Source organism: Caretta caretta, chromosome 2, assembly GCF_965140235.1.
Source record: "Caretta caretta isolate rCarCar2 chromosome 2, rCarCar1.hap1, whole genome shotgun sequence".
Taxonomy (NCBI): Eukaryota; Metazoa; Chordata; order Testudines; family Cheloniidae; genus Caretta; species Caretta caretta.
In genome coordinates, this window is record NC_134207.1 from 85,532,006 (window position 1) to 85,670,390 (window position 138,385).

The following is a 138,385-nucleotide window of genomic DNA, read 5'->3' on the forward strand; positions in this document are numbered from 1 at the left end:
AGGAGGGCGCGGTACGCATCAGAGAAGCTTTGAAAACCAGTTTCATGACTGGCCAGGCTACGGTGTGAAAGTTCTGTTTGTTTCTCCTTGATGAAACCCCCGCCCTTGGTTCACTCTACTTCCCTGTAAGCTAACCACCCTCCCCTCCTCCCTTCAATCACCGCTTGCAGAGGCAATAAAGTCATTGTTGCTTCAGATTCATGCATTCTTTATTCATTCATCACACAAATAGGGGGATGACTACCAAGGTAGCCCAGGAGGGGTGGTGGAGGAGGGAAGGAAAATGCCACACAGCACTTTAAAAGTTTACAACTTTAAAATTTATTGAATGCCAGCCTTCTTTTTTTGGGGGCAATCCTCTGTGGCGGAGTGGCTGGTTGGCCGGTGGCCCCCCCACCGCGTTCTTGGGCGTCTGGGTGAGGAGGCTATGGAACTTGGGGAGGAGGGCAGTTGGTTACACAGGGGCTGTAGTGGCAGTCTGTGCTCCAGCTGCCTTTGCTGCAGCTCAACCATACACTGGAGCATACTGGTTTGGTCCTCCAGCAGCCTCAGCATTGAATCCTGCCTCCTCTCATCACGCTGCCTCCACATTTGAGCTTCAGCCCTGCCTTCAGCCCGCCACTTACTCTCTTCAGCCCGCCACCTCTCCTCCCGGTCATTTTGTGCTTTCCTGCACTCTGACATTATTTGCCTCCACACATTCGTCTGTGCTCTGTCAGTGTGGGAGGACAGCATGAGCTCGGAGAACATTTCATCGCGAGTGCGTTTTTTTTTCTTTCTAAGCTTCACTAGCCTCTGGGAAGGAGAAGATCCTGTGATCATTGAAACACATGCAGCTGGTGGAGAAAAAAAAGGGGACAGCGGTATTTAAAAAGACACATTTTATAAAACAGTGGCTACACTTTTTCAGGGTAAACCTTGCTGTTAACATTACATACATAGCACATGTGCTTTCGTTACAAGGTCGCATTTTGCCTCCCCCCACCGTGTGGCTACTCCCTCAACCTTCCCCCCTCCCTGTGGCTAACAGCGGGGAACATTTCTGTTTAGCCACAGGCAAACAGCCCAGCAGAATGGGCTCCTCTGAGTGTCTCCTGAAGAAAAGCACCCTATTTCAACCAGGTGACCATGAATGATATCTCACTCTCCTGAGGATAACACAGAGAGATAAAGAACGGATGTTGTTTGAACGCCAGCAAACATACACTGCAATGCTTTGTTCTACAATGATTCCCGAGTACGTGTTACTGGCCTGGAGTGGTAAAGTGTCCTACCATGAAGGACGCAATAAGGCTGCCCTCCCCAGAAACCTTTTGCAAAGGCTTTGGGAGTACATCCAGGAGAGCCGCGAATGCCAGGGCAAAGTAATCCTTTCACATGCTTGCTTTTAAACCATGTATAGTATTTTAAAAGGTACACTCACCGGAGGTCCCTTCTCCGCCTGCTGGGTCCAGGAGGCAGCCTTGGGTGGGTTCGGGGGGTACTGGCTCCAGGTCCAGGGTGAGAAACAGTTCCTGGCTGTCGGGAAAACCAGTTTCTCCGCTTGCTTGCTGTGAGCTATCTTCTTCGTCTCCAAAACCTGCTTCCGTATTGCCTCCATCCCCATTGAAGGAGTCAAACAACACGGCTGGGGTAGTGGTGGCTGAACCCCCTAAAATGGCACGCAGCTCATCATAGAAGCGGCATGTTTGGGGCTCTGACCCGGAGCGGCCGTTCGCCTCTCTGGTTTTCTGGTAGCCTTGCCTCAGCTCCTTCAGTTTCATGAGGCACTGCTTCGGGTCCCTGTTATGGCCTCTGTCCTTCATGCCCTGGGATATTTTGACAAAGGTTTTGGCATTTCGAAAACTGGAACGGAGTTCTGATAGCACGGATTCCTCTCCCCATACAGCGATCAGATCCCGTACCTCTCGTTCGGTCCATGCTGGAGCTCTTTTGCGATTCTGGAACTACATCATGGTCACCTGTGCTGATGAGCTCTGCATGGTCACCTGCAGCTTGCCACGCTGGCCAAACAGGAAATGAGATTCAAAAGTTCGCGGTTCTTTTCCTGTCTACCTGGCCAGTGCATCTGAGTTGAGAGTGCTGTCCAGAGCGGTCACAATGGAGCACTCTGGGATAGCTCCCGGAGGCCAATACCGTCGAATTGTGTCCACAGTACCCCAAATTCGAGCCGGCAAGGCCGATTTAAGCGCTAATCCACTTGTCAGGGGTGGAGTAAGGAAATCGATTTTAAGAGCCCTTTAAGTCGAAATAAAGGGCTTCATCATATGGACGGGTGCAGGTTTACATCGATTTAATGCTGCTAAATTCGACTTAAAGTCCTAGTGTAGACCAGGGCTGAGGGAGGCTCTGGCAGGCAGTCTTCTTTTCTGCCATTTCCCGCCCCAGCTAGGCCTCTCCCACAGAGTGAGAGCTGAAGGTCTGCTCTCCTTCCCAGTCAGTCCCTCGCTGAGCTGTGATCCACACCTCTCCCTTATGTCCCTTCCCAACAAGCCTGAGCCCTACGGTAGGCGTAGCAGAGTGGGGCTGATTGAGTCCACAGCCACTCATTAACCTTTTCCTGGCACGCTATCAAACAGCTCCAGAAAAGAGGTTCCTGATCATAGGGAAATCCATTTCAAAACACTAGGTGGGATCTGTGAAGGGACTTAGGCATTGCAAGACTGAGCATCATGTTGCCTAAATAATCACAGGAAACTGTGATCCACAAAGCTGACTTTGGTGCCTAGGCTCCCTATACAATGGATGGGAAGAGATAGGTCTCAGACAGCCATCTACAAAAGCCAGCACGCTAGGCAAGGAGCCACCTAAGCTAGCAGTTGTGAGATGCTGACAACAGGGATGTGTGCTAATCCCATCCCTCTGTCAGCTATAAATGCCTAAATCCAGGCTGCAGGGAAGCATCTAGTTCTGTTTAGCAATCTACGAATGGGAACCTGCTGTCTCTAGTCAGACAGCATAGGCTCCTAGAGATGTTTCATGAGGGAATAAGTTAGGAACCTGCCTCACACAACACAAAAAAGGGGTTGAGAGTACCTACTTTAACTGTTGGTCCAGTGGTTAGTGCACATACCTGGACTCTTGGAAACCCAGGTTCAATTCCCCCTACCTCTGCTAGAGGGTAAGAAAGGATTTGGATGGGGGAGGTTATAGCATATACTGATAAGGGGCTCCCTCAGTCTGTCCTGTTGAAGTTGTTGCATTGTGAATAAATAATGAAAGAATGGCTGGAGCAGTTGGACTAGAGACCCAGGGTACTCTGTCTCTCAGGTGGGTACCCTAACACTGGGCCATAGAGTGATTCTCACTGGCCTAGTGACTTATTAAATATTTGTCCACAATGGAACAGAGAGAGAAGGGGGCAGTGTTCCAGATTGCCTGGTAAGAGGAGAATCAACATTCTTCTTGAATTCATCACCCAGCATTTTCCCCAATAAAACATTTGAAGTAATGAGAAAACCATAAGTCTTAATAGGATCCTCACACTCAGGATTTTCAAACACTGGTATGCTTACAACAGGAAAAAGGCTGAAACTTTCCACTCCCTTGTCACTTTCCCCTTTCTCATCTTAACCTTGTGCTGGTTCTACCCCACTCTGCTTTTATTCATATCTATAATCTAGCTATGAATAGATTTTGAATACAAAAACCCTTAAAGATGGAGATTTTAAAATGAATTTCACTCAAGTGGAGTAATTGTGTGAATAGAGACATACTGGGGAATCAGTGGAGAAGATAGGAGATGGGGGAAAGGAAGAAGGAAAGAGGATAAAGAAGGGAGAAGAGGGACTAGAGGGAAAAGAATGGCATGTGAAAGGTGCAAGAGGAAGAATGAGTAAAGGGGACAAGACAGACATAATTGAAACCAAAGGAAAAAGTCACCCTAAGGAAGTATTTCTGTTGATGTCTCTCTTCCACTCCTTTATGTATCTCTATTCCAAACAGCCTCCCACATTCCTTGTTCTCTTAATTCTTCTCAGCTGTGTAAGAACCTGAAAAGAACCAGTTTCTTCATGAACATTTTCCTCTTTATGTTTTCTTTTGCTCTTTGCTCCTTTCTACAGTCGTAAACATCACTTTGCCTCAGTTCTCCACCATAGGGAAATCTGTGTGGAGATTTTTTTCCAGCCATTCTAAATAAATAGAAATGTAGCTTAAATGAAGTATCATTTGTGTATTTAGTTTATAGCTGTTGTTCAGGGATTCAGGGTGAAACTCTGATTTATGCTAATTAGTTTAAGTACTGTTCCTCAATTTGCAGCTGGCTGACACAAAAAATGGGCTCTTTTGTATTATGAAATTAGGTTTTACCAGTCAGAGTCCATAGCCAGAGCTTTCTCAATGACTGGTCAACAAATCTGGAACTCATTCCCACAAGACATCAGGAAAACCAAAAACCACAGAGTCGTCACTGGAGTGAAATGCAAAACCCAGTTCTACAGTCTAGGCTTCCCACAATAACACCCCAAATATAAATACTTATTTGTATGCATATAAGCAAGGACCAGACCCTCCTGACTGGACCATAGAAAAGAGAAATTCTTCATGCCTCCTCTCTTCTGATCTTTAAAATGTACACTTTAAAGTTTTGGGAGGTGATCGTATACCACAGATGTCCAACATTCTCACTTTTTGTATCTGAACTATTCCGTGCCTATGTTGTTGAATCCAGTTGTTAAACCATCAGGAGATGAGTTTATGATAGGATTGTAAACTAGAATATGAAGAACAATGTGTGCAGGAAAGAGATATTTAGATGATAAAAGGCATCCAAAAGCATATAATGATCAGGATGTGTTTTCAAAATACAGTCACAAATAGGGTTGTCACCCATCCAGGTTTTACCCAATTTGGTTTTTGGCTTCTGTGTCTGGGTGCCATTTAGGGTTGCCAGGTGTCCAGTTTCGACTGAAAAGTCTGATAAAAAAGGGGATCTGGCTGTGTCCTGTCAGATGTACTGATACCAAAAGTCCGGTTACCATGAGGTGAGGGTAGGTGCCAGGTGCCAACTCTTACCTGCTCAGCCAGGGCTGACTCCTGCCTGCAGGCTGCAGCAGCTCCTGTGACATCCCCAGAGCAGAGGGAGGCTGGGTGGGGGTGGGGGGGCAGAGGGTGGTGGAGACAATCCAGCGAGGGAAGGGGGAGAGGAGCAAGTGACAGGAGTGGGACCGCAGGGGAAGAGGTGAAAAAGGGGGTGAGTCCTTAGGGGAAAGGGTGGGGCAGGGGGTGGAGCCTTGGGGGTCTGGTTACCAGCAATTAGAAAGGTGGCAACCCTAGTCACAAATGTCTGTACCTGTCTGACTGCAGGATATAGAAATAATTCACATTCTGTCATCATATAATGGACTGAGGACAAAAGAACAAAATTCCCTGCTTTGTCATGGATAATGGAGCATATAATGAGCTCTCACATTAAAGATTCAAAACACAAGAAAAATATCTATTCAATACCATCGTAAATTGAGTACACTCAACAGTTCTTTTATTTGAGTTGTATTGTAAGTAGTTTAGGGTCATGCAATCAGTTTTACAGAAACAAGATAAAAAGAGAATTTATTTTTAAAAGCACTTTCTTGCCTATGTGAATGACACCAAGTTAGTAATTAAAATGATAATTTTAAAGATTTTATTTAATTATCACCATTTTTGCTGTATGTTTACCTTTTGCATTTCACTCACCTCTAATAATGACACTATACCGGTTAGTGAGTATGCCCTAACAGAATACTGTTGTGTCTGTGTTCTAAGCTTTGTAGAGGAATTAACAAACAGAAATCAAAACAAAAAACAGAAATCCTGATGTATTTTCAGTGACAAAGCAAAAAAAAATCCTCGTTTTCTATTCACCGTGCGCTTTGATAAAAACAGCAACAAGCTATTTTGTTTTAAACTGAAACTTACAGGCCCAATCCTGCTTCAATTGAAGTTAATACAGAATTCTGTCATTGATATCCATAGCCTAAATTTGAGCCTTCTGCTACTTGAGAATGGCCATTAAATCAGGCCTTGAAAGAACATTCAAGTCAATGGAAAGGCCCCTACTGACTTGAATAAGAGCTGGATCAGGCACTGAATGGCAAAAACCTGCCTCATTGTTATATTTATCACCGTAGATATTCATGGTTCTTTGATGCAGGCAAAGACAGATTCCCTGCCCTGAACAGCTTTAAAGAACGATTGATAAGATTATGCAAGTTTCAAATAATCACAACAGTGAACAGTTAAGAAGCATACAGAACAAGCAGCAAATGACAATATTTGCACAGCAGTGACATTTTTAAAGGGCAGAGCTCCTCTAGTTGCTGCTCTCTCACTCAGTGATTTGATACAAGAGTCATTATTTCTCCTCTGGACTAGTTACCATGTTTCTGCTGCAGTCAAAAGCCAATACATGGCTAACAACATTTGTATCATTTGAGTTGCCATTTAAAAAAATCTCATAGTGTAGAATCACTCGCTTCAGTGTTTTTGTATCAAACCAGTGCTACACTAGCATATATGACTTGTCAGCCTGATTTGCCCGTGTGCTACTCCAGGTTTCTATTGATTTGAATGGAGTTACAATGATGTAAAACAGAAGTAATACAGTAGTGAACCAGGCCCTATGTGTCAAACAGTAACTGTAGCTGATGGGAACAATCTTAGCAATAGCTCAGTCTGAGATGTATGCATTCTTAGGGGTTGTTTTGTTTTCTGAATTTCTTGCTTAATCCATATTTTGCTATGTGTTATTTAGCATCTGCTGGCAACTTGCTGTCTCTCAGAATGAATCATTCTGTATGGGTCATCCTAAATTGTTCAAGTTCTGGTTTGTCTGGTGACATCCACCTTGTTTACAGGAAAGTTGTTAGCATTGCCAGAGTGAAAACTTACTCAAATTGCCTCCAAACAGGGCCCAATTTAACTACCATTTAAATCACTGGGAGTCTTTCCATTGTTTTTAATGGGAGCTGCATGGGGCCATTGGATCCATGTTCAATAAGAAGCATCAAAGTATCAGCAAATGATTTAAAAATTCTAAACTTTTCTTTCTTGAATATATTTCTGTACAAGTTCATTAAAAATGGCCAGTGTTTATGTTTTTCAATGTTCCAAAATTTGTCATAGAGCTTATACCCTGGAAATATGTTATGAGCCTAATTCTTTTAATTGGATAATAATCCTCTGAACTATCAGAGAAAACCACTTCTCGCCTGGGTAAAGCAAGCAGAATTTGGCCTTGAGAGTCTTAAAATCAATTTTAAAACATTCCCTAGAAATGTACAAAATTCAAAGCTATGAGTTATCCAAATACCAGTAACCACCAAAAAAAAAAAGTAAAAAAAAGTTTAAGTTTGTGTTGTAAATCAACAAAAAGACATTTTGAACTCATTATTGTTCTTTTCACCTTGCTTCTAGGCATCAACTTTTCAACTTCTGCCATTTTTATGCAAAGGTATCTAAGTGGCCAGAGATATGGAACTCCTTAGCACAAACTTGAATCACTGACTTATGTATGAATATTGTAATGCTGTAAAGCATAATGATTAGTATGAATTGGTCTAACCCTTCTACATAGCTCTGTACAATATCAATGCTTTTTTCAGCCCCTTTTTCAGAGTAGTAAATATGATGCTTCTTGACAGGATATATCATAAGGTCTTCTAATCACACCTGTGATTGTTCCAGTGCATAGAATCACCTTATCAAAGCCTGACTCACTGGCTAGCCAGATACATTTTAAAGAATATTTAGAAGCAACTGCAATGTATTTAATCAATGACATTAAGATGTGAATGTAACGAAAAAAACCAACAACCCATTGTGTGTTGTGAAGCCGTTACAAGGGTAATAAGCAGAATTAGGAGGTCTTTCTGTAAATATATTATGGAGATGCTAAATCCTATGAAAGTTCAACACAAGATCAACATCTTTTTCGTAATAAAATCATTACACACATACAGTAACATCATAGTTTTATTCAGGTGTTTGTTTCCAGTGATTTCTCTCCCTGTCTAATCAAGCTTCCTGTGGGATGAAGAATTATTTCTGGTACTGTAGATTTCACATCACTCTCCTTCGCAGCTTGCCAGCTACCTTCTCGATCATCTCCCTCTTCCACAATCAGGGTTTCATTTGGATCAGGTGTCTCTTCTGTAGCAATAATCTCTTCTACATGTGGCTTAACAAAATCTGATTTAGGAAAAGTAATACAGATTCTCACATATTTACTCTGCTTGACATAACACAAAGGCATGTAGTGTGTTGATTTATTTTAGCTTTGTTTATGACCTTTTTTCTCTTCCTTTCCCTCTTCCCACACCTATTTAAGGAGGTTCTGCATTAGAACTCATGTTGCAATTTTATATAGAGAGCCTAAAGTGAGCTAGTGCCTTTACAGACATGTAAGTAAACAGGTCCATGCCTAAAGAGTTTGTATACTAAGGGACAGAACTGGCAAACATTTACTCACATAAGAACATTGGCCAAGATTTTCTAAAGTGACTAGTGATTTTGGGTGCTCAACTTCAGACACCAAAAGGGGCCTGATTTTCCGAAAGTCTGGAGCACCCAGCCCTCTGAAAACCAGGCATCTCAAGTTAGGCACGTTAAACACTTGTCACTTTTGAAAATCTTGCCTGTTATATGTATATGTGGCTTAAGAACTCATATCTAGGAAGTAAAGATCTGCATGGACTTCTAAGAACATAATGTCAGACTTATTTTTCTTCTTGGAGCTGCACCCATTTTAATGAAGGAGTTCTTACCTTCTTTCTCCCCTTCATTGTGACAATTACTTGTGACAGTTGCTTTTTTCCTTTTAGCTATAGTTATTGTATTTAGATTAGGTCCCTGCACATCAGCATCATGCATAACCATGCCAATCTGTGCCATCACAGGAGTCACAATCACCTGTACCAAAGAAAGAACAAAGAATGCACAAGCAAGAAATGCAGATGCATCAGAAATTCTCTTTTAAACAACAGCGATAGAACCCCTATAATCAATATATTTAGAAATAGGTATCAGTCTAAATTCTTCATCCAGCTATACATATACATAATGCCTGTTGAAATGAAGAGGCACAGAATTTGGCCCATTATTTAGTAGATGATCAGTGTATCTAATTAATGCTCTCCATTACACCATTCATAATGGGAATATTCCCCTGTAGCTGTGTCAAATATATGGAGGAATGATGGGGACAGATTTTTGGAGAGAAAACAAAATTCTGCAAGAAAAATGAAACTGTATTAAAACTATACTTGCAAGAAAGATTAGTTAATCTACTACTCCAATAAGAAATGGCCAGACTATGCTCTGAGCTACACCTCTGAAATCCTATTGATTTCACTGATGATGCAAAAGTGTAACTTGGAGCAGGTTTAATCAATTGTGCTTTATAATTACAGTGTAAGTTCTGGGCCCAAAATGGAATGATCTAATTATCAGCTTTCAATTTGCTTCATATCATAATAAGTGAAAGTATCAAATTCATTGGCAACATTTATATTTAAATTTCAGAAGGTTAATTATGGCATATTAAACAATGAGGCTACTTTCCCTGCTTTCATTTTGAAAATAAAAAGTAAGGAGCACTTTTACTTTGTTTAAGATATAGAAATTCTGTGTAAACAAAGTTCCAGTTGATTTTTTTAATTCCTTAAGCCTTCATCCAAAGCATTTATGCATCTGCTTAAACTTTAAGCTTGTTAGTTGTTCCATTGAAACCACAGGACTACCTGTGCTTAAAGTTAAGCACATACTTAAATGCTTTGGTGGATCAGACTTACGAGACAAATCCTGCTTGCCTTACTTATGTAAGTGTTGCAGTTGAAGTCAGTTACTGCATAAACATAGACAGGTTTTGCTTTGGATGTATAAATTCAAAATCTTCAACCTTTCTTAGAAATTAGTCAAGATCTTACTATTCCAGTGCAAAAATGACCTACATCAATGTTGATAAATGCGTTAAAATTTGTCCTGTTACCTGAGCCATACAGAATTTAGTAATTTCAGTTCACAAAGGTCTGCACAATCCTTTCTCTTCAGTTTTGATCTAAAGGGGATTTGTGCCCCTTGAGTGTCACTTTTCAGTTGATTTCTTAGCAATCTATTAGAAACTGCAAGTTCTGCAGGATTTAAAACAGAAGTCAGCCTAGGTTAATACAAAATGTTTGTCAAGGTCATGAATCTTTTGGAGATAAGTTGAGCTCAGCTTCAGATTTATAACAAAAAAACCCAAACTGGGCAAACGTTGCATGGTTTTGTGTTTCTTGCTGAATGTTTTATAGTGTTCTTACTTTTAGAAAAAGAAATTTCTCAAATTTTAAAGCTATCAAAGTACACTGTTACTTTTTCATACATAAGACTTCCGGGGTCAATCCTGCATCCACTGGACTCCTCACATGAATAAGGGCTACACACTAAACCCCAAAGGATTTAATTACCATCAGCACTTACCTTTTTGATTCTCACAGAGCTGCCATTACTACAGCAAGGGAAACTGCAGAATTTGTGGATTCACAATAGTTGAGATGTTATAGGAGATAAAAGTGTGTGAAAAGGTGAGCACAGATCATGCTTAAATAAAATGCTGAAAATATGTTAGTTCTATAGATTTTGATGTGACAAATCATGCTGCTGTGAGATCTATTCTGAAAAAAAAATAACATGGTGTATTCCACATGATATTAAGATAAGTTTTCTCTCAAAATTAGAGACTGAGTTGATAATGACCTAAGATGCTGGAAATACGTATGAATTCCATTGCTCCAGCTCATTTAATAATGAGCAAAGGCACTTTTGTAAATCACTGACAAATATACAGTATTACCACTGCCACCACAGAAGGCAGTTGTTGCAGAGGATCAAAGATTTGGATTAGTGGTTATATAAAGCTTTCAGCTGAAAAATAGTTTGTTTAGGATTTGATGAATACCTACTTTGTAACCTTCATAAGAACAATGGGAAAAACTGCAGAGACTATGAATTAAAAAAAGTATCGTTAATCTGTTATTGCTCACGTCTGTGAAGATTGAGACAGTGTAACTAACTGAATTTTAAGAAGTGAACTGACTTTATTGGAGCTACATATTCTACGGCTTCTACTCTTTCTCTACTTTATTATGAGGAAAAGCTGTAGGTAACAATAAAGTTCAGTGAATACATTACTAATTCATTGCTGGTTTTCACCCACAATGGCCAGTAAAAGACAGGATACAAAGTTCTTGGAAGCAGAAAGTCTGCTGGAGGAAGATTGTTGCAGGACAAGGCTGCCACAACGTCCCTTCTACCAGAGGCCCATAGGAACCATCAGAGCCTCTCACACAGGTGGCATGGGGGTTTAAGTGTGTGGTTCAGCGGAGCTGGGTGATGTGCTGATCCGGCACGTCCACACTGCAGTGTCCACTGGAGCACTTCTGGCCCTGGCTCCAACAGAAACTTATGCTGATCTTTCCTTGGGCAAACCGCAGGAAGGGCAGTGAGGGAAAGATTACCTGCCCTTCTCCATGGATGAATCTCCTCCTAGAATGGAGTAGGCCTTGTTGTCACAGTGTAATGTAAGCTATGCCTCTCTGTCCCTGTTAGGCTATATCTGGCCCAGTGACCGCTTTTCAGAAGTCATTAAGTTCCCTGCATCAATAACAGGGCTTGGCACTTATATAACATTTCATCTTCAAACAAAAATAATTATTAGTTGGTTAAGTAAATAGTACTGTCCTAATTTTATGTAGGGGAAAACAAAAACAGAGAATTTAAGAGACTTGGTTAAGTCCACTTCATTAGAGTCACAATAGGGTTAAATTTGGCCAGCAAATCAATGGTAGAACTGAGATTAAGAATTTAGGAGTTCCTGGGTCCTATCAACATGCTTAGTTCACCAGAAAATGCTGCTTCTACTCTACATGATGTAATTGAGAAAAAATGTCAGTCACCAGAGCTTATATCCCTTGGAAATAAATGTATAAAAAGACAATATTGAATGTACTATTTATCAGCTTATGTTACTTCAAATACTCATTGCTAGTTTTCTGTGGTGTTAATGTCCAATAACAGATGTTAATATGCTGAACTTTAAGAAAGAGATTTTCTATGGCCTCAATTAAGCAAAATACTTAAGCACATGCTTAACTTTAGGGATATGAGTAGAACTGTCAAAGTCAATGGAACTACTCGTGAATGTGCTTAAGTGCCTTGTTGAACTAGGGTCTGAAGTTGGTGAAGATCAGAATTGAAATATGTGGAGGTTTCAGTGATTTCACTCTGTGTTTTATAGTAAAGACCAAAGTGAAGACTACCACAGTCAAAAGGGCCACTACAGGAAGTTGCAATGGTGAAGAAGTTAACTGGAAGGTGCTGTGAACAACTACCAGACCAGTGACCAACAAAACAAGACAGTGAAACAAGGTAGAAGCAGAGATGAAAGAAATGTGTTCCATTTATTTGTGACCATTGAGGAGGAATCATACACTGTTGTTGACATGAGTGCACATTAATATTATAGCAACACATAAGAGATATTTGTTGATTTAGCATCCTGGGGCTCATTCTTATTTATACTACAGCCCCTTTACACTACTCAGACAGTATAAACAAGCCTTAAAGTGGCTGTAAATTACATTTAGTCCCATTTTAAGGACCTTTCTTTATACTGCCAAAACTGTGTAAATGGGCCTTAGTGTAAATGAGAATCAGGACCTCTGTTTCTAATAGCTATAGTACACTCCATATATACTACTTTACCACAGTCTGACCAAATCTAAATTGCTGCTCAGAAAAACATCTCCTTTAAGCCTTGATCATTCTTAATCCTTTCAGCCACCTCATTAATTACCTCCCTTGAAACTCTCCCTCACTCTGCTTGTTTGTATTGTATGGAGGAAGAGGGTCAAATTTTGGACCTGATGCTGCATTCAGTAGGAATTTGGCTGATTTAAGATGTGCAGGGTTAGGCTCTGAGTGGTTAGCTATAAGAGAATGGTCTTTAAATATATATTAGTAAAGGCACTATTTTGCTTGGTGTAAATACATGTAATAAAAACACAAGTGAAGTGAGTGGAAGGATCCAAGGCTATTTGCTATGCATAAAACAATTTACACACATGAATTATGCCAGTATATCATTCAATCTCTCCCCCATACTTCTGTTTCCTTGTCTCAAATTCACACTCTCTTTTTATCTCCTTTACTGGGCTCAGGCTGAGATACTTCATCTTCTCCCTCAGGTATGAACACACTTACAGTGAAATCACTGGTTTCTGTGCCATATTTGTTTTTCACCAAAATGCTATATCTCCCAGAGTCGATTGTGTTGACGCCAGTCATAGTAAAGCTGGCGCTTTTTCCAGATTCATATTTCAGGATGCAGTGGGCATCTGCAGTCAACGGTTTCTCATTCTTCAGCCACGTGACCTCTGGGACAGGATCTCCCCAGACATTACAAGTAAGATTAAGCGCCTACAAAAAATGTACAAATGGGATATAAATAACAGTTAACTGATTTTTTTGCATCCATTTGGATGAATAATTCCCTGAAAGTCCCCTCTTAGCTTCCTGCTACTAGACAATGGATTCCCCTTAAGCATCCAAGATCAATAATTTCTGATGTGGTCTGATCCATCATGAAGGAAGAGAATGAACACAACTAATTAAAAAGCTCCATTAAAGCCTTCAGTATTTTATGGACCCTCTTCCCTCATGACCATTACCACAACCCCCTCTGCATTGTTTAATACAAAAATTAGACATTAGCAGCATCTGAATGTTAGGCCTTAAATGAGAATTTGAAGAACTATCTTCAAATTGGATGGATTTGTTCAGGTTAATTCTATAAGAGTACCACAAAAATAAAGGCAAATCTCCCTAAATATGATAAATGCTTAACCATTAAATGACCATGAATTAATCTCAAGTTTAAGAATGCCCTAAATTACATCCTGACAATTTCACAAACAGATCGAGTTGTTTTACAGACTCCCACAAAACAGCATAACATCTAACGGCTACTATTTTTATCTGAAATCAGTACAGTTTTCAGGGCCAATTTCTGCCCTTGGATGCTCACACATGTATTTCCCTTTGAAGTTAATCGGAGCTAAATCTGCGTGCGTGCTGAATTTGGTCCTAACATTAAGGCAGTTACTTCATTAGCAGAGGGCCAGTTGTTAGAAAGATCACCCTGACAGTTTAATAGCTGCTGCAGATTTGCAAATCTATCTCATACATCAGTAGTCAGAGCTCCTTTAATTTTTCTCTCTCAATGCCAACCCAGAAATACCCACAGGGAAGATATTTAGACATGTAAATGTGTAGTATGCCATTCACTTCAATACAAAGGATGAAACTGGTCCTTATTTATTAAAAAAAGTACAAAGTTAAAATAAAATTAAGATACAATTACTAAAAGAATGAAGGCTCTCACAGCTGGGGCATATCCCACCCCTTCCCTTTAGGGACATATAGGATCTCCAGGAGTTGAACCTTATTTGTCTCAGAATGTTGCCTTAAGTGAGAGCAGTTGCCTAGAAAGGAGGCCTAATGTGTCCTAAAAATGTCATCCTGCTTAAGTTAGCTGTTACTTCTCCCAAGAGATTCAAAGCCCTGGTGGCTTTTTCAATCCCTACTCCTAATTGTAAGTTTCATTCTTCCAATCACAATGCCATGTGACTTATGTGATCAACTGCAACTAATAAATACAGCAATAAATATTCACAACAGATTGTCGGGAATCAATTAATAGTAGGAAAAAAATTTGCAAAATGATCTCTCATTGGGTAAATTCAAATAACGAGTACATTTGCTCACCAACATTCCGCAAGCAGAAAGAAAAGCTAAATAAGTCAAACCAATTATTCTGTGTGAATTAATGACTTGTCTCTCTACATCCCTAGTCCCCCCAGTCAGACGCAGGTGAGTATAGAAACACTGCTGGGGTCTAGAATTCAGAACATGTCTAATTTTTTCTTCTTTGCTTAGGTTTTCCACTGTGTGCAAATATTGCCCCTTCTCTTGAGCCAAAGTATGGAATTCAGCTCACTAAAATGTTGTGAAAAGTAGTTAACTGGTGCTTGTGTTCAAGATAGTCCCTTCAAAGGCTAACATCTCAAGCTCCAGTGTTAGCTTTAATTCTGCATACCCTGGATGTGTATGTTGAGCTGGGAGTCAGGCCGTGGGTAATGTCCGTTTTCTGGGGTTAAACATTTCCTCCTCTCCTTTTCCCCATTTTTAAAAATAATTAGTTTGTAAACAATTACAGTACAAATTCTTTCAAAAGACAATATGCAGGAATCAAATAATAGATCACATATAAGAAAATATAAAAATAAAGTCCATCAAATCTTGTTTGAAAAGTCCATAGAAATGAACACTTCAGAGACAGTCAAGTGTAGAGAAGTATGGTTTAAGTGGGACTTAAACGGCGTGCAGGCCTTATGCTGGCACTCTGCACTGAGGGGAATTTCATCTCTATGATGCTGAGCCTTCCAGGCAGAGCTTCAGCCCTAACATTCTGAACAGAAAAATCCATCAGTTTAATATCAGTCTCACTGTTTCTTTTCCTACATCTGTAATATACTGCTTGCAATGTAAGATATGATTTAAAACAGTCTGTTTCAAATTTAGTTTGAAGGGTTTTATTCCAGAGAAAATCATCTCCTGTGAGATGATAGGGGTGGAATGTAGTGAAAAACCGGAATCAGCGTTCTGTTCCTCTAATTCAGTGGCTCTCAACTTTTTCAGACTACTGTACCCCTTTCAGGAGTCTGATTTGTCTTGAGTACCCCCAAGTTTCACTGCACTTAAAATCTACTCGTTTACTAAATCAGGCATAAAAATACAGAAGTGTCACAGGACCCTCTTACTGAAGAATTGCTTACTTTCGCATTTTTACCATATAATTATAAAACACATCAATTGGAATATAAATGTACTTACATTTCAGTGTTTAGTATATACAGCAGCATAAACAAGTCATTGTCTGCACAAAATTTTGGTTTGTACGGACTTTGCTTGTGCTTTTTATGTAGCCTGTTGTAAAACTAGGCAAATATCTAGATGAGTTGATGTACCCCCTGGAAGACCTTTGCGTACCCCTGGGGGAACGCATACCTCTGGTTGAGAGCCAAATCTCTAAATTACCTGCTTCTAATGCAGATTCATCTAACGGTGACTGTGGAAGGGACTGAAAATATTCCTGCCCCATGTTGTTAGCCTGATTTAGTCATGGAAAGATCAATGGTAAAAAATATCCAATAGACCTCCCTCTTTCCCTTCCTGCCTCAGGAATAATGGCGAAAGGTGAAAAAAGACATCCACCCATAAAATCAAGAAAAGGGGGAGACAGAAAAAAATAATATCTCCTCAAACCTAAAGTACTTCTTCATGGTGGACCTCACTTCAGGGGATTCCCCGAAACAATAAACAAAATCCCCAAGAGATTAAAAAGGGAACAAGAGGAAGAAAAATATCCCTCCTCCTCCAAAAAATATGTAACTTGGTGAGAACAGAGAAAAGGTGAAAAGAGAAAAGACCCTATCTGGTCTCCAGCAGCAGCCATGGTCAGAGAGTAAGTGGGGCTCTTAAACCTGTTCTCTTGGAGTCCTCTGGCATTAAATAATCATGTTTTTGATTGCAGAGATATTTAAAAAGCTGAAGGAACGGGGGAAAAAAAACATATTATTCCTGGCTATTCAAGGACTCTGAATATGAACAGCTCAGCCACACCTGGACACTGCAGCCAGTGAAGAGTCTATAGTTTCATTCTCTATTCAGTGCTTCTATATCAGGGGTTCTCAAATGGGGGGGTCGTGTCCTCTCAGGTGATCACAAGGTGGTTACACAGGGGTCATGAGCTGTCAGCTCCCTGGGGCTGACAGACCCAAGCCCCCATTAAATTAAATCCCCCCATTTTAATTTATATCGGGAGGTCACACTCAGAGGCTTGCTGTGTGAAAGGGGTCACCAATACAAAAAGTTTGAAAACCATGTTCTATTTTGTGTCCGCATTCTTTGAAAGCTAAGGGATCAGTATTGAATTGTCCCTATTGTCATTGCAAGGTCCTAATGAGTTACTGTCAGTGACGCAGAGAGTTATACTGGATGCATCACTCAAACCCTAACAGTCTAGACTTGTGCCAATTTTTCCCTAACTGAGAGAAACGGCAGTGCCAATAACCCTTTCCTCCTTCAAATTGTTTCTTAAAATAACTTCCCCTTTTGCTTAGCCTTACATCACTGATCTGATTACTGGTGCTGTGTGTTCCCACTCTGATGCACCCACTTCTTTATTGTTTGTGTTCTGCCTATTTAAGTGGAAAGATAATTCTTATATTTCAGTATGAAGATAGTAAAATCCCTGGTCATTTTAAAATCTTCTGGGCGGGAGTTGCATTACAGTGGGCCTGCTGCCAAGGCCTGATCCTTTGTATCTAGCATTGCATCTATCTGTTTTAGACATTTTTGCCCTTAGGACAGGGACCTTATCAACATACGTGTTGCTAAAACACTATGCACACCTATGGCATTATAGAAATCCCAGATTATAATACGTGTCAAATCCTGAGGTCTTTCTTCTAGTAGGAGCTGCAAAACACTCTGGCCTGCTCCTGTTGGGGAGGGCAGCTTCCCCCTCCAAAGATCATTCCCTTTCTTCAGGGGAACTCTCCATCACTCATGCTTGGCGCAATGAGGGGGAAGAAGAAAAGGACTAGAAACGCCCTCTGGATAGTTGGCAGGAGATTTGCACACCCTCAAGGAGACCAGGTGACCTATATTCCGCATTAGCAGAGCTCCTAACAGAAATCAGATTACAAAACAGGATGAACACTTTTGTTTTTAAAAAGTCACTCCTGACTCAGTTAACATACCCATGTAAATCACTGGAAGTTTTGCACGAGTAAAAACAGAATGAGAATTTCAGAATTTGGCCCCCTGCCATATATATAATATAACTTACAGTAATACCCACTGTCAATTCAAATCTTCACCTGGTGTGCTGTGATTTGATACTTGGGCTTTTCAGATTACATTACAAAACTGAAAAACCATTTATGAATATCAGTGCAAACATCTTTGGCCATCTGGAACATTATCAAATGCTGTTAAAACAAACATCAATTCATATATTCCACTACACACAATTCAATACAAAAAATGCATGTAAATAACATTATGGTTATGTTTTTAAATTAAAGGGCCAAATCTGCAAACACCTGGAAATTCAAAGTCAAGGATGAAAAATCTGCTCCCCTCAGTTTGTATGATTGCACTAGATGTAGCAGCTCTTATGTATACTGTGATAAAAGAAAATCTAACAGCTCCTTGTAACTGCTACACCCTGCATTACCTCACTTTACATTTTAAAATGTCATTGAGGATTGCATGAGAGTTTCATGAATTACAAACCAGGTGTAAACAGATGCTCCCATCTCTCCAGAATACACACAAACACTGGGGACAAATGAGTCACTCCCACCTTTACAAGTACTATTTATTCAGTAGACAATTCTATCAATATGGAAGTAGGCAGTTATTGTAACTTCACTGTATATGGTAGATTAGAATGCCTTCAATGTATATAATTTTATTTTGGTGGGTTTTATTTTATTTTTCATTTTAAAAGTTCCTGGCTCATGTTATAGGATGTTGACTAACAAAATTATATTTTTAAACAAGTCTTTATTGCAGTTATATAATACAATCATGCATCAAGTGTTAGTAAAAAGCTATTTTTTACACTATCTTCATTTCAAAATGGTCAGAACAATGTGTATTTGTAGAATTGTGTTTAATAGAAGAATAGATCTCTGTCTGATCTTGAATACCAAGATTCAACCCAGAATGAATTTTTATTACCCATTCATACAATATTGAGACCATTGTTTCATTATGTATGTGCTGGGACAGGCTGAATTATATGGGCAAGATCATGAGCCTATAGGACTAGATTACAGCTAGCTCTGTATGAGGAGGCTAGGGTGAGAGAATGACATGAGCCTCCCTATTCTGCCCTTTTGCAGAGGTCAGAATCAACCCCAGTCTGTGTATTTGTGGCTCACAAGCACCAGGGAACTCTAGCAGCAATAGTATTTGTAGATACTCTACAGAGATGGGCTGAGAGCAAAACTATGGTATCAACTACAAGCACTGATCTAACATGGGGAAGAATATATTGCACTACAGCAGTGTCAAACAAACAGGCCCTGGGCTGGATCCAGACCACATGATGTATTGTTGTGACCTCATGACACACTCAGATTGTACAGAAACTAAGCTTTTCTTTAAAAAAAAAAAAAAGAGAGAGACAGAGTAAATTTCTAGCCCTTGTGACTGAAGAGATAACCTTCCAAATGTGAACTAAACATAAACCAATGGCATGTCTGCCCGAGTCTAAAGAGAACCTGAAACAATGAGTTAGCAGAATGAACTCCTCTGCCCCCTGTTAATGGTTTATGAGTCAGCTTTAAAGCCCAGCAATGACATTAAATGTCAGCATTGACTGATCATTGTAGTGGATTGAACAAGCTAAGGGGTAGGAGTAAAGCTCTTAAGAGTTGGCAGTTGCTGCAGAATAAGAAATACAGGAATAAATAAAAGTTTAGTTACTACATAAAATCTGTATTGTCCCCTTGATCTCTGGATGAACCTCCCATTGCCCTGCTCTAACATCAATTCCTTCCTTCACTGACAGAGCACAGAGGCTCCAGTTCATGACCAGCAAGCTTTCTGTGTTCCCTGTCTAGATCTCATGCAGGTGTACAGGATGCAGTAATGCAGCAGGACAGGTGTCTGAACTCAGCAAACAACAAACACAGCTACCTAGGCAAGAGAAGGTGAGAGTTTTCTGAGGAGGCAAAGTACCACACCCATTTGCTAGAGGGCTGTAGCCTTTGTTTTATGTCAAAACTTTTGAACAAGACTTGGGCAGAGACTTTCCTCTTGTTTCTGGACCCAATCCACCAATTTAGTTGATTCTACACAAATCCTGTACTGTATTAATTGTAAAAGACTTTACAACTCTGTCTACACTTCTCATGAATAAAACAAGGTCTCTTAACATCCCTATTGAATCCATAGTTGTTGGGCCAAAGATACTCACCTTGAGTGTTCTGAGTTTTTAGTATCATCCAGCCTTCCTCTGTTCACAGCATCTCAAATATCCTTGTGATTTTGAGTAATGAATGCACTAGGAAGCCTTTACACCTTACTCTGTATAATTCCAACCAATCTCTCTTTCTATATCACTGCATTTTGCTTCTGAAAGCTCATACTTATCTGTATTGTTTCATTTCAACTCTGTTCTGGCAGAGAATTCTCAACTGATATAACCACCCAAGTTTTCCCACCACAAACACATACCAGACTCATCTCTTAGCAAAAGCAACTATTTCAGCTGAAAATTGGCAAATTCACTCACTTTCCTCCTGCCTTCTTCCCCACCCTGTTGCAGTTGCAAGAATTCTCTGTGAGAATGTCTAATTACTATAGCATTCCCTTCAACTATTAATCAACACCACATAAAATACTTGTACCAATTCCACCTATGATGTCTCTGGCAGACAGTGGGAATTAAATGGCAAGTTTTGGTTCCAAACACAAGTGCTTGAGACCTACAGCATCACAGGCATCAAAGCTTTTATAGTGAGAGTGTTACTGAGATGGTGCAGTCATGTGGTCCATATATCTGACAGTAGGATACCAAAGGCCGACTTTTATGAAGAATTGCACTGGAACTCATTTTAAGGGCAGATCAAGAGAACGTTACAAAGACGCTCTCAAAGCCAAAGTCCAATCTTGCAATGTTGACCTCAAACCTGGGAGCTCTTAGCCCATGACAAGACCCGATGGCGGCAGTTCTGCCACCTTGGACTGAAAGACTTTGAGAGCTCATGGACTGCTGCAATCAAGGAGAGATGTGCGAGGCATAAAGCTAAAAGCAGGGCACATTTATCTACATTTGTCCTCACCTGTGGCACCTGCAGACAGGGTTACAGGTCTGAAATTGGTCTTTGGTCTCATCTAAGGACCCACAATAAATGACTGTAGCTCATCCATCAAACTCAACAGTAGATTTATCGTCATCATCATCAATATAAATCCAGAGTAATTCCATTGACTTAATTTGCTTTATCTCAGATTTACCCTAGTGTAACAGAGAAGAATTTCTCCTTTGTCTCTTAGGATGGTGAGGTAGGAGGTTGTGTAGGTTTCTACCACACTTTACTCCCCAACTTTCCGGATCTGATGGGTGCCATGCCTTAAGGGACTACCATCTTCCATACAGATTGACTGGCTGTCTTGGGTGTAAGGAATTCAGCATTACTCAATATCCCATAGAAAAATGCAACTGTGAAATCTCTGTGCATAATGTAAATTTTTAAAGATATGGTTGCAGCTGAATTTCCTAAGAAGTACACTGTTCACATTTTAGTCCTGACTGGCATTGTCCTCTCACTTTTATCTTATGCTTAACAAATGAAACTGCCCCAAATACATAAACCTATCTGTCCAAGAAATTCAAATTGTATACAGACGATAGAGAATGAATAAATAAATAATGCAGCATATTTTTAAAATGGAACCTTTGAAATAATTCTTACGTTCTCCCTTTCTCTGCAAAATATAGAAGCTGCTCAGCTACAGTATAAAGCTATAGTTCATTTACTGTACCTTGCCTTCCTGGATGGTGACAACGTCAGGCAAACCTCCAAGTATCCGGGCACGATCTGAAAATATATGAGTGAAGTTTCCTTTAATGTCTGCAAAAATAACTCTGTCCCAGATTTCATTTCCCCTGTAGCGCTGTTCTTTTATCTTATTTTTGTACAAGTCTCTGTATATGCAAATGAAGAGAGTTATTCAGTATTCCTAGCACACCATTTGCACATGTAAAATCATGTCACTCTGCTGCACAAAGCAGATATCTTAATATCCTACTGTCAATCACCTCCTCAGTGAAATTAAGGTATGGGCCTTACCCTTACCTCCACTGAATTCAGTTTGAGTTTTGAGTGCACAAAGAATGTAGAATTGGGCCCAATGTTTCTAAGTTTCCAAGGTAAAAGTCTAGCAATTCAGAGTTTATGAAAAGAGATGAGTTGCAGCCTATAGAAGAGACTCAGAAACCAGTGAAGTTTAGGCTTCTGATCTAAATAAAAAACACAAATTCTGATCTCAGTTACACCAGTGTAAAATCTGGAATAATTCCATTGACTTCAGTGGAATTCCTCTGGATTTATCCTGGTGTAAACAAAATCAGAATCTAGCCGTTTGTGTTTAGTTTCAAAATCCTACCACAATCCAATATAAGTAAAGTGACCCTAGCAGGCACATTCTCTGCTGCAGCTATTCCAGGAAGTGGAATTCAGTCTTTGTTAGTAGTGGGGGAGCCATCAAGAGGCAGAAAGTGGCTACATGGAATACTCTCCCCTTCAACATAAGTGCTCTTCCCCCTCTGTAAAATAGGGACTTTATGGAGAAATTTGTTGAAGCCAGAAGTGGAAGGAGCAGGAGTGGGGAGCTAACCTATACTCAGGGGTGTGCCTTCTCCCCTCTATCCATGACCACCCGAAGTCAGAGTCAAAGTAGAGCTGAGGAACATCTAGAGGCAGCACATTTACTGGTCCTGTCATACTGGTTTGGGTGTGTGTGGTGGTGGGGGTTGCAGCAGAGTTTGGAGGAACTGGCCAGGATCTTTAGGGTAGGGACCCCAAATGATGCATACCAATTCCTCTGCACTGCCTTTTCAGACTCCATCTTTGCCTACACTATATTTCTGTGCTAGTCCCAAACACGTGGAGAGGGGAGACTTTGCTGAGATGTTGCATTCATCTGTTCCACCCATGCACTTTTAAATAGAAGGGAAAGCATGTAGAGCTTAATCTTTGTAGTTAATTAATAATTGCTTTGTTCATTAAGCTAAGGATTAAATACTTTTTTTCCCTCTTTTTAAATTATTCTGTATTTTGTATCTTCAGTATAATGCTACGATTGAGATTTTTAAATGCACAGATGTCAAAAAGCTCAAACCTCTGGTTCCCAGAGTACTTGTGACTTGGCCCATTTATCCATATGTAATATTTTTCATCAGTGCTTGTGGTGTGAAGCCATTTACCATGTAGGATAATTCAAAAACAACTCAATTTTCTTCAGACTTTCAAAAACAAAGTCACTTTTGTGTTGAGAGCAGGCAAGAGAAATTTCAGCTCAAAAGGTAATTTTTAGGGAAAGTTTTTTAGCTGTGAAAACAGAAGCTAAGACTGGAAAAAGTTAACACAGCCATAATTATACTGTCACTAGCTGATTGTTATAATATTAGCTACCAAACAGGTCACTTTTCCTGTTTCTCCTTGGTGTCAGGATAAACTGGTTTTATCAAATGCACACCCATAGTCATGAGGATAAAAGAAACTTCATAGCCAGTTTATGGAGATCATTGTAAAAGAAAGCTCACTTACTTCTTTCTGCAATAGCAGCTTGTCTGTAGTTGCGGGAAACAAAAAGAAAATTCAGTTTTAGTTAAGATTAATTGAGGATGACTAACAAATGGCTAATCTTTGAGACTGCTTTAACTCACTTAAGGAAAATCTTTCTGCACAGTACATCACTTGATAATCCTACTTTTTCCTTATTAACAAAGACTCAAATCCTCATCCCATAGAAGTCAATGGCAAATCTCTCATTGACTTCAGTGGGACCAGGATTTGGCTCAAAGGATTTTTTTTAGTGTTAAACAAAGTGAACATGAGTACAGTTTCTTTCTTTATTAGCAGCATATTGTATTCAAAATTATACTTGCCATGAGTAATACTTACTTTAATCTTTGGAATTCAGTAAAGGCTTCATCAAAGGCTTTTAAAAGAGAAAAACTGATGTTAAAGGTAGTTTTCACAGAACAGGCATCACAAGAAGGTAATTTACATTTTAAGATGTAGATTAAAATGTAATCAGTGTAAAAAAGTTTAACCTTTGCAGTCTTTGCTTTGATACCATACAAGAATTAAAACAACTAAAGGTTTAATTAAATGAAGTTGGTCTGTAGGTAACCGAGGCCTGAATGTGATAATAATAATAAAAAATCATCAGTCTTTAACACAGAGAGAGAGAGGCTAAGATTATCTCACTAAAGATACCTCAGGAACAAAACTGCAGTTTCCAAATTAATTATAGCTTTCAGGATTTAAAAAAAATCCATTTTTAACAAGTATTTTCATGCCCACTGCTAAGTTTTACATTGATGCCCAGGTAACCAACTGAACAGCAAGATTTAGTCTTGTTGTAGCCTCTCCATATGTTGATGTTGACAAACCCTTTCTCTCCCTGAGTGAGAAGAAGGGACAAAAACTTTGCCAGAAACTGTGCAAAGGGTACAGAATGGAAACAATTATTTCACTAAATGATTCCCTCATCACCTGGAGCCCACAAAAAACAATGTGGAGTTTGGGCTTTGTGGGTTGAAATGGCTGTGAAACGAAAGGTTGGACCTTGGGAGCAGCCTGTTTCTGGCACACGGTGTCCTTAGGACTCAAGAGCCTTCTGGGTGGAAATCTATCCCAGAATTAATCCAAACACCATTAGCTTTCTCTCTACACCTTTTACCCCTGTTCTGAATGCTGGTGAAAGATATTGTCACTGACAACTCTGAAGAATTAGGTATTTATAGTGTGACAACTTTACCTTGTCCAGAAAGATCCAGCATCCTTGTATGTGTAGTTTTACCATCAAAAAGCTCCATTATATATTTGCCCTTGTCGTGTGGAGTTGGCTCATTGATCTGTAACCAGATCTGCTCCCCAGTAACACCAGTCTTAACTCTGTCTGTATACTTAATCTTGGCATCACTGAAAAATAAAAAGCAACATTAGCCCTTCCTTTTTATCATATTATAAATATGAAGGACCTTTGTGGCCTCACTGGCCATGTCTGCACTAGAGAATTTTTGCAAATGGTTCCTGTGGTGCTACGCTATGAATTCAAAATGTCAAAGTTTTTAAACCAAATTCTGGCTAGAGACTCTGCCATACCAGGAAAGCTGAGGACCAAAGTGGGGCACAGGATGGAATTTTTCTGTTCCAATTCTAGCTCTCCTCACAGCCCACAGAGAGGCTGTGGCATGTGCCCTCCATAACCAGAGCTGCAGAGGTCAAGACCCAAGGATCAGTGGGGGAGATCCATGCATTTCAGTATATAACCCAAGAATGCATCCCACATTCATATCTCTACCTCAGCACATGTTGCTCCTGAATGAGGTGAAAAGGTGCTATGAATGGCCAGGACATGAATAGACAACAAAACTACTTTTGTAGCAACAGTATATGTCCATTTAGGGGGCAATTTGACACAGTGCCAGAATTTGGTCCTTCAGGTAAATACATGCATACATTAGTATATCTCTTCCCACAAAAATATCCATTTTCCAGCTTTCTAATCAAAGAGTTAATTACCCTAAACAAGGGAGGAAGCTCTTTGTCAAATCAGTTGCTCAATTTCTTTTTATCCTTAAACAAATGCCTTGGAATGTAACAGAGGGCCAGGGAGCAATTTACTAACACTTGGTGAATTAATGTGATCGTTCTAACATAAAATTAGTTTCTAAAAATGAAACATGAGAGTGAGAGTGAGCAACAAATCTGCAGCATTTGATATTAGCTTCCAGTCTTCAAATGTGTAGGGACCCCTGGGAATGCAAAGTTGAAAGTAGAGATGGTACTAAGTATATTTAAAATAATCCTAATAATTCATTCCTCTGGATTTCCCAGTGCATCCTGCCTACTCTGGCTGAGATTTCAAAGCTGCCAAAGGGATTCTGATGCTCAAGTGCCATTAATTTAAATGGGGTTTCAAAATCTCATTCTCTATCTTGTTTTGGTTGTAAGCTCTCCAAGATAGAGACTGTCTGTGTTTTGTGGGGGGGGAAGGGGGGGCGGGAGGGAGGTTGGGGGTTTCTGCCTCAGGCACATATTGGAGTTTAATAGATAAGGGGTCTTTTCAGGATGAATCCACCTATCAAGAGATATATATTGCACCTGTTCGTTCTGTATCTGTACTGTAACTGCAATTTTGTAAAAAAGTGCAATCCAGGGAGACAGACTGACTGACCTTGAGCTAAACATTTCTGAACTCCAAATGTTCTTCAGATTCATGGACCTTCTGGTCATAAACACTTTACTCATGTTCTTCCTCCAGGCTGCTAAAAATTAATGGATCCAATACCCCTCTGACAGACTGATATAATTCCATTGACTTCAATGGAGCTACAAATGATTATGTGGGAGTGAATGAAAGGAGAACTGGGACCAATATTTTAATATATCACTTCCTGTTGAATGTGTAAAACCAAAGAATTTGTAGACTGCTAGCAAATTTTCGTACACTTACTTGTGTAACCAGCTCACTCTCAGATCTTCCAAGTAATAATTAACAAAAGAGAATAATCTGATACCCTCTGCTGTGCTCTGGATTTTCAGTTCTGTTGCAGATACAGCTGAAAGAAGAGCACATGTTTTATGCAACCCTACTGCCATTCATGAAGAAGAACGAGTCACTCATCTGAAGGGGGAATTAAATACTTACCAATCTTTCTGCATACTTCATTCATCAGATCTGCAAAAGCTGTGGAAACAAAATCCATAGGCTGAGACTCAGTGTCCATGCAAACATGCTCAGTAATAGGTTAAAAATTGGCATGCAGTGTTATGACTCTAGAGCATTCCCTCTAAAGAGTTCCTAACAGAAATCTGATTTGCATTTTAAAATGTATCAGACCCTTAGTTTCAAGCACAATAAAGCTAAGGACTGTTTTCAGGGAGCTTGGCTGTCTATTCCATGGTTTCAGCACCATGTTTAAGCCCTTCACTGCTGAACAGGGCAACATTCTTTTTTCTAAAGGTGACTGTATTCAACTGGAATTTTGGCCCTTTCATATCAATGTATTATATACGGAGTATGAATTTTGCTCCATGTACTGGACACAGTAAGTAGCAATGAAATCTTTAAAATATACAGAGTTCTAAGACTAGAAGTACCCTTAAATAAATTATTGGCAAAACAGATTAATTAAAAAGTCTGAAAGTGCATCCTCACAGGAACCTAAATTATATCATGTTCATAAAATGATCTAGATCCACAACATTTTTCTACATCAATGGAATTACTTTTAGTATAGTGAGCACCCAATTTGAAAACTGTTATCATTGTGAATACCCTCAACTGGGGTATCCTGAGGAAATATTACAAATAATCTAATTAACAAAAGTATATTGGAATGCTCTGTTACTGAAAAGTCACCATCAGGATGGTCTCATGACATCTGTGATAACTTTTGGTTTAGGAGTCTGTTTAATATGCAGGAGAAGCAAAAATCACTTGAAAAAGATACCGCAATTTGCCTATGCAAAACTCTTGTGCAGACAAAGAAACACTGCCACTTCAGGTACTTATGACCCAGTATGGGATAAACCATTCAGAATGTTGCCCTGACCTGCTTCCACAAGCTTCAGTTTACTTTTGTCCTTTCCTCTGTCATCCTTCAGTATTACTTCATAAATACCAGCATCTTTCTTGGAAAACTGTAAAGCAAGAACAACAAACAGTAGCATTCAAAACAAGTTGTTTCAGAAAGCAATATTGTTTCTGTTCTAGTGATTTATGTGGCTGGAAAAAAAAATATATGGACACCAAATTTAACCTTTTATCTATATACTCTTCCTCACTAGAATTAATTTTGTTCTTTTTACAGTTTGGGAACTAAGGCACAGAGAGACTAAGTGACTTGTCCTAGAGCACACATGAAACCTGTAGCAGAACTAGGAATTGAACCAATATCTCATTAATTTTAGTCTAGTGTCTTAGCCACAAGACCAGTGTTCCTCTCACTGATTAATAGGAGCACATTACTGTTTAACCCTTTTCTAATGTAATCAGCACAGCAGTCTGATGTAATCCTCCAGCTCTTTAAACTGATTTAAAAGGGAAATGTGAAGCTCTTTCTCATGGTTTCCTGAAAATCTGAATTCACAAGGATTTAAATTTGCTGCAGCCAAAAAATAAACGCAAGGTGAGCTTTTTCTTTAAAAACTATATCCCAGTTCCTATCTATAGTGGATATGTTGGAATATCAGATTAGATCACATCTATGAACTGAATTGAATACCATAGATCTGTACATCAAAAAGCCAGGAGTCACTCACCTCTGATATCAGCAGAGTACATACGCCATCCTTAAAGTCATGCTCCTCATCCACCATTATCTCCCTCCCATCTTTATACCAAACAATGTGTGTTTCCTTCTTAATATTAGCCACCTAAAATGTATGAAAAGCACATCAGTATTATCCTATTATTTTAATATAGTGAATTGAATGCTAGGTGTGTCAGCCTATGTGAATTCTGGGATCACCCACAAGAACAGTGAAAGATGCAACCCCTCAGATGAGAAAGGGGACACAGAATCCAGAACTTAACTGATTACAGGGGACAAAAAATGAAAAACAGGGAGAGTGCTGCAGGTCCCAGGGTCAAATGAGAGATCCAGGGGGAACACAGAGCAGGGAACCCTGAACAATCTCCACTGCTCTGAGAAGGAGTCAGCGGACACCACCCAGAGGAACTCTGCCCAAATCAGAGCACAGAATAGGAAGCAGAAAAAGGCTTCAGAGCATTCTGAGAGCTATCCCACCCCTCTACACACACAACTTGCTTGTTCCTCCTGGACTGAAGGATGGTTGACAGTGCTGGAGAGCGAAGCCCTTTTATCCACTCCTGGATTGAGTAAGGAAAGGGGGGTATGGAGTTAGGCAAGGGGGGTATGGAGTTAAACCATCCCAGTGGGAGCACTATGGAGCCCAAAACAGAAGGAGGCGAGTACAGTGACTAAGTCAACCTTAAATTCCAAATCACCCAAGTCCAACAGTCAGAGGCTCAGTTCCTCATGGCACTATCCAATTTGCAGATGGAGCATGCCTGTTTGTGACACCCCTTAATGGCATGTGGCATGTGTTCCCTTCTTCTGACCTGCTCCACTTTGTGTGTCCCTGCTGCCTCCCCACAGATCACTCTTTGGGAGCATTAAGAAGAAAGCAGTTTGTGCTCAAGACAGCACAGAATCTGTGACTGTGTTCAGATGTCATTGGGGGAATACAAAGGAAAAGGAAACCTCTTTGCACTCTTCCACACCTTGCACACCTGTGCAGTGGCTGGCCACAATCTGGTCCAGTATATCTCTTGCTTTTATAACTACCTGAACAGTGTTGAAAACCAGCCAACTCTTACCTTGCATTTCAACAACACATTGCAATCAGCGGTAACTTCCCATCCCAGATACTCAACAAAATGAGGACCTGTTTAAAATGAGTTTTTACAAAATCACATGAGCAATAATCACAATACAAAAGAAAAGTTAAATGAACTTTTCTTGCTAGATATACTGTTATTTTTATAATGTCAGAAATATAGGCTTTTATTCTTCAGATTTTATTCTTTATGTAAAAAATGAGGTAAGCAATTAATTACAATTAAATAGCAATTTGTATTTCAAAATACCATATTTACACCTGCTCCTACATTTAATCAGCCAAAAGATGACTGAATTCCTTTCATTTGCATATGATTATGCTGTTCATTACCTTGTTTCCTGAACCACTCTTGCCTCTGAAAGTCTGCTTCGTCCTGTAGCTTCTTGAACACTAGGGATCAAAAACAGTCAGGAAAACAAATGTGAGCCTTCTAGAGAGAATATCTCGTTAGTAGGGAATGGGATATTATTGTATTGCAGAGGTGAAATCCTGTCCCTGCTGAAGTCAATGGGAGTTTTGCTATTAACTTCAATGGGGCCAGATTTTCAGGTCGCTGATAGTAAATATTTCATGTGTTAAGTATTTCAGCTGTCACAATGTTATTACAGCTGACCCAGGCTCTCCTAGCCACCCACAGACACTAAACCTTTCACATGTATCCAACCCTTTTGAGCAAATGTATGTTATTGATGGTGGTTCATTCAGCACTTGAGGACCCTCTTAAACTCATTTGTTATAGTAAATGTCAATGTAATGCTACAATGAGTAATATTTAATTTATGTAAGAGAAAAGATCAAAGAGAAAAGTATGAATTGTAAATATATCTGAATATATGCCATCAAAAGGAGAAGACATTTAGTGTCACTCATCTAATCACATTTGATCCTCGGAGTAAGGAAAACAAGAATGGCAGCAGAATCATCAAGCAGTTGAAATGTAAACAGCTGCAGGTACATCTGAATATCTAACTTGAAATAGGAGAACAGTCCCAAGTATCTCCAACAACATTTGTATCAAATTAGCATTGTGGGACATTGCAATTGTAGATATAGGAAAGCTAGCTAGACAGATGTGAGAGAGACATTATAGGTAGTATATGGCACCTGCCATCTTCCAAGTGCTCTTCAAAATTAATTAATCCACACAATGCCCCTGTGAGGCACATAAGTAACAGAGATGGTTGGAAAACGTGAACATTTTTCCTAAAGATTATAATGGAAAAATTTCCTTTTTTCCCCCATTTAAAAAAAATCTGAAATGTGACCAGATTTAGTAGGTGTTATTATCCCCATTCTACAGGTAGGTAAACTGAAGCAGAGACATTAAGTGACTTGCTCAAGGACACGATCGATATAAAGAAATTAGAGTAAGAGCACAGATCAATACTCCGGTGTCACTGGCTCCTTAGTTCATCGCACTGCACTAGTTGTGAAAGTGAAGTTCTAGATGAGCTTACCATCACCAATAAGGACAAGACTGGATTGGTTCGTTGCCTTTCCATCCTGAAGTTGGAAGGTATAAGTCCCTTCATCACTGTCCTCAAGTTTATCCATGATCATTTCAACAAGGCCAGTATTATGGTCCACCTTCATCTTATATTTCTTCAGCAACAAAAAGAAAAGTCAGACTAATGGTCTTCTTCAGAATCAGAAAAGACGCATCTATCTGGCCAGATTCTATAGTACTCTTAATAAAATTCTTTATTTTTTTAAATTCAGATTTGTTCATTGTGTCTGTCCCAGGCTGCATGCACATAACCAAACATATACATAAAATATGTTAATCAAATATGATATAAGCATATTTATTATTATCATAATGCTTTATATCGGTTCTGTACTGAGCATCACGTTCTGTTTCATTAGAAAGGATTTTTTAAAATATATGAAAACTATTGCCCAACTTTTCAAAAGAATACTTTCCCCGAGATGATGCTTTTATATCTTACTTCTATAGAATGCCCTGTCCATGCCTTTTAACCAATGTAGTGGAATGCTAGAGACTTCATATGTTTTGGGGTTAAAAAAAAGTTCTCTGCCTTTTGCTTATGGGAACTTGCACATAACATAGGCCCTGATTTGGGGTTACTTGCAGAACTTTGGTCAGTGGTGTAGTCAGAATTCAGGGGGTGGGGACATGGATGAAGAAATGTGGGGATGTGGTTTGAATGCACTGCGCTCTGTGAATTTTGGTCTCCTGGAATGGCCTACAGAGGGATATGGACAGTAGCTAAATTACAGGACTGCCTTATTCTGAGGACTGGAATGCTCCCTAGCTGCTTACAGAATCTGGATGCCCACAAAGGTGGCCAGAGGTGATTAGGGTGCGGGGACATGTGTTACACCTCAGGGGTTACCTGGGGAAGGCAAATCAGCGCTGCATGTTGCTAACGCTGTTGCAAGCATTGCAAAGCATTTTGGGGAGGGTCAAAGTTGTGAGCGGGGAGTGGAAGATTCTTTTGCAGGCTGCAAGAGGCCAAAGGGGGAAGGAGAAAGAGAGCAGAGAACAGGTTAATTTAACACTGCAGCTAGCAAGCTTAGTTTAATGATAAGATGCTGGCCCCAGTACAAGGTCACAGCACTAGACGAGAAGTTTCCCTCACCCAGCCATAGCCAGCCATGAGAAAACCAGGGCCACAGAGATGAAAAACACAGGCGAGACGACGAGGGGGGGAGAAGAGCTTCGCATCCCTGAAGCCATTGTGTTTTGGAAAAGCAAAAAAACCCACAAAAAGCCGGTTTAAACTGGCACAAAAAGCATCAGGAACAGAGGTCACGGAATGGAACACCCCCAAAGAAGCCCAAAACTTAAAACCCTCCTGAGAGCTGAAGCAATTCGGAGATTGTCAGCGAACCCTGGACAACCTGTGCGCACAGGACAGAACTCCCGTCCACCCCTCCCCCTCTTCTTCTTACGTTACACCCAGGCCTGGCCAGCCTTGGGTAGTGTGGGTGTAAGTGGGTTAGGGCTTGGGTGGGTTAACGCTTTCTTCCGTCCTCTAAGTAACGTGGGAAGCACCAATCACTCTCCACTGTTACTTTATTATTTTATCAATAAAGGTTTAAAATTCAAACACTTGGTGTGTTTTGTCATCTCCTCCCCAAATGATCCTGCAGCTTCAGCCTGATCACCCCAAGCAGATTGGTAACAAAAATCTGTCACACATGTGGGGTCATGGGCCTCACCAGATTTCTTGGGCTGCCTCTCGCCAGGATGCCCAACAGTGGCTCCCGCTGGTGGTGGCACTCACCATGTGTCCATACAGTGTGGGGAGGGAGGAAGCAGCAGGGCACTGTGCTGGCTGTGGGCTGAGCTCCCCGTTGCTACATGGGGCTGCTTCTTCTTCCCTGCTGCTGGAGTCCCAGCACTTCCTGCTGCCTGCTTTGCAGACTGCCCACTGAGGTAAGTGAGGGGGACATCTTCGAGATCGGGAAGAGGAACTGTGACAAGGTGCCCAGCGCCAGGCAGCTCAGGTGGCGCCCCATCCAGCCCAAGAGCCTTGGAGGTGAGTGAGGAGAGAAGGCTGGGGGGCAGAGTGGGATAGAGGGGTGAACCCTGCTGTTGCTGCTGCTTGCTGCTCCAATGCACTCCCAGCAGCAGCTTTCTGCTCCTGGAGGTGCACTGAAACAGCAGTAGCCTTCAATGTGCCTATCAAGAAGAAGGCAATTTGGGGGTGTCATATTCCTCCCGCCAATAAAAAGTGACTGATAATTCTCCAATTTCTTGTTCACTGAGACGATCCAGCCCCCAAGCACCATCCCACCCTGATGGCACGTGGGGGACTGTGCCTCCCAACTGTGTTGCTCCTTTTGTTGGTCTTGTTTTGAACACAGGTAGGGAGGAATGCCTGCAAGCTCTGCAGGGGGCTGGACACTCACAGGACAGAGAGCAGAAGGAGGAGGAGGTACTTGCTAGTGTATGTTGTCTACATACATACCAAGTTTCAGGGAGTGGAGGCAGAGGTAACACATGGGGCGGTCACGTGTCCCCACAGAACTGTTTAGTTGTGCCCTTCCACACTATCCACAGTTATGTATTGTCTCTGCAGGTGGCAGAAAGCCACACTGAGTGCACCTCCTGAACTGCATCCAGCAGTGCTCAACCACAGCTCAGAATGTGGGCAGAATCTTTATACTGATGTTTTCAATCACGTGTTATATTTTCCACGTAAATGCATTGGAGTAGTGAGGTCTGATTATATTCAAAGTGCTTAGCTGGAACATTGTTACTCATTGCTTATAAAAGTCAGAAAACCATAAGCAATAAAAGTCATACCTCTCCATTAACAATTTCCTTGTCATTAAATACAAAGTTGACCTTTGCATTGCCAGACAACTTTTCAGCCTGCAGCCAGAATCGCACTTGTCCCTTCTCCAGAAGTTCAGCTGCCAGCTCAGACTTAAGTGGGACAGCTACGAAAAGGAAAGAAAAGACTGAAGGGAATCTTTCCTATGTTTCACAGCTGTTCTTTTCCATTGTCAAAAATACACTCATTGATATGTGTAGAATTTATGGAAGTGTGTGTCTTCTCCCACCCTTTGTGTAGTTGTTCTATTGTTTAGGGTCACTAGGGCTGTGTAGAGCTAGAAATATTCAGCATTTGAGTTACATTTGATACTGCTCCATTCTAACTCAAATAAAAATCTGTCTCAAAGGTAAACTGAACATATCTCTGCAGCATGAAGTGAGTGTGTATGGCCCAGAAAGAACCATGCTTTATGACTCACTCTGTAATGTTATAATAAAATGTCAAAATGACTCAGCAGAAAAAAAACAGCCTGCAAGGTCTTGCCTTCAAAGGTAATCAGAAAGTAAACAGCTGAACCCCACGTTGGTCCTTCATTCCTAGAATTGATCATGTGTGTCACATCATGCCAAAAATTTCAGCAGTACACTCAGTTGTCAAAGAGAAACATTGACATTATGAGCCACATTCATTGCTGATGTAAGCAGGGTCAACTCCACTGAATGGTATTGTAGCCATTTATGTCACAGGACATTTAGCCGTGGTTTTAGTTTTCCCATTATTGACAAGTTCAAGTCTTCATCTTATTTTCATTCTAACTTTTCCTTAGGCTTTAGCTTACTTGGAAAACACAATCAATTAGACCTGGTCATATAGGGGCTGATTTTTCAAAGGTGTTGAACATCTAACTACCTCCCACTGATTTTTATCTAGACTCACAGAGCTACGCAAACAGTACATGAACACTTCTCTACCCTCCTATAGGTATACAGCATATACAAGCATAAGTATATGAGGAACTCCCGAAATATAATAAGGACATGTCAGATTTGTAGTCTGAATTAGTGAGTCATTGTTTTTCATCTGTCAGAATACTGTAAAGTGTATTCATGGAAGGGTGTGACATTGTCCCAGAGCTAGTGAGATGGATTTACAAACATCTTTGTGAGACAGTCAGAGGGAGAGTCTTTTCATTTGTTTATATAGTCTGGTAACGGCTGTAGAACTAAATGTGAAACTCTCCTACCATATAGATATTGGCAGAGGTCTCAACAACAAAGGACTCAACAACAATAAAGTGGGACTATGCATACTATACTGGAAAACAGAATACCCAAAGTATGAACAGCACAACTCTGCGTTGTGAAACTGTTTCAGATACAAGGCTGCACTGCAAGGCATATTAACCTGATTTATAACAGGGCTAGTCTGGCATTTTTCCTTCGTCCTCTGCATTGCTCAGCTCCACTTGCCAGCAGCAGAGAGTGAAACTGCAAATCATTTTCACTTTTCTTCGCACTTCTCACACGTGGAAATGGCTCCTTTAAAGATTTTCACCTCTTCACTTGCTTGCTCCTCCCAGACCCCTAGCGCACCTTCTGGAGCAGGCAACGTGCATGAAAGCGGCTGCCTCCCAGCCCTCCCAGCCTGCTCTGAATCAGGCTGTGAAGCACAAGTGGAGGCTTCACTCTGCACATGAGACTGCTCTGTCTGTCGTCTCTCTCTCTCTCTCTCTCGCACACACACCCTTGTCCTGAGTAGCAGGGAACGCTTTTCCTTTCTCCCCCACCAGAAGACATCTAATAGGTAGGGAAATGAGGGAATAGCCAAAAGGGGAAGGAGGATGGGCAGTTGCTATCAGGTCAAGGGGAAGGTGGCAGAAATGGAGTAATTGGGGATTGGCTATGGCAACTGGGACACGAGCAGAGCACCACCACCTTCCCCTCATTTTGACTCCTGCATGTTAGTGCAATGGTGCTGTAAAAAGCTTCCTCACTTACTTTGAGAAAAGAGAGGTAGCTTGGATCTTACTTAATCTCTAAAAACAAAAGGAGAGAAATGCCAGATGTACCAGTGTTTGCAACAGGAAGTGGGTGTAAATTAAGAAATTAGGCTGTGCTGCTTTTATTTTACTGTCAGGTTTGTGGCAATTTTAAACTCTTAACTTGATTTGTATGTAATTAACTATGAATATCTTAGCCTAAAATGGAAAGAAAAAAACAAAGCTTCCCAGAGGCTGTTCTGTAAAGGACTAAAATAAGCTAAAGGCATCTTCTTTTGTGAAAAGAAGTCACTCCCCAGTCCACAAGACTAACAAGACTGAGTCATTGTGCTTGCCAACAAAAGTGTTCATTTAAAAATGTGTCCGTATTATGAAGCACTAACTGGCAGCTGTATTGGAAACTTCTAGCAATCCTGCTTCTGAGTTTTACTGCCTATTCTGTTTAGTGTCTCAACTGATCACAAGCACCTGATTAAACCTCCTTTAGCAGTTACCAAGTTGAAGAGCAGCAATACAGGGGACTTTCCCATCCTTCTCCTTGGCCCTGTGCAGCTACTACACTCACACGTTGTCTATGTTCAGTAAGAGTATGTCCACAAAGCAAAGAAAAACCCGTGGCTGGCCTGTGCCAGCCAACTCAGGCTCATGGGCCTGGGCTGAGGGGCTGTTTCACTGCTGTCTAGACTTCCAGGCTTGGGCTGGAACCCAAGCTCTGGGACCTCCCACCTCCTAAAAGCCAGGCTCCAGACCAAGCCCAGAAATCTACAGAGCAATGAAACGGGCCTGCAGCCTGAGCCATGTGAGCCCGAGTCAGTTGGCACGGACCAGCCACGGGTTTTTCTTTGCTGTGTAGACATACCTTTTGTGCGGAGTACTCAAGCAGCCCACTTACCAATAAACTTGCCAGCTGTAGTTGTTTCTGAACACAAGTTAAATGTGTTAAAAGTAAGCACTAAGCATGTTTAAATGAACTAACATGCAAGTGTTTAAGCTGAACATGCAAGTTCTAGTGATTAATTTTCATGTACATTACTAACTTTGTTAGTGCTTGTAAAAATAGTTTATCGAGAGATGAGACTGAAGCTCCTCATATACCCAAGGAGCTCATTACTGTTTTCTCTCGTCTTCAGCATTTGCAGATACAACTCATCTTATTGTTATTTAATATTTTACAGTACCTAGAAATATGGTGGGTACCTGACAACACAAAGGGAAAGACGGGGTCTCTGCCTTGAAGAATTCACACTCTTATATGGAACATGACACAGTTGGGGGGGACAATCAACAGAGAAGGTATGGGGTGAAGAAGGGCAAAGGGTGATGGAATACGATTGTGTGGTTACTAACTTTGGGTATGAAGGTACAATTAGGAGTTTATTTTTGTTGCTGATTTTATTATAAATTAATAATACGGTTGACCTGCTTTTGGTGACATCATGGAAGAAGTAAGTCTTAAAAAGATATTTTAATGATGAGAAGGTAGCAGATTGTGGGGTTTGGGAGGTCTTTCCACGTGCAGGGAATGGCATAGAAAAAGTCATGGAGGTTGTTGGGGAAGGAACAAACAAGTGGGACAACGAGGTTGAGCTCACTGGATCAGAAAAGGCCAGTGGGTGACACAATAAGAGACCATGTCGGATATGTAGACCAGAGTAGAGTTGTGTAGGGCCTTGAAGTGGTGGAGAAAAGGAAGGCAGTGGAGGGATTCAGAATGAGAGATGTGGTCAGACTGATAGGGAAAGAAGACCATTTTAGCGGTCATGGTTTGGATGGACTGGAGGGGTGCAAAAAAATGTGGGTACAAAGCAGGAGGGGTGGAGGTTTCAGTAGCTGAGATAGAGATAGGAGGTGGTGGACAAGAACTTTAGCTACTGGGATTAAGAGGAATAGTCAGAGCTTAGAAATGTAGTGGAGGAAGATATGGCAAGATTTAGACATGACCTGGATATATGGGACTGGATTCACCATTGTGTTACTCCTGTTATACGCCATTGTGACTCTGTTTAAAACAGTGGTATTGCACCAGCTTAAAATTGGAGTAGTATAGTGATAAATAAAACCTGTGGCTAGAAGGAGAGGGAATCATCAAATATAGCCCCCAAGGTACAAACCTGGGTAACAGGAAGAATGGTCAGGTTGTCTACAGTAACAGAAAAAGAAGATGGGGAAGTTCAGAAGGAAAACTCCTGTGCAGATGGCGCATTCTAGCTGGACTTGCTGTGATGTTTTGTTTGCCTCGAATTTGGTCTTAACTTACATTGCAGTCATGTTGCCAGCTAAAGTTAAAGGGGCAGAAAATTATAAACTCTCACGCTGGCTTGGCAACTCATAGGGATCTGAGTAAGTGTAAAGTTCAGTGCTCCAGAAAAAACAAATCCATTGGGATGCTTACTACACATCCAATATATGGACTATACTGTACAGCTAGAGAGCAGCATCTAAATAAGCAGCAAAGGCATCAATTAATACATTAATATACTGGGAATAATTGAAAGACTGACTAGTAGAAACCATGATCTCAGCTTCACATACTGCATGCTTTTCTTGTGAACCAGCAGAGCAGCTCCCCTAGCTGATGCTGGCAGGGACTCTGTAATATACATCCCAGAACTCTTCACACTGCATGCCAGTATCTCTTCTATGAGCATGCTCATTTTACTTACTTGGGAACTTGCGCTCATGACTGAGAGCGAGCAGGCGTTTCATCTCTACAAACATTTTAAAAAGAAATGTTATGTTTGCATTTCTGTTTTACCAGTTATAATGATCACAGATTCTCATACTTTTTCAGGTAGTGCAGAAGAAGTAGTGAGATGTGAACAATAAAGAAGGCATCGTAAGAAATAGGTTTTGTCCTTACCTTCCTCATCTATTGTGTAGCTTGATGAAACTCCATCAGTGTCTGTGACAGCACAAGAGTAAATGCCCAAATCATCTTCCCCAAGATCTTTAAAAGCAGCTTTTGACCTTCAGACAAAAACATTTTGATTAAAAGCCTTAACCAAAACCCTGAATCAGAACACCTCCCTTTTGGCTCTACCAGTGAGTGCTGTGGCTCTGGCTGAGCAGGAGAGTATGGGGCATAACTAGTGAAAAAGTGGTGTGACAAAGTTCCTCCTCTACCTTGGTGGGTCCTGCGCTCATTGGCGGATTTTGCTCACCTCAGAGATTCACAGTAGCCCTCAGTTTTGCCACTTTCGTGGCTCAAACCTGCCATTCACTCAGATAACCTCATCACTGGCCAGCATGGGAAAAAAAGAGTAAGAACAATCTCCACAGTTTCTTCTGATCCACCATGTGGGTCAGGGAATAGCTCAGGGACCTTCCTCTCTGGTGGAACCTCCTGTGTTGGGTCCAGAGTTGGGAGATTTGGGGGGAACCCGGGCCCACCCTCTACCCCAGGTTCCAGCCCAGGGCCCTCTGGACTGCAGCTGTCTAGAGTGCCTCCTGGAGCCAGCTACAACTCCCTGGGCTACTTCCCCATGGCCTCCTCCCAACACCTTCTTTGTCCTCACCACAGGACCTTCCCTCCTGATGTCTGTTAACGTTTGTACTCCTCTGTCCTCCAGCAGCACATCCTCTCACTCCCAGCTCCTTACGCACACACCTCACTAACTGGAATGACAGCCTTTTTAAACCAGGTATCCTGATTAGCCTTAATTAATTCTAGCAGCTTCCCAATTGGCTACAGTGTCCTAATTAGCCTGCCTGCCTTAATTAGTTCTAGAAAGTTTCTGAGTGTTCTGGAATAGTCTCTGTTATCTTCCCCAGGTAAAAGGGACCTGCTTAACCTGGAACTAATGTATCTACCTTTGACCACTCTCTTGTAGCCATCTGGCCTGACCCTGTCACAGTGGGTATATCCCATGGTGTTTACCATACATGTTGAACCCCACAGACTGTGTATCTGGTACATGAAAGATCTGAATAAGTCCAGCTTAGTCCTGCAGGAAGTGAAATGGGAGCCTGCAGGGTAGAGTGTATAAGAGATGGAATAAAGATGCCAGAAAGGGTTCACATGGATTGCTGGCAGTATGGTAAATACAGGTTGGTTCGAGGAAACATCTCGCTGGATTTCGTTTTCATGTGAGATGTAAGAGATGCGTTACGGATGGCTATAAACAGGGAGGGGGATGTCGCATGGTTTCTGAGGTGCTACAATTGGTAGGGCTCATACATCTACTTCTTCTCCCATATATGTTACTTTTGCACCTGTATATTTGCATCTCCTTCCTCCCTAGAAAAAGCTGGGGAAGCCGGTGATCCGGATCATCCTGAAAGTCACCAAATCTGGGGTCTGGTTAACAAAAACGTTCCAATATTCACTGAGAATGCCCCACCACCAGCTCCCTCCTGATCAAACCAGAGTGTTGTTTGCTCCAGCACCCCAAAAGCCTGCACCTAGTGCAGTGTAACATGGGAAAGTTTTTGAAGGAGTGAGGACCAAAATAATTTAGTATTTTTTAACATATTTAACCTAAATTGCACCTGCAAATCTGGTCGCCAGTGCAGGTCAGAGAGCACAAGTATAATGTGCTCTTTACGTGAAGCACTGCTTAAACAAGTGGGATGCATCATTGTGTGTGTGCTGCAATTTCTGAATAGTCTGAAAGTGGCCTCCCATGTAGACAGCACTGTAATAATCTAACCTTCCAGTGACAAGGGCATGAATAATCTTGGTGAGGTCCACCTCCAAAGGGATGGATTTCTGTGATTCCTAGGATTTATAAACATAACAGAGTTTCTATAAGCAAGGTTCCTTACTTTCCGCCTTTGGTGTCAAAGGCTAATCGAGATTCATCCTCAATTGGTTCATAATTCTTGGACCAGACAAACTTAGAGTCTGAAGACATCTGGTCACATTCAAAGTTCAGGGAAATGACTCCATTATCATCCACATCTACTTCCACTTCTTTAGTTCCTGGAAGATCAAAACAAAGCATGTCTACTTTTTAATAGAAAGCAGCACAAATTATTTGCATGCATATCATTCACAGGGTAAATTAAGCAAAGCCCTTTCCTTCCTTCTGCTCATACATAAGCTGCTGCAACAGGCCAGTGTCCTTGATCCTTTACTCATGAGAAGAGTCTTTATCTAGGTGTGTAATTCCACTGAAGTAATGAACAAATTAAAGAGGGTACATAGGGCAATGAGATTACTTGCACATGATTAAGGACTATGCATACATGAAGATTGCAGCATTGAGCCCTGGGCTGAAAGAAGCCTTATCTCAGGCTTAAAAATAAAATGAAATGCACTGGAAAAACTGAACAGAAACAAATGCAAGTCCATTAAAATGCATTAAATGTTGAAAATATTGTAAAAGTAATACCTTAGACAGTAAGACATATGCATTGTATTCTTTACATAGGGAAAGCTTCTAATTTTCTAGTAAAATACAAGTTCATGCCACATACACAAGAATATACTTGGGAAAGGTGGAGGGGTGAATAGGAAATTAAGAGTTCATATTAATTTCACAAATGAATCATCATAGCAGAACTCACTTGTGCATCTAAAGGTGTTATACACAGCAGCTCATTCACACGTACAGATGTTGAATTAATCGAGTCTGACATATTGCCCAGAAATGGCCTATGGAATGCATCCTGTGCACACCAGTAGGGAGTGTATTTGTGATTGGGCAGCCAAGTACAACACCTTGGTTCAAACCAAGAGCTGGTTTTGAATGCTGCCTGCTACTCCTGCAGGCCTTGGTAAGGGTAAGGCCATCCAGCATGCACTGGAAGGGCACTGAATGGGGAATAACAAGTCCAGGGCCAGAATATACCTAGGATCTGTTCTTCATGCATACCTGTGCAGCCAAGAGAACTGCATTTTCTGCATGGGTGCAGAGTTGGCTCTTTACCTCTGTGTCAAATATGGAGGTAATTTTTCTCTAACAACTTGTTTGGTATCGTCACTGGAAGCACTGTTCATTCAAGGGGACTTGGAGAATATCCATTGTGTTTTTGCACAGCTCTGAACTGAACTGGACCTTCTACTTTAAAAAGGCCTCTGATGTTATAATATTCAGTTTGAGAGTGTCTTGAACTGCCTAAAATGTCAATGACACACTTTCCCCCTAAAATGTTATATCTTAAAGAAAAGGGCTTCATTCACAAAAATCCATCAGAATATCCAGAAATTAGTAATAAATGAGTAGTAAATGCTTCATTTCCAGCACATTTCTTGAGTCTAGTTCCCACAATCCTAATACTATACATGGCTTCTCCACTACTGTGAGAAGCAGCACATTCCTTTGTAATGAAGTAGCTTGTGAACATGTAACTGACTGTCTTAATGCTTACAGCTTGCCATAAATGTTTAATAAAAGGAGAGATCAATATTTGTTGCTATACCAGTATTATCATTTATCAGCCCTTTCTGTAATGCAATATGCAGTTCAGAAATACATGTAAAGTACCTGTGAATGATAAATGTAGTCTGAGGTCTACATATCTCTTACTGGGCAGTAACATGTTTGTAAATTTACCAATGTAAACCACTATATGGAAATTCACCATTTGACATGTCATTACCGTTTGTTTCCACTGCAGATTGTTAGCGTATGAATCTTCTGATGAAAGTGTAGGTAACGTGCAAAAATTCTGCTATAAGTGTGATTCAAAAGGCAATATGCTTGACACTTCATTAGCTTGCGTTCACTATATATTACTACTACCGCTCAGCATTTATATCTGGCAATGGTGGTGTTTATACAACTCAGGGTGCATTTTTATGAGTTAATTTTTTCTCATTTTGCTTTACCTCTACCATAAATAGACTCATAGACATTAAGGTCAGAAGGGACCATTATGATCATCTAGTCTGACCTCCTGCACAATGCAGGCCACAGAATCTCACTCACCCACTCCTGCAATAAACCTCTCACCTATGTCTGAGCTATTGAAATCCTCAAATCATGGTTTAAAGACTTCAAGGTGCAGAGAATCCTCCAGCAAGTGACCCGTGACCCATGCTATAGAGGAAGGTGAAAAAATCCCAGGGCCTCTTCCAATCTGCCCTGGAGGAAAATTCCTTCCCGACCCCAAATATGGCGATCAGCTGAACCCTAAGCATGGGGGCAAGATTCACCAGCCCGATACCCAGGAAAGAATTCTCTGTAGTAATTCAGATCCCACCCCATCTAACATCCCATCACAGGCCATTGGGCCTATTTACCATGAATAGTTAAAGATCAATTAATTGACAAAATCATGTTATCCCATCATACCATCTCCTCCATAAATACTTAAACAGGTCACTAAGAAACTAAAGCATGTTTCTAGATTATTGGTCTTATCTATCAGATTTCAGAGTAACAGCCGTGTTAGTCTGTATTCGCAAAAAGAAAAGGAGTACTTGTGGCACCTTAGAGACTAACCAATTTATTTGAGCATAAGCTTGTAGCTCACGAAAGCTTATGCTCAAATAAATTGGTTAGTCTCTAAGGTGCCACAAGTACTCCTTTTCTTTTTATCTATCAGAGGTATTCACCAAATCTCCAAAAAGAAATTGGAGAGGTAGACATAACAATATCAGGCAAATTTCCCTTGTCCTAATAGCATGGTGATTTCAACATCTCATTTTGAGTCTCAGTTAAAGGCCCCATAGGGGAAAAAATACCTGGATTATAATAAAGACAGAGACTCTGATATCAAACATTAATTATCCCCATTTCTCTGAGAGTTTCATTACACTGAACTTGTTGATAAGGTGTGCAATTTGGAAAGATTAGAGTATCTGAAATCATTTCAAATTGAGCTGGACAGAGGAATGGGTGAACAGGGCACTTTAATTAAATTTCTGAAACTTGGCTTTAAGGCTCTCAATGCAGCCAAAAATCTTCCTGTCCAGTTGGAAATTGCCCATTGATCAGCTGCAATGACTGGGCTGGATAATAGCGTGTGACTAGGGTGAAACAGCAGAAATGTACTGCCACAGTGGGCTCAGTTCTTGAGTCTGGCAAAGCTGGGCTTATTGTAGGGACTGAGGTGGTATGGGAGAAATAGCAACTTTATGCTACTTCTATGCGCCCTTGATCCTGGGGTTGCCTGTGGGTCAGTTCACCCTCACTCGATCCCCAGTTCTGGTGTAACTTAGAGCAGCCTGTTCTAAGTTACTCCTAGCTGCAACAGTTCTCAAATAGTTGTTCCAGCAGCTGAAGATTGCCAGAGCACAGCAGCACTCTAGATGCTAGCATTCAGACATCATCTAAAAGCCACTCTTCCAATATGCCCCTGTGTTGGCTCTACATAAGGAGAATCCTCAGCTGGAGATATAGGTGAGATTTAAGGCCCTGATCCTGCAATCTGATACCTGTGGGTAGACCTTTATGTCTGGGCAGAGTCCTACTATAGTTAATGGTGCTTCATGCAGGTGCAATGGTCTGCCCACACAGATGATTTTGCAGGATCGGGGCCTAATTCTGCTTTGCAGTGAGCAGCACCAGAGCTAGGGGCTGGCACAATGGGATTTGAAAAAGGGTTAAAGCATACTCCTCAGAGCCCTGGGATTTTCTGTGGAGAAAACACACAATGAAATCACTTTGATGAAATCAAGACTAAGTTATAGCTAAAGATATAGGTTTGTTTGGGGGTTTGCTGTTTGTTTGGGCCAATTGTTTTGTTTTATTTTATTTTATCTTTTAAAACATTATAAGGAAAAAGTGTACATAGTTGGCAAATAGAAACAAAAAATACAAAATATTTGACCATATTACCCACACGTGCTAGAAACAGGAGATTGCCTCCAGTCCTACTGACAGAAATAATTCCTTTCAGTATATTTATTTAAGTTTCTATTCCTCTTGGGTTAGAGATCTTGCTCTCCCGCTGATATTTCTGACTTATTCATCAAAAATAACATTGCAATTCTATTTGCAAAATGCAGGAATCCTCCAGACTTATGTGACCAAAATAACATTTTGCATCTATCCACGATCTTAATAATGCCAACATTAGTTGGGAAACTACCTTTCCAGAAGATCTGAGACCAATTTTTAAAAATGTCATGATCATGCCTGAGATTTGTATGGTTTGAGTGAGAAAGCATTTTTAACCAGATTTTTGCCTTTTTGAGGGATTTGTTTTGTCTTTTCTTAACCCTTCATAAGAAGTGTAGTTTGGCAGAGACCATATTTACAGATCTGAGCTAAAAGTATGGGTCAACAACAAAGTCACTACAAGATAAATTGGCCCTGAGCTTCCCTGAGAACTTTGTTGGGCCAAATCTTGACTCTCCTACTTTGTGGACTTGGAATCCGACCCCAGCTCTGTGCCCCTGAGCAATAATGAAATCCTGAGACAAGAGTCCTATATGGGTAACAGCCAGGGTGCAGCTCTGCAGTTAAGGGCTGTGGGCGTTCTCTGCTGAGTTTGGCCCAATGACTCTAGACACACACCTTACTGCAGCTATCATAGATCTTAATGGGAGTTACATGGCTAAATCTCCTTGCAGGTGGTAAAAAAGTATCCCCAGCTCTGAATGACTGCTTATATTCTCATTCTGTTGGAACTGAAATTATATGAGAGGTTCCTTATTTGATATGTGTGGGGGTTGCTATTGCATGACAAGCTTGTGTTATCAGTCTGAAGGCTAAGCATTAATCCTCAAAGGGAAGCAGAAACTTTGGGGCAAATGTTTATCTGATTCTTATTTCATGAGTTTTTCTATTTTTATTATTCCAATGTCAGAACAATAGGACTCTATGGGTAGGTCTACACTTCAATAAAACACCCACAGCCGGTCCATGTCAACTGACTTGGAATCACAGGCCTCGGGCTGTGGGGCTCTAAAGTTGCAGAATAGACATCAGGCACTAATTGGAGCCTGGCCTCTGGAACCCTCCCCGCTCATGGGATCCCAAAATCGGGGCTCCAAGTGTGAGCCCAAATGTTTTTTATAGCCCCATTTTATAGCCCCATCGCCTGAGCCCCACAAGCCCGACTCAGCTGACATGGGATGTTTTATTGAAGGGTAGACATATCCTACAGGCCTATCCTACTCTCATTGGTGACTGGCAAAAAGTCCCAATGGGTCAAGGAGCACCTAGAACTAGGCTGCAGCCTTAGATGTGTTTATCTTATACTAAATTGTTACTAATTATGTATCTAAAGGAGATTTTGGGGGTACATTTTTCATCTTGTATCTTTTTTGTTTACAGCACAAAAAATATACCTGCATGAGCCTCAGAGTCTTAGATGTTTTACTTTTGTGTTTGTTTTTATTAGTTTCATATATTGTGTGTCAGTTCTAACAACAGTACTACCTCCTATGAGTAGATTAAAAATCTATGGGCCCAACGCCTCTTCCTATGGAAATACCAATGGAAAGGGTCTGGAGGGAGGAAAGCTATATGAAGCTCACAGGGATTCCTTCATGTTCTTCTGTTTTATTAAGGGCTATGTCCCCCGTGGAAATAGCAGGGGTCCAGAGTCCAAAACCACAGATACTCAGATATCTATATGAAACCCATGGATCCACTGGAGTTCTGGGTCCAGCTGTGTGGGGATTCTGTGCCTCCACACTGATTCTTGGGTTCCCTGTTTCTCTCCACACCTTTCTAGCATTGTGGATTCAGTGGAGCCATGCTGAAAGCATTTCTCCAGTTAGCAGCTGCCCTGGGATCTCCATGTAAAGGTAGTCTCCACAGCACAGATGGTGTCTGTGTTAACTTGTGGAAGGATTTACTGTTGGTGTCAAGGGAGAAAAAGAACATTCTCCTTGGCCCATTCACAGCCTGTTGTTAGGATATAGATATTCAGGCCTGTCTACAAAGGCCTGTACTTTAAGAATTTTGGGGTATTCTTATCACTTGGCTAGTTCTAGAGGTATAAAAGAAAGAATCAAAATCACTGTCTGCTGGTGTAAGGGCCTTCTCTTACTGTGACAGTTTGAGGCCCTGTTCTTAGGCTAAGGCCTTTGGCTAAGCAGCAGAGGCAGCCATAAGCTAGGAAGCGAACAGTCACATCCTCACATTCCAAACTAGTCACATTGAAATAAGGTGCTATTGGGCTGTCAGGCACTATCAGGACAGGATTGTATTCCTATCACCTCCAGAGAAAGGGAAGTGCCTAGAAAATGTAAAAGGAAACTTAGTTTGATAGCATCCTGTCTGGCAAGAACTCACTTATCAATAGCTGGGATGTGAAATCCTCACTTCTGTATTGTTTTGTCATTATAGTTTCCACTTTGCTATTGTTTGTCTGTATAATCTCTGTCTGGTTCTGTGATTGTTTCTGTCTGTTGTATAATTAATTTTGCTGGGTGTAATCTAATTATTGTGGTGGGATATAATTGGTTAGCTAATCATGTTACAATATGTTAGGACTGGTTAGTTAAATTTCAGTAGAATGATTGGTTAAGGTATAGCTAAGAATATTACTATATAAATTAGGGGCAAACAGGAAGTAAGTTGGGATTCGAAGATAAGGAAAAAGGAACTTGTATTTAAGCTTGCTGGAAGTTCACCCCAAAAAACATCGAATTGTTTGCACCTTCGGACTTCGGGTATTGTTGCTCTCTGTTCATGCGAGAAGGACCAGGGAAGTGGGAGAGTGAAGGAATAAGCTCTCTAACACCTGTCTCCTCCCCAGGTACTCTCTGTGAGTCAAGGGACTGAAGGGATACGAGCTGCAGTGGCAGCTGCAGCTGATCTCCCTTCTATCTGGGGAAGAGTAAAACCTAAGTGTGGAAGTTACACTTCATGCACTGATCTAGGGGAACAATTGGACCCTCTATTTATGTATTTATCTGCATTTGCATACAAATATTATTTTACCATATTTGTGTGTTCCACTATTTGTGTGTATGTATGGTATGGGCATCCAACCATTTTCAGAAAATATATTTTGTAAAGGAGGTAAAGAGTCATACTCAACTGATATCCTTTATAGGAAAAGGGGTTGGTGCATTGGTAATACATTGAAGGACAGATAGGTTCAGTTCCTTTGTGTGTATTCTCTGCTTATGAGCATGTCTGATAAATATGAACCTGTATTAATGCAGATGCAAAACAACAAACGAACCTGGTCGTGTTTCTGCTATGACAGGGTCAGTGGTATCAGAAGGTTTCCCGACACCAGCTTGATTTGTTGCTCGCACCCGGAACAGATAGCTGACACCTTCCTTTAGGCCACTGACCTAGAACAAGCAAATAGAGAAGCAAGGTACACTACTGAGTAGTTCATTTTACTCTTCCATATCTATAACACTAGTTTGGAGGCTTAACAATAATTTAACTTCCTCTTTTGTTTTTCTCCTTTTCCTCTTGGCAACTTCCACTTTCCTCATGTCCCTCCCATCCAGGCCTACGTGACTGTAACTTATTTTTGTTTGCTACTTGTGTCTACCCAGCATTTTTGATGGTGTCATCAAAGATGTTAGCACATTTCTGGGAACAGGATGTTTTTAACTCTTGTGCAGTCTATCTGCCTCTGCAGCTGCAGACCAAAAATACTGCAGGTCAATTCTGGCTTTTAAAAAAAATTGTAGTCAGAGTGGATAATTCAAACCATAGATATTTAGAATCTGGAGGTCATTCTCTATTGGATTATAATGATTTTAACATCCAGTTTGAGGCTACACTACATTCCAATGTCCCTTTAAAAATACACAAGCAAAGATCACATTTTAAAGTGAGGGTTTTTTTTAAATGACCTTTGAAATATACAAATTTCAAATGTATGTATTCATTTGTACACTCCTGGAAGAATGTTTAGAATCAAGATACAGTTAATCTTATATTTAGAAATTGCACCATGAAATTATGTACCATAATAGCGTAGCCATCTAAATTACAAACTCACAAAAAATTAGATGACAGGGTATATTATGTTAAAAGCAGCCATCCTGTCGTATTTTCACAGCACACACCTCAGCAATTTGCCACTTGTGTTCACCTTTGAGTCAGGAAATACAGAGGCTACATATGTGTTATAACACTATTTTAGGAACGCCATTTCACTTTGGTAGTGCATTCTTTTATTTTTAGACTTATTGGGACAAATTTTCTTCCAAGTTAAACCCCTATGTGACTCTGCTAGCATTACATGGGTGTAACTGAGGGCACAACATAGCTTGATAAGCTAAAACTGTAAGGAAGCACTACCAAAATAGAACGGCATACCTAGAACTGACTTCACAGAAGTTGCACTGGTGTAATTGAATTTGGTTCCAAAACGGATTACCTTTAAGAATTTATTTGCAATTGGCTTCTCATTGACACTCCTCCAATGTTCGTCTGTTGCTTCTGTTTCCTTCACATCAACATAGTAACCAGTTACGGGATTGCGGCCAATATAAACTGGTGGTTTCCACAGTAAAACCAAAGAGTCTTTTCTAACTTCAGTGTATAAGAGATCATGGGGTGGTCCTAAAGGATAGAAAAAAAAATTGAAATCTTGTGCATTAAATAAAGCCATAAGCAGGCCATTGCATAAAACAAATGAAAAATGTACCATCTCAAAAAGACTGTGGACTAAATTCAGAGTGGGTGTAAGTAGATACAACTTCATTGTACCTGTGAACTTATACAGTCCCAAAAATGAACTAGCTCCCAAAATGATCCAATTTCCCTTTTTTCTAACCTACAATGTCTCAATCAAACATAAATGACCAGTCTCATCAAATGACAGGGAGAGAAGTTAATTATTAAACTTATTCATTTGTTGAGAGCCTGATCTAATGCCCATTGACGTCAATGGGAGTCTTTTCACTAACTTTAGTGGGTATTGGATCTGGCCCTGAACGGACATGTTTAGGACAGGGCTAAAGGGCCTGTTTCTTCACTGCCTTGCACCTTGTGTAGACATTTACACCAGGCATAGATGTAGTATAGGAACCTATTAAATAGAAAAGAAATAAACAATTAGCTGCAATGTGGGTATTCAATGCTATCAAATCAGAAGAGCAATGTTTAACACCCACTTTGCACAGGTGTAAATGACTCTGCAAAGCAGTGGAGAGTCAAGCCTTATGTGCTGAGCAACTTTACTTCCATTGATTTCTATTGGAACTGAGAGCACACAGCAGGTGTAGCAGCAAACCCATAGCAGACCTCAGGATGCGTCCTGCTGAGAATAAGAACAGAACACTGTTCTAGACAGCAGCATTCCTCTCTCATTTTGTGTAGAGTGTGGGTTTAGTATTCTCCACTTAATGATGTTGAGCTTTGATGTTCTGTTTAGATTTTTACCTGGAACAGCAATGGTCCATTCTTCACATTTGAAGGATCGAGTAGGGGGGGAGGGAGTGCCGACCCCAGCTAGGTTAGCAGCAGCCACTTGGAATTGGTACACCATGTTTTCCTTCAAATTGTGAATCTGCAGGATTAATAAAACTATACCCATTAACCTTGCTTTAAAGTTGTAGGAGGCGGTTGCACTGATGACTATGTCACATATGAAAACTCGAGGATACAAATCCTCTTTATAAAGCCTGTAAAATGAACAGGTGAAAGCAATATTAAAAATCAGTTATGTATACTTTCATTTCTTTTCAAAGATTTAAGAAAGAAAAGGCACCACAAAAGCTACCTTTGTGCACTGGTGTCTGGCCAATACCTTCTATAAACAGCCACTTCTGAGCAAACTGAGAAAGGGTTGAGACTGTGGGCTTGTCTTTGCGTATAGCACTACAGTAGTGCAGTTGCACTGATCTAGATCTTTAGTGAAAACACTACAAACACCTGACCGGAGAGCTTCTCCCATCAGCATAGTTAATCCACCCCCAGAGGGGGAAGCTATGTCGGGGGAGAAGCTCTCCCATCAACATAGGGCTGTCTACCCAAGGGGTTAGGTTGATCTAACTACATCGCTCGGGGGGGTGGATTTTTCACACCGCTGAGCAACATCATTATACCAATATAGGTCTGTAGTGTAGACCTAGCCTATGAATGTTCTAAATGTGCATAAACTGTAATAAAACAAACAAACAAACAAAAAAAACCCCAACCTATCTTTACTCTTAGACATTGTGCTAGGTAGGTAGGGAGCAGAGTGTCACCAGCCATGCGTTAATGACTTAATTCAGCCTGCCGACGTAGGAGCTGTCCCTGCAGTGAGGTGTACGCCGGAACTCATTTTAAAAGCAGCCGTATGCACTTGTGACACTTATGTGCTGCAGATGGTAGCATACTTGCAAGCTGGATCAGGATCGAGCCACAGATCATGACTTCTTTAGGCCACAGCCAGTCAGCACAGGAGTGGCTCAACCCCCTAGTACTCTATTAAGTGTGAAAATGGCCTCATTTTCAAAGATGCTGGGCATGTGCAGCTTCTATTGGTGACATGAGTTCTTAGATACTATGGTGATGGGTGTCAGGCTGCAAGTAGCTCGGTCAGTAGCTAAGCGTGTAGATTGAGGAGTACACTCAGGGTATGTCTACGCTGCCCACGTTACAGCGCAGTCATGGCAGCGCTGCCGCAGGAGCACTGTGAAACGGGCAGCGTAGTCACGCTTTATCACCACGGGAGAGCTCTCCCGGCGATAAAAAACAACGAGGGATGGTAGCGTTAGCGCCGGGAGCACTGTCTATACGGGCGCTTCTCAGCGCTAAAACTGTCGCTCGGGGTGTGTTTCTTCACACCCCGGAACGACTAAAGTTTTAGCGCTCAAAGTGTGTAGTGTAGACACAGCCATAGGAAAAAGCATACCCTACTCTACTCCCACCCACAAAGCAGAGGGCAGGGGATGGCACTAAACATTTATATACAAACCCTCTGCATCCGAGACGTGTTAACTGGTGATTCTTATCATGCTTTAGAAATAAACACTGACAAGAAGCAAAGGACTAGAAGAATACGTTGTTTTACTTTTCATCCTAATACACACCTGATGTAGAATCACAAATCATTGTGAGCAACATATTAACCATCTAAGACATGAAACAGCTTTTAAAAGGCTGAATACCCTCTATTAAATTGTAGACCAGGTTTCTGAGTCACATTTAATAGAGTAATAATACTTTTTCACTTATATAGCACCATTTTATCAAGGAACCCAAAATACTTCCAAACAAGGACAGCATAACTCTTATTATATCTGTGGCATTAAAGAATGAGCAAACCAAGAAAATATTAGACTACATTTGTTTACTATGGAGTATCTCTGACATAAACATCCCAATCCACTGGAAACAATTAGTTAGAAGCTGTTTTTCCTCATCTGTCTTGTTACATATATACTTCTGATGCATGCTCAGCAATATGAAAATTAACCTCTTACCCTGTAGGCCCTCTCACTAATTGGTTTAATGTTGGCCTCGTTCCATTTTCCAGGAACTCCATCAATCACTTCACGGTAGTTCACATAGTAGCCAGTAATTTCAGCTCCGCCAATGATTTGGGGCTGTTTCCATCCTAGCACCATTGAGTCATGAACACTTTCAAGTACAGTGATGTCATAAGGTGGAGATGGGGCAGCTGTGTCAACATGAACATAATATGAGTAGGCAGTAATCATTCTACTAGTCAAATGAGCATTTGTCTGGCTTTCTCATCTTGTACTTCTTAGTCAGGAAAATCTCCATTTGTAGTCAATGGAAATTTTGCTAGTGTAAGGAATGCAGGATGAAGGCCTCCATAAGCCCAATAAAAACTAAGCTATATAAGCATTAGCTATACAGCAGTGTTTGATATTTGAGAAACAAGCTGATACACAGTGAAAGTGTGTGTCGCAACTGCAGCTCTCATATAAGTGAGCAGGTTTCATTTTCAATGCAGTGAAAGATGAAAAAGTAAAACTAACACCATAGCAGACTTACAAAATTTTGGAGATGCAATGATTTGTTTTCTTTTGCTGAAACCAACTTTTTCCCACACTCAATTTTTTCTTTAGTTCCTTTTTTTACCCCACGCTTCCCTGATGAGAACAGAGGTAATGCAGCACCACCTACTTCCTCATTTTTGGTGTCTTAATGTTATAATGATATCATTGCACCCTTTGAGTAAACTTACCTTACTGAAGGAAAGTGCAGTCATAGACGCAGCTGTATGATCAGAAATAGAAGAGGCCTGTTTCTGGAGCTTACTTTAAAAATATCTGGAGCACAATTTTTTTTTTAAACCAACATAGAAAGCATGAAACTTCAGTCCAACAACTGCACCCACTTCCTTACAATATATCCTACATACATCCCGGTGGAATATTTGTATACAGAGTATTTACCACTGGTCAGCTGTTGGCAATACTTAGGAACTCTTAGTCTCATTTTGGATGTAGCTCAGAATTTTGAAGGACCTCATCTGCTGAATGTTCTTTCAGAATAACACATCATCCAGTCAGCAAAAACTTTATTTTAATTAGTAAAGAAAGCCTGCAGAAAAAAAAACCTATTGCCTTTGAAATCAAGGATAACTATCAATAATTAACTACATTTAATTTAATATATTGTGCAGGAAGCTGTTGCTGAAGTGTATTCAACTGTATGTAGGTATACATTTAGACAGGTGCTCAGATACCACAACGACGGGCATGTATTGCTGGATGATGTATAAGAAAAGTCTAATTGTGTACATATTACAGTAATTTCCCCTGTTTTCTTATTGTCCTGTTTAACAGACTATATCAGCTGGTGTCAGCATAGCTCTACTGAAGTAACCAGTTTATACCAGCTGAAGATCTAGCCAAGTGTCCTTAAGTATGGTGGATGCTAAAGTGTTGGTTGCATATAACTGCTGTATGTGCACTTACAAACTTGATGGGTTTTCTCCATTAAACTATTACTGTCAACTGACAAATACAATATATAATATTCACTAGCACTGTGCCTTAAAGTATAAGAAGTCTAAGCATAAATCCACAAAGGAACTCAATATATCTAAAAACAGCAGAGGTGTTCCTACTCACTATCATGTGTAAGCAGAGTTCGGATGAGCTCCACCCTGACACCTGGTGGTGAGGTGTGGCAAATTGTGGAAAAGAACTTCAGGGGCTGATCTCATTTGCATAGGCACACCCACCCTGCCTAGAATGAGACCATAGCTGCCCAAATGGTCACTTTGGCTGCTGTGGGATCCCCAGTGTCTCTGTTATTGGGGCAGGAAGAATAAATTGTTATTACCCTGATTATGGGAACTGTGCTTGGAACTGTACTTGGCCTTTTGTTTTGATGGAGGGACTCGCCATCAACTAAGTAGCACTCGCTAGGCAAGGGTCATGGGTTCCAAAACTGTGAATTGAGAAAGACGGGGAACAGGTGTTAATACTTGGTGGCATGGGCCCCCTGGTGAGGGCCTTACATGCTAATTTCACTTCCTCCTCTCTCCACTGTGGAATATCAGAACTAATTTTGATTCCGTTAGGTGTCTAGTTAAAGGCTGCTGAGCTCACTTTGGGCTAATGGTGCACCACCATTGAGGCTCCCCTACTACAAGCTGAATTCACAAAAGAGCTGAACTGACTAAGAGCTGAAATCACTGAGTGTTGTGTTAAGTAGTGGGGGAGCCTGAAGATATATTGTGGAGCAGTTCATGGGACGGCAGGAGCTGCTCGTGGGCCGCGGAGCTAAGCGAAGCAGTTTGTGGGGCGGCTGGTGGAGCGGAGCAGAGTGAAGCCCTATGGAGCTGTGGGGTGGTCAGCTTCAGATCATGTAAGGTGCCCCATACCTCTCTCTTCTCCCGCCCCCCATCTCCACCCAGGTTGGGAGGTAAAGCTCTGCAGATGAACTTTCGAACTCTAGGGCTGCCCTGACCAGGGACAGAGACTTTTGGGTCATTGGACTTTTGGGACTTTGGGTGATTTGGGGTTGCTGGACTCAAGAACCAAAAGGAAAGGGCATGCCCCAATTTGCTTGGGGTGGGTTTTTGCTCATGGGTTGTGTTATGAATCTTGTTGGTGGTGTTTCCCCAACATAATGCCACATTGTTTCTCTCTGTTATTAAAAGGCTTTTTGCTACACTCAGACTCTGTGCTTGCGAGAGGGGAGCTATTGCCTCTTGGAGGCGCCCAGCGGCGGTGGTATATATTTGTCCCAGGTCACTGGGTGGGGGCTCGAGCCGGTTTTGCATTGTGTTATTGGAATGGAACCCCTAGATACTGAACCCGGCCCTTGTTGCTGCCAACTCTGACGGGCAGAAGGGTTACACATGTAACAATTAACTCACGGGATTTTGTTTCCTTTGTATATAATCTAGAGTCTGAATATCCACACTCCTTATAGAGAATGAACTGCTGGCAGGTGTTAAAAATCCCTCTGACTATGCAATACAAGCTTTCAGAGTAGCAGCCATGTTAGTCTGTATTCTCAAAAGAAAAGGAGTACTTTGTTAGTCTCTAAGGTGCCACAAGTACTCCTTTTCTTTTGCGAATACAAGCTTTGTTGCTATCCCCAGAAATACCACCAAAGTGATTTAGAAGTCATGATATTTTTGGATACATAAGTGTAATATATAAAGTAAAGTAAAGCAAGCTATTAAATTAGTAAATGACTTTAAATGTTTTGCTGTCAACAGACACAATGTATGGGAAATGGTCCCCCATACCATTCCATGCATAATGACCCTTAATGAAAAGCTGAGTATGTAAATGGATCTGATGGAAGATGCATCATCGGTGAGAATGTCCATTGTGACTTGGATGATAAGAGATGAAAATTGTCTGAGATGAATGTGCTGAAATTGTGAAATCTGTTCATGAGCTCTCACCTATATCTTCCTTCTCTTTCATTTTCTCCAATGCCAAAGGATCCCCAGGTTGAGTCTTACTTGCCTGCTTAGCAGCTCCCTTCTGTGGTGAAGGTGTAGGAACATTCTTAACCGTTTCTCTTACTTCACTGACTCCTGTACTCCCCAGCTTATCAGAGCTACTGGGTAGCACGTGTCTGTTAAATTTAGCATTGCATTTTAGCAAAGCATCTGTGTCAAAGATAGGCTGGAAGGACTCATGCATGCCTTCCCAGGAGGTAGTGTAGTCTGTTAGTCCACCAGCTTTACCACTCAGTTCAGGACACACACCATGAAGCAATCCTCCCCCTGTAATTGCCAGAAAATAACAGACATTTTGAATTAGACATCATTCCTTTTTCTTCATTTATTCAACAGAATGAAGAAATGGCCACAAAGAACACAGGCAGGACATGAACAAACATGATTTTTGCAGACATTACGATATGCTTCGACTCACGAGAAATGTGAAAAGCATAGAGTACCTCCCAACCTTCTCATTACAAGTAACTCTTTTTTTAATGGTATATATTTTACAGCACAGATGTGACAGTCCATAATCTGGAAAGCTAATAGAAGCAAAGTGATTGTCACTTGCCACACTTCTTTTAAGATTAGACCCTTTAACCCATATCTATGATCGTTTCAGCTCATCTTTACAAGTGCCTCTGTGCCACACTTCTGAGGTTGGGAGGTATGTCAGTTTGATACAAATAGAGTTAGAATGTTGAAAACATACAATTTATTCTGGTTCAGTGAGTTCATTAGTCTCCTTATGTTAGTTCAGGCAGTGGCAAAACAGAAATAGCTCATCAACAGTATGGCGGATGCACAGAGTTTTAGGAGGTTTACAGAAGAGAACGACAGCATTATTAGTAGGTTCAGGTATGAAAATAAATCAAGCCGTTAGATATAGGAACTGACTTTACACAGGATGATGTGTATTAGAGGTGATTTATATCACACTATGAAATTAGACTGGCATTCCACTTTTCAGTGAACTATGACGTGAACTTAACAGCGTTTTCATACAGTGGTTCATGAATAACATCTGAGGAAGCCTGGATGGTGAAGATGAACAATCTACATGTGCGCAGTGACTGAGTGACTGCAAAAGTATGGCTGTGAAGCATTACACATGATATGACCAATGGGAAAAATCATTATCTGTGGACAATACTGTAAAACAATATAATTAGTTACAAATATTTGCTGAAAAACAACTTTCTGGAATCATTCAAATTTTTGTTTACTATTGACCATGGCAATGGAACATAGCTTACCAATGGCTGCTTTGACTTCAATAGCCTCTGATTCCTGTGAATATTCACTGAGTCCAGCCGCATTAACAGCTCTGACTCGGAAAATGTAGTTCTCACCAGTGAGGAGTCCATGGCAAATGAATCTAAAGCAAAACAGTAAAGGAACACTTAGAAAACTCCTACCCCGCTGTAGTGAATGGGAGTTTGCCATTGACCTGAGTGGGGCCAGGATTTCACCCCTGAAGTATCTGTATTGCAGTGAGACAACATACGAAGGAGACTTGGATATCAGCAGGAAGGCTGATATGAAATTCTATTTCAAGGAAGCAAATAGGTATGTTTCAAAAGTAATGTCTGGAAATGACTGTCAAACCGATCTGTATGTGAGCAGTTCTTATGCTAATTTAAGGGTTCTGTCTCATAAAAGTGAGGCTTATGGAAATGTGCAAACAGAGGTGAAATATGGAAAAATAAAATGAGCATGTTGCTTTTTGTGAAGAAGTTAATGATAATTTCTCCTTTTAAAAACGAAATATTCATTTACTTGCCATATTAACCCAATCCTATGGGATTGATCTTGCACAGCCCAGGTATAGATGGCAGGGCAGGGATAAGTACAAGGTATAATGTGATGGGCAGGATAAGGAGCACTTCTCAGTAAGCAATCAATTACTTCTGCCTACTAGCAGGAGAAAGGTCAAAGAACAAAGGGCACAGCTAAGCACCTCATTTGCATAACAAGGATCGCACTCATGTATCCGGAGACATGCCCATTCTCTACCATCACCTAACATTTTTTTCCATGAGCTCATGAGAGCATGGGAGTTGCTGTGTCAGGGGGTAGCTTCCTTCTGCTCATAAGGGCATGTCTACACTTACCTCCCGAGCGATCAATCCAGCGGGGATCGATTAATCGTGTCTAGCAAAGACGTGATAAATTGACTGCTGAGCACTCTCCCATCAACTCCAGTACTCCACTGGAGTGATATGTATAGGTGGAGTCGATGGGGAAGCTGCAGCAGTCGACCTACCACAGTGAAGACACCACGGTAAGTAGCTCTAAGTATGTCGACTTCAGCTACGCTATTTTCGTAGCTGAAGTTGCGTAACTTAGACAGACTTAGCTTGCCCCCACCCACCCCTAGTGTTGACCAGGCCTTAACTGCACCCACACGTAGCCTCTGCTCACGCTTGTACTTTCCAACGGGTACATCACAAAGATTTGTAGGACCTAGACCTATGTCTGCTTCAGTGCCATGCTTATAATGCTAGGTGTAACGTTATGTGGTTAGTATGAGTTTCTGCTATAATCTGTCTTCAGCCATACTTGAAAAATTACAATAAACCATGAAAGTTACAGTAAATATAGAGAATAAGAGCAGAAAAAAGATGTCAGAATTTCAACTTCAATTTCTTGCTTCTAAACATCACACAGTAACCTCCTTAACGTTTAAATAGAGGAGTCAGTAGTGGACAGAAGGTTGATGTACATTTTTACCCATGCAACATCTTCATTACACTATAGGATAATAAATAGCATTGGTTGTAAGCACTTCACGGCAGGGAACATCTTTTACTCTGTCTCTCTAAAGTCCTCAATACAACGAAGGCACCTCAATGCTGACTGGAACCTAGGCACTCTAATAATAATTCTCTATCATGGTGACTAATGATTGTAAAGTTAGCAATGTTAATCAGGTACTATTATAAGTCATAATAAGCCAGACCTGGCTTTCAATTACAACATAAATATTCAATAACTCCCTTGAATTCAATGGAATTTCTCTGGATTTACAGCAGTGTAACGAGAATCAGATCAGAATTTGCTAATTAAGGGCCTGATTCTTAGATTCTTACACAGGCAAAATTCCTATTGAGCCAAATTTTGGTTTAATTTATGAAGGTGTAAATCTGGAGTAACTTCATTGATTGACAGAATGAATTTAGTATGAATAAAGGATGTGAGTTCTGTATGAAAGGAATTAGTACATTTGCAATGTAGCATGAAATTTTCTAATGTGCTCATGAGTCTCTTTGATGATGAAAGTGAAACATCAGTGACAGGAAGGGCAGTTGGAGGGAAAGCAGACATATCCTGGTGTCATATTAGTTATACAGTTCTAGAAATATTTACCATTGCCCTTCAAAATGGAGAGCTTTGCTCCCTAACATTATGCAATCTAGTTTTCTAAGTTTGCAAGATCACTCATTCTTTATCTTACTATTTTGTACTATTGTACAATAGCTAGCCTATTTGTTACTCTTGTTCTTGCCTTGCTTGCTGCCACTTCCCTTTTTGTTAGTTACACTTACTTGTTGCCTTTGAATTAAAATTAGATTGTAAGTTTCTTGGGGTCAGAGACCATGATTTAATATATGTTTGTATAGCACCTAGTGCAATGTGGCCCCAATCTTGATTCAGACCTTAGTTTGCTACCACAATACTAGTACTACTATTATTGTTATAGCCATAAAGTATGTAAACCAGCAAACAAACTTGCCATGCTGGGGGACCAGCAAACCTGCCTTCCATGTTTTTATATCCACTACCTTGTGCCTTTCACTGGATTGTTATTGCTTGGTTCCCAATGGCCAGATCCAGCTATGCTTGCTTCTATGTAATACCCAACCAATTCCTTGGCATCTTTAGATTCTGTCCAAGTGACAACCACTGAAGTATCTGTATTCCTGGTTGGTATAATACGGCCAGGGACTTTGGGAATATCTGGGGGGACAAACAAAAATAAATTAGTAACTAATAAGGGTAAAATTTACCAACATAAAAATAAGGATCACATTGTGCTCTTGATTATTAAAGTGTGAATCTAAGCAACTCCAGTGACTTCATCTGAGTTTCTGTACTCCAGATTTACACTAGTGTAACTCTGAGTAGAATTCAGCCCTCAACTTTTAAAGCTTCTAAAGTAGCCAAGGTTACTCTATTGTGGCTACTATCTTGGATTTTCCTCCACAAGAAGAAGTCCCTGTATCAACTTTAGAAGTATAAGATTTAGTTTTGTTTTAGATTGCATAATTTGATAAAATAAAAACAACTAGGGCTGGTCAGATTTGGAAATTCTTTTCTGTGAAAAATTTCAAATGAAATAAAACAGTTTTTATCCAAAAAAATTGCCCATTTTTTTATTATTTGTGGTCTTTGCAGTTATTTGCATGATTATTTGTAGTCATTGATGCCCTTGGTCAGCATCTGCCACCTCAATATATACAAAAGGACCCACAATTCAAGTCAGAATGAACAATAAAAAAAAAGAACAAATCACTGTCTAGCGTTCAGAGTTGTGTCAGTTATGGAGCATCCATGTGTCTGCTTCAAGCAAAATAATTACTGGATGCTCTTAAAGGGTAGCCACAGACACAGGATAATATGTCTGACTATACACTTACCAAGTTTGTCACCCACCACAGTAGCTTCAGTTGCTTCTGAGGGCTCACCAACGCCAGCGGAATTACAACAGCGAACACGGAAACGATAAGATTTCCCTTCAGCCAAGTCAAAAACAGCAAAGCGAGGAGACTTTACAGGGATTTCAGTGTTCACTCTCTGCCAGTTCTCTGTGCCTGCAATACACTGCATTCAAAACAAGAAACAGCCATTAGGACAGAGCTATTCAATGCACAGAACTTAGTAGACAATCTAGACTGCCAAGAAGTTCCATCTGACTGCCAACCCCACAGCTATTATGGAAGATGGGGAGCTACATTCTTCTTGGCCAGGCCTCAGAATGAATAAATAGACTTCCCACCTCATGAGTCCTCCAAGTGATCACCTATTCCTAGAGGCTTCCTGTTTTCACTATGTCATAGCTGATACATCCTAGAATTCTTTGTGTGTAGGAAGTACTGCCACTGCTAGGACCAATTCTGCATCATATCCAGTGCTCCAGTCCTTGCTCTGGCTGCAGAATTTTCAGGAGGGGAAAAGAAGCATCTTTCCCAGAAAGGACTCCAGTACCATCAGAGGGGCAAAGCAGTAACATCACCACAGTGCTTCTTGGAGCTCCATGGCCACTCCAGAGCATCCTTTGAGGGTGGACTGCAGTATAGAATGCACTAGCAATGTGCAGTCCCTGCTTTCTTCTAAATGCAGAGAATGTGATTGTTGGAGGCTGCTGTGAGGGGCTGCAAAGTGGAGGTGGTTCCTTGCACTTTCTCCCTTCCCCTACGTACTAGGTCATGATCAGCCACCATCTGGCCTTGATTTTTTAGGGGGGAAAAAAAAAGCAAGTGCATTGTATTTGTGGCTGATGCTTGTTCCAGGTGGCCAGAAGTACTGCATATGATGAACACTTCTGCTGCCAATATTATTGAGAAAATAAAGAATATGTTCTCTCCATGTGGATTACCTAAAGGTTCTCAATTTGTTTGAGGAATTTCAAATATTCCTCAGAAAAACATCAGTAGCACATATCACATCTGCTGCCTGTCACCCTGTATTCAATGGGCTAGCACAACACTTTCTTGTGCAGACACTTAAAGGGCACAAAGGTGAAAAATGGAAGGAGAACCCTGCCACGCTGTGTTGCAGATTTTCTTCTGTCATGTATACCACAGTTCGCTGTACAGAAAATTCATCATTCTTTCAATGTACTTTGCTAATTAGATTTGATTTACTAGATTTCACAAGCTGAATGAGAAACAACACAGAGTAGAGAACCCACAAGGTATGTCTCCCATGATTTTACGCCTAGACCAGTAAGGGAACAAAGGAGGGAAAACAAGCATTGTCAGAAGGGTTTGGGGGAGCAGCAACCGACCTGGAAGAGCTAAAAGGGGAGAAAATTAAGAATTACATTGGCCAGCAGGTACAACATAAAGATTAAAAAAAGAGAGGGCACTAAAATTAAGACTGATGATTGTGTATGACTGCAAAAGAAATGTGTTGTGCTTGTTATCAGCTTGAAGAAGTAGTTAATGAAAATGTTATTATAGAGGATGAATATGAGGATACAGATGAAGAAGGAAAAGAAGAGTTGATGCCAAATGGCCCTCTTGAGGAACATCTCCACCCACAGTGTGAACCCAGACCTCCCACAAGACTAGCCCTATTTATACAGGTGTGGTATCTATATGATTCTGCTTTCCCTGTACTGCACCCTTATGTAGAAAATCTATCTGCCTATCTGCTAGAAGGTGGGCCCATGATGTAGTTCAAGCGAGAGGCACACTCTGCTTTAACTTTAGTGGAAATTTTATCTTTGTTCTTTTTTTCTCTGCGGTTTTCCTTAAATCAACAGTAAAAGTCATCTAGACTGAGTGCACATGTTTTGCTCTTTGAATATGGAAAAGACAATAGTCTGAAGGTCTCAGTGTAAAGTAGCTTGGGAAGATTAGACAAGATGGCAGAGCAAACTTTTAAGAAGAAGATGACACTTCACTTTACTTTGATGCCGCGATTTTACCTTTTCCACAAAGTACATGACACCCTCATGACCCCGTTCTCCAGGGGGTTTCCAGCTGAGCACAACATAGTTCTTGGTGGCTTCAATAACATGGAGGTCTGAAGGCGGGCCAGGAACAACACCCTCTGTAGAACATGACAGAAGAGAAGGAAGTTTATGTTTGAATCAGGTAGGTAGGCTAGCCGAGTCCCTAGCCCTGCCCCCAGGTGCTCCTGAGAAAATATCCATAGATTTATTTCTGTCAGGTCAGACAATTTCAAAGCTGAGTGATTTTTAAAATTCCTCAAAATGTTCACTGACTTACTTGAATTTCTGAATGATTATCCTGATGAAAGCATACATCAAGTATCTCATGCAGATCCCACTGTTTTGGAGTCTGATTTCTTTAAAAAATAGCAGAGTTAAAAATATCTAAATACCATTTCTGAATTTGCGTAAATTGTTTTCATGTTTATTTATTTGGACCTGAAGAACATAAATCATGACAGCTAAATTCAGAGGTATTTTAAGCTACAGAGATTTTAACTGTAAAGGACTTTGGGCCTGATCCAAAGCCCATTGAAGTCAGCGAGAGTCTTTCCACTGACTTCAATCAGCATCACGTCAGACCTTTTTGAGAGAAGGTACGTGTTTACCTGCAGGTTCTTCCTCAGTGACAATAATCTGTCCTGTCCAGGGAGCAGAAGGATGACCTGAAATAGAGAGTGGAGTTATCATAGGAGTGAGACAGATCAGAAACTGTTTTGAAAATAATGAAAAAGTAACTAATTTATTATTTCAGAGTATCCGATGAAGTGAACTGTAGCTCACGAAAGCTTATGCTCAAATAAATGTGTTGGTCTCTAAGGTGCCACAAGTACTCCTTTTCTTTCATTTATTATTCAGAACAAATGGTTGGAATTACATAAGATTTATGTAATCTCCATCTAAGATATTGAATGTTCTGGACAAAACTTTTAAAAAATGATTTTAGAGTAATTATTCAAATGTCAGTTTAAAAACCAACAACAAAAACCATACACATAGTATTTAAGAAATCCTGGACACATCTGGTAGTGCACTGCAATCCATTAGCAGCACTGTAAGCCTCCTTTATTTGTACCAAGAAAACTAAACTGTGCCAGCAAGGTTTCAATAATGAAAATGGACTATATTAACAGAAGGCCAGATCAAAAGCTTGAGTCCATTATCCAGCAGATGGACTGGTTGAAGACATTTTATTCTAACTGGCAGAAATCCTGCAATGGTTTTAGATTGACCCAGGAACTGGGAAAGCCTCCCAGATTTTCTCACTGCCAGTCCAGTGCATTGTTCTGCCTGTTAGACTATTAAACTGCTCAGTGCACTTTCACCTTGGAGTAGCAGATCTCCTCACAGATGAAAGTCAGATCTGCTGAATTACTTTTCTGAATTGCTGTCAGGGCCATGAAAGGTGGAAGGGAGGGAAGAAAAGAAGGGGATTGAAGAGAAGATCATCCAGGAGTAAGACAGACTAAGCGAGGGAAAGCATGGAGGTGAGGAAGGGGAGAGACAACAAAGAGGGGGAAGTATGTTATGTAGACCTGGCTTCCTACTCATGGACAAGCTCCTCACTCATTTCATGTCTTGCCTTTCCACTCTCCCCAGCAAGAAAACAATAGAACAATGCCTCCCAAGCCCCAGGTTGTATGACTGCTCAGAGCTCAAGTATGAAACTGCAGAAAAACCTGAGAGTCTCTGGATTAAGTTTAGAAGTGATGTCGTGGTGGGAGTCTGCTATAGACCACCGGACCAGGGGGATGAGGTGGACGAGGCTTTCTTCCGGCAAGTCGCAGAAGCTACTAGATCGCATGCCCTGGTTCTCATGGGAGACTTCAATCATCCTGATATCTGCTGGGAGAGCAATACAGCGGTGCACAGACAATCCAGGAAGTTTTTGGAAAGTGTAGGGGACAATTTCCTGGTGCAAGTGCTGGAGGAACCAACTAGGGGCGGAGCTCTTCTTGACCTGCTGCTCACAAACCGGGAAGAATTAGTAGGGGAAGCAAAAGTGGATGGGAACCTGGGAGGCAGTGACCATGAGATGGTCGAGTTCAGGATCCTGACACAAGGAAGAAAGGAAAGCAGTAGAATACGGACCCTGGACTTCAGAAAAGCAGACTTTGACTCCCTCAGGGAACTGATGGGCAAGATCCCCTGGGAGAATAACATGAGGGGGAAAGGAGTCCAGGTGAGCTGGCTGTATTTTAAAGAATCCTTATTGAGGTTATAGGGACAAACCATCCCGATGTGTAGAAAGAATAGTAAATATGGCAGGCGACCAGCTTGGCTTAACAGTGAATCCTTGCTGATCTTAAACACAAAAAAGAGGCTTACAAGAAGTGGAAGACTGGACAAATGACCAGGGATGAGTATATAAATATTGCTCAGGCATGTAGGAATGGAATTAGGAAGGCTAAATCACACCTGGAGTTGCAGCTAGCGAGGGATGTTAAAAGTAACAAGAAGGGTTTCTTCAGGTATGTTGGCAATAAGAAGAAAGCCAAGGAAAGTGTGGGCCCCTTATTAAATGAGGGAGGCAACCTAGTGACAGAGGATGTGGAAAAAGCTAATGAACTCAATGCTTTTTTTGCCTCTGTCTTCACGAACAAGGTCAGCTCCCAGACTACTGCACTGGGCAGCACAGCATGGGGAGGAGGTGGCCAGCCCTCTGTGAAGGTAGAAGTGGTTCGGGACTATTTAGAAAAACTGGACGTGCACAGGTCCATGGGGCCGGATGCGTTGCATCCGAGAGTGCTAAAGGAATTGGCAGATGTGATTGCTCAGCCATTGTCCATTATCTTTGAAAACACATGGCGATCGGGGGAAGTCCTGGAAGATTGGAAAAAGGCTAATGTAGTGCCCATCTTTAAAAAAGGGAAGAAGGATGATCCTGGGAACTACAGGCCGGTCAGCTTCACCTCAGTCCCCGGAAAAATCATGGAGCATGTCCTCAAGGAATCAATTCTGAAGCACTTAGAGGAGAGGAAAGTGATCAGGAACAGTCAGCATAGATTCACCAAGGGAAAGTCATGCCTGACTAATCTAATTGCCTTCTATGATGAGATAACTGGTTCTATGGATGAAGGGAAAGCAGTGGATGTGTTATTCCTCGACTTTAGCAAGGCTTTTGACACGGTCTCCCACAGTATTCTTGTCAGCAAGTTAAAGAAGTATGGGCTGGATGGATGCACTACAAGGTGGGTAGAAAGTTAGCTAGATTGTCGGGCTCAACGGGTAGTGATCAATGGCTCCATGTCTAGTTGGCAGCCAGTATCTAGCGGAGTGCCCCAAGGGTCGGTCCTGGGGCCGGTTTTGTTCAATATCTTCATTAATGGTCTGGAGGATGGTGTGGATTGTACCCTCAGCAAGTTTGCGGATGACACTAAACTGGGAGGAGTGGTAGATATGCTGGAGGTAGGGATAGGATACAGAGGGACCTAGACAAATTGGAGGATTGGGTCAAAAGAAATCTGATGAGGTTCAACAAGGACAAGTGCAGAGTCCTGCACTTAGGACGGAAGAATCCAATGCACCGCTACAGACTAGGGACCGAATGGCTAGGCAGCAGTTCTGCAGAGAAGGACCTAGGGGTGACAGTGGATGAGAAGCTGGATATGAGTCAACAGTGTGCCCTTGTTGCCAAGAAGGCCAATGGCATTTTGGGGTGTATAAGTAGGGGCATTGCCAGCAGATCGAGGGACGTGATCGTTCCCCTCTATTCGACATTGGTGAGGCCTCATCTGGAGTACTGTGTCCAGTTTTGGGCCCCACACTACAAGAAGGATGTGGATAAATTGGAGAGAGTCCAGCGAAGGGCAACAAAAATGATTAGGGGACTGGAACACATGACTTATGAGAAGAGGCTGAGGGAACTGGGATTGTTTAGTCTACGGAAGAGAAGAATGAGGGGGGATTTGATAGCTGCTTTTAACTACCTGAAAGGTGGATCCAAAGAGGATGGATCTAGACTATTCTCAGTGATAGCAGATGACAGGACAAGGAGTAATGGTCTCAAGTTGCAGTGGGGGAGTGAAAACTTTTTCACTAGGAGGGTGGTGAAACACTGGAACGTGTTACCTAGGGAGGTGGTGTAATCCCCTTCCTTAGAAGTTTTTAAGGTCAGGCTTGACAAAGTCCTGGCTGGGATGATTTAGTTGGGATTGGTCCTGCTCTGGGCAGGGGGTTGGACTAGATGGCCTCCAGAGGTCCCTTCCAACTCTGTTATTCTATGATTCTATTATTTCTATGAACTCCTCTCTGAGCAAGGTGGCAATTAACTTTCCTGGGCCTTTAGAGCCCGAGCCTTTCTCTAACATTTCCTTTTTTAAATTTCAAGTGGGGTATTTTGATCATCTGACTACAGCACTGGCTGGCAACCCCTGTGGCATCACTCCTGTGGCTCTGCATGCCATTTGAACAACTGAAAACAGGGTTCTGTACAGTATTTCCCTCATCCTGACTTGTTTTAATTACAAAAACTTCAGAGTAGAGTGGGAAGAACTGGACTTTAGGCTTGTGTTTCAGCATGGGGTGGATACTTGGAAGTAAAAATAAACATTTAAATGAAAATCTACCATCAGTGCTTGGAAGTCCTTTTTGTCACTGAAAGAGCAAAACTGGCAGTCCACAGGATAAGGACTGTGCCTCACAAAACATTAACTTTCAAGTAAAGAGTTTGAGCTTGATTATCCACTGGCCTACTCGTTTTATGTGGGTGTGACTCCATGGCTTTGATAGAATTAGGCCCCCTTACCTGCTACACAGCAAGAGACTATTCATGGAATCTGCCAATAAAACCAAAGCAGCACTCTCCAGGCAACTGCTCTGCTCCTTTTTTCAATTTCCTGTAAGTACACAGCTTTGTACTTCAGATAACAGAAGACAAGCTTTGGTGAGAAGATTCAGCCTTCAAGCTTGGGGGGGTTTCTTGGTAAATCCAAGTTTACAAAACATATTTTGTTTTTGCATTGCTCCCTCTTGTGGAAACTTTGAGGGCTTACAAAACAAATGTGCATATATTCTTGCAGGAGATAAAATTTGTTAAGCCTCTGAGGGCAGTGGCTCTTAACCTTTCCAGACTAATGTACACTTTTTAGGAGTCTGATTTGTTTTGCGTACCCCAAGTTTCACCTCACTTAAAAACTACTTGCTTACAAAAATACATAAAAGACATAAACATTTGAAAGTGTCACAGTGCACTATTACCAAAAAATTGCTTACTTTCTCATTTTTATCATTTGGAATATAAATATAGTACTTGCATTTCAATGTATAGTATATTGAGCAATATAAACAAGTAGTTGTCTATATGAAATTTTAGTTTGTATTGACTTCGCTAGTGCTTTTTATGTAGCCTGGTGTAAAACTAGGCAGATATCTAGATGAGTTGATGTACCCCATGGAAGACCTCTGCATGCCCCCAGCGATATGCGTACCCCTAGTTGTCGTAGGGAATATATTGAAAAACTCTTACTTCTAAGCCTAGCTCTGTCGGCAGGATCCAGAGCTGCCACAGGCTCAGAAACCCGGGACGGTATGCTAATTCCAGCTTTATTCACAGCCCGGACTCGAAATATATAGGAGCGACCTTCTATCAAACCCGTGACAGGGAAACGAGCAAACTTCACCGGAGTCTCATTGCACTGGGACCAGTGAGTGGTGCCAACCTCACATCTGAAAAAACAAAAATTTCAAGAAATATTGAAGAGGGAAAGAGAAAGAGAACTCTGAGCACACCCCCCTAATACTCCAAACAGCTGTTCATGTACATTGTTGATCCTACCAGCCTGCCTAGCAGCTTCACATCTTGCCAACATAAAAACACCCTCACAAAGCGCTAAGGGCTCAAGTGCCTTATGTGAATGCTGGCATTAAATCCCCTGCAGCTGCATTGCTTCTTTCCTGAGATAGAGAAAAAGAAACGTAACGCTATTCACTGATTAAACACTTTAAAGTGTGCCTCAGGATTTTCAATGAGAGTTTCAGATTCAGCATGGGAAATGAAACACACAACTCCCCTTCCTGTTTATAGGCGATGAACTCCTCCGCCTTTGCACTGAAAATTTACATCCTCTACTGAACATCCAGCAAATATAATTGGCTTCATGGAACATAAAAACATATGCTGTGTGTTCTGTGACAAGATGGATAGACCCCACACAGCAGCTAGATGGGATAGGGTAAAAAACCCTCTAGCATATAGTCAGACATGACAGCACATTGAGTGCTGCCAGGATTATCAAGGGAGGCAGTGATTGCAAGCAGTGCATAGCAAGACTTAGTTGTCCAGCAGTAGTTCCATGGCAAAATGCTGGTGAGCCTACCAGGCAGCAATAACCTGAGTCTCTGGGGAAGAGAAATGTAATTCACAGCAGGGAAGGTGTTCAGGAGAGGCTGAGGATTTTTGGAAGCCAGGCTGGTGATCTAATTAATTTGTTTCCTGCTATGCACATTAAAGCTGAAAGAAACTCTGCACTTCTCTCATTCTTGAACTATGGGCTGAAGGAACCTTTTTTCCTTGTGGGGAATAAGTTATGGAAAAGCCAGTTTGTCTCATTAGAAACCCAGCAATGCAGGTTCATTTTGTCTTATCTGTCACTGCTGTAGCCAGCCCATCTGTACTAAGCTCTATCTTCACTGGCCTCCCAGTTTCTAGGAACATGATAAATAAGAAGATAAACTAGCAGCTCCATTAACATTTTTGTTACCTCTGAAATAACCAAAAGAATATGTGATTGAATTGAACTTATTGATATACTTAGACCTGCCCCACAGTCTAGGTCTCTCATTATAAATCCTTATACACACTTCTGAATAAGCAACATTCAATCACTGATTAGTGTTGCCAACTCTCATGATTTTATCAGGAGTCTTACAATATTTGGTGTATTCCGTAAAGCCCTACTCCTGGAATCCTGTGATTACATGTCAGAATACATGGGTGGCTGGGTGAGGCAGAAGCAGACACAGGTTGAAGCGGGGACTGGCTAGTGTGGAAACAGGGACGAGCTACAGCAGGAGCATAGGCAGGCTGTCAGAATTACTAGGCAATGAGAATGCTCCTAGCCAGGTAATAATGTTGAACAGAGTGGCGAGACTGCCTCGCTTAGGAGCTTATGTACCTGCTTTGGAATCACGTGGGTTGTTCCTCATTGTGGATTGGCTGAACCCTGGTCGAATGGCATGGGCCCTATCACAAGACCTGCAGCAAATTGCCTCTGATGACTCATCACGCTCTCTGGATCAGGGATGACTTAGGTTTAAACAGGCTCTGGGGTAACTCAGAAATGACTCATCACATTATGTGAGCATCTCAGCTTTCATTCTTTTAAAAAGTAATTTGCAAAGAAAAGATTGGCAACCTGGTCTGAGCGCACCCCAAAGGTTCAGAAACCAAGAGGCAAATACAAAGAACTCAGCATGTATTATCTGAAAGCCAATATAATGATTTTTTGGTGCTTGACATGATTTTTGAATACTTGGGGTTGGCAATACTGCAGAAGGAATCCCAGGCTGACACATTAAGGGCCTGATTCTGCAAATTACCCAGGACTGTCTGCACGGTACTGAGGACTCGACTCCCACCAAAATCAGGGGGAGTACAGGGTAAGGAGCAACTCACAAGATTATTTCCTAAATAATTAAGGGCCCAATCCAACTCCCACTAAACTTAGTGGAAATAAAATTAGGCCCTAGGAGTCTGAATCTGAAACAGAAAAGCAGCATTTGTAGCTATCAAGAAGAGCTACAAATGACGATATCACATTTTATGCCACTAAATTATTATTAGGCTGTTGAATAACAATGATCAGCAATACAGTAGTAGCTGTTACTCTGAAACCTGTAGTAGGTTTAGTTTGACATAAATACTGACTTATCAATAAAGTATCCGAGGATGGGACTTCCTCCATCAACAGCAGGTTGTTTCCATGAGACGATGACATAATCTTTGTTAGCATCCAAGCACTCCACATCCAGTGGTGAAGCTGGGGCTCCTGGCATTTCAGCATCTGCATCTATGAAGATGGAGATTTACATTTTTAAATCTGAGTCACAGTTTTTTCAAGTTTCAGAATAGCAGCCATGTTAGTCTGTATCCACAAAAAGAAAAGGAGTACTTGTGGCACCTTAGAGACTAACAAATTTATTTGAGCATAAGCTTTTGTGAGCTACAGCTCACTGGTTACTCTTTAAGAGCCAAGCTTTGTTCCCATTGAAACCAATGAAAGTTTTACCACTCACTTCAGTGGGACCAGGATTGGGTCCTATGTCTTCCTTATTATTATAGATTTCTTTTTCTTTTATCAATATTTACTAACACCCAGTGATCGAGGCCCTCTAACACAAACCAAATCAGGAATCTTGCATCTTGATTAAGATGCTGCCATACTTCAAGTGAAACCTATTGAGTGATTAAATGTCATCCTGTTGCTTTATTGAAGTAAAATATCAAACTCTATTCTCTTAGCACTGGACAGTAGCTCAGGCAATATTGTTTGGATCTAGAGTGTTGTAGTTTTCAAGGACAAAAAGTGATACAGTACACTTTTGTGAGCTCACTGACATGTTTTATGATGAAATTACAAGTTGATGAAATGTTATTAGGTCTCAGACCCTCCACCCCACCCCCAACCCCAGCTACAGCTGGGGAGACAGAGTGCCCCCCTTAAAAAGTATGGTTTTAACCAGGCCGCCCCTGGAAACAATCATCTTCATGAAATGCTTGTTTGCTAGACTCCTGAACTTGGGGGGTGCAGGAGAGGATGTATTTTGTAAGGACACACAATTCTACTTTAGATGGATGAACTGTGGTGTGTTATCTAGGAAGGATAACAGAAACACTGATGGATTCCATAAGAAGGCTGGATAAAATAAATGACCAGAAACCAATCCCAAACTCAGTCCAAGCCATTCTTTGAAATTTGAAAACTTCTGAATGAAAACTTTTTCATTCAAAAAGTGAATATAAATGGCAATTTCTTATTTCCTTTCTCATTTTTAAACCCCCCCGCACCCTCCCTTCATTCCTTGATCTAGCTGGGCTTGTAAGAAAAGCTATTCTTGTAGGATATTCAGTCCACTAAGAGGCAGGAATCACTGGGCCTGGCATAAGAAAACTTATTCTCTTGAGCTTTCCAGCCCAATTTTTTCAGACTGAAGGCAGGGCCGGATAAACCTTTTGTGGGCCCAGTGTCAAACATATTTGTGGGCCCCATGGCGGCAATGAGGCATGGCGTGGGGAGACAGGAGGGGTCAGTCCCCGGAGTGAAGGGCCGGTTGGGGACAACTGGGCCCAGCCCAGCATGAGGGCACCGTTTACAAACTGGCAGCCACCAGACGCACACTGGCCTGCCTGGCCCTGTGCTGCCAGTGCGCCCCTTCCCCTCAGGGGCGGGCTTGTGCCACATACCACATCGCATTCCCGCCCAGTGCCTCCCTGCCCCCTATGCCCAGTGCCCACATACCCAGACCCACCCAACAAGCCCCTATATCCGGCGCCCCCCCACCCCGAAACCTCCTCCCCACAGACCCCCCCAACACAACTGCACAGCACCTTGCAAACCTCCACCACCACGCCCAGCATCCCCCCATCCACAGACCCCCCCCAGTGCCCCACCCACAGCCCCACCACCACAACTGCACAGCACCCAACATAGACTCCCCCACAGCCCAGTGTCACAAAACACACAGACCTCCTCCACCTCCCACTGCCCAGCACCCCCCCACAGGTCCCCCTATGCCCTGCACCCCAAAACACACAACCATCCCCCACTGCCCACGCCCCCCTCACAGACTCCCCACTACCTAGTGTCCCAAAATACACAAACCTCCTGCACCCATCCACTGCCCAGCCACAGGCCCCAGAGACCCACTCCCCTGTGCCCTGCCCCCTGGCCGCACTCACCGGCCCTGCTGGAGGTGACCGAGTCTGCTGGGCTGAATCAGCAGTGCAGCCAGGGCCTGTCCCGGGGCAGGGAGCGTTCTGGCCCCTCAGGAGCAGTGCGATCAGCCAGGCCGCAACAGGAGTGGGCCTGTCCAGGCTGGGCACCCTCAGGACCCACTTGCCTGACAGAGCCCAGCCAAGCCCCCCCGCGCTACTCCCCCAGCTGGCAGAGACCAGACCAGCCTCTGCACCGGTCCCAGGTGGGCAGGTGGTGCCCCACAGGTGGTGGATAGCAGAGACAGCTCGGAGCTGGAGCCACACTGGGGAGCTAGGTAGACCCATGGGACGTAACTCCTGAGAGCTCACCTGGCCTGGCCATGCCCACCAGCCAGCAGCCCTGCCCAGCCCACATGGGTGCTGGGCAGCAAGACCTGGGTGCTAGACTGCCCTGGCGCAAGGGGCCAGACCCAGCCATGTGGATGGGTTAGATAGGTCTGTAATGGGTCCCTTCCCAGTATGGACCTGGCGCCCCTGTGCCTTTGGTGCCATTGTAAACTCAGAACTGACTGAAGTGGTTTGATTCTGGTCTCACTTCCACTGGTGTGAATCAGGAGTAAATACACTGAAGTCAACAGTGCAAATCCGGAATAAATGGGAGGACATTTAGGCACAAGGAATTCAGATAATCACAAGGATGCTTATCAAGAAAGACCCTTTGAGGTCTATCTATTAGTACTTTAGACAGACTCATTTTGGAAAATAAATTGAAAGGTATATATGTACTTCCTGTCAAATGTTTGTTAAAGTCTGGGCCTATGTGTCAGAGGAGCCCTGATTTTGATTCTGTCAAGTCTGTTTTTAGGAAAACCTTATCTAAAACTTTAAATGCTGAAGTGCAGTGCTAGGTATAGGGGGGCTGAAATTGTTTATGTAACTGTATCCTCATTTGTGGGACATGACTTGTTTGTGTAGCTGTATGTTTATTAGCATATTTGTGGGGAAAATAAACATTTTGTAACCTTTCCAAGAAGTCCATGTGACAGGTTTTCATAGAAGAGGCATTGTTTCTTTCTAGATCAACATCAACTTGTCCAATTACTCCTGGCATTTTCCCAGTCCTATTGTGAGCTACTTCACAGGACAGGGGCATGGGTTAGGGCTAGACAAAAAGGAGCCTCACATTTGAAGGAAAACAGTACATCTCTGCTAAGTAAACATTTTTTACACTATCTAGAATCAAAAGTTTTACAACTGCTGGATCCGAGGGTATTATAGCATTTTATATCATTCATTATAATGATCTTATTTATAATAAGTTTCCAACCCTTATTCTTTCTAGCTCCAAAACAACAACACAAAAAGATTATTCAGCACTCTAAATTAAAGCTTTGGAAAAGACGATATTACACTGTATTTCCTTGCAGGTATTCCTTGCAATTCTGGAGGTTTTGGAACTATGCCAGTGTTACTGAGCCTGGCTTCTATATGATTTTTTTCCTGTTCTATCACAGCATTGGTGTTATCTTTAAAAACTACTATTTACACAATACATAATTCATTAAATATAACTCAATAATAAAAATTATTAATAGCAATAATAGTAAATCTTCAATGTATGTCTAGCGGTCAACATTTAAAAGCCTTTAATTGCAAATATTTACACATAGTTAGGGCACTGCCAAATTCACAGCCATGAAAAACATGTCACAGACCATGAAATCTGATCTCACCCCGTGAAATCTGGACTTTTGTGTACTTTTGCCCTACCCTTCAGAGCTGGGCAACTGGAGAGCAGAAGCTGCTGGTCAGGCGCCCAGGTCTGAAGGCAGCACCACCACCACCAGCAGCGCAGAAGTAAGGATGGCAGTATGGCTGCCACCATAACATGCCACCCTTACCTCTGTGCTGCTGCTGATGGGGTGCATCCTTCAGAGCTAGGCACTGGGCCAGCAGCCGCCACTCTCTGGCACTGAGCTCTGAAGGCAGTGCAGAAGAAAGGGTGGCAATACCACTGCACCCCTACAATAGCTTTGCAACCTCCTTTTTGGTTGGTACCCCCAGTCTGAGGAACAAATGAGTCTTAAGCGCTTTACATGTTTATATTTTGCTGGTTTTAAAAATACATACTCCTGGTTGTTACAACACCGTGAAATTTAAGATTTAAATATCTGAAACCGTGAAATTCAAGATTTTTAAAATGCTACGACCATGAAATTTACAAAAATGGACCTTGAATTTGGTAGGGCCTTACAAATAGTGGTATCTGAAGTAGGACACTTCCTCTCCAGTAGTTAGATTAGGAAATAACTGTGGTAAAACTCCCACTGATTTCAATGGGGCCAGAATTTGAACCCTACTGCCTGTTAGCAAATGCTGACTTGTTAATGGTGACCACTGTACAGTAGTATAGAAGGCTCACAAAACACTTCAGAACCTTTACTAATGCACTTACAATAGAGGCCTGACCCTCACAAGTTGGGGGCCTCTAGATGGGGATTTTTATAAGGGCAACCACTTCAGAGTAAATACGGCAGCTGATGAACTGTATGTAGCATCATTACACAACTGTTTAGGACAGGAAGTGAAGTATGTATTATCCAATTGAAACTGTAGGGGGAATTTAAATAAGTGAGACTGTAATTCACCTAATTTGAATTTGCCAAGATACCAAAGCTACATCCATACTCTTGCAAAAAGTGCTATGTGACCTTTAATGGTCACAATTGGTTAAGACCTAAATTCTCTGTCTCATCCAAGAGATGCAATAGTAACAAAAATGATAATTTATGTATATACCAACACAACTTTTGATATGTCTGTTCCCATCATTCTACTTTGTTGTGCGGTCACAAACAAACATTTTGATGGCTTCTTTCTACAATTTATGAGCACGACTGCTTTAGTCATGATCTCCAAGCAGGCTGTAATCTGCATATCGCCAGGTTCTGCTATATTTGGCAAAGTGGCGCCATTCTGGGCATGTTCAGAGAGCCAAGAATTTCCAGAGCCTTTAGGATTAGCATTACACACTTCAGCTGCCTTCAGCAGCTGAGACAGATATAGAATCAGTGCATGGACCAGTGAAATTTGATAATCAAGGCTCTTTTTAAAGGGACATTCTCTCTAAGAGAAAATCTAGGAAGTTTATCAATGTACAAGAATATAAAACCAAGACAGAAAACTAATCTTTTAGTGGGTTTTGAATTGTAAATAAACTTCTACACTTTACTTGCCTCCTAAACTTCCTAATGTACATTAACTTATTACACTGTCTGTTAAAGAGAGCCAGAGAGTTATTGTACAGCATCTTAGTCAAAACAATGGGCTGTAGTTAGCATCAAAATGGCCAAAATAATACATTCATAATTTGTTACATGGGTTTCTCCTCTTTATCATTAGTGCTCATCACTGTCCACAGGCTACTATGGTCAAAGGGTTGTATAACTGCATCAGTGAATTTCTTCATATGAATAATGGTGCTATCACAGATGTGGGCAAACTATGGCCCGCAGGCCACATCTGGCCCGCGGGACCCTCCTGCCCCTGAGCTCCTGGCCCGGGAGGCTAGCCCCCGGCCCCTCTCCCCTGCTGTTCCCCCTCCCCCGCAGCCTCAGCGTGCTGCGTCGCTGGGGCAACGCTCTGGGCGGCCGGGCAGCACCGTTGCAGAGCCGCGGCCTGACCCGGTGCTCTGGGCGGCGCGGCTGTAGCACCACCAGCCATCAGTGCTCCAGGCAGCGCGGTAAGGGGGCAGGGAAGTTCGGGGTGGTGGTCAGGGGGTGGGGGTGTGGATGGGGTTGGGGTGGTCAGAGGACGAGGAACAGGGGCGGGGTCCCGGGGGGGCAGTCAGGAATGGGGGGGGGGGTTGGATGGGGTGGCAGTGCGCAGTCAGGGGTGGGGGTGGTCAGGGGACAGGGAGGAGGGGGTGGTGGATGGGGCAGGAGTCCCGGGGGGGCCATCACGGGACAGGGAACAGGGGGGGTTGGATGGGGCAGGAGTTCCGGGGGAGCCGTCAGGAGGCGAGAAGTTGGGGGGTCAGATAGAAGGCGGGGACCAGGCCACGCCTGGCTGTCTGGGGAGACACAGCCTCCCCTAACTGTTCCTCCACAAAATTTTGGAAACCCAATGTGGCCCTCAGGCCAAAAGGTTTGCCCACCCCTGTGCTATCAGGAGGGTCCAAAGACCCTCAAATACATGGCGTTACCACCCAGATATGAGGAATCTTATCAAGTTTTCCATACGACAATAATGGGAAATTATAATGCTAAACAACTGACATTTCTTCAGTGTCACAGCATTTTGTCCATGTTTATTAACAAGCTCTTTAAAAGCATCTCACAGTTTTCAATAGTTACACTGTTTTCATTTGAAAAAAAAAAAGCTGAAATTAATGAGATTGATTTCTCCTCACTTTGTTTAGTTATCCTGCTTTCTTCATAGGGTAACATCACCAGATCTTACCTTGAACAAAGACATAAGCACTGTATTGTTCATAGTAGTCCCCCATGATCACACGAAGAGTGTAAAGACCTTCATCCTCCTTGTTAGCATGAGCAAGGGTTAACGTAGCCCGCTCCCCACTCCAATGCATCTGGACCCACTTGGATGGTGTAATAAGAACACCTAGAAATTAGAGAGTTCTATAATGAGAGATGACTGAATTGAATCTATTCCTAAATACAATGAAACCTGTACAAGAGATCATCCTTACTAGACAACTTCCTGTCCTAAAAGAGAATCACAAAAGTATCCTTAATTCTTCTCTCATACCAATTTTACACTGACTTTAGTGATCTAATTCCATTAAGCAACTGATTTTTCTCAGTCTCTGGAGTGATCAGTAAAGAGAGATTTCAGCATATCAATGAATAACAAAAGTCACAAGCACTGAATGGCTATATAAATACTACAGCTGGTTGAAATGTTTCAGATTTAAAAATATTGAAAAGAAATGGGAAAAATTCAAAAATATTTTCCCAAACTTTTCCCCACATTTTTGACCAACTGTAGAGCTAATTGAAATTTTTTGCATTTCAAAATGTTGCCATTTTTAAAAAAAATTTTAAAAGGGAAAATTTTGAAAAAAAATCGTTAACATTTCCCTCTCGTTTTTATACCATATCTTACAGCTATAATGTACCTTTATATTTCCTCTTTTCATTCTTCAATTGGATATGAAAGGGAATGAAGCTCTCTGTCAGACAAGTTTAAAATTCATCTTGTAATATGTGCTTACCATTCCTGTACCACTGGATCTCTGGGTGGAAGCGCTTAATGTCGGGATGAATGATAACCGTACAACCCAGACTCATTGTCTCTCCTTCTCTCCCAAATGATACCTCAAACTTGTCAACAAAGTGGATTTCAAACTTGGAAGCATAGCCATGGGGGCTAACACCAACTGTGTAAAGAAAATTGTCTGATTAATTTTTTATCCTTTTGTAGTGATAAATGACAAAAACCAGCAAAAGCTACTGTATATAAATGGCACCTTCTATATTTTTATAGCAGATCCCGCACATTATTACTACATTGTCACAATAATAATAATAAAAACACCCCAAATCCCTCTTTCAAATCTTCCAAATACAGAGCTCCCAGCACCTTGCAGAAGCAGGTCCAATATATATTATTTAAGTGCGCAGCATTGCTACAACTCCTCAAACTTCAATGTACTTATGTAAACCTTTAAAGTAATTCTCAATGTAAGGCCAGATCCTCAGCTGGTGTAAATCATCATATCCCCATTAGTTTTGGTAGAGCTAGTTGGATACCAGCTGAGGATCTGGCCCACTGATTACTTATACCTAGAATACTTAACTTCAGGTTCTGACTATTTGATCTCTATTACTTGTCCTCCTGAAATCATGAAATCACAGAAGTTAGAGATGAACAAAAGCTATCAAGTCATCCAGTCCCTCCCATGAAGCCAATGCAAGACTGTCCTCTAATGTTTTATCCAGTCTAGTCTTACAGATTTCAAAGGATGAGGCTTCCACATCTTTGATCGTTTATATTCCAGATCTAAGTGTAATGCCAAAGGTATAAACACAAAGTATGTATCAGTATCTATCTCACTATTCCAACTGATAAGTACAGTAGACAGTTGTAAAATAAACAAAAATTGCTGTGGACACCAAGAGATAACCAGTTTATATCATACAAGGTCTGATTTTCAGACGTGCTGAGCATCTGCTGCTCTCACTAACTTCAACTGAAGTTGCAGCTGCTCAGAGCTTCTGAAAATCAGACCCATTTTGTTTCTAAACAGTGTCACCAAATAATCTCCTCAGTTGTTTTGTCACAATGTCACAATTTTAAAAGGATTAGGTCAGGCAAACACATTTTTTGAACTTACAGCTGAGAGGCATGGTAACAGTTCCAGCATGAAAATAACTTTCATCAAACTCTCCCTTATATCCTATAAAAAAGAGAACAACTCTAGTCACCAATTGCCTAGAAGTAATCAGCACTTTGAGCCATATAAACAGAATTTTTAATGTGCCCCCTCAAAGAAAAATCAAAGGAAATATGTCCTGCAAACCTACTCTTTACCACAAGGGAAGCATAAGCTGAAAGTTCTCCTTTAACATTCATGGCAGAAGCTCGATACTGAGCGGTGTCTTCAAAATCACATCTGAAATGATGCAAATGATTAGGCAGGGCACCTAGTACTCTTTGACATTGCTAGGATCTATGTCTGATATCAAAACATCATTTTCTAAACATTATTTTCACAACGTAATATAGCAAATGGTTACTCAGTGTTGATTTAAATGCTTTTCTCTCTGATTCAGTTAACAAGGGACCTAAACCTTACTCAGGTAAAATTCCGATTGAAGTCAATATAAATTACACCCGATTAAACTTAGAAGGTCATTGATTTAAATGGATTTTGAAGCAGGCCATGAGTGAGGAGTGCAGGATGGGTCCTTATGAGATTTTTTGAAAGTACAAGCCTCCTTTACTCATTAACTAGAAGAAGTGAATTGGTCTTAAAAGTAAAATTTGCTTGAACCTTTACCCATCCTCCATAATGACTTGAACTTGAATGTTCATTATGCTTGGATTCACTTGTATGACTTGCTTATCTCCCTCCTTCATTCTCTTCAGCAACCAGCATGGCTGTGCTTTCTTACCGATAACTAAGGCTACGTTTTAGTCATGGGTATTTTTAGTAAAAGTAATGGAGAGGTCCTGGGCAGTAAACAGAAATTCACGGCCCGTGACCTGACCATGATTTTTACTATATACTCTGTACTAAAATTTGGGGTGGGGGGGCTGTTTGTGGGGCACCACAGGTGCTAGGGGAGGTGGCCCAGTGACCCCGCAGATGCTGGAGGGGGGGTGTTGGTGGAGCTGCAGCAGGCTTCCTACCTACCTCCTGAGAAGCAGCGACCTCCAGCTCCTAGCTCCATGTGCTGCCTCTGCTCCGCCCCAAGTCCCAGTTCTGCCGCTCCCATTGGCTGGGAACCACTGCCAATGTGAGCTGCAGGGGTGGTGCCTGCAGGCAGAGGCAGCATGTGGACCTAGGAGCTGAGTGAGCAAAGTTCCTGTCGCCCTTCCGGGGAAGCCCCTCCCTTCCAGATAAGCACTGTCCTGCACCCCAACCCCCAGCTCTGAGTCCCCCCCACACACCCAAACTCCTACTGCTGCGGGGGCCCCGAGACTGCCCCAGCAGCAGCCAGTGCAACTGGCCCAGGGGCTGCCTGAACTGCTCAGGCCTCTCCCGGGCTATCCACATGGGCGTCTGCAGAAGTCACAGAATCCATGACTTACCTATAACTTCTCATTAGATCCCCATTCTTCTTTCCCTTCTTCAAACCCTTCAGTAGCACCTATTCCATCCATGCAAACATCCAATTAGTTCCCCAGTTCACCCTTCACACAACTTTACTGATCATGTCCGAACACCTATCATATTCCATCTGTTTTGTCCTTGTCTGTGCTGAATTCAAATGTCAAACTCTCTGGAGCACTTAGTCCAGAGAGCACAAAGTAGAATTCAGTAGAGGCCAGAGGCCAGCAGAAACTCTTCCAGAGCGATTGGAGAGCAGCAGGGAATTTAAAAGGATTCAGGGAATTAACTGAATGGTGGGGACAGGGAAGAGACTGAGTGGTTATTGAAGGGTCTGAGGCAGTGAAAGAAAGAAAAGTGGTCTTTATAGGGTTTCTTTGTTTCTTAATTCTTTAAACCTTTCCGCAGGCTCCTAATTAAATTTCCTAACTAAAACTGTACCTTGCTGACATTTTTCTTCACAGTAGAACTTCACTACAGTTAAGCACAATTTTGTTTTGCCAGTCAAAGCATCTCAGTAAAGAATCTACTAAATTATACTCTGAAAAGTTTTGGGATGCAATCCTTAGGTCCTTACCTAGTATTTGGTTATTACTCACTCAGCCCATACTCAAACTGGGCCAAATGCTGAGCTACTTATTCCCTTTCTTGTCCACTTTTACTTAGTCCATACTCATGAACTCCCATTAACTTCAATGGAAACAAGATCAGACCCTACATTATTGTGAAGAAGGTGTTTGATTCTCCCCTCACTAGTTTTTACATCAATACAACACCATTTAACCAAACTGATTCAGAGAAGAATCAGATCCAGTATTCCTTACAAATGGTTTGATACTGTGACATGCTAAATACTTTCAGCTTTCATTGGGAGGAGCTCAGCATCTTCCCAGATGTTGTACAGATGCCAAAGAGCCCAGGGAAGGTTCACTTTTATTCATTTGAGCAAATTCTCTGAATTTCACCTAGTACGATGTGCAAGGAGTGTGTGCGTGTTTCTTTAATTAACATACTAATACTTTTCTCCATTATGTGGATATGGAAAATAAAGATAAACAAATAAAAAACCTTGCCTAGATGTTCAAACAATTGTTTAAGATTCAAATAAGCTAGCACAAGAAATAAAGCTGAATTAAATATATAAACAGGTTAAAACCATTGGGAACATAATGTTGAAGACATAAGTATTTCTAACTGGTATTGTTAGTAAATATTAAGTTTCTCCAGGACTCAAATCCTAACTACTGGAGGAATAATCATTTTAAAATGTCTCTTTGAAGTTCAGAATGAGAATCAATGAGTAGAAGAAGTAGAAAAAAAACAAAGGTACTTATTATTATCCCAGGGATGTTGTCCATGTTATTATATCCTGCAGAGAGATCTAACGTGGGACCTATAAGAACTGTTTGGTGAACTCTGTAAACTCCATTTTCAAATGTGAGAATCTTACTAGGATGTCCAAATCTTACATCTGTATGCTCTAATCAGCACTTAGGCACCTAAAGTAGGCACTTGAATGCTGAAGGCAGAACTGATCACTCAAGGAGCTCACATTACAAAGAGGTCTCCATGTTTCAATTTTTCTTGAATACAGGCAACAGCAAAAAATTTCCTATTTGGATGAGGAATATTGCTAAAACCCTTCTTATGTCTGTGTGCGTGGCGCCCAATGCTGTTTGTTTCTGTAAGACTAACGCCCAAGATTTGTATTTGAAAATAGAGCTAAATAAATCATCAAATATTGTACTTGTCACAACTGTAAGCCTGCACAATATTATTTATCGTGTTTATACTGTAAATGGGAGGAGAAGAAGGTGGCAGAGGTTATCAAAAGTAGCCCAAGTATTTATGACTCCACTATAAATTGAACTACAATCCAGCTATAATTCACTTAGGAAGACTTCAGAGTAACAGCCGTGTTAGTCTGTATTCGCAAAAAGAAAAGGAGTACTTGTGGCACCTTAGAGACTAACCAATTTATTTGAGCATGAGCTTTCGTGAGCTACAGCTCACTTCTGAAACCTGTCATTATGCAAGGCACTGCATTTAGCCGTATGGAGTGGAAATCTATCAACTGCATCCGATGAAGTGAGCTGTAGCTCACGAAAGCTCATGCTCAAATAAATTGGTTAGTCTCTAAGCTGCCACAAGTACTCCTTTTCTTTTTAGGAAGACTGCTTATCCTTGATAGATGAAAACCAGAGCTTCTTGCATTTTTAGGAGACACTATTCTGCTCAACTGTACCAATTTGGTGGCTCTTATCCCTCGACTCCCAAGACACACACACACACACACACACACACACACAGCAGTGGTAAATCAACAGTAACATTTTTACTGAAATCATTTAATTATCTGTTACTCCCTTACTTGTTAATCTCCAGTGAGTGCATCCCATATCGACTTTCAATGATATACTTGCCAGGGTGAGTATGCACATTGATGGGCACATTGTTCTTGTACCTATGGAACAAAAAAATAGAATATAGTAATCTGAAGTGTAAATCATTTACAATAAAAGGGCAAATGCTTGGTATTGGTTACAATCTATACCATATTATTAATGAATAGCAGAGCCACAAGTGAGATATTTCAGACCTCTATATATCAATGACAATAACAACTCTGTGGCTCCCTACACCACCATATATTCAGTCTAAAGCCTAGACTACACTTAAAACTCATGTTACCAATCTATACTGGTATTAACCCCCAGGTAGACTCGGTTATACCCACAAAAAAGCCCTTCTTCCAGTATAGCTTATTTCATTTGGGAAACCAGTATAATAGTGTTTTTAAATCACTTTTGAAACAGATCAAGCCAAAGCTATCTCTGCTAATCAACCCTTATATTGAAAGTTGCCTTTCAAGTCTTCCTACTGTTGGGAATAACAGACATTACCCACACCAGCAAACTTATGGACAAAGGGTAAGTGTGGGGTTTTCAAAAATGCTTAAGTGAGTTACCATCACAAGTCCCATTAATTTTCAGTCTGATCTTCCTCTCAGTGCAAAGTCTCAGGAGATGGGTTTGGTGCAAAGGGCATTCCACAGGGATCGGGGGTGAAGGAGTCCTATCTCTCAGATTGTGTGCAACACCAGAGTTGTTTGATGGGCACTGTTGCCCTGCTATTCTAGTATCCTGTCTTACAGGGAACAATGATCAGAAGATCTACATAACAGTGGATCCACCTGCCACCACTTCTTCTCTGGACTAGCTAGTGGTGCTTCCCAACTATATTGTGGAAGGGGACTGTTGCCCCCTTACTAACATTCAGTGGGGGTGTTTTAGTTGCCAGCTCCCAGTACTAAAAAGGGGGAAGGGTCAATGGGGAATCAGGACCCTTCCACAATATAGACTGACAGCTCCCAGGAACAATGGGGAGAGGCCAGTGCTCCAGGTCAGCCTGAATGACAGAGCGGGCAGGCTAATCAGGGAGTCAAGAGGCCAGGGAGGTCCCGTCCTCCGTGTGAGCTGGATTTGCCTGGGTCAGGCAGAATGGAGATGAGCTAAGGAGAAAGCAGAGGCTAAGCTGGGTATCAGAGCTGTGCCAGATCCAAAGGGACCAGAAAAGCAGCCCAGAGAGAGCAGACCCTGTCCTGGGAGCAGAGCTGCAGCTCCAAAGCTAAAGGCACGGCCCAGAGAGAGCAGACTTGCTCTGGGAGCAAAGCTGCAGCAACCAGAGCCAGAGGCACCAGAAAAGCAGCCCAGGAAGCAGGTCAGTGCTGGGAGCAGAGTCACAGAAGCAGCCTGCAGAGCTGACCTGTCCTGGGAGCAGAGCTATAGCAACCAGAGGCAGAGGGGCCAAAGAAGCAGCCCAGGGAGCTGGAGGTAGAGCAGCAGCTGTGCTGAGACCAAGTGGTGGAGCGGGGTGCGGTGAGCAGCTGGGGAGAGCGAGGGGGACCCTGGGCAGCAGGCCCAGCACAGGGAGATGCCTCAGCCAAGAGGCTCTGCAGGCCAGGCTTGGATCGTAACCCTGGCAGGGCGGGGGCGACATTGGGAAGAAAGGTCCTACCACTTAGAGCCTGAGAGCTGGTGGCCACCACCAGAGCAAGTGTCCAACCCACAGCATCCCTGCAGCACAGCCAGGGCCTGAGAAGAAGGCCTGGGACTTACAAGGAAGAGACTGTGAACTGCCCTGACATTCCAGAGACACTGTTTGTGATGTTCCCTGCCACAGAGCGGGGTGATGTGTTTCCTTTAACCTTTCCCATTTTTCCTTATTCTTTTTAAAATTAATTGTTGATTAAATAACTTGCATTTGCTTTAAATTGTATGTAATGGTCAGAGAAGTGCCCAGTGCAGAGAGAGTACCCCGGAGTGGGGAGACCCTAGCCCCTGTCCTAGGTGACCACAGCAGGATTGGGGATCGAGCCCCCCAGGAATCCTGGGTCCAGCCTTGTTGAGGTTAGGAGGACCCTGCCAGACAGGAGAGTGGAAGGGGAGTCCTCAAGGGCAGGGAGGCCACTGGGTAAAGGAAATGGGAGTGAGGACTCAGATCCTTTTGCTAGCCCACTTCACCGGGGTAGTGCAGAAGCCAGGAAAGTTCCCCACAGTAGCGGGACTATTCACCTGCTTACAATTGCATGGGGATGTGCAGGGAGTCTATTGCATGGGGATGTGCATCTCTGACCACGTGCACTGGCTCCCCCGATAGTAACACATGAAATGAGGGACTTGACCCAGCAAGCTACCAGACACTGTGGCAGGGTTCTGAGCACCCACTGAAGTTTGTAGAAATTGAGGTCATTCAGTGCTCAGCACTATGCAGGATCAAACCCTAAATGAGTTATACCAGTTTTTAGAATCCTTGCACTCCTTTTCTTTTCATAATCATGTCAGTGAAAAATAAATGATTACATTTTTGGCAGGTTTATATTTGTCTGCATCACACTTTTGAAGGACCACTTGTTATTTCTGGAAAGTCAAATAATTCCAAAACAGCCACATCATTAGCAAATGTTGGATCTCAACCAGCCCACTACATTATGCACTAATAACTTTTACTTTCTACTGCAAGTCCCAAATATCCTTGGTTTTCCATATCTTCTTTCCAATGGAGCCAATAAAACTGCATCAGTTAATGAACCTGCATCACACTGTAAGGATTTCTAGAATGAAAGCCCCTGAAGATTTTCAATTTGTCACCCACGTCATTCAAAATTCTTCATTGTTCATATAATGAATGACATCTTGGAATATGTGAATGATATTTGGTTAACAAATGCTGAATGAATGCTATCAGATACAGTTCAGTGCTCTTCTTATGTCTGAGCAAAACCACCTGCTGTAAGGGCTCTGAATTCATTCTTTCCATTGGGAACCAAGGGCCAAATACAGACTTTTTGAAGTAAAATAATGTATTAAATTCCATCACCCAAATTTATTGCCGTTTAAATTTAATTCAAGAGCCAGTTTGTCCTTGCATGCATGTGGGATACACTCATTGACTTCAATGAGAGGCAAGGGCATATATCTGAAAGCTTCATTTAGCGCTAAATAAATATGTCAATCTTTTGGAATAAATTAAAGTTGGATCTGAGCTGAAGTTAAAAAGGGTTCAAAACTGGTGTTTTGGTTTGGATCCATCTTCTAGGGCTAGGCTCCAGCTACAAATTTTGATCCAAAACTGGATGTTTTCCTGTGTTAGAAAGGGGTCAGATCTGACATACTGGTTTTAGATTATCTCTAGAATAAATGTATCTAAAATATAAAATTTGTACACAACTGAAACAATTTGTCCACAGAGCACTTGATCTGAATTCAGTGGAAAGGCTCCCATTAACTTTAGTGGACTTTGGATCAGGCCCATAGGTAAGTTTTTGGTAATGAGCTATTTGTCTAAAAGCACAATGCTAAGGAGATATAGATAGTAAGTAAAATGACAAATATAGCAGAGTTCCTGTAGGATGCTAAATAATTCAGGCAGCAAACCCAAAAATGTTTTAAATATTTAAAATACTGGTCTGAGAGCAGTTTTTCTAACGCCTCCACAAATACAGTTTCAGTTCTAGTTCACTGATATCTTTAATGCTTAGTACTGAACATAAATTAATTTTCTGTCAGCTCTGAGTTGTAAACATTTATGGCTTGATAGACACAGTCTCAAAGTATCGTATAAGATAAAAGCAAGTATCAAATTCCACTTAAAGTCTGAAAAAACACCAGTAAGTCCCCATCTAATTGTTTCAATAACTTGATTGTATTTCTGTATAGCCCAGGCCAGATTAAAAAAAATCACCTCAATAGGTGATGAGACAGAAAGGCTCCACAGCTCAGCACTAATTAAGCATAAATTAAATTCCAGTCAGGAAAGACAATCCAAGAGACTTAGACTTTCATCTATGCCCCACCCATCTGTAAGAGAATATTTTGGGACCTCGTAGGGCTGGTCTACACTACAGGGTTAAGTTGACCTAAGTTACGCAACTCCAACTACGTGAATAACATAGCTGGAGTCGACATACCTTAGGTCGACTTATTGCGGTGTCTACACCGTAGTGGGTCAACGGGAGAAACTCTTCTGTCGACTTACCTTATGCTTCTCGTTCTTGTGGAGTACTGGAGTCGATGGAAGAGCAATTGACAGTTGATTTAGCGGGTCTTCCCTAAACCCCCTAAATCGACCCCTGATGGATCGATCGCTGCAGCATCGATCCCTGGTAAGTGGAGACAAGCCCTTAGACTAAGGCCTTGATCCAAAGCCCACTGAAGTGAAAGGAAAGATTCTCACTGAGTTTAATGGACTTTGCGTCAGGCCCTAAATTTATAGCATATAACTTAAATAATTATGATGTGACCTCCATGAACATGCTTGAGTCCTCGCATGGAGAGAAACTGTAACTGAATCAGCAGCTAAGCAGCTGCTTTTAACCACAGCAGCCGTTAATGCTCCAGAAACAATAAAGACTCTCTGATGCCTCAAAGAAATACATTCCCTTTGAGATGGCGATGATTTTATTTCCATTTTTTTCTTCTTGTTTTTTTTTCTTTTTGTTAGTAGGGACTTTTTATAAAAACAGCAGTTTTGCACCTTAAAGATGACCTGCAAAGGATTTGTTTATTAAATTGAGCTTGTTTGTAACCTTTATGCTTCTTTCATTATAAAGGTGGCCTGAAAAGTGTGTTTTTTTAAAGGGAAGGGGGGGCTGGGAGGATGGCCTCTGCTTATTTTTTATCTTAGAAATATAAAAAATGTCAAATCCGTTTTTCCCTTGTTTTGTTGGAAGACTTCTGGGGAGTCTCAGAGTATGTTCATTATGAGCTCTCTCAGCTGAATATAAAATTTGCTAAGTATTAAAATCAGTGGGATCACTCATGGAGTAAGGAACAACTCATTGTGAATAAAGGTGTATGGCATTCTCTCCTGCGTCTCATGAATGCCTTTGCTTTTTTCACCACTGCTCTGCATTGATCACATAGTTACATTGCGCTTTCCTCAGTCTCAGCCACATAGATTTCCTGAGAATTTACAAATTCAGAATGCATATTTGCAATCAAGAACAGTATTGCTGATGAAGATACAAGCCTACCATGTAAGACGGGGTTCTGGCCAGCCAGTCAGAGTACAGTGTAATTTGACATTCTGTTTCTCCCAGACGGTATGGGAACGAGGCTTGATAACAAACTCAGGAGCGTGTAAAAGTTTATCTTCATTCAGCTTTCTGTGAAATTCCTCAGTCTCTTCTAACTAGAAGAGAAATATTTCATAAGAAAATTCACCATTTACATATACTACTGCTCCACACCCCAAGAAAGTTGTAGGGCTTTTTCTAGGCAATATGCAGAATGCTATTTTTATTTTAAAATCCAGATTATTATACTTAATATATCCTTCTTACTTAGACAGACAGACAATATTCTTCAGCTTCAAGATGGTTTTCTAAAACTACTAGGGATGCCACCTCCAAGGCACAAAAAAATCAGCCATTTGTGGGTGGGGTCAGGTGCCACGGGAGGTAGGTCTGGTCTGTGGACAGGGCCAGGTCCCAGCACTGGGGGACGCTGGTCTGTGGGCAGGGCCAGGTCCCAGGGCTGGGGGGAACCTTGGTGAAAGGCTCAACTGTTGGAAAGTTGCATGACACTTGGAAGGATTTAGGGGTGGGACTAAGAGGCTGCTTCTCCATTGACTGTTGTCTGCCCCTGGCATGATGTAAGCATGCAGAGTGGGAGCTGGGTGCTGGCTAGACAGCCATGACATGCCCCATTGTGCCAGACACTGTACAAACAAAAAATGAAAAAAGACAATCCCAGGCCCAAAGTTCTTACACTCCATGGATTCATTTGTGTTTTATTACCGTTTTCTTCAGGGCCAGACGTTCAGCTGACTCTCGTATCGCTACTTTCCTTGACTTCTTTTCATGCTGCTCTTCCATAGAGGATGAAGTGGCCACTCTAGTTGCACTAATTCCCTCGCCTGTAGCAAAAAGGTTCCTTCTGGCAACGTATGCAGCACTTTCCTTAATTCTTTCCTCTTCTGTATCTGTAATCCCGCTGACATACACTTGACTGAAGGAATTAAAAAAGCACAATCACACTGGAAAGTGGTGAGAAAACATTTCATTTATAACACTTCATTTTAGCTTGACCCTCTCCATTTAATAAAGGACCTTACACTCTTCAGAATGCATTTCTACTTTAAGGATCATTTCTTAGTAAACAATTTCATATCATATAACAACAGATACACAGAAGGGTACAGCTGAATGACTGAGTATATCAGGCTATCTAAGGTCATTACCATTTTCAGTGCATTTCTCTATGACAAGTGTGTCATGCAGGTTTTCATTTTAATATGTTTCCTGTTGTGCTTTCCCATTTCCATGGCTATAAAGAACAGTGTAAGACATACCCACAGAACGATCACAATAACACTTTAAATAGTGATTTGTAGCAGTGGCACTTACAATAACACCACAAAGTGGAGATTACAGCAGCAGTATAACAAAGTTCTCACTTCTGATTTATATGAAAAAGCACAGTCCCAGGCACTACAAAAAGCTCTCTGCAATCAAACGAGCACTTTATTCTTTAATGTCGGTAAAGTCATTTGTTCTTTAAAATGTTCTTAAAAAGATTATTAGTGTTTCATGAACACTTTATTCTCTTTTTAGCATCCTCCTTATGCATTCAGCAATGGAGGATACAATCAGCATCAGCTCTAGTAATATTGTCACATTCAGGGTGTGCAATCCAGACTAGTGAAGCACTGTGTCACCTCTTACCCTGTAACCCCAAGTGCTCACAATGCCTTGCTCCTAGCTCACTTCCTGCAATGCCCACAGTCAGCAACAAGCACACGCTCTGTCTATGTACTGGGCAGCCCTGCTCCAATGCTTTGGATCCTGGAGCCTGCCTGCAATACCACAGATTTCCACCAGCCTTGGTTAACAACTGGTATGGTGACTCCACACTGTCCCCAGCCCTGAATTTTCCCAGAAATATGTGTTCTGAAATAGCCCGCCCTGTCCTGGAAAAATCAGAGCGATATTATGGTTTGTTGCCCCTCTAAGGAGGTAATATTCAACAATTTGCTACTTTTACTGGAGTTATCAACCAATTCAGTTTAAACATAGCACTAGATTGGTTCAGATTAAAAATAAAACAGGTTTATTAACAAAAGAAGATAGGATTTAAGTGAATTCAAATATAAGAGTTAAAGTTAGAAATGGATACCAGCAAATGAAAGTGAAAACACACATCTAAACATCTAAATCTTAATCTTGCAAGGTTTGGTTCAAGGCATTGTTCAAGATGGCCTTTCTCATCCACAGTCTCCTAGCAAGATGGTGAATGTCCCTCTCCTTGATCAGGATCTCGCCCAGAGGCCCAAAGGTGCTGGTGCCTTTGTCTTCTGAGGTCAAAGAGTCAATTTAGGGTTCTCTGACCCTTTCTTTTATAGTCCAGTGAATCGTTGAAGTGGATTCTTCTGAAGGTTACCCCTCAAATTAAAGTTTATTTAATCAGTGAGGAAAGCAACAAGGAATCCGGTAATGAAAGAAGCTCCATACTCATTTTTTCCCCACTTGTGTTTGCTGAAATGCAAATTGTTCTGTTCCCTACTATCTCCCCCCCTGCTGTTTTGATGACCCTGTTTACTACTTATATGTAAATTAAAGTAAACACACATTCCTTTGTTTAGGGTAGACCTTGTTAACAATTTTTGCCTAGGCAGGGCTGTCTGGTTTTGAACAGGTAACACCATAGAGGGAGAAATCATAACTTTACATATAATGTTACTATATACATTTTGCCAGGATATTATTGATCAGAGAGTTATTAGTTTTCAAATATTGCCTCACAAGGCATATTTTGTATAAAGATTTAATAGAACAATGTGTAGGGTATGAATACAGGGGTGCTTTTGGTCACAAATATCACCATGTCAAATTCTGCCTTCAGATTCACATGTGGGAACACTATTGCAGCCTTTTTGCTTTAGAATTGTCAGAGCTTCAGAGCTGTTTCAGTGTGCAGGGAGGGTTTCCTGATTAAAGGGTGCATTACTGTGTTTCTGGTGAATACAGCTACTGCACAACTTTTGGTTTAGCAAAATAAATGGTTTTACTTTAAAACTTGCTTGGTGTTCTACTGCAGATTCTGCAGTAACCATTAATTTTAGGTAAAACTGCCAGCTTTTTCAGTCTCGCACTATATGTATCATTATATACTCATGAAGCTAAGCAAAGGACCCAATCTGATGTTTGGATACACGGCTAGAGCTTCCTTTCACCTATTATAACTGAAAGAGATTAGGGGGGAGAAATTCCTTGTTTACTAAATTTGCTAGTGTTGTGCATTAGACAGCACTTTTGTAATGTCATTTTCACTGTTTCGCCTGTATACACTGTTACTTAATCAGTTGTCCCTGTTGTTTGTGTGGGCCTTCCACACAGCAACAGGTTAGAGGAAAACATTTTGAAAAAGAAAACTTAAATGTAAACCAAGAACAACTGTCAGGGATAACCAGGGACAGAGAAGTAATTGAAACTACTTTTAACTCTTTTTTTTCCAATGACTAGATTAAAGAGGAATTCTGACTGAAACCCCTGAAGTTCAGGGAGTTTGAATCTGGGGAATTATTTGGGGCCACCTCTAAATAAAACCATAAATAACTGCCCAAGCTGCCACCTTTACAGTTTGGTGTCAGTGTCATTAAAGAGAAGCAATGCAACTCAGCATTGGAATGAACAGTTACATTAAGCACACATATAAAATCCTGAAAGTACTGAGGCAACTTATATGACAACATTGACTGTCTCCTGTCTTTCTTGTATATTCAAATTCTGACGTCAGCTTTTGGTGTTTTGAGCTACTTTGGCAGATAGGACCTCCTGGGAAGTACCAGTAAAATGGCTTCTCTACCTCAGTGGTGGCAACAGCATTCACAATCACCATTTGAAGCTACAGAAACTGTGATGGAGATTTCTAAAAATTGTTTTAAAAACTCATATCTCAGACCAGGTCTACACTATGAACTTACATTGGTATAATTATGTCGCTCAGCATGTGAAAAATCCATGCCCCTGAGCAACACAATTATTCCAATCTAACCTCCAGTGCAGAAAGTCCTGTGTCAATGGGTGGGCTTCTCCAGTCAATATAGCTACTGCCTCTCTCGGAGGTGGATTAACTACGCTGACAGGAGAAGCTCTCCCATTGACGTAGTAGCATCTTCACTAAAGCAATACAGAAGTGCAGCTGTACCAGTGCAGCTTTTTAAATGTAGATCTGTCCTAATTCAATAAATATAAATGTAGCTATCTAAATTCACTTTGGCTGAATCAAGGACATTTTTATTTTAAAGGCAAGCTGCCTCGTTTTCTTTTTCTTTACAAATAGTTAGGGCCCTACCAATTTCGCAGCCATGAAAAATGTGTCACGGACAGTGAAATCAGCCCTTCCGCATGAAATATGATCTCCCCCTTGCTGTTGGGATTGCCCCAGCCAGGGGGCTCCTAGCTGCAAGTCCCCACTGGGCTGGGGAGGGAAAGGACTTGTCCTTCCCTTGCATGGCAGCTGTGGGGTGTGGAGATCAGACCCACCTCCAAGTGCCTCCCCCTGCTGCAAGAAGCTCCCTGCCCAGCACCGGAGGTTCCTGTAGCTGGAGGAGACTTGTGGAGATGGGTCCGATCTCCCCCTGCTACTGGGAGTGTCCCAGCCAGGTGGCTCCTAGCTGTGAATCCCTGCTGGGCTGGGGAGGGACAGAACTTGTCCTTCCCTTGCATGGCAGCTCTGGGAGTGGGGAGATCAGACCCATTTCCAGGTACCTTTTGGGTTGGGATGCCCATGGTTACAACACCATGAGATTTCAGATGTAAACAGATAAAAATGTGAAATTGACAATTTTAAAACCCTCTGGCCATGAAATTGATCAAAATGGACCATGAATTTGGTAGCGCCCTACAAATGTTTAAGATACCAAAATGTTAATGGAACTTGGATTTGATCCTCAAGCCGCTGAGCAGCTTCTGTGAGATAATAAGCATCCTCAGCTCCAAACAGGGGCTTAGCACCTTGCAGGATTGAGCCTCAAGTGTGTAGATCTACAGCTTATAAATCATTCAATTTTAAAACAAAAGAGAAACTAATTTCTTCCTTTCTTTATCTGCCAAGGCCAAAGATCAGGATTCAATGTTCCCTGCAAGGGTGAATCACAGCAAAAACAACAGAGCATTTAAGGCCTGATTCCACATTCCTTATAAAGTCAAAAATCGCACTGACATAAGTGGGAACTTACCTGGGTATAGACTGCAGGTTCAAGCCTAAAATGATATATTTAAAATTCTTCAGGAAAACAGTTCTTGATGTATGGTACCCACAAGTTTTCAGCTTACATGTGTTGTTGGGTGCAGAGTTCCTGCCTATGAGCCAGATTCTGTTTCAATTAACTTTAGTGGAAATTATCTCATTGGCTTCAGTGGTAGTTGGATCTGGCACTCGGTGCTTTATATGCTAGAACAGCAACAGGTTTTCCCTAATTTTATTCTCCATGGGCCAAATTCTGCATTGACTTATACCCTGCAATCCCACAGAAGCTGATGTTGACTCTGTACGTGTGTAAGAATAAATAATAATGAGTTGAGTCTTTGTTTTCCATGTGAGTGAATTTTTACAGCAGAATTTGAAACCCCTGAAAATAGAGGGTTATAATGGAAACATTATTGAAACAGTACCACAGCCAATATAATAGCACTGTAGAATGGCTAGAATGCTGACCTTTTAAAGTACCTATTCCTTGTACAAACTATCTGTGCATGGGGAACTGTGCATTGGTTTCACAGGAGAATTTAGGTCTGATTTATAGCATGCACATGGTTCAATGAGTCTGGGCTATTATTCTTCAAACAAGAATAAATGCTTGACACTGATGCAACATATCACTTCCACAATCCTGGCACACAGACATCAATATGATGCCAACAAATTCACAAAAACAAAACACATGATAAAATGCCTACTTGGACACTTAATGACCATCATGTGCCTTTTAAAACCCTTAAACTAATTCAAAATCACAGTGTGGGCCAATAAAATGGCCCAAAAGCATTCACAACATTTTGAGTTGTCATGTGCAGGAAATAGGGTTGACAATTGGTAGTAGTATAATTCATAATCATTGTACTGATGATAATATTTTGGAATTCTATAGCACTTTTTATTTTAGGATTTCCAGGTGCTGCACAGACAGAAATGAATTAAGCTTCACAACTCCTTTCTGAGTTAGGTACTATTATACTAATTTTACAAACAAGTAAAATGTAGCACAGAGTGGTCGTGACTTGCCCCAAATCACAATCCAATAGTGAAGCAAAGCAAATCAGGAGTAATGTCATCCAGTTGCTGGACAACACTTCCTTCCAAAAGGAGGAATAAATCCTGTATTTGTAAATGTTAGGCACACCTAAAAGGAGACACGTTCGTCTTGAAGAGAAGGGGAAGCAGCTAATGAAAAATTGCAAATGCAACACTCTTTAAAACACCCCAGTTAGCTGAGGACAGGTTTACACTACTACTGAAATCAATCTAACTAACATTGCTCAGGGGTATGAAAAAGACACCCCCTCAGTGACGCAAGTTACAGCAACTTAAGCGCTGTCCACATCGGCACTATGTTGGCAGGAGACACTCTCCTGCCTACATAGTTTCCACCTCTTGTGGAGGTGGAGTAATTATGCCAACGGGAGAGCACTCTCCCAGCGGCTTAGAGCGTCTTCACCAGACATGCTACAGTGGTGCAGCTGCACTGATGTAGCACTTCTAGTGTAGACCTGCCCTAAATCACATAGTGCCATAAATTGTAAGTAGACTTAAAGGAGATTTATTGCAGACTGTGCATAAAATATTAAATGTATCTATTTCCATCATGGGAGACATACTTAAAACTCTAAAGTAGTGCTTTGAAAATGTAGGGTGCATATGTCTTTGTATCTTGGTTGAACTAAAGAGCAGTGAATCTCTGGCATGGAGGAGTGGGAAGGGTAAAAAGAGTGGGAAGGGTAGATTCAGAGATGGGAGGGGACAGAACAAGAAAGAAAACCTCTGGGCTAGACATTCCTTATCTCAAAAATAAGGTATTAAAAAGGCAAAAGCAAATGTGTCCCACTGATGAGATGAAAATCTGAATTCCACACAAAAGCATGAGGTTACTTACACAGTAGAAGTGCTACAATTTACAAGTGTAAATTCAGCAGTAGCCCATGATACCATTGAATTCCATACCTTCACCCACTTTTCACATAGCAACCACTCCACATCTGACCTCTCAATCCTCATCCTCAAAGGAAACCTGCACAACACCTTCAACAGATGAGCCTGGGAACTTAAATTCATAACTCCATTGGACAATAATATAGATTTAACAGAGACATTGGTTTTATGGCCCTTTGCAACAACTTGTAACACATGCTGCTGCCCACTGACCCACCAATGTCCTACAACCGTAGAAGTATGAATTGCTTCATTTTAAGTGGCCTCCTACAACATTTGTGAACCCCTTATGCTTAACAATTTGTCCCACCTTGTATTTAGCTTGGACACTCTAGTTTCCTTCTCCAGACCTGAAGAAGAGCTTGTGAAACTCAAAAGCTTGTCCCTTCCACCAACAGAAGTTGGTCCAATAAAAGATATTACTTCATCTACCTTGTCTCTCACACTCCATAAATGTCATGTGAAAAACACAGCTTCACAGGAGACATAAACAGAGGTGTGAATTTGACAGCAAATGGGCTTTTCTCCTGATCTCCAATCACGAGTTAATTTTCCATGACTTGCCCTGGTATGAATTAACCTGAACAAATGACTATGTCTGGAATGTCATTATCTCATAATAAATCATTATGACATATCCCAGGAAAGTCTCCATGTTTGCCTTGGTTTTGGCTACTATGTAAAGTTCACATTCAGATTTACTTAGGACATTGTTTGCAGAAATTTATCACGTCAATAGCAGACATGATATAAATACCACCCCTACCTGGGAGCATTAGAGTTGATTATGTTGGACTTGAGATCTTAATTAGTTTTATCATTAACATTTTTTCCTCTGCCAGGGCAAAACATGAGCAAGTTTTTTCAATTTTGCCATATTTAACACTGACTTAATAAGAGACATTTAAAGATTTTTCTCTAGAATTTAAACCAGAAAAGCCAACAAAATTGTGTACACAAACTTGTTTCCCAGATTGCTAGGAAGTGGGGTGCATGACCCTTCAAATTCACCACAGATTCACAGATGTGAAAAGCCAGAAAAACCATTATGATGATCTAGTCTGACCTATTGCATAGAATTTTACCCAGTAATTCTTGAATCAGGCCCAGTTTTCATGGCTAAATGTCCATAACTCTCTTTCCTTCTCATAGGAAATAAGGTGTGCACAGTGCAAATAACAAGGGCACAAAATTAAATCAGAATACCTGAGTTTCCTTCCTGGCTTTTTCACTGACACATTCAGTGACTGGGGGCAAGACACTTAACTTCTGTGTGTTTCCCCATACGTAAAGTAGGAAAAACTAACACACCTTTTTAAACGCATTTTGAGGTTGATAGATAAAAAAAGAGATGGATTATTCATTATTATCATAAGGAATATTTGATAAATAAACAAGGACACCAAGAAAAAGAGAAAGGAAAACAAACATACCGTCCTGTGAACATTGGTACTACATAGTCAATGGCTTTATTTTCTTTCTCTTCAGAGAATAAACTCTGCTTTGCCCTCTTTGCTTTGGGACTCAATTTATAGGATCGATCTTCTATCATTATATTGGAATCTTTTAGTCTGAAATAAAAGCCACATTATTAGACTCACAAAAGAAAATTGGGAAGCTGTTGAAAAAAAACATTCAGAAAACTAGAAGAAATACTAGGCATTTTATAATAATGTAAGCTCCCGTATGCTTTCTTAGCAACCAGTTATGATGTTTCAATTAGCCAGATTTCAAAATGCACTTTCTCTCACTGTTCATTAAAGGTGCCAAAGTGATGGGCCTTGAAATTAAATCCCTCTATGTACGGAGAATGTCCAGCATACCTAGTAGCAATGCACATTTCACCACTCCTGTGAGCTGAGCCTTCTAGAGTTCTATAACCCCGTCCATGGCTAGTCTGCAGAGACTGTCAATCAAGGTAGGAGGGTTCCAACTCATGTAAATTGTAATGATATTTTTTGTGATGTGGATACCTGTCTACTAGATCCTAGACTAAGACTACCTCATCTATTACCAAGGGCCATTGAACATCTAACAAATCCTAATGAATTTTAATCCTCTGGACTCCATTTGAACCAGTGAACTATGGGCAAAAAGCTCTGTATTCTAAAACGAGCCATGAAGTTATCTAGTTCCCCTAGCTGGAATAATTTTTGATATGCAGAACACTTCAGAGTGCTAATGTTTTTTAAACTATATGTATGCAAACTATATGGCAGTATGAATTTCAGTGACTGATGGGACCCTGTACTATTACTATACCATGCTACCCCACTACAAAATAATGAAAAAAGCAAGCACAATGAATTAATTTGTCATTTAATGAAGGGAAAGTAGACAAGGGGAGAAACAGAGGAAAAGGGAATGCCACAGTTGTCAAATTCATGGATTCCCCTCTACCTTGGACAAGTTTCTGGAAGGTCAGAATACATTTAAGGCATGGGTAGCTGTACAGTGTGTGACAAAGCTCAGTCCTTGCCTCTGTGGGTCCCGCATTTCCTGGCGGATTTCGCTAGCCTCAGAGGCTCACTGTGACCCTCCACGTAACCCTTCTCTCTCTAGAGACAAGGGTCACGGTCTACTGAGCCATTTTCATCATAAGCCAGCGAGGGAGGTGAGGAGAAGTTATCCTTCCTTGCACAGTCTCTGTTGTCTCCCAGTCTCAGTGATTAATCTGGGGGCAAAGGAGGGGCCCACCCTCTACTCCGGGCTCTAGCCCAGGGACCCTAATAGTATCAGCTATGGTAGCTGATCTTTTAGAAACATGACATGTACAATTCCCTGGGCTACTTCCCCCACAGCAGCCTGCACTTCCTCAAGCTCCACTTCATCCTTACCTCATGGCCTCCTTCCTTGTGCCTGATATGGTGTGTACTACTCAGTCTCTCCAACAGCGCAACTTCCTCCCACAGCTCTGACATGCACACCCACCTGACTAACTGGGAAGCTTTTAACTAGTTTCAGCCAGCCCCTGATTGGCTTCAGGTGTCCCAATCAACCTAGCATTCTCCCTGCCTTCTGGAAAGTTCTTAATTGGCCCCAGGTGTCTTAACTGACCTGGAGCAGTTGCCATTTCACTTATCCTGGTACCAGTGATTTGTTTAGCCTGGAGCTAATATGTCTATCTCCCACTACTTTTCTGTAGCCATCTGGCCATGCCCCATCACAAGTGTTTTGGTTTATTTTTAAAAGTGTAATAATTTAATTTAAAACTGGAACACCAAATGCCTTCCTCTTTCCAAAACACAGGTCCTCCTTACTGATATTTTCAGTATTACACAATACAACAATGAGCATTGACCTTATTATTAGCCATTTTTCCTCATATTCATATTACGGTCCAAAGGTATAAGTCCCAGATAAGCATCAGCCTTTTCTAAATCCTTGGCTTGTCTACCCACTTTCAATCAGAACATGCCACAAGAAATCCAAGGATATCCGGTTTTCAGACTGTATGTCGCCAAGATCCATGTTAACACCAGCTATAAATGGGCAGCGTGAAAGGACTTGACCATAGTTATCAGTCACATCTTAAGTCCAGATATTTGTTATTGGAACCTTTGGATGAAACACATGATCTCCAAATCTATACTATTAGTGCTAATACATGAAATATTCAGGCATCTATGGGCTTATGTAGTCTGTAGGCTGAAGCCTGAGTCTAGAAGGTAACATACTTTAGAGATGCCAGTACCAAAATTTATATTCCAAGAAGGAACTTCCTGATATTCCAAAATATGTGCTAAATCCCACCCTCACTTGCGATAGTCCAGAAGGGAGAGAAAAAATTATAGGCTCCCACAAACTTGGAACAAGCAGCATTGTTCCAGGTTTGGTTGCCAGGCAGAATCTCTCCATAGTGCTCAAGGAAGTGCAGGCAGAGATGTACATCTCATCCCTATCTTCAGGGCAAACACTAGCATGTCCGTTGCTACAAACTGCACACATTAACCAACAAATGGTGGTCGTGTCAATTGTTTCTGCTTGGAGTTCTAGCAAATTGTATCTCACAATACATTGCTCCTGGCCACTCTGTGAAATCCTGGAAAGGATGATACCTATATGATAAACTATGAATTACACCTCATATCTACAGTTGTGTCTAAATGGATGGATATATACCACACAAAAATCTATTAAAAGAACTTTATTAAAGTTGCAAAGTCAAGCACTCAAAAGTTAGAAAATGCCAGAATTAAGATTGTCCCTCTGCAACATTAATTTGCCCCCTTGCATGTCTGCATTATGAGACAGTCTTTAATTACATGATCACATGCTTTGGGCAACCTGAATAATAGGCAGTGCGAGAAGCTCTGCCTATAATGTAGCAGATATCCATATGCTAAATAGGACTGACTGCATCTTTGCTGCATCTTTGACCTTTGATCATTTATACTCCTTCCACTATTACACTATGTCTGGACTTCTCCTAGTGTTTCTCCCGTATTCATACACACAAAGTGGATTTATTGCATGAAATCACTCTCTGCAGCAGAAAAGCCCAAAGAGGGCTAAGAGTGGGGAGAAAAATTCCCTTCATAGATATTTCCCAATACCATTACCGCAGATCAGAGACATTTAGGGGATGGTTTCTGCTCCACTAGGCCCCATACCCTGTGGCAGTATGGCTCCTTCAGGAGCTGTAGTGGCATTGACTGGATTTGCTTGCACTGCTCAGCAGCTGCCACAGAGCAAATCCATTAGAAACGCCAAGCTTTATAACCTTCTGCACCAAAATCCAGGCATAAACAGAGTGTACCAACAGTCTAGACAAAGCAACACAAAGCATGAGAGAGAGTGAAACAAGATATGCAGTAGTATAATGTTAGATAATGTACTCATCTTTAGGATTTGTGGATGATAGAATATGAGCATTGCAGCCAACCACAAATGCACTGTGACAAGTCATCAAACAAGTGGTAAAAATATTACATCAAACCCAAAGCATGTTAGTTACTGTTCATAAATGAGCGCTGCTCAAAAGGAAAACTAAGTTCTTTACCCACCCAAAAGTCTTATTCATGTATTATTTAAAAATGGTACAAAACAGGCATCTTGAATTTGAACCCTTTCAAATTTCCTGGGATTCAGATTTGAAAACCTGGACCTGAACCTGCCTTTTGATTCCTGGTTGTTTCCAAATCTAGAAAGACCAATTTTGAATTCTCATTTAGATTTAACTGAAACATAAGGGAGCATCTGTTTTCATTAGATGTCAGGCCCAAAGTGGTGGAAATCTCAGTTCACTCAATTTTTCAGCACCATTAAATCCAACCCAGGCCTTTTCCACTCTTGATTCTTCCTGAACCACAAACCCAGAACCGTAGTGTGATGGGGAGTTGGCCCAACACTGGCCTCAAAGAAGTTAATAGAGTTCTAGGAAGGCTGTGCAGGAGGCAGCCAATTAGAGAGGGGCTGAAAGGAGCATCCATTCAGGGCCTGGTAGACTCATATAAGAAGAGCTGCAGGGCAGAGCAGTCAGTTACTCCCTGGAGCTTAAGAAGGAGGACTGGGTGCCTGGCAAGGAGAAAGAAGCTAGCACCCTGGACAGAACAGTGCTGCTAGCAGGGACCTGGGGAGCTAGAGAGAGCTCCTGGCTGGCTGCTGGGATTTGCAGTTAGAGGCCCTGAGACAAGGACAAAAAGGGTGCTTCGGCCACGGGAAAGTGGCCAGATCATTGGCTGCAGTTGCCACTGTGGAAATGGCAGGACAGTTGGACTGCAGCACTTACCCATGGAATGGGGGAGCACAGATTTTGACACGGCCAGAGGGCTGAGTAATGAAGAGGATGCCGCAGTCCGTGGAGTGACATGGGTCCAGAAGCAGGTGACAGCAAGCAAGGCACCTTCTGTAGAGGGTGTACCAACCTGCGGAGCTAATCCCCAAGACAGCCAGCAGGAGGCGCCAGCATGGCGAGTGGAGTCCTGTCACACCTAACCTAAACCTAACCTTGATTCAGAACTGAACCTCACTTCCTTGGCTCATGTCTAGTTCCAGTCAATTTTTTTCTCAAATCAGACTGTGCACCAGACTACAAGCCAGACTATACACCCACACAAGGAATTCAGGAGGGGGGAGCATAAAGAGCCCCCTTACTTCCCTGTGCAGGTTATTCACATCACATGTCACAATGCTGTTGGGAGAAAAAGCACCAAGGGGCTGTTACTCCTCTTCCCATAAAGTGAGTGGGGATGGTCCTTGGTGGAGCCTTGGTGTAGAAGGGAAAGTAATGTAACACATATATAACAGTATAAAAAGGCTCACAAAAGGCTTTAGCGCTATAGTAAAAATACAGGGCCCACTCATCTATGGCTCAAAGCACTTTGCCAAATGGAGTACAGTGATTGTCAGATAGGCAGAAAAAAACCCCAACATATGAAGAATGAATAAAATAAATTTATATTTAAAAGGGGGAAAAATTACCTGTATTTGAGACTACCACTGTTCTTCCTTTTGCTTTACTTATGATTTCTTTTTCCAAGTGTCTTTGTCTTCCCTAACTGTAACTCTCTAAAATAAAATGAGTTTGCAAAGATAAAATAAATTGCATACTCCATTTCCTATCAAGTGACCTAAGTGTGCCTTGAAATATTTGCAGCTGAATATCCCCTCTTATTTTCTCTACAACTGGTATTACTGAAAAGGACAGTTCCATTCCTGCAGGCCCCTCAGGTACTGCAGATTCATGTCGGGAACTTCCACTACAATGTGTAGTCCTGGCCAGCAGGAATGGACCTGAGAGTTTCATTGAGAGCCATTGCATATGATAAAAATATCACACATACCCCTGCTCTGCCTTAAATTTCTCGCTCACTGCCTTTGACTAAATCTACTGAGCTGAATCCCCCGTGAGAGCTACCTCCTACAGTCTCTTTTGCGAAAGGTAGCATTCAGTGTAGTGGTAGCTATGCCAGTCCCAGGATATTAGAGACAAGATGGGTGAGGAGTATCTTTCACTGGTTGGTCCAATATCTCACGCACCTTGTCTCTCTTTTGCTACAGAAAGCTGTGATTATTCCCTGTATCCTTTTGACCAGACTATGGTCTGCCCCTGTGAGAATCAGAAAAGCACTGGAGCCGTCACCTTTCTTGTGCCCCCTGTCTAAAGGCCAGCTACAGTTGCAGTCCCTGTGCTCTCTGGAGTGCAGAAACTGCTCCCTGATGAAGTGTTTCTTGTGCCAGATAAGAGACACCACTCTATTGTAGAGAATACCAGTGTGATTCCTTAGTCCAGCTGCTGGACTCACACTGACCCTATAAGTCTTTCTGGCTTTTGTTATTCACAGACTAACTACTTTAACAATCTGCACTTCCTAAACCTGGCCTGGAGTAAACAGTCATAGAAAGACTGACTGTCGTGCATGCGCTAGGGGTGCCTGCCACCCCAAAGTGGCTCCTCACAATGCCTCCTTTTGCTCCACTTGGAGCAGTGCAGCTCTTCACCTTCCCCAGCACAGGCCTGTTCCTCTGGGATCTAGTCTGTCCCTTTACAATATTGAAAAGCTTCAAACAGCAAAGGAACTGTACTGAAGAGCTGAATAAACATGTTTCAGGCTTTCACTGAGGCTTTCTGGGCAAGAAAACCCAGAACTGGACTTCATTTTCTTTCCTAATCTTCATATCGTTAACTTCCATGCAAAGTGGGCTATATGAAGGACTAACACAGGAGCACATTCAAATTGAGTTGTTTGCATATGAAGACAAATCTGGTATCACTGCACCTCCTGGTGCCTTTTTGGTTATTCACAATCCTTCTAGTGCTCTATAAGAAGTAAATTCTGTCTATAGTCGCCATTTAGCTGGCCTAAGAAAGAGGTCTGTACTGTCTTAAAAACAGATTCCAAAAATCTTGCCCTTTCTTTCAATAAGTTGTGACCAAAGCTTTTACTTGATACGTGCAACAGAATCTCCCTGGAGGAGAACCTAGAGGACCAACATTGCTCTCTGATTTCACAGAGGAACACTACCGTGACCTTTGAATAGCTCTCAGCCTAATGTGATCTCCCAAACTAATATATGTATATTTTACCCAGGTCAGACGCTATCTGTAGTCCATTATCAGGGTTGTGACCTGAGTTTACTGTCCTCATTTCTGGATATAGTTTTCAAAATTTTCAGTGTGTTTATAATATTAATTCCTGTGTTTCTCAGTTGCTCAGATTCACTGAATTTACCAGTGAAATGGGAGCAGAACTAGAGTTGTCCCTAAAGATGTAAACCCAGATGTAATCCTGTATGGATGTAAAAACAGGATGTGAACTTTTATCCCGTTCTCTCATAATAGAAGCCCAATATGAGATCATTGCATAGTGCCTTTGTACCCCAAGCTGTGGCTTTGCTTTGGTATCTTTCCCCCAGGTAAATGTAAATCTATCCTATGTGATTTGTCTTGTCATTGTTTCTGGGCTTGTAGGGGCAGATTTTCCATTCCACCCAAGTGAAGCCTGGGTACAATAGTGGTCAGAGAGCTCAGGTAACTGACTGCAGCTCCCTGATCCTAAGTCACCAGCCCCAACACAAGTTAGAGCAGGGGAGCAACTCAGACTTGACCTTACACCAGTGGAGAATCAGACACCCTATCCCTAGCATGCCCCCAGAACACCCCTTCCCTCCCCTTATACCAAGGGTGGGGAGTGCATCTGGTATAGGAGATAGCAGAGCCACCTCTGCTAGCAGAGTTCCCCTGTGCAAGGGAAATTCTTCTTGGGCCATCTCCAGCCTCTTTTAAGTCATAGAATCATAGAATACCAGGGTTGGAAGGGACCTCAGGAGGTCATCTAGCTCAACCCCCTGCTCAAAGCAGGACCAATCCCCAACTAAATCATCCCAGCCAGGGCTTTGTCAAGCCTGACCTTAAAAACCTCTTAAGGAAGGAGATTCCACCACCTCCCTAGATAACCCATTCCAGTGCTTCACCGCCCTCCGAGTGAAAAAGTTTTTCCTAATATCCAACCTAAACCTCCCCCACGGCAACTTGAGACCATTACTCCTCGTTCTGTCATCTGCTACCACTGAGAACAGCCTAGATCAGTGGTTCCCAAACTTTAACAACCTGTGAACCCCCTCCTAAAAATGAATATTTCCAGGCATTTTCTCCTCTACCTGAGTATAAATTATAAAACCAGTGATCTTGGAAATATAAAATTTGTTTTTATGACATGCTTATTACACACTATTTATTATTTATCATTACAGTATTTTTATTACGTTATGAAAACGGCAACACTCTTCCAAGATCTCACTTTCGTAGCTTATATCACTTTGAATAAGCCTGTTATCAGACAAGGCTCCTCTGTTTCATCAAGGAGTATTAGATATGAAACAGCATGAAGGGATTTAAGAAGCCAACTCAAAGAGTTCCTCCTACACAAGCATTCAGGTCTTGAGCCGTCCAGTACAACAAAACTTAAACTTGTTCTTCATCATAATTTTTAAAATACTAGCTGCCTATTTAATTTTAAAAACAGAAAAAAATATCTACCTCCCTTTCTTATAAGAAGTCTTGAAGTTTAAAACTCCTCAGTGTGCTAGATATGCTTGCTTTGATCTGCTTAGCTCTTGGAAATCCAGGGGCTCCGGGCTGCTGGCCCCGTGCTGCCTGAGGTCACTAGGGACCGCTCTGTCCACCATTAAGAAATTTTTCCCCGAGAACCCCCTGTAACATTTCTCGAACACCAGTTCGGGAACCACTGGCCTAGATCCATCCTCTTTGGAACCCCCTTTCAGGTAGTCGAAAGCAGCTATCAAATCCCCACTCATTCTTTTCTTCTGCCGACGAAATAATCCCAGTTCCCTCAGCCTCTCCTCATAAATCATGTGCTCCAGCCCCCTAATCATTTTTGTTCCCCTCCACTGGACTCTTTCCAATTTTTCCACATCCTTCTTGTAGTGTGGGGCCCAAAACTGGACACAGTACTCCAGATGAGGCCTCGCCAATGCCTAATAGAGGGGAATGATCACGTCCCTCAATCTGCTGGCAATGCTCCTACTTATACAGCCCAAAATGCCCTTAGCCTTCTTGGCAACAAGGGCACACTGTTGACTCATATCCAGCTTCTTGTCCACCATAACCCCTAGGTCCTTTTCTGCAGAACTGCTGCTTAGCTGCTTGGTCCCTAGTCTGTAGCAGTGCATGGGATTCTTTTGTCCTAAGTGCAGGACTCTGCACTTGTCCTTGTTGAACCTCATCAGATTTCTTTTGGCCCAATCCTTTGATTTGTCTAGGTCCCTCTGTATCCTATCCCTACCCTCCAGTGTATCTACCACTCTTCCCAGTTTAGTGTCATCTGTGAACTTGCTGCGGGTGCAATCCACACCATCCTCCAGATCATTAATGAGATATTGTACAAACTGGCACCAGGACCCACCCTTGGGGCACTCCGCTTGATACCGGCTGCCAGCTAGACATGGAGCCATTGATCACTACCCATTGAGCCCGATGATCTAGCCAGCGTTCTAGCCACCTTATAGTCATTCTTCCAGCCCATGCTTCTTTAACTTGCTGGCAAGAATACTGTGGGAGACCGTATCAAAAGCTTTGCTAAAGTTAAGGAATAACACATCCACTGTTTTCCTCTCATCCACCGAACCCGTTATCTCATCATAGAAGGCAATTAGGTTAGTCAGGCATGACTTGCCCTTCGTGAATCCATGCTGACTGTTCCTGATCACTTTCCTCTCCTCTAAGTGCTTCAAAATTGATTCCTTGAGGACCTGCTTCATGATTCTTCCAGGGACTGAGGTGAGGCTGACTGGCCTGTAGTTCCCAGGGTCCTCCTTCTTCCCTTTTTTAAAGATGGGCGCTACATTAGCCTTTTTCCAGTCATCCCGGACCTCCCCCGATCGCCATGAGTTTTCAAAGATAATGGCCAATGGCTCTGCAATCACATCTGCCAACTCTTTTAGCACCCTCGGATGCAGTGCATCCGGCCCCATGGACTTGTGCTCATCCAGCTTCTCTAAATAGTCCTGAACCACTTCTTTCTCTACAGAGGGCTGGTCACCTCCTCCCCATGCTGTGCGGCCCAGTACAGTAGTCTGGGAGCTGACTTTGTTCGTGAATACAGAGGTAAAAAAAGCATTGAGTACATTAGCTTTTTCCACATCCTCTATCTCTAGGTTGCCTCCCCCATTCAGTAAGGGGCCCACACTTTCCTTGACTTTCTTCTTGTTGCTAACATACCTGAAGAAACCCTTCTTGTTACTCTTAACATCTCTTGCTAGCTGCAACTCCAAGTGTGATTTGGCCTTCCTGATCTCACTTCTGCATGCCTGAGCGATATTTCTATACTCCTCCCTGGTCATTTGTCCAGTCTTCCACTTCTTGGAAGCTTCTTTTTTGTGTTTAAGATCAGCAAGGATTTCACTGTTAAGCCAAGCTGGTCGCCTGCCATATTTACTATTCTTTCTCCACATCGGAATGGCTTGTTCCTGCAACCTCAATAAGGATTCTTGAAAATGCAGCCAGCTCTCCTGGACTCCTTTCCCCCTCATGTTATTCTCTCAGGGGATCCTGCCCATCGGTTCCCTGAGGGAGTCAAAGTCGTCCACTTTGCAGTGTTTAAATTTACATGGAGCAAAGAGGACATAGGCTAGAAAGCTGGCTGTAGACTTAAAAAAAAAAAAAAAGTGAAGCCTTGTCAGATACATGCGAGAGCCAAACTCCTCCAGATGGGTGAGAAGCACTCGTTTAATGATATTTAGTTTAACTTCTTGACACATCCATCATGCGGCCAAGCCACATTGCTGGTCAGTGGCTATATTGTTTGCACACACTGCGCGCATCAGCAACAGTTTAAGAGGGAAATGCTTTCACGAAAACATTTTCTGGCTCTGCCTGTCACTTTTTTAAGCTAGCTCTTTTTAATCCTCACCAATAATAAGCTAATGGATGGGGGCAGTGCCAATAGAGATTTCAGGATAACTCATTTATCTTCTTGTGTTTCTCACAGATACTAATGCATATTAACAGGTTTCAGAGGAACAGCCGTGTTAGTCTGTATTCGCAAAAAGAAAAGGAGTACTTGTGGCACATTGGTTAGTCTCTAAGGTGCCACAAGTACTCCTTTTCTTAATGCATATTAGTTACTCAATTCTGCACTGATCCTAGCTTCATTACTTTGCTGATGACAACATTTATTTGTTGTTGGCAGAAGCATTAATTGCACTGACTGAAGAAAACACCCTGTTTTTCTGTTTGTTTGGTTTGTCTCAGTCATGTCCTCATGATCACAATTTTTCTGCAAATAAGTGAACATGTTTTAAGCTCAAGCCTTGCCAAATATTTTGTATTTTCTCTTTAAGTAAATCTCTGACCCATGCTGTGGTGAATAACCAGCCTACAGCACAACTTCCTTTGCACTGGATTATTAGCTGCTGTCAGCAAAAAATGTTGTCAGCCATGAAGAATACACATGAAAAACCACTGAAATCTTGCACACAAATTTGAATGATTAATCCTTCAATGTAAGAAAATAAGTGGGATTAGTCTAGCTCTGCCATTGTACAGATGTAAGGGGCAGAGCTGGTGGTGATGCCTATCGGTAAAGTTGCCTAACACTTTCCATTCTAAACCTTGGATTTTAGTTGCTTATAATTCGGACAAGCTGTAATAATTAAGGCTGAAATTCTCCATACTTGCTCCCTGCCTGAGGCTGAATATCTTCGGATAGTTTCAATGAAAATGATTCAATCATTTCCAAAAACGATGCTAACAAACAACTGGCAGTTCTTCCAATGTTAATTTTTTCCTCTTCATTTCTTCAAAGAGCTCTAGTACGTCCATGCTTTGGATCAAGGAAATGTAATTTGGTGGTGTTTGAGGTGTTACCCGGGTGTCAGGGAGATGCTTTTTTTTTTTTGGTCCCCCTGAAAATCTACCCAGATTTGACTGAGTTAAAAGTGTAACTTACTGTGCTCTGTGTGATCAGGCGTAGGGGTGGAGACAAGAGTTCAGCCAACCAGTTACAGTTGGATCCAGGGTGGGCAGAGTATAGGAAATGAAGGTCAGTACTGGAGGGACAGAAGCCAAATGCCAGTGCTGAAGGGTAAACCAGAGTCATAAGCCAAAGGCGGAGCCAGGGATCAGTATTGGAAACAGAAGCCAAATGCCAGAACCAAAAGGTCAACCAGAGTTATAAATCAGAGGCAGAGCCAGGGAACAAAGCTCTAAGTCTGAAGGGAGCAGGAACTGTAAGCAGGCTGGAGCAGGGACTGGAACAAGGGCAAGCAGAGCTGTGCGTGTGGTACTCATCGAGCAGCCACTGAGCTGCTGTGGGGTCAGGGTGGAGGCAGGCTTATAAACAGGATTACCAATCCAACAGCCAGTCAAGAGCTGTGGCCATTCTATCCGTTCCATGGCATTAGAACATAAGAATGGCTCCAGAGGTCCCAGGTTCAATCCTGCCCACTGACAACCAGGGTCTGTCAGCGTTACAAGTGGGGGCTTGGAGTTATTGAATGAGGATCTTTATTGCATGACCTAAAAGCCACATGACTCTTAGCCAAGGCTGTAGCAGACTCATGAATCACTAGCTGGACTAGGTGCCACTAGAGGAGGACAGAGCACCACACCAAGCAGGTATGGGTTACATACTTCCTCTAGCTGGGGAAGCGAGTCCTGAGTCTCAGAAACTTCCTCAGTGGGCCTAGTCATCATGCATGGGTTCTGGAGCAGGTGCATCGTTGAGGGGTGGAAGGCCTGGGTGTTGTCAGGGCCCACGGGGCTGGGCCACGTTCACGGCACTTCTCAGGAAGGCAGCTGTCAATTCTGATACATAGGTTGATCAAGTTGTGAGACGGGATGGCAGCTCAACCCACATCAGTGCATCCTTTATATCATGGTTCAGCCCAATCTGAAATGGATGACGCTGCGCAGTCTCATTCCACATGGTGTTCATGGAAAGGCGGTGGAACTTGGCAGCATATTGGCGGCTGATTGACGCCCTTATTGAAGTGCTTGTGGCACAGCTTCAGCAGTTTGGGAGTGGTGGGGGGTCACTGAAGAGAACCAACGTGGCCTGAATGAACTGCTCCAACTGACTCCAAGGACGGGGCTGTACTGTTCCAAGAGTGGGGAGGTCCGGGCCAAGGTTTCCCCAGGGAGCAGACTAATGATGAGCCCTACTCAGGCCTGCTCTGTGGGGAACAGTTGGGGGTGTAACAAGAAGAGGAACCTGAATTGATAGGAAACCTCAAAACCGACTACAATCACCACTAAACTTGTCTGGGAGTGGGACCTTCAGCTCCTGGTGGGCAAGAGCCAGGGTTGCTAGTGAAGCCTCTTGAGCTTGTACGGCTGCATTGTGCACCTGCAAGTTCTGTATGGCCCCCCCCGCACCAGTTCTGCCAGGGAAAAACTGGCCTGAGTGGGGTCCATGCCAGTGATGTGGGTCCCTAGCCTTTGTATTGGGGCTGCTCAAACTATAGCTGACTGGGCCATGGGTGGTCAGGCCTAGTGGTGGAAGCAAGAGTTCAGCCTACCAGTTAGAGCTGAGTCCAGGATGGGCAAAGTCCAGGAAACAGGCCAAGAGTCAGTACTGAAGGGACAGAAGCCAAATGCCAGAGCTGGGTAACCCAGAGGTGGAGCCAGGGTTCAGTACTGGACGGGCAAAAGCCGAATGCCGGAATGGAGGGTCAACCAGAGTTGTAAGTCATGCAGAGCTGGGGATTGAAGCCAGAAGTCTGAAGCCGGAGGGGAGCAGGGACTGGAACAAGGACAAGCACAGCTGCAGGCATGATATGCATTGAGGAGCTGCTGATCTGCTGGGCGGGCCAGGATTATAAGCAGGGCTTCTAAACCAGCAGCCAGGCGGGGCTGTGGCCACTGTCAGTTCCCAGGCAGTGCAGATTGGCTCATAGCTCTCTAGCAATGAAGTTAGTCAGGGAGCAGGCCAGCAGTTGGTCCTAGCTGATCTGGTGCCTGTCAATAAGCCTCTGAAAATTGTCATTTCTCCATACTCAGCAGAGCTTGTTAGAAGCATGCTGCTAAAACTGACAAGCATTCCATCTACACTGAGCATGATCCAACCCCACAAAACTCTCTACAGTATATGCCAAAATGCACTGAGAATGCTTTCCGCACCACTGAGCCTCCTACATCTGTAGTTTTCAGCCTGTGGTCTGTGGACTTCTGGGGGTCTGCAGTCTATGTTTAAGATTTCCAAAGGTGTCCGCATCTCCATTTGAAATTTGTTAGGGGGTCCGTAAATGAAAAAAGGTTAAAAACCACTGTCCTGCATAACAGGCCATCTGAGGATCAGGTCAAATGTTGTGCAATCCACTCTGCATCTCAGCATACCTTTCCTGACACATCCCCTACACAAAGTGAGGAACGCAGGTAGCATAGACTGTCTAGCAAGGAATCCTTGGCTGCCCAAGTAGTAATGCTTTCTGAACATGGGAACGTAACGGCCATCCTGGGTCAGATCAGTGGTTCATGTGGCCCAGTATCCTTGTCTTTCAACAGTGGTCAGTGCCAGATGCTTCAGAGGGAATGAACCAGGACAATTATCAAGTGATCCATCCCCTGTCATCCAATCCCAGCTTCTGGCAGTCAGAGATTTCAGGACACCCAGAGCCTTGGTTGCATTTCTGATCATCTTTTCTAATGGCCATTGATGAACCTATCCTCCATGAAACTTGTCTAATTCTTTTGTAGCCAAGTTATACTTTTCGCCCTCACAACTCCCTGGCAATAAGTTCCAGAAGTTGACTGTGTGTTGTGTGAAGAAGTACTTCCTTATATTTGTTTTAAACCTGCTGCCTGTTAATTTCATTGGGTGACCCCTGGTTCTTGTGTTATGTGAAGGGGTAAATAACACTTCCCTTATTTACTTTCTCCCACACCATTCATGATTTTACAGACCTCTATCATATCCCTACCTTAGTCATCTCTTTTTTAAGCTGAACAATCATAGTCTTTTTACTTTCTCCTTACATGGAAGCGATTTCATACCCCTAATCATTTTCATTGCCCTTCTCTGTACCTTTTCCAATTCTAATATGGCTGCTTTGTGCTACTGAGGCTGTGTAAAGAAGCCACAGGAGGGGTGAGAATCTGTGAGGAAAGACACATGAAGAGCCAGCAGCCCCACACCTCCTCCAGTGTGGCTGTACCATCCCCAGCCCCACCCCCTGCCCTTTCACAGAACTGCCTCTCCTCCAGCTCCATCTGTACAGCAGCAGCCCCACCAGAGGACAGGGCTGGGGCGGCAGGGCGGGGCGGACCTGGGGGCAGTACAGCCACCAGAGGAGCTGCCGACATTCTGCTCCTTTCCCCGCTGCCCCCTCCCCCCTGTGGGGAAAGGAGCAGAACCCCCAGCCCCGCACCCCCAGCTCTGTCCACCAGTGGGGCTGCTGCTGTACAGAGGCAGACGCAGCTCCGTGGAAGGACAGGGGGTGGGGCTGGGTGTTCTGCTCCTTTCCCCACAGGGAGGGGCAGCGGGGAAAGGAGCAGAACGATGGTAGCCCCTCTGGCGGGTGTACCGCCCCCAGCTCTGCGCCGCCCCCGCCCCGCCCTGTCTGCTGGCATGGATGCTGCTGTAGTATGAGGACAGAGGATGGAGCTGCAGCTCCGTGGAAGGGCAGGGGATAGGGCTGGGGGTTCTGCTCCTTTCCCCGCTGCGGTTCCTGGGAGAACTGGGCTGGGGGCAGCGTGGGGAGGAGTCACATGGATGGTCACTTGGGGAGGTCACATGCCCCCCTTAGCTAGTGTTGTGTCCCCCCACACACACACTCCGTACCAGCAAGAGATGGATTTTACTTGCACCACTGAGTATGACACAAAAAGAAAAGGAGTACTTGTGGCACCTTAGAGACTAACAAATTTCACTTCATTGGATGCGTGAGCTGTAGCTCACAAAAGCTTATGCTCAAATAAATTGGTTAGTCTCTAAGGTGCCAAAAGTACTCCTGTTCTTTTTGCGAATACAGACTAACACAGCCGCTACTCTGAAACCTGAGTATGACAGAGTATAATGAATCCAGTTTGGATAAAATAAGAACGGATGCAAGCATAACTTCATAAGAACGGCCATACTGAGTCAGACCGATGGTCCATCTAACCCAGTATCCTGTCTTCTGACAGTGGTGGGTGCTGGATGCTTCAGATGGAATGAACAGAACAGGGCAATTATCCCATCAGCCAGTCCCCACTTCTGGCAGTGAGAGTCTTAAGGACACCCAGAGCATGGGGATGCATCCCTGACTATCTTGGCTGATAATCATTGATGGACCTATCTTCCATAAATTTAGCTCAAAATTCAAAGACATATTTTTTGCCCAAGATAGGCTTAAGCTACACAATTAAAATCTAGATTTGTATTTAGAATCCAGTGTCATTCATCAGCCTGTTATAAAAATGGGGGATATTTAAAAATTTCTGATCTAGATCCATATTTGGGTTAGGATTTGGGGGTTAGAATGGCTTTTGAAAGCTATTGGTAACTGATGTAAAATAAAACAGCCTGGAAGCCGTGATAAAATATATGTCTTAAAATAAAAATGAAATCTGTTTACTCATATGAAAACTTCAGAATAACTGGAATCGTATTAAGGTTATGCTTCTGTAAGAAAATTGTTAAATGCATTAGGCCAAATTCATTATCTCTGGTGTAACTCTATTGACCTGAGTGTAGAATTCATCCCTGGTGTAACTCCACTGATATCAGAAGAGTTTCACCAAGGATGAATTTGGCCTAACAGATCAAATTCTCCTCTCAAGCACACTGGTGACTTTAATGAGTTTGAACTGATGTAATTGAGAGTAGATGTTTTCTGCTATGACTTGATGATCATTTCTTCTATTGCTAACTGGAGTACTAATCTTGCTTTAATACTACCCTAGCTGCTTTTATTATCACGGAGTTTCCTGAGGCCAGGAAATCTAGCACATTCCACTAATCTAATTGTTTAGACAATGTTTTATTATATTATTTCAATGCCAATTATGACATGCTCTTCTTGCACCTGACAAAAACTTCATGTTGTTTCTGCTTTGAAAATACCAAACTTCTCAACCAATTTACAGTGTGACAAATTGAACATTAATATGAACTGTGCATATAATGTAAAAACACAGCCATTGCACCTAAGAAGAGCTATCTAGTTATCTATGTTCTTCTTATAGTGGGCCAGTCACCACAGTACTTCCAACAAGAGGACTAAATTTCTTCCACCTCCACAGAACTAACTGAAAGCAGTAAGTATGGAAAATATATTAACATTACAGTGTCTTCTCCTGTTGAAGTCAATGGGAGTGTTGACACGGATCTAAGGGGGACAGGTTCGGCAAACAGTTTTCCCCACCATTGCCCCCAAAATATGGCTGTGTTTTGTCCTACCCGTGACTGTAGGCTTCAGATCCAAGACTGTAGGCTGCAGAACTCTTACTCAGAGATTCAGATCCAAGACTATAGGCAGCAGACCTCTTACTGAGGGATTCTGATCCAAGACTATCGGCTGCAGACCTCCTACTGTGAGCTGCAGATTCATGATCATAGGCTGCAGACATCCTACTGAGGGATTCTGATCCAAGACTGTAGGCAGCAGACCTCCTACTGTGAGCTGCAGATTCATGATCATAGGCTGCAGATCCATGACTGTAGGCTGCAGACTCATGACCGTAGGCTGCTGATCCGTGACTGTAGGCTGCAGACTCGTGACCATAGGCTGCTGCAGACCCATGGCGGTAGGCTGCAGATCCATGAGCATAGGCTGTAGACCCATGACTGTAGACAGCCGATTTACGCTTCTCCTCCTTTTGGTACTGGCTCAGAGTGGATTCCAGCTCTTTGTGGCGGTACGCACGGTCATAGTGTTGGTGATGTTTCTGGTAGAAAGGTAAAGCCATCATGGTGCCTCCTAACTCACTGTCCACTGCACTTTTCTGCCTGGAAATGCTAAGGTGTGCAACGTCTGAAAAAGAATAGATTAAACAGATGAAAACTCAAATCAGGGAAACCTCTGAATTAACAAATATAAAACCTAAAACTTTTCCTTAAGTCAAATCAATACACTTAGGATAATCTTCATACAATTTTCTTAGGGTTCAGGAAACTCACAAGTCATTCATAGGGTTCAGAAATCCTGTTCTGATCTGGAGTCAACCAAGTACTCCCCAGAACTAAATCAAACTATGAAAAAAGAATAGAGTTTCAATGTTGCTATGCTCACTGATACAATTAGCCAAACTGTCACAGCTACATTGTCCTGATAACAAAACTGATAATTTCAATGGCAAAGTCAACAGCATTGTAGAGTATTCTTTCAAAAGTTCTCAACTGTCATTAAATATCTGAGTGAAAACCTGTCCCACTAAAGTCAATAACAGTGTTGCTATTGACTTCACTGGGGCCAGAATTTCACCCCCATTTTCATTTTTACCTTCAAAATGTAGCACTGGGGAGACACCTGCCTATTGTCCTCTTTGATGAAAACTGATGCAAACAAATCACTTAGCTTCTCTCCAATGTCCTTATTTTTCTTGACTGCTCTTTTTACCCCTGGAAATCTAGTGATCCCACTAACTCTTTTGCAGGATCCCCACTTCTAATATACCTTACAAGTTTTTTTATTCATTTTTATGTCTTTGGCAATTTGCTCTTCATAGTTCCTCTTAACCTTCCTAATTTCATCAGACATTTTTACAGTTATAGTTTATCTTCTGTTATGGGTCTCTGAGGTATCAAAAGAAGAGGTGTTAGAACCAAAATGATCATTTAAATTGCAATTATATAGCAGCACTGTGGAATATTCATTCAAGAGTTCTTAACTATCATTAAAAAAATAAACTGCTATATCAAAGGGCTGGAGGGTAGCCAATATTGTACTTATCTTTTAAAAAGGTGCTATATGTGATCCTGTAAATGATAGACCAAAGAGCTAGCCAGTACAAGGTAAACTGGACACCAGGTAACCAAAAAATGAAGGACAGAGTTATTAAATAGCTAGATGAGTATGATAGAATAGGAACAAACCAAATGCTTTCTGTAAAGGAAAATCATGCCTCTCTAATCTCTTAGAATTCCATGAATGACCCAATGAGTTATAGTAGTGTATAAAAGAAAACCAGTAGCTATATTTTATTTGGACTTTCAAAAAATATTTGATGAAGTCCCTCATAAGAGGCAATTAAATAATTAGTTATGGGGTGAGAGATTAACCTCTGTCTTGAAGTTGGAACTTGTTATAAGAAAGAAAATAAAGACTAGGAATAAACTCAATTTTCAACAGGAGGAAGTTGATATGTGCAAACCAGGGCTTTTCAAACTTCATTGCACCACAACCCCCTTCTGACAAGAAAAATTACTGCACGACCCCAGGATGGGGGACCAAAACCTGAACTCACCTGAGCCCCACCGTCTTGGGGTCAAAGCCGAAGCCTCACCACCCCAGGCTGGGGAGGTCAAAACCCAAGCCCAAAGGCTTCAATCCCAGGCAGCAGGGCCTGTAACCTGAGCCCCATAACCTGAGCTGAAGCCCTCGGGTTTGGGCTCTGGCCCCTGGCAGTGGGGCTTGGGCTTTGGCTTTAGCCCCCTGCCCCAGCAAGTCTAACGTCAACCGTGGTGACCCCATTAAAATGGGGTCACGACCCAATTTGAGAACCACTGGTGTAAACTATATGTCTTCTTATTCATATAGCACTAATCACTGTAGTATAAGTCCTATTCTTTTCTTCTTCTACACCTTCATCATCTTCATTCACCCACACAAAGATAGGGATAGGGCTTGCCAGCCAGAGTGAATCCATAATCCACAGAAGACAGGCTAGTGCAAAGAGATGAGTCTTGCTCTAACATTAAAAAGAAGCAAGACACTCTGATTTCCTGTCACAGAGAGTGCTACAGCTGATCCCCATTCATCTTCACCAGCTTTGTCTCCAGCACCGGCAAGCTTCTTTCTGGATATTAGCAGTTGCATTGTTCCTGTTGCTTATGGTACACCCTCATCTTGAATATTTCAGCATTGAGTTCTGGTCAACCCATCTCAAAAAGGATATGAAACAAAAAGAGAAGGTCCAGAGCAGGAGAATTAAAATGATTAGAGGATTAGACAGACATCCTTAGGAGGAGAGATTAAAAAGACTAGAACGGTTTAATTTAGAGAACAAGACAAAATAAGAGGAGACATGATGGAAGAGTATAAAATACTGCATAAAATGCATAGGAGAGAGAAGTTAAATCAGGCATTCCTATGTACATTCTCAGAATATAAGACCAAGAGAACAGTTAGTGAATTTAAAGTGAGCATATTTAACATTTTTAAAAGAAAATACTTTTTTCTGCAATACTTAATTAACTTATGAACCTCACTGCCACAAGAAATCACTGTAGCAAAGAGCTCAGTAGGATTCTTAGAAAGATAATACATTTATATAGATACAAATATGCATAGTTACTAACTAGTATACAAACTTACATGAGATATCAAACCTCATGGTGCAGGACATAAGCCAACTTCTAATTGCCTGACATTAGCTAGAAACGAATGTTAGTCATGTTATTGCATATTTGTCCATTATAAGGGTTTTACACTTTCCTCTGAGAATCTGGTAATGACCACTGGTAGGAACAGATTACCGTACAAGAGGAACCATTAATCTGATCTGATATGGCAATTCCTATGTTCCTTTGAAACCCCACAAGAAAATCTGGGACCCTTGTAAGGATTTTATCGCTGTATCCTGTCCCCATTGAAATCAATGGGAGTGTTGTCTTTGGCTTCAGTGGGGTAGGATTGAGTCCTATGTCTTAATTTTTATAACATGCTCAGTACATCCTGATGGTACCCAGCTATGTGTGAGGGTAGCATTTTCCCTTTGGAATTTGTATATGCTTTTGTTACTGCAGAACCTAGCCTACACATGGGTGGCCAATGGTCCATGTCATAGGTACCCACAGGTACAGCTTTAGGGTCCATATATTCTGTACTTATTTGTACAATATAAATATACTACAGAAAGATTTTATTTGTAACCTATCCATTGAGCTAGGGGCAAGTATGACTAGTTTGTGCTTTTAAAAAAATCTACTCAAAATCATTTAAAAAAATATTGAAATAGAAAAACGAAAATGTTGACAGAGGAAAAAATATCAGATTTTCCTCTGAGCTTAGTCAGTGTCACTTCATCTGCTTCAGAATTCACTATATATCCCATACAATTAGAAAATATTTAGAAGATTATTTACACTTTCTCTCATTCAAGAATCACAACAAAAGTCTCCTGTATCTCTAATAATTCATGCATCATTTGAAAAGTCCTATAGCTATTTGTTCGGATAGCTGAGCTTATAATAACTGAGTCCCTGTCCTGATTGGCTTTGTCTCTGCAGCTACACTTTCAGATTTCTCCAACCTGTTACCACATCTCCCTCAACTAACTGCAGAGCTCAGAAAATTAAAGGGAGCTACCATCAATCCAGTGTACAGATTCAAAATAAAGAGAGCTTACAAGTTAGAAAAAATTCCTGTCTAAATGGAACACTTACCAGTAGCCAAATGAACAATGACAAATATAAAAGTCCTGAAGTGGATGAATGATAGAGAGAAAAATCCGGCAAAGTTGAATCCAGCAAAGAGGTGTCAAGACCAGGGCTAAGAACTGGACTCCAAGGTCCAGAACAAAAATAATGCCTGTAGTCAGTGGAATGTCAGAGCCTCAGTCCAGACCTTTTATGGCCAGGAAGGCTGATAAATATAGAAGCAAACAGGGAGAGAGACAGAGACAGATACAGGGAGCTATCTCTATGCAAACACATGATGACAGTAGCTTCAAGCTAAGAGTTCTCTCTTTTAAGTATCCTCACTAATGCAATTAGATTTAGAAAAAGGAAGAGAATGTTCTGTAGCATGATTCAAAAGCAGAAAAGAGAAGTCTTCATACTTGCAGAAGCCAGTGTACAGTAACCTGAATTTTATATGGACTTCTTGGATTTTTTTTATGTCCAAACTACACTACATGATTTTAATTAACATAGCTATACATGTTATGTACAGAACAGATTCCAACTAAATGAAAGAGAATTCAGAGAGGTAATTAATGGCTCATGTCCATAAGGTCAAGCAGTGAGTTTCAGTTAAACAGAAAACATATTTCTCTGGTCTGTTGACAAGCTGCCACATTTTTTATATTCATATTTAAGATAAGGTTCTAAATTAAGGACATAACCTCATGCCAGCCATTTAACTAGATATAAACATCATAATTCTAAGAGCCAAGATTTTTTCTAAATTAATATGAGTATTATCTCTACTAAGCTATAGCAAGGGAAAACTTCCTTTATCTTTAGTCTAGAGATAATTAAATGAGGTTTTCTTCTTCCTTCATTTAAGTCACAGAAACTTGACACAGACATTATATGCAATTAATATGGCTGCATATAACAACAGATGAATCTCTGTAACTTGGAAATATCTGTGTATTATATGTTGAATGTATTGTGACTTTACAGCAAACAAGTATTTTCTCTAGCACCGCGCATTTTATTTAAGATACAAGCTATTAGATTATTTATTTTGTGCATGTAGATTTATATACATACAGGCCCTAACTCACTATGATGGTTTTGAATCATCCAAACAGTGCAAAACAGTTGAAAAGTCTGCTGAAAACTCCTTCCTTAGGAGACCTCTTTCCTAGGTGAAATCCCTGGGTGGTGTAGATTAGATCCAGCAAAGTGGCTTTTTGTCACCTGCTCCCCAGCAAAGAGGGCAAGGCCAGTAAAAAGGAGCACTGCTGAGTCATCCCTCTTCCGTAGCTATATTTGGCCACTGGAATTACCCCTTGGAGCTGTTAGCAGCTGGGCTTCAGGGATTGGTCCAACCCTCTGTTGGCTCCAGGACTGCGGGAATGCAAAGTTGATGCTGTAAAGTCACCTTTTCTCCTGATCCGCAGTCCTGTGCCTCCCCAGCTGCAACTAGGCCAGAAAATCTGGGCCATAATATATGTTAATTTAGATAAGGTAGGAAATTGAGTGTCAGGACTTCTGGGGTCTGCTTTTGATTCCCAAATTTGGTTCCTCAGTTTAACCATCTGTAAAATAGGTACAATACTAGGTAGAAATATTTTATGAGGCTTAGTTAGGGCTTGTTGACATATGAAGTTGTTCCCATTTAATTTCACATGCGGACACACTTATTCCAGAGTAAGAGTGCCTTGTTCCCATTAGCCAAAATCAGTTTCAAAGCTAAATGGGAACAGAATAACAGTGTCTACACATGGAGCTATTCAGGAACAGCCACTGCACTTTACATTCACACCCTTCCTTAATTAGAAACACTTTCAAGTGCAGACTAGATCTTATGTGCAAAGCACATTGGAATCTTTCAATGAAAGACAGTAAAGAAGTGCAAAATATTAATAGTATTTATTAATTTACTTTTATTATACCATAAATTGCCTATATAACAGATCAGATATTAAAATCTGCAAAAGATTATATTACTATTATTTATTATTACAAAATGCCACTACCATGCATGATGCTTTATAGATATATAAGGAAAGAGGATCCCTGTCGTGAATGGCTTACATTGTAAATAAGATACGGTGACAAAGTTCCTGCTCTACCTTGATGGGTCTTGCGCTTATTTGCGGATTTGCTCGCCTTGGAGCTTCACGGCAGCCCTCAGCTTGGCCGTTTTTCTGAATTCACAGTCCAGGTTGACTCCTCCTGTGTCTGACCAGGAGTTGGGAGGATTTGGGGGGAACCCGGGCCCGCCCTCTACTCTGGGTTCCAGCCCAGGGCCCTGTGGAATGCAGCTGTCTAGAGTGTCTTCTGGAACAGCTGTGTGACAGCTACAATTCCCTGGGCTACTTCCCCATGACCTCCTCCCAACACCTTCTTTATCCTCACCACAGGACCTTCCTCCTGGTGTCTGATAATGCTTGTACACCTCAGTCCTCCAACAGTCCACGTTCTCACTCTCAGCTTCTAGTGCCTCTTGCTCCCAGCTCCTCACATGCACACCACAAACTGAAGTGAGCTCCTTTTTAAAACCCAGGTGCCCTGATTAGCCTTCCTTAATTGATTCTAGCAGCTTCTTGATTGGCTTCAGGTGTTCTAATCAGCCTGTCTTAATTGTCTCTAGAAGGTTCCTGATTGTTCTGGAACCTTCCCCAGGGAAAAGGGACCTACTTAGTCTGGGGCTAATATATCTGCCTTCTATTACGCTCCTATAGCCATCTGGCCTGACCCTGTCACAATACATACAGGGTATTAAGAGTAAATTCCTCTGGGTTCCTTCATTATACCTGGCAGTTAAATTTAGACCTTTCAGGGGTATATAATCTGTTTCAGGCTATATGAAGGGATGCTATTCAGGTGCTAATTTCAAACCATTTAACTTCCGTCTAGACATCTAAATACACAGTGCAAATCACAGAGCATGTAAGGTATAAAAACTCCTGTGACAGTGTGTCAACGTGTATTTAGTTACCTAGACATTGGGAGATCATAATCATTGGAATTTTAACTCAGTCCCCTGCTAATTAGAATTACAAAGTGACAGACACCAACACAATTTTCTGAATGGGAAAACTCGAAACCACATTTAGAGTGTGATTTGGCATAAAAAGCTTCCCAGGCTACTAGCTCATGACAGTTCCACAGGCCTTCTACTCTCTGCAGTTGTGGATACTAATTTTTATGTTGTAGAGTAGTAGATTTCAACCTTTTTTAATTTGCAGACCCCTAAAAAATTTTGAATGGAGGTGTGGACCTCTGTGGAAACCACAGGTTGAAAATTGCTGTTGTAGAGGCAATCTTCTCTTCTTTTGCTGGATGTGGAATGCCTCATAAGGTATTCTGCACTCCCATTTCCCTGTGATAGAGTTCCAGATTCCACTCATGACAATTACCATATAATGCCAGGCTCTTGAGAGTGTTGTCAGGGACCTCACTGAACAAGATCAAGTGGTCCCTACATAGGCAAATGCAGGGCAGGTTCTACCTCATAACCACACAGCAGAAGAATAAAGGGATTACTGCCCAAATTTGCTGTTGGTCTTTTGCCAGCCATTTGCCTTTATACCAACTATTGAGAGGGAGGTAATGGCAAATTGCATAATGGTTCTTCTCTCTGAGCTCGTCAAAAGACCTATCATTCAGAAAAGAGCAGTAGTGAGCTTATGCAATGACTAAGCCAATAGTCTGGTAGCTTTTAACTGATTTTTCAATCAGACAGCAGTCCAAGGACATTTTGCCTAACAATTTCTGGTCACAGTACATGGCTTAACCTGCCATATATATTGCTTCTGACTTCTTGTTGTCACGGCAAGTTTGTCACACATACTCAAAGCACCGGCAGAGGTCACTAAAACTTTCAGGTGTTGTTACTGCACACCCAAAGGTAGCAGTCTCACTGCCTCCTAAGACTTAGATGCTTTGGACCTGATTCTCCATTGACTTGCACCTTATGACATTTGCCCTTTTGTGTAAAGCCATGACAAAGTGGATTTAACAACACCTCATTTTACATCAAATACACACCCTCTTTGCACAGGTGTGAATGACTACATAGAATGGAAGGCAGTTGAAAAGCAGCCCCTCTTATCTTTGTGCAGGTTTAACCAGGCTCAGCCAAGATTCCAAATGCTTGAGATACATGACAGGCTGCTGCAAGTGGTTAACACTAAACAGCACTTCAGATGTTGTGCATTACTGCTGAGTATATTAGTCACTGTATGAGGCCTGTGGCCAGCCTTTCCCCTTGGTTGAGAGGCTGGATGTTTAATTTTGGGCAAGCCTAGATCCACCTATCCCAGTATATGCAAAAGGTTCAGCTGAGTATATACATTAGAGCTGTGTTGTAAAGGAATATCTTCTTAACAGTCTTGATGACATACTTCTGCCTTATTTTCCTATCCAGAATCATTCCTGCATTTCAAAAGTGGAATTTTTATCCAAAAATATCAACATGTCCATATTTTCAGGTGATGTGTATGTGTTTGCTTGGTAACCAAGGAGCCAATAGGAGTAAAAATTACTTCTATTTAACCACCAGTGGTTGGTTATGGAATATATTTGCAGTTAACTGATGCCAGCCCAGGCCACAACTTTTATCATACTAAAATGTTAATGGGGCTTCTCTTACTGCTCCCTTTAAACAGCTGTCTACCAGTAGCAGCAGCAACAGACTTTCTCCCTGGATCAAAAGTTTCTGAAGTATCATTAATCATTTCAGAAAACCTTGTTCTGTGCAGTCAGCAACCTCTTGACAAGTGACTGCCATAGGATCAGCCGAATTCTCAGATTGAGATAGCTCAAAGCCAGAGACTAAACAACATGTCTGATGAAAAAGACTGGGAGCTGATATATTGCCACATTGGGGAAATTAATGTACTGTCTCTATTTCATAGCCTTTGGAAGCAGCTGAGTTACTCTGAAGCTTGAATTAAGCAATTTGGCCTAGATATTATCCCATGGTATCCATCGTCTGTCAAATCATTCATCATTGTACAATTTAGCTATCATTGCCTCAGGTACTGACACTGCTCTCGGCCTCTCTTTCCAATTCGTGTCACCAAAAATCTTCTTGGCTGCACTCTTTCATGACACAAAAACCAGACCGTAGCTATCATCTGGCACCAATTCAAGCCACGGCAACCTAGTAAAGCAGATGTGGCTGACTGATACAATTCCACTACACAGCATGTAATCACAACTTACATTTATATTGCACTTTCAGTCAAAAAGACCTCAAATCATGTTATGGATCACTTTTGTAGCACCAAAGCGCAGCTACTTCTGGAGTGCAGTGGAGTGGTAGCCACTTACTAGTTCCAACAATATGTAATATTTTAGGGCAGAAATTAAAAAAGAATAAATTATTAATTTTAACCACTGCACCTTCTATGACATGGTTTCTGATATAATCATTCATTCATTCGTCACTGTTACTCCAGAATATACTAAGTGTGTAAAACTTAAAGTTCTACTGTTTCCGCCCCTCCCTCCATTTAATGAAATAATTTATTGTTTGTTCTTATCACAGGAGGCTTGGCAGTCAAAAACAAGTAAATTATGGAGTTATATACAAAAGGAGTTATGTAGAGCAGTAGGAAGGGGATATGAAGACAATACTAACCAAAGCTTCAGAGAAAATGAGCCAGGGAAACCTGGAAATCTTTGGATTGTTTTATTGAAGAAGTCCAAAAAGGGTTTTCACTAGAGATTTGAAATGTCAGGGAGTCAATGAAATACAGAGAGACTGTTTCAGAAGGGGAGGACACTTTGGAAGAAGGCTCTATCACTCACTGAGGAAAGAGGGTGGGAGATGCACTGAAATCTGGTATTTGAAGAGCGTAAGGAATACTCTTGAGAATAGGGAGGAATAAGATTGAAGAGATACAAAAGGAGGGAGCATAAGTCCACAGGGGATTCTGATGACTATGTGGGAGGCTTTGTACTAAATTCTGAAATGGACAGAAAGCCACTGGAAATTTTAGGTGATGAAGGTTTTGTGTTCCCACTTGTCAGTACAGATAGTGAGACAAATCTTTACATTTTGAACCAACTTAGGAGACAATAAAAAAAAGAATTGTATCAGTCAAGATTAAAGGAGGCAAAGGCTTACAAGAGAAATACAGGAGAAGAGTCGATAGGAACATAGGAATTGCCATATTGGATCAGTCCAGTGTCCTGATTGACAGTGGACAGTACCAGATGCTTAAGAGAAAGGTGCAAGAAACTGCATAATGGACAATTATGGAATAACCTGCCCATAGAGGAACCTGCCCTAACATCTGTCATTCTTCTTTCATATGGAAACTTGAAAAGCAACACGAAAGATTGATATCCAAGTTTGTCATCCACTCTATGGCTTCTGGTGACCAGGTGGTTGGGGCGGCAGTCAGAAAGGGGCGCGGCGGCAATTAGACGGCAGCTTCTCCGTTCCTCTGGCCACGGCAGCAATTAGGCAGCAGCTTCTCTCTCTCCTGCCATCCATGGCGGCAATTCAGCGGTGGCAGGTTTTTTCACTGCTTGGGGCGGCAAAAATGGTAGAGCCGGCCCTCTTGGTGGCATGGCATGAATCAAGGCTGCCCCTCTTGGGCAACAGTTCACTAGATGTTCCATGGTTTGTACGCCTTCTCCACAACCACATGCAGGGCTGGCTTAAGACCTGAAGCATAAGGCTTTATAGTTTATGCATAGTATAGGAGGAGTGGTAGTGACCTATACTGAGATTGCCTACCACTTTCCTTTATAAAAATTATTTTTGACGAGCTCTGTGATCCCATGATTTACAGTAAGACTTTGAAATTTGGCATGGTGATAGTTCTGAGCTAAAGTAGGTGCCTTTTGTCTGTCCCCTTGAAAATCCACTTGAATTTGGCTAAATTACATATTGTCAAAAATCACCATTTCCATCTGGTTTTTCTCACTGTAGCTTGTTCCTGGCTTGCTACCAAAAACTGTCAATGTTCTATTAACACTGCACATGTACCACACTCAGGGAGCCGCACAGCAGTAACCTTCCGGATGGGACACAGAAAAAATGGCTCCACCTTTTCGCCAAATACGGGAAGGAGCACAGGGTTAAGAAACAATGAATTCTAGACTCAGTCCTTCTCATGACTGGCGTTAAGAATTCTACTGATAGCCCGGAAAAACAAAAATAGTCCAATTGCAGAGGAATGGTTCAAAAATATGGGACGTTGTTGTTATGAAAAAATTAATACACCAATTACATACCCAGCTAAGCAGGCTGAGGACAAATACATTTGTAGATATTTGGAAATGTAACCCACTGTCTCAGTCTGCTGCAACCTATACGTCCAAATGAGTGGCTGGTTTGCATAAGATAACAGCCTTCTCCTATTGTCAGCTAAACTACTCTTAGCTCAAGTGATGAGGCCTAAGATTATGTGCTGAAGGCACCTCTTTCAAACCGTGATGATGATGTGTGACAAGGGACTGTTACAATTGTACATCATAGTTTGTTTGCCTTTTTAAAAAAGGAAATTACATTCAAACTAAGTTAAAAGAATGTTAAGTTTGCCAAGCATTTAAAAATTAGGAAATGCCAGAATTAGGGTTGCATATTCAACCTTAATTCTGTCCCTTGCACTATGATACAGTCTTTAATTACATAATCACATAATATTTTTTTCACTGCACAGAAAAGGTTTTTGCTAAGGTGACCAAATTGTTCACCACCTGCTCTTAGTCTGTACTTTGCTGTGCAATTCTTAGAATATATATCTTGTTTATTTTGAATCTTCTACTTTCCATTTTCAATCACCATTTTGTAAGCTGTTGTTGCTGGACAAGATTTGGCATAAGAACTTGCATCATGAAATTTGGCACGCAAAATCTGGCAAAAAGAATAAAGCACTAAAGCACAAGTATTTTTTGCCTCATACATCAGGTTACCAATCTACATGCTGTCAGACAAGCAAACCCTATTCCTGGGGCTTATCAGCCTCAACCAAGGTCTTAAATGGCTGGGATATATCATAATTTGGCAGGTTGCTGCATGCATCAACAACCGATATACTGCCCATTTTTGCTGAGTGCACAATTTAGGCCCTATTCTGTGGACTGAGTTTCTCATCTGCCTCATTTCTCCTTTAGCGCTTCAGTTATTTTTAGGGGCAGTGGGGAGGGCAGATGTAGTAGTCCACTGGCACTAAACATTATTCTTTAAAAATCTCTATGCTCTGTTACACTAACTATTCTGCGTCTCCTTGACTCAGACACCCCTACTGAATCTCTACAACTGGGAATTCTGTGGAGACTTTTATTTGCCTGAAATTTGACAGGAATATTCAGTGCAAATTTATGGGAACATGTAAATTGGAAAACAGAAATATTCTAACATTCCCCCAATTTTTTTCCTAGGTCATGGCTACTACTGTCTAGCCATAAATCAAAGCTAACTATGAAGGAGAGGAAGAGATTATAAGGACTTTCCTTAAGAGTAATAGCAAATATCCTCAGTAGAATCAGTAGTCATTGGACATTTATATGCTACTGTGCTTTTACAAGAGGTGCCATTTTACATCGTACTGTGTCATAAATATAAAGGGAAGGCTAACCACCTTTAAATCCCTCCTGGCCAGAGGAAAAAACCCTTTCACCTGTAAAGGGTTAAGAACCTAAAGACAAACTCGCTGTCACCTGACCAAAATGACCAATGAGGAGACAAGATACTTTCAAAGTGAAGGGCGGGGAACAAAGGGCTCTCTCTGTCTGTGTGTCTTTTGCCAGGACCAGAGCAGGAATGCAGGTCAGAACTCCTGTAAAGGGCTAATAAGTAATCTAGTTAGATATGTATTAGATTCCGTTTTGTTTAAATGGCTGATAAAATAAGTTGTGCTGAATGGAATGTATATTCCTGTTTTTGTAACTTAAGGTTTTGCCTAGAGGGATTCTCTATGTTTTGAATCTGATTACCCAATAAAGGTATATCAGATTCAAAACATAGAGAATCCCTCTAGGCAAAACCTTTAAGTTACAAAAAGACACAAAAACAGGAATATACATTCCATTCAGCACAACTTATTTTATCAGCCATTTAAACAAAACAGAATCTAATGCATATCTAACTAGATTACTTATTAGCCCTTTACAGGAGTTCTGACCTGCATTCCTGCTCTGGTCCGGGCAAAAACAGACAGAGAACCGTTTGTTTTCCCTCCCCCCCTCCAGCTTTGAAAATATCTTGTCTACTGTGCTTTTACAAGAGGTGCCATTTTATATAGTACTGTCTCTCCCATCTGCCACTTTGTTTTGTATTAAGTGGTTATTTTATTCAGTTCTTTATTTCTTTTTGGCTTTTGTTTTCTGCTCGGTTCTCATTTACTATATATCATAGACTCTATCTAGACCTTTCACTGTAGTAAAATCAGGGCTATCTATCCCTGATCTAGCTTGTCCTTCTCTGGGCATATTTAATTTCCATTTGTGTTTCATGTTATATCCCTTTTCATTTGGAAAGTTAGTTCAGGAGTTTCACTGATTTATCACTCACTTTATTTTCCCCATTTTATGAATGTGTAGTTGAAAAACTAGAAAGATTGAACTATGAACAATTATTTTTTTATCATATTGGAAACTAGTCAGGAAGATTAAAATACTTATGTGAGCATAAATTAAAATATAAGTATTCTTTTAAGCAAATTACTTTTGTTCTTAAAGAGATCAGCCTGGTAGTGAAAGAAAATAAAGATTTGATTTGGAGTCTGGACAAAAGCTCAGTGACTGACTTCCAGCATCATGGAAAAAAAGAGCTTACAAGAGGAAAAATTGACTCTGTCATGACTGAATCCTGCTCCCAGAGGCATTGCAGATTCTAAAGCACCAAATAAACATGATTCAGAGGAACTATGCTGGTATCTAGTGATGATAATCAGTTGTCCACTGTTACTGTTAGACCAATACAAAAATGTTCTCACCAGAAAAAAATTTAATCACATTTTCTAGGTTCATTTCCAGTTTTTGCTTGTTTCTATAAAAGTAAATTCACTTAATTTCTGCTGGCAAAACAGTAAACACCACTATTTAATTGGCAAAATGTCTCTCTTCAGCACGGCTCTCACCATCAAAGTGAGAGAATTTGGGCAGTTTGCCCAGTCTATCCCTATGTTATTCCAATGTATTCATTTGCTGCCATAGATAGGACTCTGTTTGGTTCATATTTCTTTTACAAAGATTTTACTTTATTATTCTGTGCTTTTTAGGGGTGGGGAGGAGGTCAGGTGTAATAGTCCACTCTCTTTCTGTCTTTCATATTTTGCTATTCACAATATCAAAACAGTGCTTGATTGCTTGGAGCTCTTTCTAAATTTTCCATACCCCACAGGGAATTACTATTTCGAATGATGCACCACTAGCAAAATATCTAAATCCAATGCCACTTCACTTGTGGTTTTCAATCAAACTTGTCCCTTATGAAGCAGAAGAGTATACAGCAGTATAACCCAAGTATTTTGAGCTACCATAATTACCCATAACCTACAGGTCTGAACTGAAATAAAAAATGGTTGTTACTTGTGTTGGATTTTATTTGTACATTTCAAGAAATAGGAAGTTTGGAGTAATACTTCAATTATAAAGAAAGTTATCACAGACTGAAAATATAGGGAAATAAATGTCTTGCACAAAGAAAGACTGGATCTGTATGCTCTGTGTAAGATTTATCAATTGCTATTTCAAAAGTTGCTTATTGTTGAATTTTCATTTAGTCAATATAGGTCAAATCCTCCATTGTTTATTAACGCAAAACTCCCTCTGAAATCAAAGCGAATTTTGCTTGAATAAAGACTGAAGAAATTGGCACTAGGTGTTTAGGATGATGGGATGCCAATGCTAGACAATCAGAAGACAAGATGCCTGTTAATTTACTGATAGAGATTTTTTTTGCCATTATTTCTGTCTTCCTAGCCTTACATTTGCTTTAATATGCATATTATTTTCCAAACCTTAAAGAACCAAAAGCATACTTTAAATTCATTATACAGTAACTAAAAATTGTTCTCACTGCTAAAATGCAATGATATATACATTTGTAGAGCAACCTTAATATACAGTTTCACAATATGCTTTCCATATAGGCAACATTGCCACCCCATAATGTTCAAAAATCGTAAATCTGGCCTATTATTAGGTTTGTCTAAAAGAGTGGCTTTCAACCTTTTTTCATTTGCGAGCCCCTAAAATATTTTGAATGGAGGTACGGACCCCTCTGGAAATCTTAGACATAGTCTGTGGACCCTCAGGGCTCCGTGGACCACAGGTTGAAAACCACTGGTCTAAACTAACTATAATGTTTTCTGGTCTATCTTGTTTTTTGAATTCCCCCCAGTCCAGCCCAGTATTGGTGGGCCAATTACAGTGTCTACTTTCCCAAATGCATAGAGTAAGGAGGCTCTGGCTGCCACTGCAGGAACTCTTGCTGGCTGCCTGATGGCACAGAGCTTTTAGCTTCTTCCCAAGTCCCTAAATACCAATTAATTAATTAGGCCTGTGCCTATGTTCCCCCACCTGTCACATCAATTCTGCCCTGGAGAACCCATATCTGCCCATCACCCCTCAGTGCACCTCCTGCACTCAGTGAGTGCTTCAATGCCCTCCCAGGTCTGGGGGCAGCTGCAGGAGGGTCCCCTTCTCAGGTCTGTGGGGGAGGGGCAGTTTTTTCCCCCTCCTCCTTCCCGGCTCTGGTGTTGCAGGGAGCAAGAGAGGAGGGTGAGCAGACTGATCCATTTTTCATAAAGGGCAGCAGAGAGGCTGCTTCTTTCTTCCCCCTTCCCTCCTATGAAAATGGCATTGTCAGGGAGGTGGGGAAGGCAACCAGTCAGAGGGAGTTTTCCCCTGGAGCAGGCTGAAAATTACTGGATGCTGGAACTTCTCTCCTTGTGGGAGCCTAGCTCCAGCAGGGGCTGAAATTGCATTACTCAACACTGCAAATATTTAAACAGAGCACATATTATAGGGTTGCCACCTCTGAAATGCAGAATAAACAGCCAATGATCACTCCCATCCCCAGCAACAAAAATGGTCCTAGTGCTGTTGACTATGGCTAATTATTACTAAAATGTTTTAAAGAACTATTTTATACCACCCTACACACACACACACAAACACACACACACACTTTACTTGTATTTTTTTATTTTATCATTTTTCTTTACTTACTTTATCCTAACACAGTCTGGACTATGGGGGCGTGAATTGTAGGGCATTCTACCACGTCCCAAGTGAAAAAAACCCGTCCACGGGGCAACCTTACCATAAATACGGATTCACAGTGACAGATGGATCTTTAGCCCAGCACCCAGCCTGAGCAGTTGAACATGAAAGGAATCTTTCCCCAGGCTATGGAGCAGCTGCTATGCTGCCCCACAGCAGCCATTGCAGCTCTGAGGACCTAATAATTCCCAGAGAGGAAGGGTAATGTCACTAGGTTCAACTGCTGCCAGGGAAGATTCAATGGAGATGGTATGGTCGATAATGATCCAAAGCAGTGCGGACCGACGCGTGTTCATTTTCATCATCTGAGTCAGATGCCACCAGCAGAAGGTTGATTTTCCTTTATGGTGGTTCAGGTTCTGTAGTTTCCGCATCAGAGTTTTGCATGCTCCACACCTCATCCCTCTCAGATTTTGGAAGGCACTTCAGATTCTTAAACCTTGGGTCGAGTGCTGTAGCTATCTTTAGAAATCTCACATTGGTACCTTCTTTGCGTTTTGTCAAATCTGCAGTGAAAGTGTTCCTAAAATGAACAACATGTGCTGGGTCATCATCCGAGACTGCTGCAACATGAAATACATGCAGAATGCGGGTAAAACAGCAGGAAACATACAATTTTCTCCAAAGGAGTTCAGTCATAAATTTAATTAATGCAATTTTTTTAACAAGTGTTGTCAGCATGGAAGCATGCCCTCTGGAATAGTTGGCAAAGCATGAAGAGGCATAAAAATGTTTAGCATATCTGGCATGTAAATATCTTGCAGTGCCGGCTACAAAAGTGCCATGCAAGTGCTGTTCTCACTTTCAGGTGACGTAAATAAGAAGCAGGCAGCAGTATCTCCTGTAAATGTAAACAAACTTATTTCTCTTAGCAATTGGCTGAACAAGAAGTAGGACTGAGTGGACTTTTAGGCTCTGAAGTTTTACATTGTTTTGTTTTTGAGTGCGGTTATGTAACAAAAAAAATCTACATTTTGTAAATTGCACTTTCACGATAAAGAGATTCCAGTACAGTACTTATATGACGTGAATTGAAAAATACTATTTATTTTATCATTTTTACAGTGCAAATATTTGTAATAAAAATAATAATATAAAGTGAGCACTGTACACTTTGTTTTCTGCGTTGTAATCGAAATCAATATATTTGAAAATGTAGAAAAACATCCAAAAATATTTAATACATTTCAATTGGTATTCTATTGTATAACAGTGCGATTAAAACTGTGATTAATATTTTTAATCGCAATTAATTTTTTTTAGTTAATCGCACAAGTTAACTGCGATTAATCGACAGCTCTAGTCAAAATGAAAGCCACTTCAAACACAGAACATAGTAGATGGTTAGAAATTGAACAATGTTAATCTGCAAAGTGGCCCATGTTTTCAAATTATGCCTGTAATTAAAAGGTACAAGCTAAAACGAGCTAATCCATCTTTCACACATATTACCATGTCTCAGTGAGAAATGCTGGTGGCAATACTGCAATATCTGAGATCTTCAGTAAACATTGTAATGCTTTCTTTGTTCAGTAATGTTTACTTTTCAAGTGTCAGATATGAGCGTAAAATTAGTTTAAAATAATAAGCTAACAGGAAGAGTCCTTGAAATTAAAAGCCATTCAGCTCTTCCTTAGCTTCAGTTCTGTAAGCAAAAATAAAAACAATTTTTTCAATGTTGCTGTCAAATTTAGTTTTGGATTAAAATAGCTTTTGCTAGAAGTGGCAGCTGTGTGGAAAATAAACCTTCCAAGCATCCTATGCCTTCAAGTGAGTAGGCTACACAGTAATGGGTTTTTTCAAGATATAGTCCATTATATCAAAGATGTTTGTAAATAATAGCTTATCTAGTGAGCTGCATATGCAAGTAATCAATGGCCTGCCCGGTGTAATAAGGATTGGACACAAATGAGTGCTGATAAGGAACTAGATGAAGCCCTAATTCCCTGCTACGTCCAAGCTGTGTGTGCACATAGTAGAAAGCAGAGGTGGCACTTTCTCACACTCCTTCCCTCCCTGCACCTTGCTGCCACCTTTTCTCATGTTGGTGAGTAAGGAGGAGACAACTGGCATAGGAGGCAAATGTGGTGCAAAGTGGCCTTAGCACACCAGAGAATCCAGCCCTGAAACTTTATTGTCTGACCCTAGTCACATGAGCTAGGTCTAGGGTGACCATCTGTTCTGTTTTGGCTGGGACAGGACCTTTTTTAAGCCCTGTCCTGGCCTTCCTAAATTTTTTGGCAAAACTGGGCATTTGTCCCATTTACTCTTGCCAGCTGATGATCAGTTAGCAATAGCAAATGGGCCAAATGCCCAGTTTTGCATAAAAAGTGGGGTGCAACCCATAGCAGGGCACAGAGGAATGTGCGGGGGTGGGGGAGTAGCAATGCCAGCCCTGAGCAGGAGGGAGGACTAGGGAGAGTGGCTTGGGCTGGGCCAGCCCTGCACAGGCGGGCAACAGGGAGACTCGGGCCAGCCCTACAGGCAGGAGGCAGAGAGGGCTGGGGGGGGGTGGTGGCTTGGGTAGCGGGGGGGGGGGCCTCGGGCCAGCCCCATGCAGTGTCTCGTTTTCCCTTTGGGAAAATACGGTCATCCTAGCAAGGTCAGATTTTATTGTTCCATTTTTTTTAAATCAAATGAAAAACAAAACATAACACCAGCCAAAAATAACAAATGCAAAATAATTTGTCAGTATTTACAGTCTCTGAACCAAAATGGGTTTCTTATCACTTAGCCACTTCTTGTTCTCAGCACAATTCCTTCTGCTGTGTTTTCGACTGGAGTCAGTATTTTCTTCAGCTAGTCTTTTTCATTTACCCCGACTGAGTGGGCATGTGTTACTTCAGCTGGTAGCATTCTAGATGTCCACAACGAGCAAAGAGCCAGTGTCCTCCTTGGTTTGTTTAGATGTCTTCTGTTCCTCCTTTAGGACTGACCTTTGGAGATTATGAGGACGTATGACTTTAGTGCAGCTGGTAGAACTGTTACACTGGCAGCAAGTCAACCACTTGTAATGGGGGTAACAATTTGTCATTCTTATCACAGAATTCCTTCTGCTCTAGTTTCCTTGCATACACTTCTTTTGTGACTATTTAGGGTTAGCCATCTTTGATTCAAGAAGTGTGCTGGATACTGGCACCAAGAGTTTTGTCCTTCTGCCCTTGAGTCTCTAAACTGGCAGTTTTGATAAAGCATAGGTTATATGCATTTGTCCACGTAAGAAAGGATAATTTCCACCTCTCTAAATTTTTCTCTGTGTTGTTGGTGAAGTTTTTGGCAACTGGATGAACAAGTCTCTTCTTGCTGGTTATTAGATATTTATCAGAAGATGTCAGCAAACATCAATTTCACTGTACACACACAAATGGACAAAAAATTCTATCACTAAAAATCGAAATATATAGGTAGACAAAGAAAGAAAAATGCTGCTTGAGAACTTACTAATGTCAAAATCCAGTGATTTAGACTTTGGAATTAGGCTTGTTACAAATGGACTAGTGAATGAATAGTAAGAACAGGTCTGATTTTTTGATTTTAAGGATATTTACTTTGTATATTTTGACATGTGATGTTGATAATTTGTGTTAACAGTTTATAAGGCTTCAACTTTTTAAATCTCACTGGCTACTGTAATTAAATCATCATCTGACCCCCATAATTTTCCATAACTGTGAAAATTTAAATTGACAAAAACTGAAAAAATGCTTAAAACTCATAATTTCATGCAACTGTGAACATTTAAATTGATACAAATCTTAAAAAGTGCTTTAAAATAAAAAGTGATATTATCTATCAAAATTATAAAAAATTAAAAGTGAATTCTGCCAAAACTAGTTATTTCCCACTTTTGTGCTGTTTATTCTATCAGGTCCTCAAAACCTTGCACGCTACACATGAAAAAGAGCTGCACAAGTAATTTAAATTCCCGGGAATTACACACAGAGGAATCTATTCTGCATTGATAGGCATGCATATACACAATCCCAGAATACCTAACAGCATAACTGGAACACAATCTCTTTATCACAAAAGATATTCATGTACATGACCCATTACATTTTAAACCTAACTGACACAATTAATGACATTAACAATGAGATGTTTTCCAGATTTATTATTTGTAACTAGACACACTGTTTAGATTAGTTCAATTGAAAGAATTTTGGTAGTTAACAGTATAATTTTTCACAGAGAATAATTAGATCAGTGACTAGGACAGGTATCAGAGTAACAGCCGTGTTAGTCTGTATTCGCAAAAAGAAAAGGAGTACTTGTGGCACCTTAGAGACTAACCAATTTATTTGAGCATGAGCTTTCGTGAGCTACAGCTCCGATGAAGTGAGCTGTAGCTCACGAAAGCTCATGCTCAAATAAATTGGTTAGTCTCTAAGGTGCCACAAGTACTCCTTTTCTTTTTAGGACAGGTAGCACTTTAAAAGTTATAGAACAAAGTTTTTAAAAATGTTAAAAATGTGGAACCTGCTTTTGTTATATTAAGAATGATATTGAGTTCTAAAGTTAACACTCCAACAAAGAAATATATATGCAGTGTATGTGAGAAACATGGCATGTGAATCTTCTTCACTATTTATAGTCACAGGCAAAAAAGGGAGAGGAAAATTTTGATCATACGATATATGTTTTATTTTCTATTAGATGGCTCAAATTTGAACCCATCTGTCCACCATTTGTCACCTAATGGCAGCTCTTTGAAGCTTAGCCATTGTTACTGTATTTGTATTTGCAATGAGATGCCCTTAACTAAAGCATCAGTTTAGCTCTGGTCAGATGCCAAAATACCAAAAGTTAACCACAAAGCAGAGACTGAAATGAATTGTTCACAAGCCTATTTTCACATTCTGTGGTTTCCTTAATTAAAGCTTCATGTTGGCTAATTCCTTGGAGAGGTTAAAATTCCTGAATAATGTTTCAACTTTAACTGGATTTCTGTGGAAACTCACTGCAGCTGGTCCATGTTAGGGAAGATTGCCAAGATTTTGGGACTAAAGACGTATATTATTCCTTAAGATTTATGCCACTGTTTTCTTTATAATTATCAATGTTTTGTGTAATGAAACATGAGCTGTCACCAAGCCTAGTACCGGAAAACCTGAAATTACTTTTTGTACATCTATTTTTGCAGATTTGAAAAATCCATTAAAATAAAAGAAAAATTTCCAGTTTAGCTCAAATGTCACTAATTTTGCCAATGGAAAAAATAGCACGATTATTAATTCTACTACAATATGTTTACATTGCATAGAGGTTTGAAAATTTCTCTTGAGAACATGAATGAGATCTGTTTGTGGCTTTATTATGAAAGGTTTGCACAGGTCTAACAATGATCATAAAAGGCTGAATCCTCATCTACACCCAGTAAGCAAAGAGCTTTGGATCCCAATACTGGGGCTGATTCTCTGCCGTCCTATACACCTGGTCTAAGCTACTCCAGTTTGCAGTGGCCCTCTTGGGGCTTGTCTATATGCAGGGGCTTTGTCTGCATTGAGATGTGCACGAGTTTGTGCTCAATATATAAGCTACACTAATAGCATGCAAACAGGGCAGCTGTGCCTTCTATCACATGGCAAGGGCTTGGGGCACACTATGCATATGGCATATCAGGTGGGTATTGCATGATCCTTTGCTTCACTGTTGAGCTGTGTGCATTCTGGGACTTTTCTTGCGGTGCGTTGTGGAAAGCACAGCAGAAACCAGGTGGAAGTCAGTGGAATTCTGGGACTTAGCAGTCAAACTCCAAAATCCCATGATTCCACTCCCTCCACCTCAAGCTTGCTTTCTTTCTTTCTGGGTGGACAAGCATCACTTTCCAATTGCTATCGGCAAGCATGGATGCAAGAAAGCTCTGTGCTACCATGCTGGCAGGTGTGAATAAGCAGAGGTTCTTTGCGCTTTATATGAGCTCTGGGTGCTGGGTGAATTTGGTTTTGGAAGCCAACTGACCCACCACTGAGCAAAAGATGTGACTACCACAGAGACTCCTACAGCAGAAAGGGGGATTTCTCCTTCGTGCTCTAATGCCTGGTCGACCACAATGGCAGGTTTATAAACATACATGTAGGAAGGTATGGAAAGGCCCACAATGCTAGGATCTTTCAGAACACACACCTGTTTACCTCAGTGAATAATGGAAAGCTTGCCCCGAGGATCACTAGGGACATCAATGATGTGGATATTGGTCCAGTTACTCCAGGACACCTAGCTAATTCTAGCTTCCCTGGCTAACAAATTTACAGGTCAATTGGACACAAGAAACTAAACGTTTAACTATCGCCTCAGTAGTTTCAGAGTCAGCAGTGCGTGGCGTGGTGCTGGAATGCTCCAGAATGGGATTCTGGAGCTCTTTTTGAGAGCTGGAATGGTGTTCCGGTACTTCTGACAGGGGCGCAATGAATAGGAGGGGTAGGGGGCACAGGCCTCCCCCGTTGGCTGGCTCTGAGTGGAGACTCAGCTGTCACCATCTCCCCTCCCAGCCATACACAAGACAGCAGTGCGGGGCAGCCCTGCGTCCAGGGACCCACCACCTATGCAGGAGATAATGGACTGAGCTGTCCACATCCCACCCAGCGGGGGAGCGCCTGCTAGCTTTCCAGCACTGGCACTTCCCCAGACTCCCTGCCCTGGATGAGGCAGCAGCAAGGAAGGGGTTGCAGCCCAGATGCCGGGGCTTTCCATAGGGAGCAGGAGTTCTGGGGGCCCACAGGGCTGCATGGTACTTCCCCCTGCATTGTCTGGGTTGGGTCCTGCCATAGCACCGGGGGCCCAGACATGGCACATTTCAGAACTTCAGCATGTCCCCCGCTCTTTTCCTGCCTTACCTATGGTCAGTGCTGTAGGCACCCCCATCTTCCCCAAAAATGGGAGAAAGCTTTTACTGCTGCACTTGCCAAAAGGTCCTGGCAGGCGTACAGTGACACCCCCCCCCCCCGCCTTTTGCTGCCTGTGAGCAAGTCAACCCAGGGCTCCAACAGAGAAGTGAGTTCCAGCACTTCTATTTTTAGGACTCAGGCACCATGCAGAATGATAGTTGAATGTGCATTTGGCCATCTCGAAGCTAGAAGGCACTGTCTAATGGCTAGGTTAGAAGCTACAGAACAAAACTTGCCTAGGATAAAAGGCACTATATTTGTGAGAGGAAGAGAGAAAGTCTGAACAATAGGTGGGAGGCTGAGGTGCAGAGACTTGTTCAGTAGCGTCAAGGCATCCACTAGAAAGTTTAAACTTCCAGGGCAATGCTGTCAGGGATGCCTTTTATTCTTACTTTGAGTCTGGAGCCTGAGAAATGTGCAGCTGTGTTTGTATAGCATAATAATAAATTGCAATAATAGAAGATATGTGCTTACACGGCGAGGTCCCCTCAATCAGATACGTAAGATCTTGCTTCTGTGCTTTGGACTGAGTTTGGGGCTCTGAATCGGGCTTGCTGCCTCCAGGGTCACCCTCTGGGTTCTGAATTCCAAAGAGATCTGAGCTGTTCAGGGAGATCTCTTCACTGTCCTCCTCATTGTCCTCCTCCCACAGTGAGTCTTGCTGCTGCTGTTGCTTGTCCTGTGCAGCTCACGTCTCCACAATGTGGCAGTCTGCCCCAGTGAAAGGGGGCTAGATGATGACCGGCTGTAGCCACTGAGGCAAGGTGGATTTAGAGGGTTGGGAGTTCCCCTGGGAGGGGAGACTCAGAGTGTGGGAGTACTGCTGGGGCAGAACCCCAGGGTAAAGAGCACTGGGGTCTGGGAGGGACATGGGGCTAGTGGCAGGTGAGGCACCAGCCTGCAGAGGGTGCTTTGGAGCTGGAAAGAGCTAATTTCCAGATGACCAGCAGGAGGCACTGCACCGGGGAGTCGTCACCTCACTACAACACCCAAAGTCCAGTTACTGCAAGTGGGGGAGGTCCCGGGTCATTACCTTCTCCAGCCCTTACTCAGCCAGGGCTGCCTCCTACCTTTGTCAGGCAGCTGCAGCTCCCAGCCCCAACTCTGCAGGCAAGTCTGTCCTGAGCTGGGTGGGGTTGGGGTGGGAGGGGAAAGTAGCAAGTGATGGGGTGGGGGGAGGGGAGAAGAGGAGTGGATAGGTGTAGGGCCTCAGGGGAAAAGGTGGGGCAGGGGTGGGGCCTCAGGGAGAGGCAGGGTAGTGGAGGTTCCGGCACTCCAGCTGCGGTTTCCACTGTCAGCTGATAAAATCATGATCCCCTTATTCACCTGAGTACTACCATTGAATACAATGGGACAACTTGTATTAAGAGAACATAATTATAAATATTCATTATAATTTGTTTAGATTGTGGTGACATGCAATGTGTGATGAATGCTTCCATTCACACATGAAGACTTGAGCCCTGCCCCAATGAGCATGCATTGGCTCTAGGTTTGTAATGAAACCAACCGAGTTCTTTCAAGTTTCAAGCTTTGTTATGTAAGTATCACACAGCTGTAGTGATAACTAAGGCTGCGAGTTTGTCATGGAGGTCACAGAAGTCACAGATTCCGTGACTTCCCGAGACCTCCGTGACTTCTGCAGTGGCTGGGGCCGCTGGCTCGGGGACTGCTTGAGCAGCTGAGACAGCCCTGGGACAGCTGCACCATCCACTGCTGGGGCAGTCTCAGGCCACCATGCCCACCCCACCCCCCCGTGTAGGAGGGGGACTCAGGGCTGGGGATTGAAGCACGGGAGGGGGTGAGGACTCTGGGTGACGCTTACCTCAGGGGGGCTCCCCGGAAGCAATGACATGTCCCTCCCTTGGCTACTGGGCAGAGGCACACCCCCACAGGCACCACCCCCACAGCTCCCAATGGCCGTGGCTCCTGGCCAGTGGGAGCTGCGGAGTCGGCTGTTGGGGCAGAGGCAGTGCACAGAGCTGCCTGGCTGCGCCTTCACCTAGGAGCTGAGAGAGGGACATGTCACCTCTTCTGGGGAGCCCACCAGCCCCGCTACCCCTGGCAGCACCAGTGGGGGTCCCAGGCAGTGGGCTGCCACCCATCCTCTCTCCCCAGCACCAGCGGGGGTCCTGGGCTGCTCCCCTCAGAGTACCCACAGCACCCCCCAGGCCAACCCTGCTCCGAGCACCCACGGCACCCCTGGGCCACCCCACACCAAAGATTTAGTATGAGGTATATAGTACAAGTCATGGGCCGTGAATTTTTGTTTACTGCCCATGACTTTTCCTAAAAATACCCATGACTAAAATGTAGCTTTAGTGATAACCACTGAAACAGAATTCTCAGACAAGCATCTGCCACAATTAGAGATAGTAAAGCTGCATATCTAAAATTCCTGGGACCAGAAAGTAGGGAACTATCAATATTGAAGAGTGAAGAAGGCTACTGTAGTAAAATGGACCTTACACTGTCTGAAAATTGTCCAACAGTTCGTATTTGATAGATATATAAACATAATGATAAAT

The 138,385-nt window shown here is 41.9% G+C and overlaps 1 protein-coding gene across 2 annotated transcripts; it reads right to left on the minus strand.

Moving 5' to 3' along the window:
* Positions 1-12,403: 12,403 nt before the first annotated feature.
* MYOM1 (myomesin 1) lies at positions 12,404-116,957 on the minus strand. 2 transcript variants are annotated; one of them, XM_048840379.2, is made up of 38 exons: positions 116,767-116,957; positions 112,621-113,194; positions 95,713-95,850; positions 87,868-88,078; positions 87,103-87,260; positions 81,940-82,032; positions 78,319-78,407; positions 78,129-78,191; positions 77,007-77,171; positions 76,232-76,393; positions 69,764-69,905; positions 67,364-67,563; positions 62,505-62,561; positions 61,870-61,994; positions 59,855-60,038; positions 59,000-59,174; positions 56,471-56,592; positions 55,170-55,496; positions 51,751-51,947; positions 49,721-49,847; positions 48,714-48,898; positions 47,553-47,667; positions 40,284-40,440; positions 38,380-38,486; positions 38,183-38,227; positions 33,547-33,683; positions 30,728-30,872; positions 29,601-29,660; positions 29,248-29,315; positions 28,167-28,280; positions 27,458-27,545; positions 26,551-26,589; positions 26,356-26,461; positions 24,655-24,818; positions 23,793-23,829; positions 23,436-23,458; positions 21,649-21,704; positions 12,404-13,440 (listed from the first exon to the last, which is right to left on the minus strand). In XM_048840379.2, exons 2-38 carry the CDS (start codon positions 113,130-113,132, stop codon positions 13,147-13,149), a joined length of 5,187 nt encoding a protein of 1,728 aa, XP_048696336.2. In that variant the 5' UTR covers positions 113,133-113,194; positions 116,767-116,957; the 3' UTR covers positions 12,404-13,146. The 2 variants fall into 2 exon arrangements, with proteins under 2 accessions (XP_048696336.2, XP_074981397.1); XM_075125296.1 differs by lacking the exon at positions 55,170-55,496.
* Between the last annotated feature and the right edge of the window lie 21,428 nt (positions 116,958-138,385).

Coding starts and splice junctions, on each gene's coding strand:
- MYOM1 (XM_048840379.2), bottom strand. CDS start 113,132: ATGATGGCTTTACCTTTCTACCAGAAACATCACCAACACTATGACCGT. Junction 76,394..77,006: donor GATCCAGTGGTACAGGAATG/GTAAGCACATAT, acceptor TCTAATTTCTAG/GTGTTCTTATTACACCATCC. Junction 26,462..26,550: donor TGAAGTATGCAGAAAGATTG/GTAAGTATTTAA, acceptor CTCTTCTTTCAG/CTGTATCTGCAACAGAACTG.